This window comes from Peromyscus leucopus, chromosome 9 (genome assembly GCF_004664715.2).
Source record: "Peromyscus leucopus breed LL Stock chromosome 9, UCI_PerLeu_2.1, whole genome shotgun sequence".
Taxonomy (NCBI): Eukaryota; Metazoa; Chordata; class Mammalia; order Rodentia; family Cricetidae; genus Peromyscus; species Peromyscus leucopus.
Genome location: NC_051070.1, coordinates 53,140,531 through 53,279,855, shown reverse-complemented (window position 1 = coordinate 53,279,855; position 139,325 = coordinate 53,140,531). Strand labels below are relative to the sequence as shown.

The following is a 139,325-nucleotide window of genomic DNA, read 5'->3' as shown; positions in this document are numbered from 1 at the left end:
CGAAACAGCAAGGAGCTTTCTCATTCGGTGCCAGGGTCGGGGAGTCTGGATTCCGTTTCCAGTTTCCTGTTGTTGTTGTTGTTGTTGTTGTTGTTGTTGTTTTGTTTGAGGGGGGCTGTCTTTCTTTGTTTTCTACCCAAGGACTGTCTGTTGCTCACTTCTCCTCCCACTCTCCCTTATCTCTCCTTTCAAATTTGGGGCTCTTTTTTGATGCCCTCCACTCTCCCTGAAATCAAAAAGCGAGACTTCCCCCTCTGCCAGAGGGAATCCCTAGTCAGGCAGAAGTGATTGCGTCCTCCGTGTAAATGGGAAGAGGTGGGTGAAGAGATTAAATCGTCTCCTGAGTGCTAGAGGAAATGTTCCATGATCCTCTACCTGGAGGTCAGGTGGCCCCAGGACCTGGAGCTTTGAGCCACCCCCCACCCCTTCACCCGCCAGCCCCCACCCCCACCCCTGTGGGTGACTAGTGGCCTGTAGGTAATTGCAGCAGAATGAGGCCAGAGCACCAGCAACTCTGCTGAGACCAGCAACAGTTAGGCCCCTTCCACACCCACCAGAGAGTCATGAAGCAAATCAAGAGCCTGAGCCTTTAGCTGGTGGGCTTTCTGAGCAGGGGAAGTGAGAGGCCTCGGGTAGAGCAGTGCACGAGTGTCCCCATAAGGAGAGGAAACAGAGAGTATAGATGAGAAGCAGGACTGACCCGGGGTAGCAAAGGAAGGGGAGCAACACCCAGACTGCCCACTGTGTGCAAGACATCCCAGGGGAACAACGATGGTGGGCTACAGCCCCTGCCCTGGAGACGCTGGAACCCCTCTGCTTCTGTCTGGTTGCATGGTCTACCACTCTCCATCTTCCCATGCAGGGAGTGTGCTGAGATCAGACAACAGAATAGTGCTCTGGAGAATCAGAACGTGAGTCAACAGTGGGAGAGACAGGTAGGCAGGCATGTGTGCATGCCTGCACACACAATCCACCACTACCACCACCACCACCACCACCACCAGAGCAGGTGGAGACAGCAGGTCGGGGGCCGCGGAGAAAGCTAAGGGTGTTGGGGGCTCTCAGTGGTCCCTGGTCTCTTGCAGGTTCTCCTTCAAAAGTGCAAGTGTGGTGTCTGTACCCCTCCGACTCCAAGTCCCTACCCACCCCCATCTAGGTCCCTCTTTGGCCCGGCCACTAGGGCCGAGCAGGCATTTCTCCAGATCCCTCTCATATTCTGCTGCTGAGTCCTGACCATCCTCCAGTGCCCCAGCTTTCCAAGCTGGATGTAGTTTTCTACCAAGATATTTTAGGCTGGGATTTCCATTGTTGCCACAGGCCTCCAGATACTATTTGGTTTGGTTTGGGTAAGCCCAACACTCCACACATGCTAAACACCCCCATTCTACTGAGCCACACCCTCACCCAATGCCTGTGTATTTAATAATGGATAACCGAAAACAATGCTTACCAGTGGAGCAATAGGGGTGTCAAGGTGTCCTGAAAAAGGCACAGGGCAGTAATATGGGTTAAAGGGCCTGAGCCATTGATCAGTCAGCCTCGGGAGTCCCAGGGTCCCTAACTTCCTGAACATTCTGGAGCTCTCCCACTCATTGCTCAAATGCCTTGGGACAACAGTTTGTTTAGCCTCTCTGGGCCCCCAATTTTCTCAGCTTTTAGAGTGTGGTTTCTTTACTGATGTTGATCCCATAGTAGGAATTTCAGCCCCTCCAGGACCAACCTGAGGAGAGATTATAGCCAAAGGACACTTAGCTACCCTCACCCAACCCAAGTTAAGTCACAGCTACTCTGTCCAGTTACTGCATATGGATCCACTGCCATCACGTTCTGCCCTTCCTGCCAGCAAGAGTGGCATCCATCTGTAGGATCAGCTTAGGCCACCCGGAGCACCTAAATGTCCCGAGCACCCAAGTGGAACACAGGTGTAGAGAGGTAGCAAGGGAGGCAGATAGGAAGGACAGACGGCCTGATTCTGAAAGCCTAACCCAAGGGTTTGCATCCAGTCTTTACTAAGCAGCCCTAGCGAGTAAGAAGATAGTCCCAAGGTCTGAGCAAGGCTTCAAGTCAGACTTTCCACATGGGCCCAGCTCTGATTCCACAACAGCACCTCCCTGACCCATATCACATTGTCTCAGCCCCCACCCTCCCTGCTTCCTTCCCTGCCCTCACTGGAGGAGAGAAGCCTCCTTACTGCTCTGGGTGGGACCCAAGCCCACGGGGGAATTGAAAAGAAACAGCCAACCTAGGTTGCTATTGTTTGGTTTAAACAAACCACTGGCTGGGCTGCCTTGGGGAGGAATGAGAGGGAGGCCAGAGAAGAGAGAGCTGCTGGGCTGGGCTCCCCTGCCTCCTCCCCATCTTGTTAGGGTAGTCAAGAGAGCTATTTTGGGAGAGTGCTTCTAGGCTTCCTTTGAGTCCCGACCTCCCCTTCTGGAAGGAGCAGACATTGAGGAGAAAAGCCTCCAGGTCCCAAAACCTCCTACCTTCACCCTACTCCCTCCTCAGCCTCGGCATCTCAGCTTCTGGTCACATCGGGGTCCGATGCCAGCCCCAGACAAGACCAGGCCCCAAAGTGGAGGAGCTGAGAGACCGCACTAAGAGAGGCTCCCGGCAGGCCACAGTGGGCATCAGTGGGCATCAGTGGGCATCAGTGGACATCAGTGCAAGGGCCTGCGTTTGAAGGCTACCCAGGTGCACCCGAGGCCGCAGGAATAGGGGAGGGAGGGGGAAGGAGGGAAGGAATAGAAGGAGTAGAAGAAAGAGAATAGGGAAAATCAGATGCAGTGGGCTTCGGGTGTAGATTCTGTCCTTCTAGCCTCCTGCCCTCCTCCTAGCTGAAGATGCCCTAGACCCTTAGAGTTGAGCCTCGAGAAGGGACACCCACAGTGAACAGTGGCACGCACAGCCTAAAGCCAGAGAGGTCAGATTCCTAACGCCCCTCCATCAGTGTCCCTTCTAGGTCCTAGAAAGGGCAATCAGCTAACCAGGGTACAGCCCTCACCGGCCCCAGACTCACTCTCCCCCCCCCCCCCACTCCTCCATCCTGCCTCCATTTTCAGGGAGCGAGAGGCATAGACTGCCCCAGGAAAGACTGGGTGGAAAGGGGGCCAGGGCACAGTTAGGTGTTGGCAGAATCAATTAAGAACTAAGCTAATCACCATCATTATGGCTATAAAACCCCACACCTAGGGCCCTCGGGGCTCCCTGGCATGGCCTGGGGCCCCCCCGAGCTGTGGCACAGACCCAGGGGCCTGGCTCCAGTCTCTTTCATCTAAGCACCCACCAGCCCTGCAAAAACAATAATTAGCACCCGCCTCCAGGAGCAACTCATTATCCCACAGACACTGAGTGGAAGGAAGGAGGGCAGAGGGAAGCGGAGAGAAACTGAGGCCAAAAAGACTGCCCGAAGCTGTGGCTAAGTCCACTCAGGCAGTCCACTCTCTCCCCTGACCTTGCTTGGCTTCCTTGCCTCCTAGGCTAAAGGGTCCAGAGGAAGCAGAGTCCTCCCTCCTATGAAGATGAGTTAACTAACCAGCCCCTCAGGACAGCCAGGCCAGGTACCCCAGGAACAGCTGCACCTTGCACCCAGTCTCAGGTGCAGATGGCGAGCCTAAGGAAGCCCTTTGGGAAGGTCTCCATCAGGATTCGCCTCAGAAGTCAGGCGTCTGTTCTCCGCCTCCGGGACACCTCCCGTCCCTTGACACCCAGCATCTTGTCTCCTCTCCCCTAGGCTCCCTGAAGTACCATTTTCCAACTCCAAAATCCTCTCCCAGAAGCAGCCACACCCCCCTTCCACCATCCCACTTCCAGAAAAAGGCCAGCTGCTGGGGGAGGGAGGGGAGCTGCTGAAGCGTGGCAAGAGTCAGCCTTTACCATCGCTGCCCGGGTAGTAATCGACAGTCTTTCCTATCTCTCCTTTTAGGGCGCTGACCTAAAAACTGGGACTATTCGGGGCAGTGTAATAACAGGTGAGTGGGCCCCTCCAGCATCCCGTCTCCAGCCAGGGCATTAATGACAGTCCTCAGAGTAACCGTGACACTAATTCACAATGTGCAAATACTAAATATCGCCTCCAGAGGTTACCTGTAGGCTAGGTCACTGACATCCAGGTCTGGTTGGTTGGTTGGTTTGAGTCAGGGTCTCATGTATTCCAAGGTGGCCTCAAATTCAACATAGCTCCTGCTTCTATCTCCTGAATCCCGGGATTGTAGCCATGCACCACCATGTTTGGTTTATGCCATGCTGGTGATGGAACCCGGGGGCTTCATGCATGCTAGGCAAGTACTCTACCAACTGAGTCATCTCCCCAGCCCCAAGGTCTACTTTTAAAGAAGCTGAGGCGGGAGCAGGAGTTCCCGCTACAAGGAAGGCAAGAAGCCAGCCAGCGGTCTAGCTGGATGGGGGCACTCACGACAAAATTTCCCAGACCCCTAGACCCCCATCCCCTTCCTTCTGAGGTCCCCACTCTTAAGGTGTACCTTGGATTCTATTTAAAGGGGATACTCAGATGGAGTGTTGACCACAGACAAAAGACTAAATCCAAACGGTCCCACACAGTCCGTGAAGCAGCATGGGCTGGCATCATGTAGGCCAATTCTAGCTCCACTTCCGGGGGCCCAGTCTCACTTCTCAACACCTCAGACTCCTCATAAAAATGGACCTACCTAACCAAGTCCTGGGTGGAAGGAAGCTGTCATTTATATACCTAGCCAACAGGTGGGGAACCAGAGGTTTTGAATGGAGGAGGTTCCTTCAGGAAAGCCCTAGTAAGAGGGGTAAGGGTAAATCCCCATCTCCCCTGAGATTAAATCCATAATTCTAATTTCAGGTTTGTCTTTTGGCCATAAAGAATGTACCCACCTCAAGGGCACTAGGTAACCCCCGAGCCCGCCAGCCCGGCCAGAAGCCACCTGTTACATCTGCCTTCCACATACCCACTGTACATGAAGCGACAGTCTTTTCACTCCCCAGGCCCAGAAGTCTTTCCTAGCCCTAGAAGTGTTCGAGAGGAATCCCCTGACTTCCCTACACTCCAAAGCTCCAAAGCAGCCTCGGAGCATTGGCATGCCATCACCTGCCCCCTTGTAGACCCCGAACTGCACAAACGAACACAGCTCTTGGCACAACCTGCTCTGTTCCATCAGAGCACGGCGCGAGCGCGCGCACACACACACACACACACACACACACACACACACACACACGCAATCTGATCTGCAACGGGAAAGATGAAGAGTCAGGAAATCCCCTGGCTCTTAGTATGCTGGGAAGTATACTATGAGAATACTTCCAACAGTGGCAAATAGTCAGTCCCTCGTGTGTTTCATGGTTAAGAGAGGAGAGGAGGAGGAGGAGGATGGCCACGAAGAACCAGTGTTCCCACCCACTAGCGTCCTCCTGGGAATTGTGCCTCCCCTCCCCACCCCCCAACACCCCTGACCCGGGAAGATTCTTGGCTCCAGCTTGTAGGTCCTCCCCAGAAAGGGAAGCAGGAGAGCAGACAAAGCAGTCTTGGAAGGAGTTCCGGCCTAGAAGGCCTAGGCCAGGCCCACCAAGTTCCCCGTTGCTACATAGGCAAAGAGGAAGGATACCTTCACTCTACAGTCTTAACCCCCCAAAACAGCCAGCCCCCAAGAGGGAGAATGAAAGGGAAGGAGCCCCCTCCCCTGAGCCCCGAGCTTCCTAGCTTCCACAGTGCCTGTGACCAAACCTTTTGAACCTGGTCCCACCCACCCTAGTAACCACTTCCAGATCCTCCCAGACCAGCCAAGAAGCTGGCTTCTTTAGGGATTGACTTCATGAGGAAATGATAAAAAGAAAAAAAAAATTTAATTAAAACACACTGCCAGACACACTCATAGGGGACGATGGGTTTCTCTTGAGGCAGGAAATCCATCAAGAGAGACTAACACGAAAGCTGGACACCACCAACTCCCATCCGCCCAGAATGGCCTGGGAGCCTCGAGTCTTCATGCCAACCCGAAGTTGCACTACCAACAACAGCACACCTACCTATCCCAAACAGACACCTTAAATACAGACACTGAAGGGGATCCCACCAAACCTAAGTCCAGATGGGGGAGGGAGGGGCGCAGTAGGTCCCACGTCATTCGGGTAACCCTAGGAAGGTCACCAGGGATGGAAAAACACAGATGATACTTTTTTTTAAGAGCAGCCAGGAGATGCTGTAAGCAGTAACCCCACCCTGGGTAGCATGGTGGTGAACCCACCTGTGTCTCTTATCCTTTTCTCTACAGACTACGGGCCTCCAACCCCCCCACCGACCACTGGCTTACACCGCTACCAGTTCTTCGTCTTTCTTCAGGGAACTTCAACCATCCCTGCCCCCCCCAAACAGAATGGAGATCGAGGTGAGGCCTTCCGGACCTTCACACTGAAGCTAGGATGAATTCTGGGGCAAAACTCAAGTTGTGTGTCTTTACGGGCAAGTCAGAACTTCCATTTCCATCCAAGAGCCTTGGAGGCTGGGGTCAAATGGTAGTACTTCTTGGGAGTGAACTGATTGGGATGAATGTCCTAAAGGAGGTGTTGGGCTCAGATGCTGTCTCCCAGAAGTAAACACAGCAGCCAAGGAGAGCCCCCAAAACTTTGCATGGCATGTCCAGGCAACCACCCTACAACACCTCAGCAGGTAATTGTGCCCTATAATTGAGGCCAATCTGGGCAAGAGTACCCTGGAATGCCACCCTGCTGGTCTGTCTTCATTAGTGGTTAATTGCCTGGTCGGCCTTGCCATCTCAGTGATGGGGCAAAGATGTCCCCAGCCACACCCTTCCCCCCCTCCCCCACCTTCTCTGAGCAATCCTCCTCAGACATAGGAGAGGACACATTTCCACAGCCTTCCCGTGGCTAACCTGCCGGTTTGGCCTCGGTCATCACGACAACGGGGCTGGAAAGTTTCCCCAGACAGACTGCAGGTAGGTCACTGTGCGAGCCTTAGAGTTCTCTTTGGGAAACCGGGCATACAGTGATCCCTGTGTGCTCTGTCATCTCCCGGGTTCAGGAAAAGGGAAGGTCCTGTAGAAGTCACAGGTGGCAGTGTAAGGGTGCATAAACACACATGCCCCAGGCTGTGCCAAGGCGAGTGAGAAGGCAGATGTGGGCAGCCGTTTCCTCTCCCCCAGTGACCCCAGCTCACCTCCACCCACTGGGAAACGGGCACAGGTATTGTCACATCGCCTGTGCCCGAGGCTCCAGAGGTAAGGAGCTGAAGCCCAGAAAGGGACTGGCATGCTGGTGGAGCCCTTTCGATGTGTGCCCAGCAGGGGCCATCCATCACAAAGGACTCGGCCCCTGGGGCCAAGATGGTGCCACTTTTTGACCCATGAACCCCCCCCCCAGGTGCCTTCAGTCCCTTGCTGCCCGTGCAAGTCTGTTTTAAAGAGCTCTGTCAAGGACACACTTTTAAATCTGGAGAGCAAGCACAAAGAAAGGGAAAAAAGAATGCATCTTGACCAGACCAGAGCAAGTTTCGAGTTTCCCCAGCTTCCTGAGTACCCATCTCGCCAAAATGACAGGAAGCCGCCGCCACCGAGGCTCTGTAGCTAAAGCTGCAAGGTGCCAGGAACTAACGCCCTCCACACAGTTCCTGCCCATTCTATGAGACTCTTGTAGGACAAGGCAGTGCCTCAGCACTCAGCCTGGCCTCAGCACTCGACCTTGGACTCCAGGAGGAAAATGCTCAGGAGAGGCTCACACTGAGAAGCTGGCTTTCTCCTGACAGGATGGAAGTGGAGAAGAGTATTAGAGGATGCCAGAAAGAATGGTGACTGGGGCAGGAGAGGAAGGGGGTGGTGTGTGCCCAAGACGTTGCCTTGATCTGCTGAAACAAGGCTCCAGAGATGTGACTTAGGCTCACATCCATGAAACGCAGTGACTCGAGTGCTCAGCGGAGGCTGCCTCCCCTCCCAGGACAGACAGCAAGGCAAGAAAACTGCAAATCTATGAGGCCTGAAACCATTGTTAACCACTCTGGATCTTTACCAGAACCAGCATCCATACGTACACACACTCACACTTGCTCCTGGCATGCATCTGAGCAGAAGAAGGCTCCTATAGTTTTCTTTGCTGCCAAAGGTTCTGGCCCTACCATGGGGGGGACCTTCCACGTGCCTAGCCTTGTGCCAAGAAGAAACAGTCCCAGAGCCCACAGGATTTTCCCTGCCCTCAAGGAGCTGACAGTCTAGTTTGGAACTGATTAAATAACAGTGCAGAACGGCTTATGATTAAGTCCTTAATTGCGTTGTTCTGACTCTGAGGACATAATAGTGCCATGTGGACTGTGAGTGGATCTTGTCCCTTCCTGGGTTTTTTTTTTTTTCTCTTCATGATAGCACCCCTCTTTGTCCAGGTAGGGAATCAAAGTGTTTTACTGTAGGGTGAGGAAATCTTGCTTCCACTCTCCAGCTGGTGATAATCTCTCAGGCCCTCAACTTCCTCTCTAGAAAGATGAGGTGCTCACTGGCATCCAACCTACAGACATCTTGCCCTGGGGCTTCCTGGAGGAGTGGAATATAGATCAGGCCTTGTAGAAGATCTGGACTCTTGAGTGGAGGAGGTTGTAGAAACTAGAGATACAAAGTTGGTTGGGTATTGTTGTTGTTGTTGTTGTTGTTGTTGTTTTCAAGTAAGAAAATAGGGAGCAAGCCAGGCAGTGGTGGCACACACCTTTAATCCCAACACTTGAGAGGCAGAGGCAGGTGGATCTCTGAGTTCGAGGCCAGACTGGTCTACAAAGCAGTTCCAGGATAGCCAGGGCTGTTACACAGAGAAACCTTATCTTAAAAACCAAAACAGGCAGTAGGTGAGCACGCTTAATCAGCATCGGAGGCAGAGTCAGCGGATCTTGTAGATCGAGCAGCCTGGCTACAAGTGAGCTCCAGAAAGCGCAAAGCTACACAGAGAAACCCTGTCTCCAAAAAAAAAAAAAAAAAAAAACAGACAGACAGATAGATAGATAGATAGATAGATAGATAGATAGATAGATAGATAAAAAGAAAGAAGGAAAATCGGAGCAAACAGAGGAACGGGCTACCAGAAATGTGGCATTAGTGGGTAGACCACAAGAAGCCAGTGGAGATCGTTTGTGGGAGATGAAGCACATGAAAGTGACTCTCTAGAAACAAGTCATCTGAATAACCAGAGAGAACCGGGCAGGAGGCCCCCAGAGGAGTGCTGATGCGAGACAGTGAGAGGTCAGGAGAGATGGGCCCAGGGCGATTGCCAAAGCAGCGACTGTTGTGGTCCTTGCATAACTCAGAGTGTTGAGAGCCTGGTGCACGCTGCCCTACCTGACAGTGCTTCGGAACTCACAGAGCCCTAGGCGAAACCAACACTCAGGTCAGGGCACAGAGCCCTGCCAAGGAACACAGGCCCCAGGTCTTGCCCAGATCTCGCTTTCTGCCCATAGGATTAGCGCTATGAGAGATGTAGGTATGCTAGAACCAGATGCTGTGTCCCCCAGGGTGAACAGGCAAGGGCAGGCTGAAGGGGAAAGGTGAAGAAGCTATAGGAGTTAGGCAAAGGGACATCAAAGAAGAAAGCTGGCTGAGCCCATTAGCTAGACAATTATAAATGTTTGCAAAGCAGTTTTGAAACTAAAGTAACCTAAAGGTCCCCAGTGTGACGCAGTGTACAGTTCACTAAAAAAAAAATGAATGAATGAATAAATAAATAAATGTATAGCCAATTGTGTTCTATTCCTATTCAGGGCCTTGTCCTCTTGGGGACTCATTTTTAGGTGACAGGCTGACTGTGGCAATGGATTGCCACTGAAACCTGACATGACTGGTAACGAGTGGCAGGGGGCGTTGTTCAAAGCGAAGAGGGTGAAACCCTCCTCAAGATTCTGCTCTGTCCCGTGACTCAGGACAGACACATGTACTCAGAGCATAAGGACATCTTGGCATGCAAGCTCTCTCAATCATCGTGTGACCTTGCACCTCACACCCCCTACCCCTCGGTTCCTACCTCCTCAAAATGGGACGGATTAGTCTACAGTGGATGGACCTGGAACTGATTTCCTGTGTTCCTCTTTCCTGTGCTCTGCCACACAAATGAGAGCGTTGACCAGACTTGACTGAAGGGGCCGACTCCGGACATTCCTAAGTGGGGTTTCCACAGGGAGGACCTAGAGGGGTTTCAGCCACCCTGATCTAGTGAGGAAGTCCTGTGGTGCCATGATGCCACGCCTGTGCCACAGCCCGTCTTTCTTGTCATGTCCGAGGGCATTGGGCATAATGCCCTCGGCACTTCCTGGGACAATGCCTCATGATGAGTTGTGCACAACATCGTGCCCCGTGCATGGGACAAAATAGAACTGCAAGTCTCTGTTCCCTTGGGTGTGTGTGCCACCCTGGTGCAGCCTGAGAACTGGAGCACACAGAATACTTTGGAGAAGGTATCCAAACATCAAGTACCATTAGGTCCCTGAAGCCATGACCTCTGACAAGGGAGGGTCATATTTTACTGGCATCATCCTAAAGGCCATGCTTTGCCCAGACTTGGCGCTAGAGGCGACTCTGGCCTAGGATGTACTGGACTTTCACTCTCTGCTTCCCGGTGTACTGCCCCTGTCCTGCCTACATGCACGCATGTGCGCGTGCACTCTAAACACGGCCTCAGCTCATCTGTGATTCTCCATGGTTTTTTCCCTACACGTCTTTGCTAGCAGCAGCCTTGGCCTCGATATTTCCATTTCTATCTTCTAGAGGAACCAACTGATCCCATAGCGGCGCCTCCTCCCAACCCCGACAATACACAGATTCCTAGGAGCCTCACCTGTTGCCAGAACAACTGGCTCACCCATCCCTGTCTGCCAGTCTAGATGGGCCAAGAGTCCCGTCCCCCCGCCCCGCTGCAAGTCTGGACAGTTCCTCAGTGTGCTGTCCCCTCTCAGCTCAGCCTTGCCCCCACTCTTCTGGTAGTGCCCCCTTCACTGTGTCCGCTCTCCTGGTGTCCTATTGTGCTCAGGCATCTGCCTGGGTCTCCTCATGTTAGTAAATACTGCTCTACTCACGTCCATCCTGCTTCCATCATGACACTAGAGATTCCTTGAGAGAAGAGGTCCTTCCTTCCTTCCTTCATCTGTCACTTCGCCAAGCCTACTGTGGCCTTTCAGTCACCAAGTGTATGTGTGTGTGTGTGTGTGTGTGTGTGTGTGTGTGTGTGTGTGTGTGTGATGTTACACCCACAGGCACACACTTGCAAGCCATTCACACACAGATCTGCACGTTCTCACACCCCCACGTTCACATACACACCATGTCAACATCCTTCAACACCTGAAGAGGCAGCCGCCTCTGCGAGCACTCATGCCTTCAGATGGCAACCTCTACATCCACGCCCCTCCCTGTCCAACCCCAGGCCAGCAGGGCTGCCTCTCTGCCAGCTGCCCAGTACCCCGTGACATTTTCCTTCGCCCCGCCATATCAGGAGGCAGGGTGGTGACTGACATCCCCTGAGTGACCGAGGAAAATTAAAGTCCCTGAACTTCAAACAAAGGATCCACAGCTAGCAGCAGCAGGCCAACCTTCTCCTGGCAGATGGCTCTTACCACTGGTACCAAGACACTCAACACTGCTCTCCCTCCACACCACCAGATTCCTGGGCTCTGGTGCAGGGACAGACAGGAAGCAACTGCATCTTGTCCTGAGCCTGAAGGTGGTCATCTTATGCAATGGCACCTTCCTGCCATTGGCTAAGCCTCAGACTCCTGAAGAGCTACAGTCCGCACTATGCTACCTCTAAGCCACTGGCCCTCCATTGCCACAGGCCAGCCACGTGCTCCTCTTGTGGGGGGGGGGGACATAGAAGAGAGTAGAGGAAGGACTTGGCAGTCATTTGCAAGTAGCAACACCTGGCTGGGATCTGTGGAGTATCTGTGGGTCTCATGATCTATGTTCTGTGATATGACGGATGCCATGCCACTACCTGCTCCAGACGCCACTCAAAGGCCACAAGTCCAGGATGGGGCCACTGTGAGAGTCACCACCCCAGGGACCTTCAGTGGGAAAGCTCACTTGCCACCAAATGGGATGAAAATGGCAAGCAGGGATGGCTAAGGTTTGAAGCTAGACAGCTGTAAAGTGCTCCCCAGCACACAGACATCTGGATCCCGGGGTCAACAAGGAGGAACAGGCATGGGCCTGCCATACAATGGCTTCTAAGTCTTGCTTATGGGTCCGAACACCTGCAGAACAACCTGGGTGAGTGAGGCAGGACCACTGTGGGGCCACAGGCATGAAGGCAACAGAGCCCCAAAGCAAAAGCAGGGTGACATTGGGGAACTAGGCTAGGAGGGACCCCATAAGCCTGTAGGCAAAAGCTAAAGCTCAGAGGAAGTTGGGAGGTATGAAGGGAAGAGGACCCAAGAAAAAAAGGAGGTCATAGCTGGAGAAGAGCCCCACCCTCAAACTACTGCCCTCCAGCACATAGACACAGACAGACACAAACACACACACACACACACACACACAGGGCCCACTGCAGAACAGCTCAACCCAACCCCCCATGACCTCCCACAGTGGTTCACCTGGCCTGGCCCCAGAATCCCCCAGGGCCGAGCCCCTGATCGCATCCCACTGTGGCTTGTGTGGCAGACAGCTCTCTTTTGCTTTCCTAGGGCAACCCCACCCACCTGGCAAAAGCCTGGTACCTCTGGGTCCCTGGCAGGCACCCAGCTGGGAACATCCGAGGCAGCGCACAGCCAGGCACCCTGTCCAGGGACTACCTGAAATTTCTGTAGACTGTAGGTAGATCTTTTGGAGAAATGTACACCAGCAAGGCGAAACATCGACCCTTCAAAGCAAAAGAGGACATGTAGATCATGGAGAACCCACAGATAACTCCCAAATTTCTGCAGCCAGCCATTACTACCACTAAATACAGGAACTGGCGGGAGCTAACCTGGCCCGAAAACCCAGCCCACTGAATTCCTTCATCTCTCCCCTTTCCCCATCACGGCCCTCGGCTACAAGATGGAAGGAAGCCCCAGTGGCCCCTGGCTGAACAATGAGAAATCCTCTCATTCCCCTCCAGCTCTCCTGGGTTCTCTTCTACAGAGGGTAGAGCCTCCCTCCTGCCCATATGGACCAAGTCCCAGGTCCCAGTGGTCCCTCTGTCCCAAAGCCTCTCGAGCCAGCGGGATCAGCCACTCAGCAAATACTTCTCCAGAAGTAATTGGATGTGATGGAACGAGGGCTTTTCAGCTCCCGAGCGAAAGTCTCTGGATGTCATTTAATGGCACAAAAAAAAATAAAAGGCTCAGGCCTCCCGCCTACCACTGCCAGGACATCATTAATCTCCGTGGAAGGCATCAGCGCTTCCATCGCTACATCCAGCCCCGGCGAGCCAAACAAATTACAGACCTGAGCCGGGCTCTCCATGGGGTAGTTATTAGGCTGGACTTGAATATGTGCTCTTTCCTTTAGCGCCGCCATCCCCTGCTCTCCCAAAAGGGAGAGTAGAGCGAGGCCAAGGCCAGGGAAGAGGCGAGACACCTTGGTTAGGCACAAGTCGCCTGCCTTGGGGGGCTCAGGCAGCTAAGAGCCGGGTACCTAGGTCCCTGGATGGATTGCCTGGGGCAGGAGGCGAAAGTCAATAGCTGAGAGAACCTGGTCTTCGCTTCCTTATTTTACCTGAGTGGGCGCTGCCTCCCCAGCCTCCTGACCCCACATCCCTACGCTGAAAGGGCCAAATGGTCTTTCACCGAAGCAGGGTTAGGCATCCCTGACCTGTGATATTTGGGAATCTGAAAAGTGGGCTTGCTGTAGGGACTGTGAGCATCAGTCAGGAGCCAGCTACAAAGCCGTGCTACTAGACAAGGCCTCCCGGACCAAGACTGGGTGGTTTTTAATCCAGTGTTAATTAGGTAATATTAGAAATTCACTGAGGCCAGGAATGAAGCTAGGTAAAGAGATAAAGCAGCTCCCACCACCTATGCCTGAGAGAGGCCCAGGGAGACCCTGCCAGGGTTACATAAATGGGGTGGACCAACTCTAGGAGATGAACTGTCAATCTCATCCCCCTGAGGCCTGCCAAGGATAGGCACGCACAGCTGCCACTCGCGAATCACAAACGCCAGCCCTGTGGACTCGGGACCTAAGAGGGAGAAAGTGACCATCAACATCTACCACCAAGGCCGCTCCAAACCCGCTGGCCATGGCATTCCCTGGGAGTGAAACTCAGAGGAGTGGTCCCTCTCCTGGATGCTGAAGAGAGGATCCTTCATCTCCCAGAACCCTGGTGCCTAGTGTAAGGCTAGGCCGTAGAGTGTGGCTCGAATTCCTCCAGGCTTTAGATGTGTTCCTCATGCTCCCCTCGCCCCCTTCCACGACCAAGTCAACATCAGCACCTCGGCCAACCTCTTCTCCGCCAGCTCTTAGCAGAAGCAGTGGCCTCTTAGCAGAGCTCCTGTAGGATGCTTCTGTAGGATGAAAGGAGCGCCCCTAAGGCAGCGCAGAGACTGAGCTGCATACGATCTGTGTGGCTCTGCCCCTGTGGGAGTGCCAGCCCCTGTGTGGCTCCCTCCAGGCGACCCAGGATATAAACACCAGAGGCTGCCTCCTCCTGGAAGCCCCTGACAGTGCACTGACCACCCTGCCCTGTGCCAAGAAGAATCCAGGGTAGTGGTCCCGCCCTCTTCCTGCAGCTTGGAGACAGACCAGTGCCATACAGGAAGGGGCTTTCCTCTGAGCAGTGACCACAGAAGCCACAGCTCTCCATTTCTCCCCACATGCCCCCGAGGGCCTGACTCACCCCTCTTCCTTCTAGAACTTGCTCTGGGTCAGTTCCTCCTGCCCTCTGTGGCAGGAAACAAGTGGGGGTGTATAAGGAGTCCTCTGCTGAGCCAAAGGAAGAGCCAGCAGGAGATTAGGCCAGGTCCTGGCTTTGTGGAGCTGCTGCCCAAATTGCTGAGAACCACAAGGTTGTTAAAAATATGGCTAGAACAAGCCTAAGTGTTTCAGGGCACTCTGAGCTCACACCAAAGACAGGGTTTGGCCAGCTCTATGTGAGGGGAGTCAGGCCTCTCTCGGGACATAGGGGATTTCTTTCCACCAGCTTACTCTGATCTCGTGATGGGTTTCAATTCCCTCATTGCCACCCAGGCTCCTTCCTGTCATACTCAGTGAGGAAAGGAGAAAGCTACCTTGTCCCCTCATACCTGCCATACACTACTTCACCCAAGATCCCTTCTCTGGCACACACACACACACACACACACACACATACACACACACACACAGGTAGTGGGGGAGGCATGCATGCACATACATACAGAGACCTACCTGCATGTGTTTTCCAAGGGTCAGATGACCAAAATTTCTTTCCAGCCAGCCTGGCCCCCTTGGGGGTCCAGGAGTTCTCACCAGGCACAATGTACACAAAAGAACAGTGACACAAAGCCACACCACGGATTTGCCCAGTGTGGTCAGAACCTATCTACAGGCCAAGCTGGCAGAATCTCAGCCGCCTGTTCCCAAGACAGTTGCCTAAGCTCTAACCCTTGAGGCTGAGTCAAATGTGCAGTTACTGAATAGGGTTGAAGGAACCTCAAAAGGCTTTGTATCCCCATCCTGCCCTGCCCCCCTCCAATCCCATCTGTGAGCTGGAACAATCACAATCCTCCACATTAGAAGTGACGTGAAGTAATGTGCATGCCGCTCCTGTGATAACACCTGACTCCTAGCAAACGCCACCGGGTGCACACTCAACATTACCGTCTTTTGGGAGTTGGTGTTACCAAAATGTGCCAGTCCTTCAGAAGGTCTCTGAAACATGAGCCTTACCTGGTGTGGGGAGGGGATAAGTTGAGGGGGAAACACGGGTGGGCTTGATCTCAGTCTCGTTGTAAAAGCGGCTGTGGGTATAACTGGGGGCCACCAGCGGTCTATGCTCTGCAGGGACTTCCAGGCTGCCGACCTCACGTGGACGCTCTTCCCTCTGGATCCCAGTGACAGCTGGCGTCCACAAACCATGGCATATTGGCCACCACCTATCTGTGCTCTGGGCGAGGCCTTCTTTGGGTATTCTCCCACCCAAGAAAGATTTCTAGAGTTAGCCTCTCCCCTAAGAGAATAAAACACTGTAGGACACATGTGAATTACAGTTACCCAAATAAAGAGGAGAAGATTAAAAATCAGCGTAAGTACACTCCATGAAGTAGGTGGGGAAGGTATATGACAAATTACTTGTTATCTGAAGTCCAAACCCACCAGTGCTTCCTGAACTCTCCTGGCAACCCTCTAGCCAGGCAGGGTGCTTGAAGCTCGGGATTTGGGAAAGAAGCATGGGAACATACCTCCAACCACTTCTCTTGACTTTCTCCAGAGCCTGGAGCTGTACGCTTATTTCCCTGCCACAACACCCCTTTGCTCTCCTCACAGAAGGTACACCTTGTTGGGCTGACACCCCCCCCCAAGGAAGTCACCCCTCTGACCTAGGCACTGACTAGGATTCTCCAGTCCCAGGCAGGGAACATGTCTCCCACACTTGATCCCTGTCGAGGATCTAAGTGTAACCTTTCTCCCTGCACCTCAAGGAGGAGCCATGTTTTGTGAGGTGCTTGGGGCTCTGGGGGGAAAAAACTATAAGAACAGCAATCTCGGCCCCAACAGCTAGGGTGAGCAGGTGTGATGAGAAGTATCCACGCCTTTGTCATGTCAGAAGTTAGAAGACATTCAAGAAGAAGGGGTGGGAAGATCAATATCCATCTGATGATACTCTCTACTTGGAGTGAGATGGCAGAAATGTATATTAAATAAAAGGCCCGGGGGAAGGAAGCCCAAGGTGGCTTTAACTCACTGAGCCGTGTTATTATCACCCTCTAACAAACAGGCCTCTATCTCTGTCATGTGTGAGGGGCTCTACAAACATCCAGACCCCCCCTAAATCTAGGGCTCAGAAGATTTCCCATGCAGTATGTATTCCCTAGCTCAGTGACCAAGGGTAACTCTGTCCCCTCAGAGCTGACCTCTTCCTGTCAGGCCATTTTAAGTCCGTGGTTATCCCTTACTGTCTCTCTGTGGTCTGTCTGTCTTTCTAGGTGCTTGGGAAATGGACGATTTTCTGCGGAACTACCGGCTGCCACAGGCTGTAACAAGCACCCAGTTCATGACTGAGTATGAATGAACGAGGCCAAAGGCAAATTTAGTGAAAGATAACTGTTCACTAAGCTACAAACTGTACCTTCCAGGTGTGTGCCCATGTCATGTAATCCACTACAGATGGTCTGGGGTCAGAATCTCCTCTTGGTATCTTCCAAATTAAAAAAAAAAAAGGGAAAAAAGTCACCCAGAACTTAATAATTCACTTTCTTGTAGTCAAAAGTTTTCTCCAGTCCTGCCCAGCCCAGTGGTCAGACAAATTTCTCCCACCCACAATCCCGCAACCACTCAGACCCAAGTAAACACACAGAGGATTATATTATTTAAAATTGTATGGCCTATGGAAGGCCTCTTGCTAGCTAGCTAGCTCTTATAGTTTAACTCAACCCATAACTATTAACCTATGTATTACCACATGTTCCATGGATTTACCGGTCTGCTGGCATGTTGCTCCTTGGATGGCAGGCTGGCCTCTCCCTAGACTCTACCTTTCTCTTTCCTGTCTCTCTCCTTGAATTTCCTACCTGCCTCTAAGCTGCCTTGACATAGGCCAAAGCAGCTAATTTATTAACCAATGGGAACAACATATATTCACAACGTACAGAAAGACATCCCCCAGAAAACTTTCGACTACACTTTCTAGCCTGTATTCCTTTGAAGATTAACAAGGGAAGGGCTGGGCAGATGGCTCAGTCAAGAGCTTGTCTTGTGAGCATTAGGAACTGCATTGGGATATCCAGAAGCCATGGGAAAAAGCCCAGTAATGGGAAAAATGAGAATCAGATGCAAACAGATTCCCCAAAGCTCACTAGCCAATAGCCTAGGCTACTTGACCAATATCCAGGCCAATAAGAGACTGTCTTAGTTGGTCAGTGGTGGCCCATACCTTTAATCCCAGCACTCAGGAGGCAGAGGCAGGCATATCTCTAGTGTAGCAGGAATCTTAAAAGGTCTTATTAATAATAACAACACGGAGCCATGTATTGGGGTGAACACTGGAAGATCAGAGAAACAGAACAAGCCACAGCCACCTCACCTTGCTAATTCCTCAGCTGATCTAGTTTCCTAGGACTGAAAGCCTCTGAGTCCTCATCCAAATGGATCTCAGCTAAACTTTTGCTAAAAGTCTAAAAGCTTAACCAGAATAGTTCCTGGTCCTCACATCTTATATACCTTTCTGCTTCCTGCCATCAATTCCTGAGATTAAAGGTGTGAGTCACCATGCCTGGCTGTTTCCAGTGTGGCTTTGAACTCACAGAGATCCAGATGGATCTCTGCCTTCAGAATGCTAGGATTAAAGGTGTGTGTGCACCACCATTTTCTGGCCTCTATATCTAATGTCTGTTCTGTTCTCTGACCCCAGATAAGTTTATAAGGGTGCACAATATTTTGAGGAACACAAAATCACCACACTCTAGGACAGCCATTCAGGGCTACACAGAAAAATCCATCTTGAAAAACCAGGTGGGAGAGGGGAAGAGAGAGAGAGAGAGAGAGAGAGAGAGAGAGAGAGAGAGAGAGAGAGAGAGAGAGAGACTCTGTCTTAAACAAAATGTTGGTTGTACCTAAGGAACTACAATGCTTGAGACTTTCCTCTGACCTCACATTCATGCACAAACACATGGGTATATGCACACACAGGAGGAGGAAGAGGAGGAAGAAGAGAAAGAGGAATAGGAGGAAAAGAAGGAAAGAAGAAAACCGACAAGGAGGAATGGACCAGAGTCCAGCCCTCACTTTGAGGATTCCTTACAAATGCAAGTGCATCAGGCTGACAGACAGAAGACCAGATCCCAGGGCCTGGCTGCCAGATCCTTCATCCTCCCTGAAGCTCCACCTCCCCAGCTATGGCAGTGTAGACGGAAGAAGTGGTAGTGGAAATTGGATTTTTGACCATGGACCTTTCCAGCTCCAACAGCCAACAACCTGTATTTAGGGAATTTGGCTGGCACCTGTTCCATGCTATACCCTGGGCAGAGAGAGAGAGAGAGAGAGAGAGAGAGAGAGAGAGAGAGAGAGAGGTGCTACTTTTGTGGAGCTTAGCAACCTGGGGTGGGAGTGTTAATCATCAGATAGTCACAATCAAGTTATAGCAAACACGACAGTGTTATGAAACTGTAAGGGGTCTGGTTTCTGGCAGGAGCAGAGGTCAGGCCTCTTGGGAGAAGTGGTGTTCGGAGCTGGAACTGGAATGTGGGATAGCGATTAAGTCAATGACTAGAGATGGAGACAAAATGCTCCTTAGGGCTTCCCCAAGCTGCTGGCAGGAACACAAGTGGCATCTTCCAGAAAATGAAAGGCCAGTAAAGTAGCTGGAAAGAAGCATGCAAGAAAGACATTGGCTGGCTAGGTAGACAAAGGCCAGGCCCACCCTTATAGCCATGTTACAGTGTTGAATGGAATCCTTACAAGCAATAAGAAATTATGGGATGATAAGTCGATTGGAGAAAGATGGGGGACAAGAATCAGATGTGTGCTCTGAAGAATCTGTGAGGAGGCTCCTTGGTGGGCATGGGGAAAGGGCTTTTCATCATCTAAGGTCCTTGGATTTCCTTGTGCGATTCTTGGCTTTGCTGCCCAAGAACCCTGAAAATGCATCTCTGCTCCTCTCGTGTGCAGCAGGAACCATAACTTCTCGGCTGCTTTACCCCCCACCCTAGTCCTCTCTACTCCCCTCAAGATCCCCTCGATCAATTTCCCTCCAAGATTTAACATGTGGAGACCTTGGCTGGGACTCGGCAGCACTGGCAACCCACGTACACCGTGCTTTGCGATCCCCAGATGAAAGGGGCAGGGTGAAGCGAGGCATGTTGGCTATTACCTTCTTAGAGGCCTGCCCCACGATGGCTACAAGGTAGAGGGGCCTCAGCTGACCCTTCACCCTGTGGAACACACTCTTAACTCATTAGTTAATTTCCAGTTGATGGGATCTGAGGAACGTGATGGGGAGGGGTACCGAGTCTGTGCCTCAGGAGGATGCTGCCCCTCCCGTTACTAGGTTCAGATCCCTGCCCAAAAGAATAGGAGCAAGTTCTTATGCTCTAGCAGCACATTGGTGCCAGCCCAGGGCAAAAGGAACCTCCTCCGGCTCCCTCTACCCCACCAGGCGAGCCTGTAAGCAGAGCTAAAATAAGAAACAAAAGGAAGTTTCCATTTGCAGTGTCATGGAAGACAGCCACAAAGGGGACTTTTTGGGTTCCATGTTCCCTGGAAGCTTCTCTCCATAACCCTTACCATGCCAGGTGCGGAGTGTAATTGGCAGCTCCAATTGGTGCCCAGGACTAGGATAAATAGAAGGTCCGCTTGCTAGAACAACCCCAAATTGAGACATCCTCCCCTCTTCTGCTTTTAATTCCTTGCGGCTAGCATGTTTATTTTGGGGTAAGGAAAAAAAAAATCGGATGTTTATCCTTCGAGGAAATTATCAGCTTGCTTTCTTTCCCTTTTTTTTTTTTCTTCACCCCTCCTTTCTTTTGCCCAAGAGTCTTAGGCTTTGAGTTCAGCCCCATGAGGGACCCTCGCTCTTGAGATTCTAAGAAAGTGGAAAACATAGCTGGCCCAGGTCCTGTGGGCCAGCGGGCTAAAGCCAGCCCTGCCAGAACCACAGTGGGGAGGCCTAGAGGTGGAGGGGGAAAGTGAAGTCCTGGAGAGCAACCAATGGGGGCGCCCAATCCTGACTCGGCTCTTTACCTGCCGATCTCCGTGGGCCTCACATCCCTTTTCACTAGCTCCTCCAAAAGAAAATGCAAAATGCCAAGAAATATATAAGGGAGCATAATGTGATCCTTTACACACTAAGGAGAACTGACATCTTTAAACAAAAAAATCATCATTGTGATCATCATCATCATCATCATCATCATCAGTTGTTACCGAACACTTCTTGCATACCAAGCGCTGCACCAAACGCTTTCCACGTAACGTTTCATCTCCTGTCTTCCCACCCTGATTCACAACCTACTCAGGTCTCCGTGCTTGCTCTCTCATTTAGTTGACACAACAAACGAACGGCCTGGCGAAGCAGGCAGTAGCAAACTCATTGTATAGAGAGAAACGGAGCCCTGATCTCTGACTCATATAAAACAATGGCAGGAGACTGTATTCACTTAAAGCCTCTCGCCACGGTATCCAGGGGGAAGCAGAGCTCTAATTTTACTCTCTGGGCAATATAAAATAAAGTCCGGGACTTTTATTCACTGCAGGGGGTGAGGGGGGCTGGACTGGGCCCAAGGAAAAAGGCTCCTAGCCCTCCTGGACCCTTGTGGAAAAGGCTAGGGCCTCCGAGTACTCAAGGCAAACAGGCTGACCCAGCCTAAGACCACGCCAGTGCTCCCTACCTTTGAAAGGCCACTGTTTCACCGCTTCACCACCCGTTCACTGAACCCCCTTCTGTATTCCCTCCCACACACCTGGGTGATAGACACTTCTGGAAAAAAAAAAAAACGGTAGCAGTGGGAGAGAAGGGACGCCACCTAGGAGCACTCAAGAATGGCAGTGATGATGGAGCCGGTAGTGATGGAGGTGAAGGTGATGATGATGGTGGCGATGTGTTGCTGATGACCGTGATGGCGGTGATGGTGGTGGTGATGGTGGCGGTGTTAGGGCTAAGTAGCCATGGCACGGAAAGAAAGCCCAGTGCCCCGACCCCACCCCCGCCAAAGACCTAAATTCACGTGGATGTCTGCCACACGACATGTCTGCTAGTGACCCTGAGCAGCTCAACTGTTTCAGACCTCTGTTTCATATGCAATAAAGATGTATCATGGAAAGCAGGGAGGGAGGTGGGGGGGATTTCTTTCTAGGATGGGTTACCATGTTAAAGGAGAAAGCGTGTCGGATGCTACGATGCAGTGTCTGGCACGCAGGCTGTTCAACAAATACATGTTTTCCCCTTCTCCCCCGCCTCCACTTTACCTGTTCTCCCCAGCTCAACTGAAACAAGCCGTGAGGCTCAGGCCCAGGAGCCTCCTCCTCCACATAAGAGTTCTTCCTGCCAGACCCATAAGGGCCTTGGCAGCCCAGGGAGAGGACTAACTAGCGAAGCAGCTCGAGCCCCAGCCCAGCATCCCCCTCCCAAAACTAAGAAAACATTGGGAGGCTCAGATCAGGAAAGACACCCAGTTTCTTAGCAACTAGCAAGCATTTCCCTGTAAAGATAAAGACCCTTCACTCAGAATACTGCCCCCCCCCCCGCCTCCCCCCACCACCAGCCTCTTCAAGTGTTTGATCTACTTTGAAGGAATGGAGGGCAGAGCCACCGGCCTCCAGGACCTTACCTTAGCCAGCTTAATAGTACCCGAGATAATTCCAGAACACATTTCCTCCTTCTGGTAATTAACTTTTACCTCTGCCCCCCAGTAGCTGCTAAGAGACACATGAGATGTGTACCTGTACACACACACCCTGGGCCCGTATCTCCCCTTTGGAGACCAGCAAAGAATCAAGAATAAAAGGAAATAGAAAAGGATACAGCCTTCTATGTTCTGTTGTAAAAGAGCTATTGATGGGTCATTCATCTCTGCCACTCATTGCTCTGTTTGCCTGGGCAAGTCGGCCACCCTCTCTTGGCCTCAGTTTCTCCATCTATCAAATACTCTCTGCTCTGTAAGGTCCCCTCCACCTCCGTATCCTACAACTCTGTATGGTTATTTTGGAAAGCGGCAGAGAAAGCGCTACAGCAGAGTAGAATGAGCATCCCCATGACTAAGAATGAAAAGGAGCCAAGTTAACGGTTAAAGGTGGGTTTACAGATGTAGGGAGCTGGCCACCCTGGCATGTCCCACAGGCAATGTCTATTTCAGATGCAAGCTAGACAAAACCCAAGCAGGGAGGACCCTCATATTCACTTCAGGGACCCAAGGCAACACACAGACTCATGAACTAGAATCCTAAGTCAAGAGCAGTGGGTTAAATGGAACGAAACAGAGGCCATCAGAAAGGGACCCAGCTGCTCTGGGTTCCCACTTTCATGTCCAGTCTCGTGCTGAAAGCAGGTAAGCATACTTCCTGTAGGGCCTGAGTAACGGCCGGCAAGCCTACATGCTCTCTGCTTCCCAAGACCCCCTCCCACCCACAAAAACAGAGACAGTCTTGGCATGCACCCTAAGGAAACGTGCGACTTACGGATGGCAAAGTCCCTGCCCTAGTCCAGTTGTGTGATGGTGAAGCCTGTCAAGCGTTGAACGTCAGAAGAAAACGGTCAGAAGACGGCCCCCAAGAGGAGAGGGGCATGCGCGCTGGGAGGGGATGCTGTAGTCCATAGGAATGGGAAAGGAAACTTGAGAAGACAGGGTGATCAAGGCACCTATGAGCACCAATAGCGGCTCATCCCTGGCTGGTAGCACAGCAGGCTTACCTAGGCACAGCAGCCTACCCTCCAAGCCTTGATCCAACACATTAAATGAACATCTACTATGCAGCAATCTACAAACCTTCTCTAAGGAATGCTGCGACCCTTTAATACAGTTCCTTGTGCTGATGCTTAAACACCTCACAGCCATAAAAATTATTTTCGATGCACGCGGCAGTGCTGGTGGCAGCACACCTTTAAAGTCCCATGGCACTCGGAGGGAGAGCATGGAAGCGCAAGCAGATCGCTGTTGAAGTTCAGAAGGCCAGCGCATCTGGGCTAGGCCAAAGTGAGCATCCAGGAGAATGGCAAGGCTGATGCAAAAACTACACAGAGAAATACTCCTGTCATCGAAAAAAAACAAAAAAAAAAAAAAAAATTATTTTCATTGCCACTTCATAACTGTAATTTTGCCACTGTTATGAATTGTAACATACGTATCAGATATGTAGGATATCTGATTTGTGACCCACAGTTGAGAACCACTGATCTACAGCCTACCTAACCTTTGCCCACATGGACACTGGTCACAACTGTCAGGAATTCAAGAGTCTTCTGGCTTCTTATCAGTCTTATCCTGCCCGTCCACACATATACAAGCATGAACATCCACATTTACAACACACCTCTTCTGGATGCAACCTGCACATACATGCTGTCAACACAACAGCCCACACAAAATCACATGGTGTACACACCCGACAGACACTACGGGGTATTGACTGTGCCAACCTCTTTCTAGACATCCTTAGACAAGCTAGTTGCATTTGTAATTATATTATTGAACCTAAACATACTCTCACTCACAGCCTGATCGCACATCAGCTCACCACTAACACAGAAAAAAAAACACCTCCATTTGTAGGAGACTAAGGACCAGACATGACCTAACCACAAATCTCCCTTTGCAATCGCCTGCTGCTGCAAGCAGAGTTTTGATGACTGCAATGGAGGTTTCTTGTGTGTGACCGGGGAAGGAAGGGGCAGGGAGGTGCTGGCAGAAGGGAAGCAAGCCTTCCCTTAAAGTTCACGAGGAAGGCATCCAGACCCATGCCCATCCTTCTAGCAGCCCTACCTCTGGCCCCTTGCCTATGTGCTGCCCAGCCAGGGAAAGGAGAAGCCAAAATTGGCCAGACGAAGTTGCTAAATTGAACCTTGGCAGAGAAGGGGAAACGCGTCAGTTCCCCGGGGAAGTGGCCTAGCCCAGGGCGGCCACAGGCCCCTCGGCTGCTACTCCGATGGAACAAAAGTTGCTCAAATAGATCTGATGCTTTGTTTTTGAGCCTAAAATACCCTGTGGTGGCAACCGGAAGTGTGACCACGGGAGGGAAGTAAGGCAATGGGGAAGAATGTGTCTGAGTTTCCATCGTGACCACTTTTTCTTTCATTTGGGGTCTAGAAGAAACTTCTCCACCTTCCCCTCCCCCCCCAAAAAAAAACAACACAGTTTGTGCAAGAGGGAAGTGTGATCCCGAGATTTGGGGCTTGGGCACCCAAAGCCACTATCACCAGTGACCTGCTACCCCGTTATACCCTCCCCCTCCAGCCTAAGAAAGACTACGAAAGTGGCCCTGTCCTCACAACACTGTCTGATAGCCGCAGCGGTGAAGCAAGAAGCTACTCCAGAGGAGGAGGGGCCAAGTGATGATTGCTCTCAGGATCTGACTGTCCCTAATGTACTTCCATGTGATGTTTTTTCCTCAGTTGTGTGTGCATTCACATAGGGATGCACGCGGTATGACAAGCATGGACAACTTTCAGCGTCGGTTCCCTCAGGACCAAACTCGGGTTGTCGGGCTTAGCAGCTGGCATCCCTCCTGATGAGCCATCCCATGGGCCCCTGGTGAGACTAAGTAAATAAGTAAATAAATAAACAATCACATGGAATTTTTCAGAGCATCTAATAAGCCAAGATATAACTGGACTAAAACTCTGACCCATATATTGGAAATCAGTACTGTGATAGGTAAGTCAGCAGACCAACCCATACCTCCAAATGCAAGGATCAAAGAGTAACTACCAAGAGAGGCCTCACCACTCTTCACCCTCTCTTCCTACTTTATTTTTACCCACACTCCTTACCACCAGATGACCTGTAATCGTTTACTCTCTCTACCCATCCTGAAGCCTCACGGGACCTGACTTTCCCCACTGCAAAGACCTGATCTCCTTTCACCAATGCCTTAGCCCAATGTGTGATGGTGCTGTGGGTACACAACCCCCTGAAGACTTGTGAAAGAAGGAAGGAAGGGAGGGAGGGAGGGAGGGAAGAAAGAGAAAAAGAAAGAAAAAGAAAGAAAGAAAGAAAGAAAGAAAGAAAGAAAGAAAGAAAGAAAGAAAGAAAGAAAGAAAGAAAGAAAGAAGGAAAGAAGGAAAGAAAGAAGGAAAGAAAGAAAAAGGGAAAGGAAAGGAAAGGAAAGAAAAGGAAAGAAAAAAGAAAAGAAAAAGGCAAAGTCCTACTAGACACCAGATGCTCCTGCCATGTGGATGGGGATGGTGTTGAGGCCAGGAAGAAATAGGGATGCAATGGGAATCTGCACAAAATCAGAAGTTACTCTTCTGCCCTTGTGTTGAAGGGGCACATTTATGAAGGGATTGCACAAATGGGGGAGGGGGGAGGGAAGCTTGTGGACAAGGCATCCTCACAACATTCCCGCCAAGAAGACAGAGGCGTAAGGCTGTGAAAACCCACCCCCCTGTCCTGCCCAGGGTGATATCCGGTAGAACAGAACTTGGCTGTATGCCCTGGGAGTGAGCACTTGGAGGGGGGTGGGCGGAGATGGCGTCCCTGAGACCACACAAAGCCTGAGAGTCTTGCCCCGGGTACCCGGACATCTGGGTTAGAACTGGTGACGGGAGACGTTGAGTGGCGCCGCTGGCCGGCAGCTGGGGACCTATGAACTCGGACTGCAGTTCAGAGGCTGCTCCCGGCCTCGGTCTCTGGGTGAGATTTACCAGCTTTTAACAACAGCAGGATAATCATGCTAATGAAAAACTCCCTCCGGGCTTGGGGTAGCCAGACTGAGATGAAGAAACCGGGAGGCATTTCGGAGTCGCCCGATGAGTCACTCTGAATGTGCGGGGAGCCCGCCTGCATCTGGGAGCGAAGGACTTCCTCTCCCTCTGCGCTCTGCAGAGACGGCCAGCACATGCTGGGGACTGTAAGGTCCACTCCTGGAGCATCCCAGGCCATGCTTTGGGAAATTTGAGCCAAAGCTCCTTAAGCTCAGCCACCAGCAAATCCAGTTACCCTGCTACCACCTGTGGCGAGGCCTGTGTATGTCTCCCATCCTACACACGACCTGGCTTCTCCCCAACTCTCTCCAGGCTGCCAAGGTTTTTGGAGAGGGCAATGCTCTGATGTGTTCCAAGCTCCCCAAAGATCCCAGCATATGCTGGGTTCCATTCCTCTTTCCTAAGGACTTTGCACCAATGCCTCAGTTTCCCTGAGTAGCTCAAGGTTCCCTACACCCCACCCTGCCCCCGGGTGGTGGGAGCATTAATTACAGTTTGTTCCTGGCTTTGAAGATGAAAATGCCAAGGATCATTACCTCTCAATTAACGGGGTTATTACCTCTTGAGATTGTGTCGGATGACTCCTACCCCACCCCACCCTTGCCCCCAACCTGGGATCCATAGTGGTTCCCTGTTGTACTGTTTCTGGGTCCCCCACACACCCTCATACTCCTCCTTCCCTGGTTTCACACTGGTAATTACCACCCCCCCTCTTCAAAATTAGGACTGGTGGAGTATTTAGCATATTCCATCTTGAACGAGGATTTATGGAGTCTCTGAAGAGGTAGTTGGTGTAGGTAGGAGGATGGATGGAGTTACAGGCGATTGTGAGCTCCCACTTCTAATCATCAGCTCAGTAGGCTGAGGCAGGAGGATTAAAAGTTCAAGTCTAACTTGGGCTACACAGTGAGACCCTGCCTCAAGCCCTGTACTCCCAAAGACTTATTTCCTTGGTGATCACCAGCCCCTACAAAGGCATTAAACTCATGCCTGAGCTGATCACAGAATAGGACACTAATCCCACCAAGAGCTACAGTTCCGAGTTCGAGAGAGTCATTAACTGCTTCTCTGAATCCTGCTTGACTGGACGCATACAGCAGCAAGGGGAAAAAAAAAAAAGCCAAAGATGTGCTTTCCAATCCTCTTTGGTATGGAAGAGACTAAAGGGCTAATAACATTTTGGGGCTGAGGCTGAGACCAGACCTAAAAGCCTGGAACCCTCTCTAAAACCTAGAGTTTTTCTTCTGAGGGTGAAGGGAAAAAAAAAATCAGCGCCTGCCTTAAGAATAAAGCCTGTTGCACAAAAGCAGGTGTACTGCAAACCACAGAGGTAAGAATTTACCCATGGTCCCTCCCATTTTCTGTCTCCTCACTTTTCTCCCCAGCTGCCTTCTCTACCGCCCCTCCCCCCCCACACACACACACACTCACACCTTTTCTGCTTCATTTCGAATCATGAAGTTCCTCTTTCCAAAAAGCACCATCCCCTGAGAGTCCTTTCTGCAGAGACACCATCCCTCCTAACTGAGAAGGGGTTATCCCACCGTGGGTCCCAGGGGAGACACAGGCCCTTAGAGCACATGACTCCATTTACCTTCTATGAGGCTCTGAACTAAGACAGCAAAGTTCCTATTACAAGCCCTCATCCCCTGACCCACTCCCCCCACACACACACCCCATACACACACCCCACCCTTGCCCCAGGAACTCCGCCCCTCCTTCTAGAACCTTTAACTGTGACTAGGAACTTCAATACATTCCTCCCACACTTGCCTAAGATAGTCAGAAACCCAGAGAGCTGAGAAAGGGGACCTGGTTCATTAATTCTCTTTCCCTCTCCCCTTACTAGCCCCCCATCATTAGAAATTCATTCAGAAACCCATGAATTGACAAAACTTGGAGCTGAAATTAGCAGAAAAGGAGGGCTGTCCAACTCTCTTGAAGCCCATGAATAAGACTGGTCATAGCCAAAGTAACAGACAGGTAGTTTATCCAGAAAATCAGAACTCATGCTAGCCAGGCCAGGGCTAATGTTTGACATTGACCTACAATGGACAATAGCCTGTTACTCCTTCCCTCCCTCCCTGCCCCAGCTCTGTCCTGATGCCCCATGCTCAGCCTCTGGGTTACCCATGACAACTAATTAGTTCTTGGGACTCGCTCACTTAGGCCTTGGGAGCGATCTCTAGGATAAACCACCTTGGGAATCTAGTGGCTACTCCCACTCTCCCAGCAAGCGGTCCTCTGTAGCAAAACATTTTCTCTTTGGTTATCAGACACTCTGAAATTACCTGAAGTGTGATCCCAAATATCCCGTTTCTACATGATTAGAAGAAGTTCATTTGAATTAAGACCAATAGATTTTAAAAGAAAACGATGTCTGGCTGGGGAAGTGGTTCAGTGGATAAAGTACCTGCCAGGCAAACAAGAGCATCTGAGTTCAGATCCCTAGAGCTACGGAAAAAAAAAAAAAAAGCTGGGCATGGCCAAGTGTGTGCCTGTAACTGCAGCTGTAGAGAAGGGATGCAGAGACAGGCAGGTCCCTGGAGCCCACTGGCCGGCCAGCCCAGCCGAAGCAATGAGCTGCAGAGAAACTCCAAAGTGAACGGATTGGAGGGCCCAGCAGAGGACCTGGGCTTGTTTCCCGGCATCCACATGGCTTAGAGTCACCTGGAGCTCCAATTCCAAGGAATCTGACATTCTCTTCTGATCTCCAAAGATAGTTGCAGGAGTATGGTGCATACAAACTCACACAGATGCACACACACACACACACACACACACACACACACACAGGGGGGGGGGATCTTTTAAAAAAATAAAGGTAGGGAGCAATTGAGGAAAGACACTTCAAGTCAATCACACACACACACACACACACACACACACACACACAGAGATGTACACACAGGCACATGTGTACACACCAAATACAAAATTTAAAAATACATAAAGTGAAGTATGTGATTTTCCTTGGAGAGGATCCCATGGCCATTGAAATAGCGTTAGAAAGCAGGACTTGAGCTCAGAGTAGCACAGTCTCTCATGCCTACTTATTAGAAGTGCAAGTGCTAGGCCCCTTTTCTGGCCTGGGCTCTTTCTTCACCTCCATGTTTGGTCCAAAGGATGCTGGGATACCACAGTCAAGCCTCCTTTCTATTGCTTTCTCTCCCAGGTTTTCCAGTTCAGTGAGTTTCCTTGTCTTCAGAAAATAAAGATGGAGGAGATGGAGAGACGCCTCCGTGGTTAATAAATAGTGCTTACTGCTCTTTCGGAGGGCCTAGTTCTGTTACCAGCACCATGTGGTGGCTCACAACTGCCTGTAGCGCTATCCATCCTACCCACACCAACCACCTCATCCATCCTACCCACACCAACCACCTCATTCTTTCCCTTTGTTACAGTCACAAAAGAGACAACAGCTAGAGTCAAAAGCATTCTTTTTGGAGTTAGGTGGGGTGAGTTCAAATAGATCAGCCATGTTGAGACCAATTAACTTCCAGGAAGCTAATAAGATTCTCCCAGCCATATAGATCTTGACAGTAAGAAGTGAGGAAGACAATCCAAAGATCTTCCTCACTTGGCCGCTGTAAAGAGAATGAGAGCTGGAGAAACGGGTTCGTGGATAAGAGCACTTATTAACTCTCACAGAGGACCGGTTTTCTTCCCAGCACTCACATAGGGGCTAACAACTATGTAATTCTAGTTCCAGGGAATCTGATGCCCTTTTCTGACCTCCATGGACACCAAGCGCGCGCACACACACACATACATACACACACACACACACACACACACACACACAGAGGCAAAACACTTATACACATAAAAAATACAAATCTAAAAGAAAAACGTAAGGAAAACAGAGTATATATACAAGGCCTGGCCAGCCAAAGGAGGCATCATATATCAGCGTCCCAACCTTCTAGGACTATAATCAACCAGAAGCACCAGCATCAAGGTCCCCATGAAGCTCACTAACCCCATAGGAAACCAAAACTTTCCTTCTTCAAGCTTCCAGGAAAATTTCACTAATGAGCAGTAGGTGAACAAGCAGTGACCCTCCTGGGTGGCACCCAAAAGTGGAAACCACCTGAAGACCCTCAAGATAACTGGCACTCAAGAACGATGCCTCCAGGGCGGATCCTCCACACACACATCCTTGGGGTGACTTGAGCAACAGCAAACTCCCTTTTCTCATTATTGGGCTGGAAGTCCTACAACCGGATTTCCATTCTAGCAGCATTAGTGAGTACCTCCATGTTCCAGGTGACATTCTGAGTACTGTGCTTAGTATCTTCAGATTCTATTAGCAACTCTCGTTAAGTATTTTTTTTCTCCAAATTGCTAGGTAGAGCCACTTGTAAAGGCACACATCAATTATCCCAGCACTTGGGAGGTAAGGCCACTCAGCTGACTTCAAAGGGTAAATCAAGACCCCTATCTGAGAGGAGAAAGATGAGAGAGAGGAGAGAGGGAGGAGAGAGAGAGAGGAGAGAGGAGAGAGAGAGAGAGAGAGAGAGAGAGAGAGAGAGAGAGAGAGAGAGAGAGAAGAAATGGCTCAGACAGAAAATTGTGTGCTGCCCAAGCATGAAGACCTGAGTTCAGATCTCCAGCACCCATGTAAAAAGTGCACACAGCTGTAATGCGGACACTGAGAGACAGAAGGATCCTTGGGGCTCACTGTTCAGCTAATCTTGCCCAATCAGTAAAATCCAGCTTTAATGAGACTCTATCTCAAAAAGAATAAGGTAGAGAGCAATTGAGGGACATATGTACACATGAGCACGCACATGAACACGGACACATGCATACAATATACACACCAAAAAAGAAGTCGCTGGAAGGCTTGAAACCCAGAGCTTTGATCAGGTGACATAAGTGTTCTCACCACTGAGCACACCCCCAGTCTGTAGCACCAGTCCTACGCATTTTTATTTAAAAGGCAAATTCCCTTGTGACTGGAACAATGGCTAAGCAGTTAAGGGAATTGGTTGCTCTTCCAGAGGACCAGAGTTTGATTCCCAGTTCCCACAGGGAGACTCACAACTGTCTGCTAACTCCAGTGCTAGGGAACCTGATGGACTTTTTTATGGCCTCTGTACACACACACACACACACACACACACACACACACACACACACAGGCAAAACACCCATACACATAAAAACAAATAAATGTAAATGCAAATGCCTTCTAAGACCGGTAAAGCATTAAGATGGCTAACATCCCAGGTTGAATTAATTTTAATGAGGGCAAGGAGGAACTCTTGGAAGATAGAAGACTGGTTAATAAAAAGGAGAGGTAAAGTGCAGAGATGCCTGGAACAAAGGACCAAGACAGAATTGTGTCTGTTTCCGCAGTGGAATTCCGGGACCACATCTTCTTTATCCTCACCAAAACGAAGACACCCATTCCCCCTCCGTGGGAGACAGCAGCCTTGGCTCTGTTACACAGAGATGGCCTGTCTGCCTTTCACCAGCTCCAGGGGAGGACGCCCTGAACCAGTGCCTACTCGCTCCCCAACAACTTCAGGGCTTAGGGTTCAGGTAATTAGGTTCTTGGCAATCTCTCTGGAGCCCGCCAATAAACCTGAAAACACCCTCAGCCCCTCTCCAGGAGGGAGAAAGGAAATATACGGGGAGGGAGGGCAGTGAGGAAGGGGAAAAAAACTTTTCTATGCTGAATTCCACCCCTGACAACCAGGGACTATAGCAATCTACAAAACCACCACTGTAAACACCCCGCGCTGCTCCAAATTCCTGGTTGTGCCTACTGGCACAGAACCACAGCTTCCACCTACCATCATCATCCAGGGTGACGGAGGACATCTGTTAGCACTACAACCTGAATAGAAAGTAGTCATTAAGGGCCTATGCTTGCAGGCTCCTTTCAGGGCAAAGAAAAGGCCCCCAAACCTTCTACCTTCTCCTAGGAGCCATACTTTTTTGTTGGTGTTTTTAAAGCATTCCAGGGTGTTACAGAATGATCCAGGCCTAGTACCACCAGCAGCTGCAGAAGGCTGCATCCAGGGCTTAGCTCCTGCAGAGAGAGGACTCTTCCTTAAGCATCCCTAGACTGGCACAGCTATCAGGCACCCAAACAGTAATTTCCTTTTCCCTGTTGTAAATGAATAGTATTTCTGGTCCATGACAAGCTGGAAGGGATGGCTTCCTCCATTAGGCACTTTTTACTAACTGCGCCATCTGAATGCATCTCTGGGACACACGAGGAGTGTGTGTCCATCATGCAGCAGGATGGGGGAGAATAGAGTGTAATAGCAATTGCTGTTTACTGAGTGCTTGCTAGAGGTCTGGTATAAGTACTCCATGAAAATTCTCTGATTTAATTCTTCCTATGAGGTCTGTACTGTTACCTCAATCAACAGATAAGGTCAGTAGTATGCCTTGTCACAAAGAAAGTCTGGTAAATACTTTAAGTGAACTGAAAGCTTCCATTCCATTCGAAGAACTAGCAGTAAGGAGGCTGACAGCCTTTCCAGTGTTGCCTAATAGGCAACTAGGTCCTGGTGCAAGCCAGCGGGCCGGCTACATGCTTTCCCTCTTAGAAGCAACAAACTAGCTTTGAATGTGTTCCGGGTCATCCTTGGAGGAGCATTAGCTGGCGCTGGAACCAGAAAGCCTTTGAGAATCCCAACGCTTCCACCACAGGCCTCTATGGAAAAGGGACAGGGCTCCCAGCTCTTCCTATGGAGAGAGCCCAACAGGTGGAAAGTGGGTGAGATCTGGAGTCCTTGCTAGTTCAGCAGGGCCACAGAAGGCCTTCCACTTCCTTCCCAGCACCCCTTGGGCTGATCTCTGCCTCCCGCGGGGAGACATGGGCACTGCAGTCAATCTTAGACCTGCCGCTTGTTCCAGGGCTGAGAATCTTTCCGTAGGTCCAGGCAGAGGGCAGGAACCCACCAAGACACCCCGCCCCTCCCACAGCAGCCCGCCAGCCTTCCCTCTCACGCGCAGCAGGAAGCGCTACAGAGGCGCGGCCAAAGCTTTGCGGATACCCTGAGCGTCCTGTCCCGCCCCAGTTGCCTGGCTCTCCAGCCAGAGGCCAGAGCTCCAGGCTAATTTTTCACGCCCCCCCCCACGACCGCCTCCCTAGGTGACGCTACAGTCTGTGCGGTTCCTTTAAAGGCTGCGGGTTCCGTTCTTCTTCCCTTTTCCACTGGATGCCAAAATATGCAAATCCGGGGACCGGAATCTGCAGCCAAATAGAGCAGGAGAAGGGGCGCGGCCGGCGCGTCACCGGATCCGCTCCTTGTATGGCTCTTCCCGGCTTGGCCCGCTGCCCCACGACCCTCCCTGCAGCCGCGGAGGCCCCTCCCGCACCCAGCCAGGCTCACACCGCCGCCCACGCCCCTGACCGGCCGCTCCCCCCTCCAGGGATGGAGCCGGGGGCGGGAAGCGCTGCATGCCCTGATTCCGGCCGAAGCCCGGGACCGCTGCAGCGCGCAGTCTCCCCGCGCCGCGCGGGCGGAGGAGAACCCGGGGGCGCAGTGCCTCTGGAGCACAGGAATGGGTAGCCTGGAGGGAGAGGCGGCGGGGGTGGCAGAGTGGGGGCTCACGGGCGGCGGGAATCCCTCCTTTCCTAAGAGGTAGAGAAGATCCGGGGGAGTCTGGGCCCTTCCCACCCTCTGTTCTCTACCAAACTGAGGGGAGGAGAGAGGGAGTGAGGTTGTCATCCACCCCCATCACAATGCGCAGCTCGGGAGTTCCTCCCACACGTCCCCGGCCCCGCATGGACCTCCCACGGTGTGAGGCCCGGGGATCCTCTCTTCCTCCTTGTCAACACTCCCCCTCCCCCTGGGAGATGCAAGTTCCCTCAACCCCGACTCTCCAGCGGGGGACGCGGGATTCACCGCGCCCACGCGGCCACTGAGGAGGGAATCCTCCCCCGCCGAGCCGGTGTGATTTGGGGTCGCGCCTCCATGCTCCCTCCCTCTCCTCCCCCTAGCTCTCAGCCAGGCTGCGCGCTTCAGGAGCAGGCCTCGGGGAACACATCACCCACCCCCGGGATCCGCTGTCGCTCGGGGAGATGACAGCACCCCGGGTCGGCACAGGGGCCGCCCTTGACTGCAGGCACCCTCAGGCAGCAAAGAGGACAGCCCTTGGGGAGACGAGGAGGGGAGAGACTATGGGAGACCGCCGTGGCGGCTTAGAAACCGTGGGTTTCCCATCCTCCTGCTGTAATTCAGCCGCAAGCCCTTCGCCGGCTGCAGTAAACAGCGACTGTGCCCGGGCCTGCTGGGCCCTCCTGCCATCCTGTGGCCAAAGGGGTTTGCTTTAGAACCGTTAGGGAATTTATCTGGGAATTATTTGGTGCACGTGTATTCTATCCCCTGAACTTCACTCTTTCCTCTTCTCCACCAAAATCTCATGACCTCGCCCCCCGAAAGTGTGGGGCTTCTGCCCCCTGCGCAACCAGCCAGAAGGCTACACATTCCTGGGCCACTTTTGCGCACCGCTGGGAGTCAGCGCGGGGTCAGGAGCCAAGGGAGGGGCCAGGGCTGTGGGCGGTGAATCAGAATGATGTAGGCAGGAAAGTTCTAGGTACTAGAGCCCTGAGACATTGGAACCCCCTTCCCCAAAAGGAAATACTCCCTCTCTCCACCTGAGTCCAGTCCAGGGTAGGATGCTGAAGGAAGGGTAGGGTTGGGGTGGAGGAACCTGGCCTCAAACAGTCACCTCCCCCTTCCCCAACAATTCCCAGGCTGCTGAGGGGACCTGTCGCCTAGTGTACTGAACTCTTTCTTCCTGCTGGGAGTGCTGGAGGCCAGTTGCAAACCACTCCACCCCTCCACCTCCTAAATGTTGTCTCTAATGCAGACCTCAAATAAAAACCTACATGTTTGATTACTGGGTTTTCGACTGTGCACTGTGCACCGCGCGCTTTGCCTTGGGCTTCGTCCCTCCTTCCTTTCTCCTCTCGCTTTCCTTCTTTTTAATCTTCTAATTGACTTTTTTCTTTTCTTTTTCTTTCTTTTTTTTCTTTTTTCTTTTTTCTTCTTCTTTTTTTTTTTTTTTTAAAGAACGGCGAGCGGTGCGGGCGCTGCACGTTGGCTGCGGCCCGCTTCCTGCTTTCTAATGTTCCATTGTGAGGAGCTTCCATTGTGACGTCGCGCCCCTTCGGCTGGGCTTTGTCTGTCCATATATGGGCAGCTACGTCACGGAGCTTTCCCGGGGCTCAGATAAATAGACTGGTGGAGTTCCCTGGCTGGGAGCTTTTGGGCAGCAGTGAGCTAGCTAGGAAGCGGCGGGGCTGGTGGTGGTGGTAGCAGCGGCAACAGCAGCGGCAGAGGAGGTGGCGGCGGCAGCAGCGGCGGCGGCGGCGGCGGCTGTGGCAGATCGGGGGGCGGGGGGGTCGGCGGGCGCGCGTCTGTTTGTGAGATCAATACTGAAGCCGCGTCTGACCCCCTGGAGCCTAGATCCCCCCCCAGCCCAGCCCCCAGCCCACTCCCCGCACACGCCCCACCCCACCCCCACGACCCAGCGTCGCACCGCACCAGCCGAAGCACCCGAGAGGATTACCCTCTTTGCCCCTCTCCCACTCCCCCCAAAAAAGAATAGATCCCTCCCCTGGCCCACCCCTTCCCCTCTTCCCTACCCCCTCCCCCCGAACTTTCCCTCTCGCATGCTTTTCCCCTGCACCACGGATCGCCTCTCGGATGCCGCTAGCCTGGAAGCTGCGTTAGGAACAGGCGGCGGCGGTGGCGGCGGCGGCGGTGGCGGCGGTAGCTCGGGACTGCTATGACCGGCAAACTCGCCGAGAAGCTGCCGGTGACCATGAGCAGTTTGCTAAACCAATTGCCTGACAATCTGTACCCCGAGGAGATCCCCAGCGCGCTCAACCTCTTCTCCGGCAGCAGCGACTCGGTAGCCCATTACAATCAGATGGCTACAGGTAAGGGTGGCGGTGAGGCGGCGAGGCAGCAAGGAAGGAAAGGGGGAGGAAGAGGAGGAGGGAGCAGCGAGCTAGCGATGGATGCATAGATCGATGGATGCAGAAATGGATGGATGGAGAGACGGATGGAAAGATGGGGGGCGCGCTGGGAATTTTCCGGGGGGCGAGTTGCTTTTCCCACCCACTCCTCCCGCCCTCCGAGATCGGGAAGGCTTGGTTGGCGACGCCACGGTAGAGGCTTTGGTTCTCCCGGGTGGGGGCAGCCGCCGACCGGAGGGAGGTAGGTGCGAGCAGCTCTGGGGTTCTCCCTCTCCATGCAGGGGGGCCGATCGCTGGGCTGTGCACAAGGCGTGGTGCTGTAGCCCCCTTTCTCGGGAGGAGCCCAGCGTCTTTTTCACCCGCGCTCTCCCCCCTTACTCCCTCAGCCTCCCACCCGGGATGGAGCCATGTGCGGCGTGGAGTCCCCGCGGTGGGAGAGGTACTGCGACGCTGCCTTTCCGGGCGTTCAGCAAAGCCATTGGGGGTGTGGGGACGGCGGGGAGAGGGAGGGGGCTCACCCACGGGGCGGGGGAAAGGGTTTGCCACCGGGGGCGATCCTGGGACCCGGGAGCTTGGGAAAGGCAGCTGGTCCCGCCGTGGAGACACCGGCCGGTTTTCTGCCGCTCTCCACTCTCAGCGGGGTCTAGGCTTTTCCCCTCCAGCACGAGCCGAAAGCTCCTTCAGGCCGGGAGGAGACTGGGGCCGGGAGAGGCTCCCTTTACGGGCGGCACCCTTCTGCGCTCCGAGGACAAAAGCATCGAAGCGCTCTGGGTCGGCCACCCGGGCTCAGCGCCCGTAGGGGGACATCGCTTGGGGCATGAAGGCGCGGCGTCTTGGAGTAGACAGGGCCGGGGGAAGAGGCCGAGTTGTGTGTGCTGGAGAGCGAGAGCCGGGCGCGCTTCGGGTCTGAAACTACCTGTAGCTGCAGCTACCTGTCCGCCCCACCTCGGGAAGAACAACAATGCTCTCGCGCGCGCGTGCGTGTATGTGTGTGGTACGTGAGTGTGTGCGCGGCGTGTGCGGTGTGTGTGCCGGAGCCACTCCACACCCCGATCCGTAGTATTTTGCTGTATCCAGGTTGCGCCGGGGAGCGCGGCACCGCCCGCTTTGCGCCGGGCTCAGCGTTCCTCTTACCCCACGCGCTGCGCACTCCAGCCGGCCGCACCCTCTACTCCTAGGCAAGGACCGGGGCGCCGCCGTAGCCCGGAGCCGGCTCGGCTTCACTCACCCCTCCCCTCTCTCCCCCGCTCTCCGCAGAGAATGTGATGGACATCGGTCTGACCAACGAGAAGCCCAATCCGGAACTCTCTTATTCGGGCTCTTTCCAGCCAGCCCCCGGCAACAAGACCGTGACCTACTTGGGAAAGTTCGCTTTCGACTCTCCTTCCAACTGGTGCCAGGACAACATCATTAGCCTCATGAGCGCCGGCATCTTGGGGGTGCCCCCGGCCTCAGGGGCGCTCAGTACGCAGACGTCCACGGCTAGCATGGTGCAACCTCCGCAGGGCGACGTGGAGGCCATGTATCCGGCGCTGCCCCCCTATTCCAACTGCGGTGATCTCTACTCGGAGCCCGTGTCTTTCCACGACCCCCAGGGTAACCCTGGGCTCGCCTATTCTCCCCAGGATTACCAATCGGCCAAGCCGGCCTTGGACAGCAATCTTTTCCCCATGATTCCTGACTACAACCTGTACCACCACCCCAACGACATGGGCTCCATTCCGGAACACAAGCCCTTCCAGGGCATGGACCCCATCCGGGTCAACCCACCCCCTATTACCCCTCTGGAGACCATCAAGGCCTTCAAAGACAAGCAGATCCATCCGGGTTTCGGCAGCCTGCCCCAGCCGCCACTCACTCTCAAGCCCATCCGGCCCCGCAAGTACCCCAATCGGCCTAGCAAGACCCCGCTCCACGAGCGGCCCCACGCGTGCCCCGCAGAGGGCTGTGACCGCCGCTTCAGCCGCTCGGACGAGCTGACCCGGCACCTGCGCATCCACACGGGCCACAAGCCCTTTCAGTGTCGGATCTGCATGCGGAGCTTCAGCCGCAGCGACCACCTCACCACTCACATCCGCACGCACACCGGGGAGAAGCCCTTCGCGTGCGAGTTCTGTGGGCGCAAGTTTGCGCGCAGTGACGAGCGCAAGCGCCACGCCAAGATCCACCTCAAGCAAAAGGAGAAGAAGTCGGAGAAAGGGGGTGCGCCCTCTGCATCCTCGGCGCCCACCGTGTCCTTGGCCCCTGTGGTCACCACTTGCGCCTGAGGCTCGGGCACCCAGATCCCCTCTTTTCCCTTCCAGTGCCTCCTGGCTGGTCGCCTGAAAGCAGCGGGGAAAGCCAACCACTGAGGCGCAGGGGCCGCGCCCTGGTCTCGCCCTGGACGTGCGGCCCCCTTGCCTCCCCTCCGATGCCCCCCATTCCCACCCTTTCACACCGGCCGATGGTTGGGGGATAGGGCTGGAGGCACTTTCGCCTTGCTGCCCCCCCTTGCCAAGGCGTGGGGGTGGAAAGGTGGCGTCTAGCCCGCTTTGTTCAGTTAGGATCGCCTTGATCCAGGGGCCGCTGGGCTGCGCCAAGGACCTGCGGGGGACTGAAGGCGGGGCCCATCCAACCCTCGCCAGACCCAAGCACCTCACTGTTTCCCCCTCCAGTGTTTCCTTGTGTTCCCCCTCGAACACCCGAGAGGGGGAGGGGGTAAGGAGCGCACCAAAGCGCAGAGCTTGCTGCCCGCCGCACGCACGCGCGCTTGCGTGCGGTGATGCGCGCGAGTGTGTGCGTGCTCGCCTGTATGTGTGAGTGTGCGTGTGTGTATGTGTGTGTGTGCGCGCGCACGCGTGTGTGAGACTCTTGAGCTGAACTGGGCTGTGTCTACCCCCAAACTCTTCTTCACATAGGGTCCCCAAGCCGTTGGGAGATGTCCCAGGCTGGGGACCTGCATGTGGTCGGAGGAGATGGTCTTCCATCTGCTCCGTAATAATGTTTCTTACAGAAATGCCTCGGACGCAGCTGCTGCGGTACTGCTGCCGCCGCCTCGGGTTTGGCCCCCTCAGAGCCCCTTCCCTTTCCGAGCGCTTCCCTCTTAGGCCTCAGGGCAGTTTGATCTTTGGGGAGAAAGAGCCACCATCTCCTGAGCCTGCCTTTAAAAAAATATAATTTGCTCAGCCCCCCACTTTTCAAAATCTGTGTTCTTGAGCTTGCCCTCTGCCTTTCCCTCCTATCATCTCCTTTTCCCTCTCAGGTTCTCACTAGGTCTCTCAAGATCTTTACCCAGAAAGGCAGGCCTCAATCAACCACCCAGCTGTTTGTCTCTGTCATATACCCATTTCTCATTCCCCCCATTTCTGGGAAAGCTGGCTCTGTTCATTTGCCCTCTGTGATCGCCAACACAACAGATAGAAGTGAAATGTATGTATATGATGTTGGTGTGTGTATGTAGATGTGTGTGTTTCTTTATACACATATGTTTACATAACACATGCTCTGTATTCCTGGCAAAATCAAATCTAAGGCATTTGGTTATCCAGCGCAGTGCACTGGAATAAAGAGAATTTGTAGGCATATACAGCTTTAAATGATTTATTTTTATGAAAATGTTAACTGAGGAGATTATATCTACCTGTGTATGTGTGTGACTCTATGTGCACACGTGTATATATGCATACACATTCTGTTCAAATTGTCCTCAAAAATAGATGGGGATTTTTGCATTAATCCGTGTTGCTGAATGAGGCACATCTGTTTCATGCCCCATCACACCTTTTCCCTGCCCTACCTCACCTCTTCTCAGGAGCACCTCTACCCCAGCTGTCCTGCCCAGCCCTTCCTCACACAGGGTGGCCCTTTTGAAGTGGAGACCTAGAGAAGGGTGCTCTCTCTGACACAGCTTCCTCCACAGTCTTGACTGAATGTATACTGTTTCCTATTCGCGTCATTTCTCCTGTGGCCAATGAGCTGCCCAGAGAGAAGCGACAAAGGTCTGGAGTTTACAGAATGTCTGTTTTTAAAGTCACTTTATGCGTTTCCCACTTTTTTTTTTTTTAATTAAAAAAAAGCACCGTCTTTTGGTGGTGGATAAATAATACTAAAAGGACTCTAGTGAACAGAGAGGAAAAACTCAAAGAGTAGGGGGATTGTGAATTTCCAGGTACTCGGGCTTTTTGTAGAAGGAGAAGTTTGCCAGGAGGGCCCATATTTTTTCAGCTGAAGGGTAAAATCTTTCTTTGCAGAGACAGTATTTTGCTGAATACTTTTTATAATGTGATGATTATTTAAAAAAAAACACAAAAATTTTGGTCAGTTCAAAGCTGGAAGGAGGAATCAAAAATCCTTTAATATTTTTTTCTTCCTCCTTCTGAAATATGCATGTCACTGCATGATAACTCTGACTTTTCCTTTGTTTTAATAAAACTGTTCTCAGACATTTAAGCTAAACTAAGAGAAAAATAACTTTGTTGCCAAAAGGTTGTGCTATCCGGATTTTTTTTATATGTCTGCATGTTTAAAGAAAAAAACCAACAAAAGAAAATGCACTCTAACTTATGTGAACTGAGAGAAAAAAATATCAGGTTTTAAACAGGAAAACCTATGGGGAATGATATTTTTTGAAAGACTTTTGTATACAGTTGAGTACTTAGAAAAAGACAAACCAGATGTAATATATTTTGTGGATGTTTTTATTTCTTGGATTTATAGTACCTTATACTAAGGTTAAAAAAATGCTTGATATTGTGAAAAGGTGAGATTCTTCACCAACATTTCATTTACTCCTTGTCACATTGTTATGCCAATATAATATAGTTAATGAAAACAGCATTTTTAAAAACAAATATTGAAACGGTGTAATGTTGTACCATTTGCCCTGTGAGCAAATGCCAATACAGTAAATATATTGTGTTTGCTGACAATCAGCCTGCCTTTACATCTCGTTTTATTTCTTGTTTTCATGGTATAAAGTTTTGGTTTGGCCTGGGGTTTTTGTTGGTAGTGTTGTTTTTGGTTTTGGTCTTATTTTGTTTGGGGTGTGGTGGTCTGTTCGATAGGTTGTGGTGCCTGGATTTATGCTCCTTGCTCTGAGATCCCTCAGAGTAGAACTGATGTCCCTGGGCCTGGGTCAGAATTCTGTGTGGGTTCTGGTGTTTCTGATCCAATGTTGAGTGCTGGTTCTGAGAAGATTCCAGTCTGCCCTTCTGGGATTCTCAGACAGAGCGATTAGCTGAACAGGTTGGATAAACTCAACTCATGGGAGTCAGGGCAGTGACTTGAATCTTCTAAAACCTTTATGGTTTCCATAGGTAAGTCTCCTGGTTGGCAAACTGTTTCTCTGTTGGTCTTAGGACAAGACCCTCAAGGGCCTCTGGAACAGCACTGAGAAATTCTCTTGCTTAAGCTTTTGAAGCCTGAAGAGACAGGTGGAGACTTGACAGGGATTCTTCAGGGTTGGCAAGATAACCAGAGAGATTGGCAGCTCTTCTGTGGTCAGATCATGGGGAGAGGGGAGTCTAGTTTTAAAGTTCTAAGGCTTTAATCCCACTCGGACAGGCTTTTCAAAGTCCTCCCTGCTTGTCAATGTCTAAGGAAGACGCTCTCCTTAGACAGTGGTTCTTGTGAGTGACTCAAAGATTTGATACTTTTAAGGGAAGAAAGGACTTGTGGGATTTGGAGAACACAAGGACAGGGAAAGTTTGTGTAGTATCCATGCACTGCATCTCATGATTTCTATCTCCTGTGAAAACAGTGCCTCCCATACCCTTCAAGTTATCTCCCTCACCCTTAACTGACTTGTCCGGCGAGCCTAGCGTTTCTGCCCTTGCTTTGAAGGCAATATTTGCCCTTGTCTGTACCGACCTTTTGCTTTATGCTCTACTCCTCAGAATCCTTTCTTGTTCTAGAGCAGTCTTTAGACAACTCAGTCCTGCCTCCCTCCCTGTAGAAAACTCACCTCAGCCCCTCTGCGATGCGTCTGACATACGATCCTGTGGTATTGTGTCCCCCCAAATATTGTGCATGCTAGTAAACTTATCTGGGGTCAGGTACAAATAAAATATCACTATACGATCCGCTTCACCAAAAGTTGGTGCCTGGTGCCTGACACCGGGTTATGGAAACACAGCACCAGATTGTGGTGGGGAGTCAGTGTCTACGTTCTACACATACTCACTGAGCCAGCCCACAGTCACAGAAACTGCTCTTGGTACTAAGAGCAGGCCCATCTCGGCAAGAAATAGAGATGTTACTTCAGGTTGGCCATGGCTACCGGTAAGCTAAGGCCAGAGCTGGGTGGAGAGGGTGGTGGGTTGTGGCCCTAGAAAAGAATGTTTTTGAAGTGAGAGATGAATAAAGAGAATGCACTATGTAATCTTAAATTCTTGCACCCACACAATTCTCGTTCACTGTCTGCCATCTTGGATTCCTTTCTCTCACCTTATGAAACTTAAGAATTCCAAACTCGGCATTATACACAGCCACATAGAGCTAGCCTCCCTTTCAACCGAAGGAGTCCAAGATGACTGAAAAGTCCCAGTGGTTGAACCTATAGCCGAGCCCTCTGCTGAACTAGATGTTTCCTTCCAGATGTCTGTGTGGTTTTTCAGGTGAGTTTTATCAGAGTTGAAGATATTATCTCTGGATGTCTTCATAGTTAGCATCCTGCCCCACCTGTTCCTTCTCCAACCAAACCAGGACTTCAGAGTTGTGCTTTCAACAGTATACCATGCTGCATGATTAATAAACTCACTTCCCATTGGTGGATATTACTCAACCCAACCTGGTTCAACCACTGGCTTACTTGGCAATATGGCAGACTGCCTGGCTGGCACCAACCCAGTGTGGTGTAATCGCTGATTCAAACTTTGTAGCTAGCTAGATAAGGCTGCCCTAGATAGCATCACACTTGCCAGCCAACCTGACCAGGTTTTGTAAGTGGAGAAGAGATTTGAGCCTGAAACTTAAGGACAAAATGGACGTAATGAGGCATAAAGCTATAAACAAATAGTGCTGTGGCTTGAAGTGTCTGGAGGAGGAGAGGATATTGCACATATGTGTACACATGTACCACCTGGTGTGGCACATTGAAACTGTGCCTGCAAAAACTGTACTTGGTGAACCGGGACTGGGCCGAAATGAGATACTTTTTAAGAATTTGAGAAGTGTGTTTTTGTACAGTAGTGGTGAACAGTGTGTGTGTGTGTGTGTGTGTGTGTGTGTGTGTGTGTGTGTGTGTGTGTTCATATTCACAAGTGTGTAAAAAGGAATCACGGTGGATTTTGGTGAATGCAGGCAGCATTAGCTTCTGGATAGTTGTTAGTATTTTTTTTTTAAGTGTTCCCTTTTTGACAGTCTGGGATTTGCCTGCATAGATGAGGGGATTGTGAGTTGCCTCTGCTAACTCCAATGAGCTCCCTGGTATTCTTGGTAAATCTAAGGAAAGGAAGAGACCTCTGTGTGTCCCAAAGACTAGAAATCATGCCCCTAGTGACTAGAAGGGAAATGTGACCTTCTAAAAGGTGCCATGGAGTTTTAAAATTAAGATCTCATCCTAGATATGCTCCCAAAAGGGGAATCTCAGGAAGCTCAGTCTTAATAGAGAGATGAGAGAGAGCTCAGAAAGAAAAGGAATAGTTCAGAGACCCTCGGCCAGACCCTAGAACAGCATCCATCAGACACAGAGACTAGAGGACATCTGGGCCCACTAGCTTCTCTCAGTGTTCCAACTCTTAAAACTTTACCTTTCCTCTGTTTAAAGGTTCCCCTCATTCTACTGTTTTCAGGTTTGTTCATCTTTACAGTTCAATGCCAGAACAGGGGTGGGACAGGGTAGAGGCTGTGTGATAAGACTTCTTCCCATTTGCATAAGGTCTTGGATGTGTCCCTGACTGTTCCTGCCCTAGACATGGCCAGGGCTTCTCTCTGGTCAGGACCTGAAGCAGTCCCTGCCACCAGGAGGCCCTGACTCTAGGGTAGACACATCATTTCTTTCCAACTAGCAAACAGATATGACTGAAAGTTTTGCCGACAGTCTCAATCCGGCGCTGATACAAATAAAACATGGCCACGGAGCTGCAAACAAAGAGAGCGTCAACAAAGAGTTTAACTGCCAGGCTGAGTGGGAATCAGACCCACCAAGTGGCTTCTTTAATGCTGCCTAACCTGCTTCCTGGCTGCCACCCCTTCAGGAGTTTCTCAGAATGTTCTCTGGGGGTCAGGACACATGGGTCTAGTCCCAAATGTCCTTAAATGGAAAAGGCCCTTTCTGTAGGTCTCAAAAACGCCTTCCCCGTCCTTAGGCCTCGCCTTCTATCCCTGCAGTCTCTTTCTTGCTCTGTGACTCGAACCCCTGGTATCCTGCCATTCTGATCCAGTGTTGTTCGCAGGGCCTTGACAGTTTCACGTAAAGTATGGTCACCAGTCCCTCAGGCTGGCTTTCCTCACCCTGCTTGCCCAGGCCTGGCAGCCATCCATGGCTTGAACTTCTCTTTCTTGCCGTCATGGCCCATGCAGAGGTATACTGCTCAACCACAAATGGACTGTCCTTGGCATCATCTACTGAGTTCTTCACTGGAGTCTCAGTAAGTCTGCCACCTCTCACCCACCTAAAGGAAAAGAGAGGCTGGTTGCTTTTGACGTTGGGCTTGCCTCATCCTTCTCAGAGAGCATTGATTGCCATTATCCCTGGGCCTGTATCCTTGGAGTAGCACACTCTACTGGTTACTGCCCATCGGCCCAGATCCATCAGTCCCTTGTCCCTACCAAAGTGTCAGACTAGTGACCAGAACAGTACTGGGACTTTAAACCCTTTGGCATTTTCTCAATAGCAGGCCAAAAGAGCTCTGGGCCCCTCAATAATTAGCATTGTGCTGCAGGCGCTATAGATTCTCACGGTCCTTTACGGCTCCCTGATTGCTCTCCCTACATGCTTAAGAAAATCAGTAAAGCTGTAGAGGTTCTCACAGTCTTCTGTGGCTGCCTGCTTGCTCTCCCAACTCCTTCAGAAAACCAGTTCATCCCAACAAGAGAATCAAAACCGCAGTTGGCCCATGGGATTTCTCGGGTTCTTGAGGAAAATTTCCTCTGGGCATTCTTATTCAGATCTCAGTTCTAAAAATTAGGAGGAGGCCATTTGACAGCCCAGCAGCCCTTCTGTGTTCCCTTCTGACTCTTAGCCTGCTTTGGACTTGTGACCTCCATCCAAGCTCCAAACCTCAACCTGGCCACTTCCTTACAGTGTGACTATCAACGGACATTGTTATTGTTTATAGTGCTGAGACTCAAGTCCAGGTTTCACATTCTGCACAAGCATTCTACCACTGAGCCTTGTACCCAGACCAGTTGCTTGTCTTACTGAAGCTTGGTGTCTGCCTGTCCTTCCATAGCTGTTGCAGAGTTCAAACAAGGTCGTCTACACAGTGCTGGCTCGTTGAAGACACTCTACCAGTGCGAGTCTTGTCTCTTAGTCCTGTCCCATGCCCCTACCTTCTAAACATCACTGTGAGTAAAATGGCTGGCTGTTCAACCGAGACTGGTGCATCATTTGAAACACACGCGGAAGACAGTGTAGCCTCGCCGGTTCAGCCGTCCACTGAGGATGTGGGTTCCCAATATAGGTACTCCCCCCTCCCCGCAAGTCCTTCATCCACCCAGAGAGAGCACAGGTTCTTTTCCCTCTTGGCCATCGCTGAAGTTCACAGTTGTCATTTCCTGGCCTGGTTCCTGACCCTTCCTGGATTCTTCTGACCTCTCTCTCTAACCAAGATGGGTGGATGTAATGCCTTCCTGATCCAGTATCATCTGCAAAGTCAATTAATGTATCATTGGGCTGTTGCCTGCTTCCTGATTCTTATCAAGGATTTAAATAAAACGCAGTTGGCCCAGTTCTGCATTCTGTCCATCCCTCACCCTTGATACCAGCATGGTTCTTAGTCATCGCCCCTGAACTCAGCTCTCAGCTTCCAGTTGCTGGCCTTGTGGCACCCAGCCCCAGTTTTGGAGTAGACCAAGCTCCTGAGACTTGACAGCATGGTGTTCTCTGAGAGAAGCACAGACATGGAAGTCCTTCTCTCACCCTACCTCTTGGGGTAGATTCTCTTAAATTTGTCATTTAGCCCAACATCCTCTTTTTTTTTTTAGGTAAGGGAACAGAAGTCATAAAGGCTTGAGATTTTTCCCTATGCAGTTAGTTAAGGGCAGAGCCCATTTCAGATGCTCTTCTGGTCAGTGGAAGGTTCCAGGGAAACTATACATTGCTTTTCTAGTCTAGTAAATATTTGCAACGCATCCATCTAGGCGTTGAAGCAAAAGGCAGGCCCTGAGCTCTCAAAGCTCCTCTTCTCCGAGGCAGAGACAGGTAAAACACAAACAAACAAATATATGTTGTGGCTGACTGTGATATGAGATATGGAGTGAAAACAGAGCTTCTAAAAAGAATGGAGTGTGCTGGAGGGAGGGATTTACTGCTCAATGGGTGGTCTAGGGCTGCCTCACAGGGAGGGGGCCTGTAAGCACAGGCCCCAGAAGTGATGGCGTGAACAAGCAGACTCACAGGATACCCAAGTGCAAAGGTCCTGAGGAGATAATGTCTTAGAATGTTCAAAGGAATTTTGGGAGCCAGAGCGGCTAGAGAAAGGAAGTTAGCCAGCTATAAGAAGTGGAGTCAGAGTGGCAGTGTGGAGTCAAATCATGGCAGCTCCCCCAAAGAAATTCATACATCCAAGAGAAGAAAGAAAAAAAGAAAAAGGGGGAAAAAAAAAGTCTCAAGAGCTCTGCACAGTCCCAACATGCACCTGGACTGCTAGACCAAAAGGCAGTGGCCTTATACTTTTCCCCAGATTCTCCCCCTTTCCACCTCCAGAGCCCCATCCCTCTGTCTAGTCTGTATTTGGATTTGCTGACACTAGCCTTAGTTTTCTTTTCATGTCTGAGAGGTCCCTGGTGGTTCAGCCACTCCAGTTTATAACAGTTCTCTAAGGAGAACCAGAACAGCCTCCCTTGAGAACCACCATCCTGGAGAATTCCATACTCCTGTGGACATTCACCAGCGCACAAGTTCCTAGTGGGATGGGTAACCCTTTTTCTTACTGCCCAGCCTAGAAGAAAGAATGTACTTTGGCCTCCTCAGTCATAAATGGTTCCTGCAAAGCCAGCTCCCTGCTTTGCCTAGAGTAGCCATGATTCCTGCCTTGGCCTCAAACTGGCAGATGACCAGGTTTTGCCAAGATGGGCACATTCCTGTGTCTACCCTCAGCCCTGAACATTCAAAATGGAACATCCCTGAAAAAACTTGATCTACCATGTTGTACTCCTTGCCGTGTTCCTGGATTCTTGCAAATCACAGTCTTGTGGATACACTTCTCCAGCTTTTATAACAGTTAGGGTCTTCTATTTCACATCTCTTCCCAAGTCCCCATCTTTCCCGGGCCGTGTGGTGCCATCCAGAACTGCTTCACATTTCATTCATTCATCTCTTCATTTATAAAAATTTATTAAACCATATAGAGTTCACAGCACTGGGAGAAGAGGGCACCCACACTACAAAGATAAGCAAGACATTTTCTCAGCCTTCCAGGATCTTCTGGGAGACAGAGAGGAGGCAGACAGAGAGAAGCAGATGATTTCAACACGTTGGGACTGGTGGTTCCCACCCCTAGGGAGACACCAAAATCAGAGTCTGATGAGAGGTAGGAAGGCAAGCAGTTGGGAAGTTGGGAAGGGGAAAGGCATTTGTAGAGGATCTCAGAAAGTCCTCATCTAGGTCTCCCATAGTACTAAAGCATATCATACTGAGCACGTCCTACATGCCATGTGCTGAGCTGAGGATGCCACTTGAAATATCCCCACTGAACTCCAGCAGTGAGGACCTACCAGGATCCTCCCTTGGTGAACAGTGGGTTACTGGCTCTTTTTGTACTTTTCCCAAAGGAGAAAGAGAAAAAAAAAAAAAAACCAGGGAATCTGGGCCCCAGGACAACACACAGCTTAGCTTCTCTGGACCATAAACAACTGACTTCATGGAAGTTGTCTAACCTAGATGACATGTCCCCATGTTACATCCTGGTTGCTTCTTCTTGCTACAGGGAAGACTTTTCTGCAGCTAGGAGAGGACTGAGGAAGGAGACACCACCTTCAAATTTGCTTGGGACAAGCAGAACATCTCTCTGGGATGTGGACGCCTCTTCCATGTGGGATCCAAGGAAGGGAACTCTTCTACCATTCAGGGAAAGGACAAACTGCTACCTTCCCCTTTTCCCAGCCCAGCCAGTCACTTGCTCTTCCTCTGCTGCTGGTGGTGTTGAGGTCAGGCCTCCCTACCAAAAGACAAAGCTGTCCCTTTGGTACCTATTCTCTCCAGTGGCTTAGCCGGATCCCCATCTATAACCCTAGTTGTTGATAGAGAGGATCTGCTGTCATGTAAGATTATGGAAAGAGTTGTCCTGGTCCAGAAGCCCGAAGACCATTGCGAGAGTCAAGTAGGGACACTCCTCTTGCTGTTGAGTGAATGTTCTAGAAGTCAGGTCTAACTTTAAGCAGGTCAGGTAAACAAGCCACATAGGCTCCAGATGGCTGAGAGGTGACAAACCTGGGAATGATCCTGCTCCTCTGTGGAAATGCATCTTCTGGGTTTTAGGGCACCGACATTTCCAACCAGTGAGAAGGGTCTCATGTAACAGGTCTGTGCCTCTGTGTTCCACTGCCTGAGGAGTTGAGAAACCTGGTTTCTCCTCCTGGCTCAGACACTGGGACAAAGATGTATGACATTTGCAGAGTCACGGTCCTTTTCTGGATCTTGAAGTCCCCGTCAGAAAAGCTACCATAGCAATTTACCATTGAGTACCATCTGCAGAAGCCCCAGGACTGTCGGACCATACACAAGACCCACCTTCCTATCTCTCATCTAGAGCCAAGCTCAGGCTCAGAAATATCAGACAAGGCCCAAACTCAAGCATCCCTCTTCTTGCTTCTCAGAAGCATCACTCTCTGTCCTCTGTGGATGGTTCAGGGACTCCCTTGGCTTCCTGGGGCTCTGAGTCCTGGGGCCTGGCTACCTGACTCTGGATCCTCTTGGCCTAAGGCAATGTTCTGGTCTGTGCTTGCTTCTTAGAAAGTTTATAACCCCATTTTCAATTATATTTTCTTGAAAATATATAGAAATTGACATGGAATATAGTCTCTAATCGAAGGTCCTATTCAAACTGAGGCTAGAAACGTTCAATAGTGTGCCCTGTTTAGACCAGCCTCATATGCCTGGACCAGAGGTCCCAAGTGGGAACTTCTACCCTGATGAGGGAGCAGAGGGACCTGGAAGGCTCTGAACCTCTATCTCAGAGCCATCTCTCACTCCCACTGTCGAGAGGGTTCTGGTTTAGTTGTTAACCCCAAAGCAACCATCAGAGACTCTGCCTCTCACGAAGGTCTGGGAACCTCAATGCTTCTCATCCCCCAAGTCTAATTGTGCTCCTCCCAAAGGCAGCTGCCAGGAGCTAGTGATCCCTCCCTGCTGGCACACCCTTAGGCCCTTATCTCCAACATCAGCCATTTATTCCGTCCTTACTCGGCTGTGGCGTCTGCTGGGTTACCCAACCTCCCTAGGTCAAGCCAGTGTCGGACCGGTTGAGTCATTATCTCTGTCAGCCCTCCCAGGTTCTAGGGTTGGGCTGGTTCAGCAGGCTTCAACCTTTCGACGTCTCTAGCTTCCTAGCCGGGGAGCCTCCCTGGACCAGTCTTCCTGACAGTCAGCCTCATTTGGTTTTCCCCTGGATCAGCCCCTTTCCCATTCAGACCATTGAGCCCCACACCTGAATTTGTTCACGGTCTCCTCATCCACCCCTCTCTCTCTGAGATAAGTCATGGAAACTTGGACCTATCCGTAAACCTCAGCCTCGGATGACACATCTATAAAATGGGGATAATTGTACTTCTGCCTCAGGGCAGGACACTGGGTCAGCTGAGTTCCCAGGATCTTCTTGCCACTCTGATATGCATGCTAATCTCAGCTTGAGCATCCTTCCCCCTTGCTCTTAAAATACTTTCATGAACATTTTATCCATGAACAAAAAGAATGCATCTTTTTGTTTGTGTTTTATTTTTGTTGGTCTTGCTGTTGTTGTTGTTTTGCTGTTTTGTTTTGTTTGAGACACAGTTTCTCTGTGTAGCCCAAGCTGCCCTGGAACTCACTCTGTAGACCAGGCTGGCCTCGAACTCAAAGATCTTCCTGCTTCTGCCTTCCCAGTGCTGCATTAAAGGCGTGCGCCATCACTGGCCGGCTTCAATGTCTCTTTGTTATCCGTGCTGCAAGTCATTCCTTCCCATTCACATCCTATTCTCTGGGTCCCTGTAGGAATCTCAGCAAGTGTGACACCCAACCAAACAGACCTTCAAGCCAAGTCCCCACAAATCCAGGGCCCTGCTTCCTTCTGGACCCGGCCCTGTCCTGCCTGGGGAAACGCACAGGCACAGATTAGAGAGTGAAGCCCAAGTCTCCTCTGGGGACAAGACGCTGGGTTTTGCTGCCTGTTCACACAGCGCCCTGGAGAGGGCCGGGCTCTCCGCAATCCCTTCTGCGTTCATCTCAGCCTCTGCAGCCCCAATGGTTGCTCACACCCTGCACACACATGCCCTCAGCAGCTCCTGCTCTTCCTCCCCCTCTCTCTCTCTCTCTCTCTGCACGGTGCCTCTAAGACACACCCTCCCAACCCACCAATCCCACCCCTGCCACTGCGCTCTTACAGGCTTCAGCTCCAGAACCTGCAGTGGCTTCCTCCACCCCTCAAAGGAGGGGGGGGCCCTGGAGGCCCGCAAAACAAAAATGCCTCTTTCTCTGCACCCCTCATAGATAAGTTCTTCTCTGGCTTTCCCCACACCTGTCTACCGCAGCCCCTCACCTCCCTTTCCTTGAATGGGGGGGGAGGGGAGCAGTCTAAAGCCCCCACAACCCAGCCACCTCTCCCCAGCATCTGGTGAGAGGGACAAGAAGGAAGAAAGAACTGTGGGTTCTTTTCCATGCGACTCCTAGATTTTGTACCAAAATGCAGGGTGTGCTCCTGTTTGCATTTTTTTTTTCTTTTCCTTTCTGAAAATAACCATGAAACTATCATTTCCTCCCACTGCCTTTTTCCTATCTTATTTGGATTAGCAGGGCTGCTAGGAGAGGTGGTGGGGAGCCACTGACAGCCTCCTGCTTTGGCCTTGGTCTCCAAAGCTTACAGGTGGCCCTTGAGGAGGTATACCTGTTGGGCAGAGTCCCTGGAGTGGAAGAGAAAGAATACAGATGCCAATCACCGTGGGTCTCTGCTACCCTTTCAATGATGTCTGGGGAAGCAGAGTCAGTCCTGCCTGGTGTCCAACTTGTCAAGTTTAGGGACAGCCCTTTGGCCTGCTTGCCTGCAGTTAGTTTGAGGCCGTAGGGTCCAACAGTTGAGGCCCTCCCTTGGAATAGAGACAGGGGAACTGCCGCAGATGCAGACTCCTCAAATGGGAGGGGCTAATGCATGGGAATTTGTGCCTACACGGGGAGAAATGGGGGCATATTATGAAGGGGCTTCTCTTTTTCATTTTTGTCTCCCCCAGTGACCCCTTCCACCGCTTTGCTAGCCATCCATGCTGCTCCCCAAGAAGCAAGTCTGAAAAGAAGGCAGCTTCAGGGCAGGTCCCCAAAGGAATTCCTCTAGCCTCCCCCGATTACCTTCAGGGCCATTCTACTGAGCCTCACAGGGCTCCCCCACCTCCCCTGTCCTCGATGTCAGCTTAGAGAAACTGAGATATTAGGACAGGGAGCAAGCACGTTTTTCAGAAGGCGGGACAAATAAAAACAGAGGGGTGACATGCCTGGCCTCCCTGCGCTAAGCATAGTCCTATAAGATGCTCCATCCAACCGCCCCATCCCCCAGTGCCCCTGATGCCTGTAGCTTCGTGGCTTTGCCTCTGACTGAAAGGAACCCTGAGAAAGGTGCCCTGGACCATGGCAGTTGCAGTCCCACACAAGACCGTGGGTGGCTGAGGCTGAAAGAGGATTTGTCAGGGACTGGAGTGTCTTGGCCTGACCCTCCCAAGGTGGAGGACGAGGAGTCCTCACCTCAGCACCCTCCTCACCCTAGCTTTGATTTCTCTTCCTCCATGCTGCATATCTTCCATGGGGACCCCTTCCTGATCAGTGCCGTGGGCCAGCAAGACAGGTAACAGCTGGTCTGACTCAGTGATGCCACTGGCTACTGATCTCCAGGAGTGAGAGTCCTTTTCCATGTGTCCCAAGGCACCACTTAGCACCTTGACCAGACTGACTGGCATGTTTTATCCAGTCGCACAGGACCAGCCTGTTTCATTGATAGCTCACCCCTTTCTTGGATAGTTCTAGACCACCAAAAGACAGAGGCCTGGAGATGAAATGCTCCCCCACCTCCACAGCCCTTCCCGACACATCTGCACCCCTTGCCCTCTAGTCCTGCCCCTTCCTTTCCTGTGGGACCCTTCTCCTCCCCCACTCCCAGCACCGGGCTGGGTTGCTGGGCTATTTGAGGCACTGCTGCCCTTGTGCTGTAATCAGTGCCCGGGGATAATTGCCACCTGCCCCGCCAGCGTCTGGGGGCTGTCTCGTCCACAGCAACAGCAGGCAGACAGGGGCAGCCAGCCCTGGAGCAAGGTCAGGTTAGGGCAGTCCTGCCCCTCACCCTGGTCAGCTAGCCACTCAGGGGGACCTGCAAGGATTCCCTAGGAGACTCACATGCTTCTGGGAGCTGTGCTCCCCTGGGGCATCCAATGGCTTTCATCTAAGGGGGGATGGTACAAGTCTCAGAATTAATTCATTTGACCACGATCAGCCCAAACCATGAGCTGTCCTCTGATAATAGGGGGGGGGGACCCTCATCCACAATCTGACCAATAGGAGGTACAGCCACCAAGCAAGAAGAACTCTACCCTGACTGTCAGCCTACCTTCTCAGGATGCCAGTGAGGCTTAGTGAGATGGTGTTTGCGAATGAATCTTCCATAAACACTACTTACTATATTTTTTATTTTTTATTTTTTTTTGTAATCAAAAGGCAATTTAGACAGGCTAGGGTTAAACGCATGTCCTTCTCATGGTCAAGTCTATAACCTTGGGGTAACTAGTTCAACCTCAGTTTCTCCATCTACAGAGTAGAACTTAGAGGAAGTGCGTTGCTGAACTGCTATGCAGGGTACATTATCTAATGCATGCCGAGTGCAGTCTTGACCTGGTGCTACCAAGACGCCCCATTGGAACTTGATGGTTATTGGGAACTGCAGAAAGCACAGCAGAGGCTCCTCTTAAACCAGTTGAAAGATACTCAGAAAAGCAAAACCAAGAGAGACTCCTAGACACTGTCTGGCAACTGTGGCCCTGGAGTTGAGTGACAGTTTACAGGACAGCAGATCTCAACCTGTGGGTCAGGACCCCTTTGTGGGTCAAATGACCCTTTCACGGGAGTCGCATAGCAGATACTTACATTGGGATTCGGAACAGTAGTAAAATTACAGTTACGAGGTAGCAATGAAATAATTTCATGGTTGGGGTCACCACACATGAGGAGCTGTATTAAAAGGTTGCAGCGTTAGGAAGGTTGAGAACCACTGTTCTAGAAAAACCTGCTTCTACCTCTCTCAACCCTATTCACTCCAAAAAGTGAGCACCTAACACCTGTGGATGTGAAATGTGCAAAACCCAATCCGTGTTAGCAATGAGGCGGAGCTGAAACCCTGCTCCTAGGAGGAATTGAACCGAGGTCCCGTTTCAACCTTTCTCAGTATGTTTAGCATTTAAAACGATGTGCAATGCCAGTACTTGAAATTCTTCACACGAGTATCCACAGCTCTACTGTGCAAAAGGCCACTCAGAACAGCTTCTCTTCAGAATAGGAGGAATGGGCTACAAATCTATGCCAAGAGGCCAGGGTCCTCGGAGTCAGCCCATCCCTGATGGAAGGCCCTCCCGGCAAAGCCTAAGATGCTCCCCTGGACCAATAGGCCAGAGTAGGAGAATGCTCTAGCCTTCTAGCCTCACAGCACCAAGGTCTGGGCAGAAAAAAAAAAAAAATTTCAGGTAAGAGCAACCCAACACAGCGGATACCGCTCCTTAGGGACAGAGAAAGGAGGACCCCGATACAGAGAATAGGATGTGGGTGCTGGCACTACCCAACAGTGAATCCCAAATCCCAAACTCCTCAGGGCCCCCATTCAGGGACAGTTGTTAGTCTCACTATGTATGGCCTTAACAGCATTCCCACTAAGGTCCCCACTCATGAGTCATGTCTTTAGTGGTTTACCTCCATTTCCCCTTCCCAGTGAACTCGGGACCTAGCTGGGGACATAGGCCACCCAGAGCCTGCTGGCCATGGCTTAATGTATGCTGAGAGTTGTCTCCAGTGAGCACCTGCTACCCTGGGTTGGGCCCTACCTCCGGGGTCTCCCCAGCCCTTCCTCATCTAGCACCTCACACCCAATGCCTGGGCAGTGTGTCGTTGTCGTCGTCCAGAGGGGATTGTTTTGCATCCTGATATACTCTCTCTCTCACTCACTCACTCTTCTTTTCCCTGGGCCTGTGAGCTAATTGGAGAGAAGGAGGGGGAGGAGGGGGGCGCTGCTTGCCTTCCCCGTTATCTGCAGCAATCCTGGGTGACTAATGCTCCCAGTTGGTGAAAAGGCAGTGTAATCAAAACATTTTTTTTTTAGTCCTTAAAGTTAGTCATTCTTCCAGAGTGGAGGAAAGGGTGGGGGGGAGCTCACAGCAAGCGCCATGAAATGCAAGCTGAGAGGCTCCTAGTGTTGGGTGGAACCAAAGCATGTGCTCTGGTGGCCCTTGCAGATCTAAGGTCTGGGACCCTCCTCCTCGGGGGGGCCCTTAGCTAATCTTCCTGCACACCCTCATTTGCCCTGACTTTCCTTGACGTCTGGGTTATGGGCCCCCTGAAGGTCTTTCAGGCTGAGTCAGGAGATGCCCTTTGCGCTCACCCTGCCAGGTGCTGCCATCTGCTGGTGCCAGCTTTCCAAAGGGTAGGAAGCATCCATATTAAATTGTTCTTTGTTAGGGCCTGATCACGTGCTGGCCCTTCCGCGCTGGGGCTCCTTCCGGCCCACGTGCTGGCTTGAGACCCCACTGCACCTCGACAGAGCTAAAGACAGTCAGAGGTGGCTGGAACTTTGGGAGTCATTGAGAGAGGTGATGGACTCAAGCGGTAAAAAAAGTAGAAGCAGAACTAGGCTGCCCAGGTTGGACTCTCTCCTTCATCACTCCGTGGCTGTGCTTCGCACCTGTATCAATGACATACAAAATATGGCAACAGCGATAGCGCCTCCTCCCTTAGTGTTGTCGTAAAGATTAAATGCTAGTTGCCTAGTTAGTTGCCTAGAACAGTACATGGCATGGCTATGTTGATTATTAACGGTTTTGTCAAAATAACAAAATAAGATGGCACACATACCATCTTACCCCCTTTGCTCGTTCATGGCAGGCATTACTAATCAATCACAGAACGTCTTCACAAGTGGAAGAGTGATTCCTCAGTATAGTATTCTAGACAGCTGAAAAATAGGCAGTCTAAACTGACATATGGAATGATACCCACCTGCCAACCTTGATTTAGTCTGGACCCTGCACATTGGACCCAACCCCCTTGGCTGTTGCCAAGATAATAGGTTGCTTTCTACAAATGGACAGCGAAGCGCTGTACAGGGAGATGAAGCCCATGGGAAGAAGCAAGTAACTCTCAACCCACTTGGAGGCAGAACCAAGGCCCAGAAGGTGTTCCTAGTCCTGATTTAAGTAGTCAGTGTGGGCTTCCCATCCTCCACAAACTCTTACTCTGGCATCCTTGTCTTCTGCCACTCCGGCTTGTCATTGGCTCTTGGCTTCTCAGGGAACTCTGTTTCAGCAGTAACCTTCTAGGCAGGTGCCAAGCAGGAAGAGTGCTGCAGGCCTGGGTCCTGTTCTGCTTCTGGAACCTCCCTGAGCCTGGCATAGTAAAAGAGTCTGGCCAGCCATAAACTTCATATGGGAAAGGTTGGGACAGAGCAGGATGTAACATGTCCTGAGACAAGGCCCCATAGAGAGCATTTGTATAGTCTGAGTTAAAGACTCCAGGGAGAGGTCGGGGAAATAATAAATCAGTTCTTCTACAGCTTTATTGATTACATAGACCTCTGCCACCTGACATCTGGAGAAGCGATATTTACAAGGCATGCAATCAGGAGCATCACCTCCACCTGAAGGGCCTCCATTCTCAGCGTCTACTTATAAACCCACTCTGCTCCTTCCCACCCCTCCTCTGGAGAGGCAGGATCAACCTGTATTGCACTGTCCTTCGGTTATAGAAAGGCAAGTCATAGGTTCTAATCCACAGGCCAACCTTCCTCAGCAGTGAGATGTATGCATGCATTCCTGTGCACAGCTACCCGGAGACGAGTGCCACTCACAGGCAAGTTCACAGAGCGAAGCTTCAAGATGTGCAGAACAGGAAGAGGCCTGACTGTCCACCCTCAGCCCTGCTTACTGAGAGGAAGGAAGGCCATGTGTTAAGCTCAGAGACTTCCAGACACTTTCTAGACAGACCCTGGGAAGCCAGCATTATCCCCAGTAACCTAGAAAGTCTTGCTGATTATGTTAAAAGTCTTGATTTAGGTGGACGGTAAACAAACAGCCCCAGTTAGGCCACGAGCTGAATCCATTTCTCCCAGAAGATTCATATTTAGCTTCATTCTCAGATATCAATGATTGCTCAGACCTGCTCATTTCTCTGGGCTTGCCTCTCTATTCGGATCCCGTCTCCTCTGTCCTATTTCCCACGAACGTCTAAAAACAGTGGTTCTCAACCTGTGGGTCACAACCCCTTTGGGAGGGTTCAAATGACCCCTTCATAGGGGTTGTATACCCTGTCTATCAGATATTTATGTTATGATTCATAACAGTAGCAAAATTATCGTTACATGAGGAACTGTATGAGAGGCCCACAGCATTAGGAAGGTTGAGAACCACACTGCTCTAGAATCAATGTAACAGTGAACTTGGAAATTGACTGAGGGAGACTTCAGCAGTGTTATCCATCTACCCTTCCCAACGACCAGGGAACTGATGTGACTTTTGTGAAATGGGTCATGCTGCCAAAGAGGGAAATAGAGCCCCTGAATTCTTCTGACTCTTAGTCCACATCTCATCCATTCCTATCCTGCAAATGTGTCTGCTACTCCAACCCACAGCCCCTAAACAAACTTCCCTTGGTGTACAGCAGCAGCCTAGGCTAAAACTTTTGAAAATATTTATCACTATGGACGATGTCTGAGGGAGGTCAAGTATGGGGAAAGGAGGAAATGGGGCTGAACCATCCGTAGGTGATGGAACACCAAGAGACTCATAAACACATACTACCCCCTTCCATTCATCTTCCCTGTTCAGAAAGCAGTAAGGACCAAGACTCTCCCTGTCCCAGCTCTCTGCCTGAGCTGCTCTTCAAGGATTCTGGGTCTTCTCTTCAAGACTGCTCCTGCACTCATGTTTGCTCGTTTCCTGAAAAATAGCATGGTGATGGAGCTGATCTGTGTGATGTCTTTGGGGGCCCAACTCCCACTGGAAAACCTTTTTAAACTATGAACTATCCCTTGTTCCTCCTACCCTGAGGCTCTGTGCCCTAGGAATTTGAGACATATTGTATATACCTTCTGCTCTAGGTCACAGGGGCTTAGCTGCCCCCAGGCTGGGCCTACAACCATTAAGGTCCATCTGAAGAAAGAGAATTCCCTAGAGAGAAGGTCAGGGGGTAGGATTAGGCAATGGTTCTCACTGCTTTCTTTTCTCTCATCTAAAACAGGAACTTGGCCAGAGAAACCCAGTTCAGTGCAGAACTCCAGGCAGTTTGTGATACAGTGAGGCTCTGAATTCTGAGGACAAAGACAAATCAGCTGTTTGCCTAGCTCTTATTCTTCTAAAATAACAAGGCCCAGGGCCCCCTAACAGGCTGCCCAGCACCTTGTTCTAGCTCATCTTGTTTTCTTCTTCTTCTTCTTCTTCTTCTTCTTCTTCTTCTTCTTCTTCTTCTTCTTCTTCTTCTTCTTCTCCTTCTCCTTCTCCTCCTTCTCCTCCTCCTTCTCCTTCTTCCTCTTCCTCCTCCTTCTTCTCTTCTTCTCTTCCTCCTCCTCCTCCTCTCCTTCTTCTCTCTCCAAAAGACAGTAGCTCTGCAAGGCATAGGAACAAGATCAATACCCTTTTGCAAGGTTGTATCCCCTAGGTTAGCACCATACCTGGCACATTTTTGTTAAATGAAGAAATAGAACTTGGGGTCTTTCCTAACATTGTTGCAGAGTTCTCCATACACACTCCTCTTTTGTTGTTGTTGTTTTGTTTGGTGGGTCTTGGTGTATTGTTTTGTCCTGAGACAGGGACTGATTATGAAGTCCAGATGGGCCTTGCATTTGCTACATAGCCAAGACTAGCCTCGAACTGATGACTCCCCTCTGCTACAACCTCCAGAGTGTTGTGATTACAGGTACATGTATGTCATCACACCGATGCTCTCTTGAATAGCTGCACAGAATATTCTACCCTGAAAAGCACCTACTCTGCCTCCATTTGAGCCCACTTTGAAAGGCGGGGGGTGGGAGGGGAGGAAGGGGACACAGGGACACCCACTTGTTGTTACAGGTGATGCATGTGAGACATGCAATATTTTATAGATACGAAAGAGTATAGAGTAAACCCAAGCTTCTCTTCCACTGCGTCTCCTCTAGCTCCTTCCCCACGACAGTTGTTGCTTGGGTCTCTGGGCTAGAAACCCCATATCAGACAGAGAAACTGCGGTGACTAGCCCGTGAAGGGCTCTATGTAGACAGCCTCACAGCCCGATCCAGGGCGCAACCCTATCTTGCAAAGGAAACTCAAACAGCAAGCGAACAAAGGGTTAACGCGCAGACCCGCCTCCTTCCCGCCCCTTCCGGGTAGAGGAGGCGGGCCCTACATCACTTCCTGGAGACTGACCGAATCCGGAAGTGATCCTCGAGAACCAACTTTCTGCCGAGGACCCCGGTGGCAGGCGTGGGTTTGGGACCATGAGCTGGTGAGTGAGGCCGGGCGGCGTCGGCTGGAGCCAAGGGCAGCCCGACAGCCCCGCTCCTTAGTGGTTCCGGGAACCTCCTCGGTGCCCTCCCGGAGGCTCCATCTCTCGGCCGGACTCCCGGGAAGGCAGGCTGGAGGATCCCCTAGCCTGGGACCCCTGCTCCTGATCCTGTTGCCTGCTCTCTCTCCCAACTCGTCTCTTTCCAGCTCCTTGGTGTGAGGAATCTCTCTTCCCTCTTCTCTCAAGTATCCATTGAGGCGGAGTCTGTCTTCCTTCGCTCCCGTGAGCATCTCTCCACCACGCCTGTCCGCTCCGGAGCTGTGTCCCTCACTGAGGCAGTCTAGGCACAGTTCTCTGATCAAAAAAATCCATCTGCGTTCAGACAACTGAAATAGTACCACCCAAACAGTCCTCAAAAGACAAAATTCTTTTTAAAAATGTAAAAGTTGATTCTCACATGGAAGGGGCCAGAGTCACACCACACACACCCTTTCAATGTGTGACTGGACTGTTTGAATCTTTCCAGGGCTGTGAACCAATGCCCGCCCTCTAAAATAGACATAGTTCTCTCCAATTTTATGGGATTCGTCAAACCAAGGAGCCCTAGAGCTGGAGTGTCCAGTTGCAAGTGGTGAGGAGCTCACAGTGGACACTTCCTAATGTTTGTGTTTAGCTTGTTGTAGAAGGTTCGCTTTTCCCCAAAGCCTTATTTATTCGTTGCTCTGTTTTTGTTTTTTTTTAATCGTCACAAGAAAAAAGCTATGAATTTTCTGCCTTCCCAGGGCTTCTTTAAAGACTGTCCATGTCAAGGACTTTGCCGTTAGACCCAAGAGCCTGTGTGTCCACAATACCCCGCCTCACAAACTCCAACTGTTTATAATGCATTTGTATGAATAAATTGGCTCCCAGAGAGGTACGAGATGAATCAGTCCTCTTTAGAGCCCAGGGTCTATTAATGTAGAGGCCATACTTGCTCAGAGCTCCCAGCCTGTTATGCAAAATAAGTGCATGGTAGTCAGCTATGAATGAGTGAAATTAGCTAGTCACCCTCTGGGAAGGCTTTCACGCTTGACCACCAGTGGAGACCAAGCTTTGGCCACAAGCAGCTCATGTCAGTCAATGTCAGGGATAGCTCTCTAATGTACAGTCTAAACCATGTCTGCCCCTTCCTTCACCAGCTTCTCAGATTGAGATTAATCTGTGGACAGATGTCAGGCAGCTGGAGCAGCGGTGAAGGGACACCCCCTGCAACGCTCTAATAAGCCCCAGCAGGAGCCGTTCAGTTCCCCTCAACCTCTCGTTCCAAGAATTCAGCAAAGGGCTGAAACCCCCAAAAGCTGACTTCCCCGTCTTGTTATAGCTTGACTACTGAAGTCGTCTTGTGTTGTGCCTCTTGAATCTTTAAATTTCTCTTGCTTTATTTATTTTGTTTGAAGTAGAAAGCAGAAAATACACGTGCTTTTTTGTTTAGACTGGCATTTATACTTTTAAAAAATGGAATGTTTTTTTTTCTTCCTCTTTACTAATTGGAAAGAGAGTAGAACAGAGACCACAGAGGTATGGATTCTCCAGATGAGCTGACACAAGTTGTTTTCATCTGTCTTTCAGAATGTTTCTTTTTCTGAAAAACTAGCGGCCCTTTCCCTGAAGCCCATCAGGTTGGGGAGAATTGAAATTGGCAGCAACTGCCAGGAGCTGAGGTTTTCATGAACTAATGTACCAGTACAGGCACATCTTAGTACCTCCTCAGATTGAGGGTCACGACCAAAAGGGTGGCTTTGTCCCTGGACGCTGAGATTCTTTTCTCTTCCTGTTTAGAGGGCTTCTACGTCATCTCTTGCGTGGACCCTGACCCTCTCTCCCAGAGAGGAGACCCACACCAGCGCCTGGGCACACAATCGCACTCAGTTCCCAGCTCAATGGCTGGCAGAGGAGCGAGGGTTGGGCCCTTGTGATTCACTCCTAGCGTGGTTTTCCTGCTCCCAGAATGAATCCTTCCATTCATCTGGGCCTGGAATTTTCACTAAGGGAAGAGACCAGAGTGACGTAGAGCCATCATGGGAGGCTGATGCCCAGGGTCAAGTTCACCAAGTACATGGACTATGCCAAGCATCGTTAAATAAGGCCTAAGGCTACCATGGTCCATGGTGCCCAAAGGGTATCCATTGTTCTGGGCGAGGCTGTACTTTCAAAATGTCACAGTGAGAAATGTCTAATATTGATGCCCTTTGCACACTGTGGACTTTGCGTGAAGAGTAAGAGGTCTTTGTTTTCTGCTTCCTCTGTGCAGGCAGCCTGCCCACCCCCTGTTTATTTAGTGGGTACCTGCACTACCACCCACCCACCCATTAGCTTCCCAGCAAGGCTTATGGCCAGTGACCTGTCCTATTAGGAAGAAAGCATTGGATATTTGCCTCTCAGAGCACTAACTCCCTTCTTGGCCCCAAATCAAATGCCAACCTCCACTTCTTCCCCATCCCTGATCCACTAGTTTCTGCATAAGTGTGTCCAGTATGGCATATAGAGAAAATTAAGTTCAATGAAGAGTAGTTACCAGGCATGGTGGCATATGCCTTTAATCCAAGCACTAGGGAAGCAGAGGCAGGTGGATCTTTGTGAGTTTGAGGCCAGTCTGGTCTACATTGTAAGTTCCAAGCCAATTAGGAATACACAGTGAGACCCTGTATCCAAAACAAACAAAAATAGTGACTTTGATCAATTGTCTCCAGGAACTGTAGCTTTCCCTGGATCTATGTATCTCGATAATCCAAGGTTTAGATGATGAGAGCTGAGAGCGGAGGGGTGCTGAAGGTGTCTAGTCATTTGAGAAGGAAGGAAATTAAAAGTATAGAGGTAAGTTGGACTAGGGAGTTGAGTACTGAGTTCAAGTCCAGGTTTTGCTGCTCACAGGGTGGCTGGTCAGCCTCTCCAGGCTTGTTTTCTCCCTCTGTAACGTGGATTAGATAATCCCAGAAGATGCTCTCCCACAGGAATCTTCTGGTAAGCATGAGGACTGTGTGCAGAAGGACATTCAGGCTTCTATCATCCACCTTCCTCTCAGATACTGCTAGTCCTCAGACTCAGTCTGCAGTGTTTGGAAGGGGAACAGTTGACGTTCCACAGACCATGTCTGGAAGGTTAGGTGTCAGTAAATGCCTTTCCCTCCTAAGACCTTTGTAAGTTCTGATGGGTTTATGGAGCTGTGTAGTGTGATGCACACAGATGGTGCTCAACCGATGTGTTGATTAAATGCTGGTAAACATTGACAATATACAAGGGTGCTGAATGTTGAGGGACGTTTGGACAGCTGTAAGAGTCAACACTTTCCTTTCATGAGTGCCTGGAAAGTACTAGCGAGCACAGGTCAGGATGATGTCAAGAGCGATTCCAAGCCGATTTTAATTGAACTTTGACCTAGCAAGTGCCTACTGTTTCCATGGGGACCTGAAAGACAGATCCAGGTGAAGAGTGTGGGAAAGGTGGTTGGCGAGGGTGCATGGGGAGTGTTTGGTAGGGACTGTCAGTAGGGAGGCCAAAACAGTAAATAATGGTTGGACCAGGCTCACTGGTGGGAATTGGCACTCTAGTTTGGAGTCACTTTTTGTTCTCCTCTTGGTGCCCTGCTGAGGAATTGAAATTGAGCCTGGCTTTTGGAAAATGGAAGGCTTTTAAGTAGGGAGGTAGGATAGCGAAAGCAATGATTTCTATTCTTGTGGCTATGGCCTGCAGGATAGCTCAGAAAGGAGGAAGAATGAAGTCTTGAAAGGCTTCTTGTATGATACCTTCCCAACAGTTTTATATTTGTAGTTAGAAATATGCACACACACCCCATATGTGTATGGTGTGTGTGTGTGTGTGTGTTGGCCGGAGGTCACTCTTGTATGTTGTTCCTCAGGTGCCCCCCACCTTGTTCTTTGAGACCAAGCCTCTCACTGGCCCAGCAGTCCCTGCTAAGGCGAGGCTGACCGGCCAGCACGCCCCACCTCTGCCTGTCTGCACTGCACTGGATTCCAGGCACTGGCCACCTTACCTGACATTTTACATGTGTGCTGGGATTCAGGCTCAGGTCCACATGCTTGCAAGCAAGGACTTAACCAACTGAGTCGTCGCCTTGCCCTAGAAATATCTTTGACCTCTCTTTCTCTCTCTCATACACACACACACACACACACACACTCTCACACACGTACACACATGCACACGTGCGTGTGCACACACACATTCATATTCGTGAGCAATAAAAGTTTCACATAGTATATGTGAGATATATACACATATATATATTCCAATATCCTCTGTTATTTTCTTTCATGTTTTAAAGAATGAGTCATCTCCATTGATTTTTGGATATATATATATATATATATATACACACACACACACACACACACACACACACACGTATATACATATATAGTATATATGTGTATATGTTGTGAAACATATACCTATTTTGATCTGTGTGCCCTGGATTAGAAACATAAACATAAATTGATCTGTGTGCCCTGGAACCGAGCACCCCAGAAAGAAATTTGATAGGTTTTTCCATGGATTCCAGTTTGAAAAATAAACTGTGCAGGAATATGGTCACAAATATTCAGACTTCAAACTAGCACTTGTGACTTCAGCAACCTAAATATAGGTGTTTATTTGGCTGGTTTTGCTTGCTTATAAGACCTCGACTAAAAATAACATTCTTAAAGGGGGTGGGGTGGGGATGTAAATTAGTGGTAGAGCACTTGCTTAGCATGCCGAAGGCTCTCTGTTCAATCCCCAAAACCAAAAAAGAGGCGGAGACAGAGGAAGGAGGAGGGGGAGAGAGGAAGGGAAGGGAAAAGAGAAGAGAGGAGAAATCCGGAGAGAGGGACAGCTGTGAAGAATACCTACCCATCTCTGTCACTTTCCAGAAAAGGGAGCCTGTGGAAACGCCCGGCCTTACCAGATTCCAGGCAAACAAGATGAGACCACTCATGCCATCTCACGGCCCTCAGAGGGGCAAAAAGGACTGAGGGGGAGGAGTAGTGGGAACTCACTTGGGAGTTGGGGGCTAGAGGGGTAAGTGGGACTCTGGTACCCACTACAGTGGGAGGAGCCACAGCAGCCTGAACCCCAGATGACAGACATGCCAGCAGGCAGCTTTGTCACCGTAGATAGAGGCCCAGCAACTGTAATCCATGGACATAGTGAAGTGGCATGTTACATGAGCCAGGAAGCCAGGCACAGTGGCACACATGTGTAATCCCAGCGCTTAGAGTACTGAGGCAGGAGCATCATGAGTTTGAGGCCAGCCTGGGCTACAGATTGAGAGCGAGGTATAAGTCTGTATAAGAGCATGGATGAATGGGGTTGGGGATTTAGCTCAGTGGTAGAGCGCTTGCCTAGCAAGCACAAGGCCCTGGGTTCGGTCCTCACCTCTGGGGAAAAAAAAAAACAAAACATGGATGATTCTCAGAAGTGTATACCACTGAGTGTAAAAGCTGGCATCTAAATGGCATTTGCTACTTCCGTAAAGTTTAGGCCAAGAAAATGACAATAGGTTTTGCTTATGGACACATGTAGTGAAAATGTGAGAAAGCAGATAAGAAGTCCTGAATCCAGAATGGTGATTACTCCAGGGTAACAAAAAAGACAGCAGTGAGGCGGGATCCTGGGGGAGCTCCAGCAGCGTCTGGACAGTTGGGCGCCCGCCCTTTCCTACCCTCGTGAGAAGAGATGGTGGCCTGTCTGTCAAACACTCCAAGATCCTTAGGTCACCGTCACCAGACACCTTGAATTTTCTGTCTTGGCCTTTCTTGGCCTTTAAGCATGTGTCAGCCTCTTAGACCGCTGGCACAAATCCTCCCACTCTTTAAGGAGAAATCCCCCACTGGGATAGGCTGAGGGATAAGTCAGCCCTGGTTGGGGTACAGTCTGCTACAGGACAGCTGCTTGCCTCAAGAACAACACACAATTTCCAGCTTCCGACCCCTCCCTGGGCGTTTTTATTTCTGTCGCTCTGTGCAGCCCTCCCTCCAGGCCTCCTCAGTTTGATCTTCCCCTCAGTAGCACGGCCACCACCACCCCAGCAAGTGTCTCCACACCGCTGGCTGCATGTCAGGCGCTGTTTCAAAGATTGAACTCACTTAGCTCCCTCAGCAGCCCTGTGGGATAAGTAGACGCTTGCCCTATTTTATAGCTGGGGAAACTGAGGAAGTTGAGGTGACTTGTGTGAATGTCATAGCGGCTGGGCACAGCCAGGATTTGAACCCCAGCAGTCTGACGCCAGGCCTCCTCTGGTGCTGCCCCATGAAGCACGGGAGTAGAGCACTTCATGTGAGTTGCTGTATCAGAAGCACCTAGAATCTGGCCACAGTAGATGCTTAATAAATGCTCACTTCGATTAGGTGGCATCCTTGCTTACATGACCTAACACAATGTGACTCATTCTGTCTCCTCCTCCTCAGTGGGCAGCTTGGGGAGCATCGGGAAGGAGGGATCACAGCTGAGCTGCTGGATTGTCCTGGTCCCACTCACAAGTCAGCCAAGTCACAGAGTCATGGCTTTAATTTTGAATTGTGCACGCACCCTCTTCAAAGGAATAGCAGGCCAGGGGTCCCTGTCCCACGTTCTCTAGTTTGGGATGCAGCTAATTCATGCCAAGCATATCAAGGTCATACAGGCACTGAGGTGGAGGATTTTAACCCAGGTTGTTACTCTGAGGGAGTCTGCCCTGCCCTTTCTCAGGCTGACCTTTCTCTGGCCTTCAGCTTAGCAACTGGGGAAGACAGATCCGTTGAGCACCTGTTCTGACAGTGCCGCATGACTTGATAAGCCCTGCCTGGCCCTGACCCAGGCCCTGATCCTCTACTTTTCTGATTGTTAAAGTGGTGGTGGTGGTGGCCTTGTGGGCCTCAAACCAGAGCAGGCAGGACTCCAAAGACAGTCTCTAAAGGCTGGGGGCAGGGCCAGGGCCTGGAGAAGCTGCTGCCTCACGCCCACCTTCCTCTCTTTCTGAGACAGTGACTCAGGCCCAGACCACTCCCTGGGGAGCCAGGGTTTCAGCCACTATCAACCACCGCCCACTCTTGCTCGGTCCTCCTTTCTTCTCACCCCCCACCCCCCAGCCTGTGTGTTCGTGTGTCTCTTCCCAGCTGGACATAGCAAAAGGTACAGGATGGGGGAGCCTGAATCATTCTGGGGGTTCTCCTCACCCCCCCCCAGGCCTAGATTCCCATTTACTAGAAACAAATTTTGGAAAGCCAGGTGAAGCCAAGAGGCGTATGGAGGTTCGAACCCCCAGCTGTTGCATGTGATAGGTACAGGGGACGCTCCCAAGAAGGCAGGAATCGAGTGATGTGCTGGGGTGACCCAGGGGATCCCCACCCAAGCGCCATCTGGGTCAGCCTGTTGTCTCTGCCCCTGCAGTAGAGGCGGGTGAGGAAACAAGGGATTGAGAAACCTACCAAATGGAGAATGCAAAAGAGCCGTTTTGTAAATAGATGTTGTTACACAAGAGCAGGAACTTTTTTGGAAGGTTTCACTGAGACAGACAGAATTAGCCAACTGGCATCATGCTGCTAATAGAGATATTTACTGTTTGGAAGAAGTATATTTGTAGCTTTGGAGAACATCCTGTTGACTTTTCTTTATTGTGAGAAAAAAAAAAAAAAAAGGAGTCCTTTCCCTCTGTACACACGGAACTTGGTTTTTTGTTTTTTGGTTTTTTTCTTTCTGAGGTGAGGCATGCGAGAGGCTGAGGACTGTTTTCTCCATTTTGTTAGTGAGACCAAAATATCCCTTCCCCTGGCCTCTGGTGCTTGTGTTTGTAGAGAGCCAGCAGAGCTGAGGAGTGACTCCCATTCCAGAGAGAGAACCACAAACCTCTTGATTTCTCCCAGAACATAGAGATGGATTCTCCAGGGAGCAAGCCTTGCTTTCTCTCTGGGCTACTGCTTGCTTGCCCCACTGGTCCCCAGCAAGAAAAGCTGGGCCAAGAGGAAGAAGCCCCGTTGGCCTCCTTGTCCTGGAGGACCACAAGCCTCGGGTGACCCAGCTGCGCCCTGGCTGCCGCTCGCTCGTGCATGCTGCCACCCCCGAGAGCAGCTGCCTCTCCTAGCCTGACTGTGCCACGGGAATGGAGAGGCAGAGAGCCTGGTGCGGTGGCTGGGCTACAGTTTCTTCTGTCCCTCCTTGTCATCTACCACTGTGCATTGAGAATGTGCCCCATGTCAGTGCCAGGGAGCAGCCCATCTCCCCCCACCCCCACCCCCCGTTTCTAGCCATTTCCTGGGCACAAAGGGGTTATATCCGAGAACCTAGGAGACTCCTCTCCCTTTGTAGTATCCTCAAAAGCTCTTTAGAATACTTTGCCTTGGGGACTGGAGAGATGGCTCAGTGGTTAAGAGCAGTTGCTCTTGCAGAGGACCTGAGTTCAATTCCCAGCACTTAAATGGTGCCTAACCACAATCTGTGACTCCAGGTATCTGATACCTTTCTGGCTTCTGCAGGCACATGGTATGCATGCATACATGCAGGCATAACACTCATACACATAAAATAAAAATTATATATATATATATATATATATATATATATATATATATATATTCTTGACTCAGGCTCTGGAAACTTCTCCAGGCTTTGCTTCTGAGGCCCAAGGCCAACGCTGATCTGCCGCTGGCTAGTGGCACTCCTTTTCCATTTAGTTTGATCACACATCAGATTGGAAGCCCAAAGGCTGTTATCTTTTTGGTTGTTTATAGACCCTTGTCTAAGAGTGCTCGTGTCGGCAGAGGAGGTTGTTTGTGTGTCTTTCAGGAACCCCAAATCACAGTGTAGTATTTTGCAGGACCCAAGCTTGGGACCGTGCATTCCTTTTGCTCATTCATTTAATCATTCATCACTGTGGGATGAAATAAAAGCTCCATGAGGTCATGGCATGGGTTTTCCTTATTCGTCCTGATGTCCCCAGAACCTAACATAGCACTTGGCAAAAAAGATGGCCCTTAGTAATGACACATTAAACATTCACCAAAAGGCTGAGACCATTGCACTGTGCCGAAAACAGTGCCTGCCAGGGTTGCAGAGAAGGAACGCATTCAGTCCCTGTCCTTGATAAGCTGTGTGTCATGATTGGAAAGCAAGATGTAGACACGTAGAGGTTAATGAGCCTGCGCCCTTACCAAGCAGAACACTCCAGTCATGGCAGGATGGTTCAATATTCGGAACCGTATTTGCTCATTTTATTACAGTGGTATGTCTTAGGAGAGTAAACTGCTCACTCAGATGCATGCTGCCAAGACATTGGCTTGCCAAAAATGCAATCTTTGTGCCTTCTAGTAATCTAGCAACCGAAAACTATTTCCTTCCTTTGCAGGCTTTCTGGCTGAAGTCAGTGGCTCCCTTCATATTTCATAGTGAAAGATCAAACGCAAAGCCATCTTATTCTTACAAAAACAAAAAAGGCAATTTTAGCTAACACAGTAACTAGACAAGAAGTAGGTATAAGTATTGGTAAAGAAAGGGAGCATTTTGTCATTATTTTCCTGTATCTATTTAGAAAATGTAGTTTCCCTTCCACAGTTGAATTTCTTAATTTCTTAGGCTATATGTTAAGTATATAGGTATGGTGAGTGGTTGCAAGGTAAATTATCAAGCAGGATAAAATGAAAAAGACTCCCATTTCACTGAGGGTAGGGAACACTAACCACCCTGAAACCTATCTAAGACATATAGAGCTAGAAGTTTCACATTTAAATACTACTTTGGGCTCTTAATGGCCAATGAAATAAATGTAAAAGCCCTATTTAAGAAAGAAAGTGGAGGGGAGGGGAGACAGAGAAAGAAAAGAAAGGAAAGAAACAAAGAATCCGGGCACAATAAAAAGACTTGAATGAAGCCAGCCTGTGATGGTGCATGCCTTTAATCCCAGTGCTTGGGAGGCAGAGGCATGTGGATCTCAGTGAGTTCCAGGCCAGTCTGGTCTACAGAGTGAGTTCCAGGACAACTATGACTGTTACACAGAGAACCCCTGTCCCAAGAAATAAAAAAAAAAAAGGCTTGAATGAGCAGATGGAACTCTTGCTCCCTAAGTGTAAACTCATATGTTTACACTTAGATGTAACTAAGATGTGGGTTCTTCAGCACTTAAAGTCCTAGGAGTGTGATGCATTTCTGATGATATTAAATATATTTATAGGGTTTTAGTGTGGAGGGAGGACATAGCAGATGATTCATCTTGAATAATAAAACAAAAATAGCCCTAAATATTACCTGGGAAAGACGTGCAATGAGAACTTGATGTTGAGTTTTTTGTAACCCTAAATAATTAAGCCCATGTTATTTGTCTGTGATATGGAACAACAGAAATATTTAACACCAATATCTGATTTTTTTCAAAGACATTTTAAAGTCATGCATGATGGTGCATGCCTGTAATCCCAGCACTTAGGAGGCTGAAGCAGGAGGATTGCTGTGAATGTAATGTCAGCTTGTGCTGTGGAATGAGTTCCAGGCTGTTGTGAGCCACAGAGTAAGAACCTATCTGAAAAAAATCATAGCAACACACACCAAAAAAAAATTATATAGTACATGTTCTCGAGTGTGTCAGGGCCAGAAACAACCCCAGCTGTTGTCTCCAGGTGCTGTGGGTCTTGTCTTCTCACCAGCCTGGAACTCCAGGTAGGCTGAGCTGATTGGCCAGCAAGCCCCAGGGATCTGCCTGCCTCCATCTCTGGGATTATAAATTGTAAGTGTGTGCCAGCACACCCAGCTTTATAAAAAAGATAAATTTTAATTCCTGTTAAAGCAACTGTCTAGTCACACACTTAAAATAAATTCTAAATGGATACAAGATTTAAGAGTGAAAAATAAACCACTAAAATTCATCTGGAAAGAAAGGGGACACAGAATAATCAAAATAATCTTGAGAAGAGCAAAGTTGGAGGGCTCACAGTTCTGTTTAAAGCTTACTCCAAAGCTGCAGTAGGATGGGGCGCTGCTGGCATGCAGACCAGTGGAGTGGAACTGAGGGTCCAGAATCTACCTTTGCATTTGACCAGTCAGCATTTTCACAAAGACGTCAAGACAACCCAAAGATCAGGCTTCTCAATAAACTGCTAAGATAAAAGACAGCATTTGCAAAGCAATGAGATGCATCACAGCATATACAAAAATTAATTCAAAATTGATCAAAGACCTATAATGTGAGAACCCAACTATAAAACTCTCATAAGAAAACATAGGAGTAAATCCTTACAGTACTGACTTTGACATAGATTCTTAGACAAACATGAACATCAGAAGAAGAAAAAAGTCAGGTAAATTGAACTTTATCAAAATTTTAAACTTTAATACTTGAAACATTTATTCAGTTACTTTTTAAAAAACAAATCCATAGGCGAGAGGAAAAGTCATGTATCTGATTAGGAACTTAGACCCAGAGTGTAATGGGCTTCTCACAACTCAACAGAACCAAAGAAAGCTCTGTGTTTCTCCAGTGGTACGTATTAGTCAGTGAACACACAAAAAGATGTCTGGCATCTCGAGGGAGACACAAAGCAAAGCCACAAGGAAGTACTGCCTCATACCCACCTGTATGGGAGGAAAAAGCCAGACCTGAAACTGGCATTGGGCAATACCAAGAACCATGCCACTCTCCATTCCAGAACCCCAGCAGCTCGGGACCTGGTAACTCTAAACACCTCTAGAGTGGGGTGAAGCTGGCCTCAAGGCCAGGATTGGATGGAGTGTAGAGCCCAGCCATCTCCATCTCGCTCTGTCCTAAGAGAAGGATGCAGGCTCCGTCTCCGACAGAGCGCTACACTAGGGGACATAAAGGTGGATTTACTCTGTAAAACTAACAAAACCTCACTTATCATGGAAACACTTCACGTGCATTGAACCTTGTTGTCCAGCCCCTTTAGAAGGAGCTCTACACTTGTGGTCATGTGACCCTGTTTTTCTAAACTGAAAGCATTTCTACCATAATTAATTTTTATTGTTTGTTTAAACTTCTGACTGTTCACTTTTTTTTTTTTTTTTTTTTTTTAAAGATTACCCTTCATGCCACTCAGCTTTGCCTATATGGCCTGTAGCCCTTATCATATAGGTGTTGGGACTGGGAGGGCATGGAAGCCACTGTGTGAAGACTAGAAATAGAGAGACTGCCAAGGGAGAAGGAAGGGTAAGCTGTCCTTACACTCCCCAGAGAGGAGACAGCGGAGAATCGAAAGGGCACCACAAAGGACAGCTCAGAAAGCCACACTCTGAAGTCCAAAGATGCGCTAGTCAAGTAAATAGTACAGAAGGAAAACCCGGCTTCAGCCTCAGCCTGTAGTGCATTGAGGTGGGAGTGACCAGGTGCTTTTAAAGTCATTACTAACTATTGAACTTCCTTTGCAAAATGCACTAAATTAAAACCATCTCATTGGGATTAAAGTCATGAAATTTAAGAAAAACCTGATAGCAGAAATGCAAACAACTCTCTACAAGTATTAGAAGATAAAATTAAGCCGGATATGGTGGTGCACGCCTTTAACCCCAGCACTCAGGAGGCAGAGGTAGATGGATCTCTGAGTTTGAGGCCAGCCTGGTCTACAGAGCGAGTTCCAGGACAGCCAGGGCCATTACACAGAGAAACCCTGTCTCGAAAAACCAAACCAAACAAGCAAAAAGATAAAATTTTAAAAAATGTTGAAAAGCAGAGAAATCAGAGACCTAGAGGGATGGATTGGCAGCAAGGCTGCAGCGGCGGAAAAAAACAGACCACGGAGGGGAGTCAGCCCGATCAAACCGGAGAGATTACCAAACTGGAACTGCGCAGTGAGAAGTCAGCACAGTGGACGGAAACAGATCCAGGAGGCACGCTGTGGTGAAACACCGAGACAAACCTACCATCCTTTGGACTTGCATAAAGAAAATGAAAAATGGACCACATAAAAAGGGTAGAAATCACTTCATACTGGGACGTTGGAAGACAAAAAAAAGTAATGCCTTTGAAATTCAGAAGGAAGTTATGGCCAGGGTCATGACATGTGCTTGTAATCCCAGCCCCAGAGGGTGAGGCAGCAAGAGGGTCATACTTGGGAATGCAGAGGACCCCGATTTAAAACAATACACTGCCGACGTGGCTCAGTGAGAAAGGCTCTTCCTCCTATAACTGACCACCAGAGTTCAATCCCCGGCCCCCACAGTAGAAAGACAGCTGACTTCGGCAATTGTCCTCTGACCTCCACACATGTACCAGAGCATGCACGTGTGTACACATACACAATAAATAAATGTATAACATTTTTAAAAACAAAAATTGGTGATGAAAACTGTATTGGCATGTTGCATGAAAATGGATAATAATAAATGCGGGTGAGAATGTCGGGGAAGGGGAACCTGTGTTCACTGCTGATGGGGTGTAAACTTGTCCCACCACTGTGGAAATCAGATGGAGGCTCCTCAAAATACTGAAAATAGAACCACCATGTGGGCCAGCTATCCCCTTCTTGGGTCAGTGTGCCAAAGTGATACCTGCAGTCCACGTGACTAGCTGTACCAATCCCAAAACCCAGGAAATGCAGCCAACCTACGATTCTGTCAACAAATAAATGGATAATGAAAATGTGGGACATACACGCAAAGGAATTTTTTGCAGCCATAAAGAAAAGTGAAATCGTGACATTTGCAGGCAAAAAAAAGGGGGGGGGGTGCAACTGGAAGTCATTATGTTAAGCAAAAATAAGCCAGTCTCCAAAAGACAAATCCCATGTGTGGTTTTCCTCATGTAGAAGCTAAATTTGAAAGGGTGTGTGCTTGTGTACGTATCACAAAATTAGAAAAGGGATCATGAGAGGAAAGGATCTTAAGGGAAGTGGGAAGTGAGTGGAGTGCTGGGATCCACGTAACAGGAAAGCTGAAGCAAAGGCTAGGTGAGGGAGGACAGTGGGAGATGGGAGCAAGTGAGACAAAGTATCATGTCACAAATGCACGGAGATGCTTGCTGTCTGTGAATGGAACAGTCTTTAAATACTAGGTTAAAAAACTATGTTGACATATGAAAACATTCATGTTATATATTTCCTTTATTTTAAAAGGTTATGTCAAGGCATGTGCACATATATACATACACAGTTAAAGGAAGTACTACATAACGTGTATAAACATATACATATGTGTGCAGATGCATGTCCATGGGGTAATTCAGCATCTCACTGCTTGTTTTGGCCTTTGTGGTGTGTGTGTGCCTTCTGGTGTTCTGCATCGTTTGTGTTTTCCATGTCTTCCAAGTTTCTAACACTAATCAGGAGCTATTTTTGTAGTTAGGGAAAAACTGAAGGGTTGATTTTTTGTTTGGTTGCTTCCCCCCCCACACACACACACACTTTGGCTTATTTGAAGAATTACAGCAGGCACAAAGAAGAAAACAGTGGCCACATCCTCACACCCAGGGCTGAGGCTGCCACCACTTGCTATTTGCCTCAGCTGTTTTTCTCTCAGCCCATGTAAATATATATATTTATTTAACACCACTGAACTATTGGTCATCTTTAAGACAGAGATAATGGCTGGCAGGGGATCTTCTTCCCTTCCCTCTCACCCTTTCCTTGAATTTTCAATGAAAGCTTTCTAAGTAAGCAAAGCTGTAGATTTAAGAGCTCCTCGTAGTAAGCTAGGAAGTGGGAAGGCTCCATTTGGGTGGTGTGGCTGGTACCCATTTCCCGGTGTGATCCAAGTGGTCCCGACAGCATCATTTCCCAGTCTGGGACAGGAAATAAGGAGTAAAGATTGAGAGAAACTAAGAGACAGCCATGCGTTGGGTACATAGAAAAGAAGACCAAAGGAAAATCAAGATCACATTATTGGAGCACATTGGAATGGAAGTTTCTCCTCCAAAACAGGACCTAGAGCAAGAAAGCTACAAGGTGAGCCAGAGTGTCATAGCTAAAGGAAGTACCACATAACCCAGGCACGTGCTCACACACTGATGGGAATATGTCCGAGGGTCACAGGAACTAACCGCAAAGCTGTCGGTGGCCAGACTGAAGCAGTTGTTAGTATCAGGGTAAAGCAGTATTGGATCATGACCCCGAGTATAAAATACCCCCAAGTCTATGCTGATATGAATGGCGGACTAGATGAGTAAAGTAAATGGTGGTTCCCTAGTGGAAAGGAGCGGGGGCGGGAGGGGGGGGGGACACGGGACGGGGGACAGAACCGCAGTGGGGAGCCTTTGAAGCACTCACTTCCTTAGCCTGTGGCTCATTGGGGGCAGCAGGGGTCTGTCATGTCTGCAGAGCCTCCGTGAGGAGAATGACTCTGTCTCCTTTTTTAAGATTTATTTATGTTATGTGTCTGTGTGAATGTGTGCCACATGTGTGTGGGTGTCTGCCAGGGCCAGAGGAAGGCATCAGATCCCCTCAAGCTGGAGTTGTAGGTGGCAGTCGGCTGCCCCATGTGGGTGATGGGAACTGTACTCTGGTCCTCTGAAAGAGCAATCAGTACTCTTAACCCACTGAGCCATCTCTCCAGCCCCGCCCCCCAATCCCGAGGGGTGTGGGGGAGGCATTCTAGCTATAAAATGCCTGACCAGGGTCCCTTTAAAAAGGGGCCTCAAAGCCAAGAGAAGTCTTGACGTTGTCACACCAAGAGGCAGTTAAGGAGGAAATGTAGTGTGCTAGCCTGCATGGGATCCTGGTTCTGCAAAGGGCGTTAGGGAGAGACTAAGGTAGCAGAATAAAGCAGACTTTAATATGTCGCTCCAGGGACATTAATCACGACTCATGGACCATACTAATATAAGATGTTCATAAGGGAGAACAGGACAGGAGACCCAGTAATTATGATACTTCACAGTTTTTCAGAAACTCTAGAATAAAAGTCTATTTTACTCAGAAGGTGTTGTAACGGGTGCACGTGTGTTTGGAGTTAGCAAGTTGAAAAATGATGGTCTGACGAAATCCCGTCTGATCCGTTGCTGTCATCAGTCACTACGGTGGAGACCTGGCTCCGTCTGCGTATGAATGGTTTCCCTTGTGCTAAAACACCCGGTTCCACACAGGCTCTCCTTCATCTGTAGGTTCCTTAGCCATCAGCCCCAACTGACCCCACAGACTTTGAGACTCTGAGCATCAAGTACCTAGAACAGTTCATGAGGACACTGAACTGTGAGTGGCAGAGAGAAGCAGGGGCCCTAGTGAAGTGACGCGGTGACTCTGGGCCTGTCACCGAGTCTGTTAAGATCTGCAGCATGAGAGGGTTAAAGTGGGAGAAACTTCTCTGATGCAATGCTGCTCTATGAGGTCTGTGATTCTAAGGTGAGGTTTACAGAGGCCATGACGCTGCCGATGACGGCCACCAACTCTAGCTTCCTTGCCCGTGGTCTGTCGTTCCAGACTCTGAGGCCACTCAGGGTTCTTCAGGATCCTCTGCCCACTCCTCACATTCCTGGGGTGTAGTTCCCTTGTAGATAAGCAAGAGGGCCAGCTAGCCCAGCGGGTTTCCTAGTGGAAGAAACTGAGTTTCAGAGAGACTCATTTGTTCAGTGGTAAAATCAGTGGGGAGCTGCTTCCTGGGCTCGCTCGTCCCTCTGCAGCTTCGTTCCCACAGAACCCAGGCGCGCGTGGCCTCCAGAGTGGTGCCGGGGTACTTGTTCATCAGCCGTCAACTCCAGTTCCCAATCTTGGGCAAAGTGATGGGGCTGGGAGAGAGAACTCAGCTCCCCGACACCCAGCTTTTTCCCCTTTAGGGCTGAGAAACTAAACGACAGTCCTCCCCCCCACCCCCCTTTCAGTCCCACAGCAAGCCTTTTCCCATCTGACGATGATGACACAGCCCAAGACACTTCGTTTTCAGCCAGACCCCAAAGGGTTAACTCTCCCAAATTATGGGGCTGGGTTAACAATAAACAGGATGTCCTTCAGAAATTAAATTTAAACCACCGTGACTCAGGCCAGCCCATCCCCTCAACCAGATCTCTGTCTGGGGGTTATTATCGGTGGTTAATTATACCGTTGGGGTTAGCAGCAGTGTTGGTCAACTTGGGCCAGGTGGAGGCGGGCGCGGGAGAATGACTAAAAGGAAGGATGGGAATGGAGCCCAGGGGTTGGTCAGAACAGCACGGGCACCATCGGCCCAGAAGCCGAGAGCAGAGTAATGAGAGGCTGTTTGGGGGCCTTCTAACCAGAGCTGGCCCCTAAGTCATTTCCGACCTAGGGACAGGACAGGTAGGGGAGACACGTTAGCATTTCTTTCACCACGGGGACGAACCGTGTGGATGTTCTCAGCTAGCCACCAACATAAACTAACAGCGTCCCTGCCCTGTCGGCAGACCTGGAAGAGATCTCTCAATTGTCTGTGTGTCAGTCCGCTCACTCCTGAGAGCAAGAAGGGGCCCCAGGGCAGCTGCTAGAGGCATAGAGCAGCCTGCTCGGGTAGGTGGAAGCTGGGCTCCACTCCTGAGCCAGCCCCATGATCTCCCTTAGGTTAGGTCCAGCCTTTTCCAAATTAACATGGGAACCTGGTAAGCAAGCTTCTTAGCAAGTTCAAGGCCGGCTTGGGCAGATTCTTTACCAAGTCTGCCACATTTCATCCTGTCTGGTTTTTAGCCACTTATAAATGCTCCTTGATTTATCCTCTTTCCTTAGCATCCCCAGAAACCCTGCAAGATACATTGTAGCCCCTGTGGGGACGCCGAATAGGCCTTACAGACGATGAGGGATGTTTGTGGCCTTTTTTAAAGGACATGTTTTCAAGAACGATAGCTGTTCTAGGGAGCCATGTTTCTCACTTAGTTCCTCAAAGCAAGGTTTGCAAGCCTCAAGATGTCTCCCTTCCCCCACTTTCCCAGTGTGTTGAAGTGACAGACTGCTAATGGGAATGACCAAGAGCTGGCGTGAGCGTGATCTGTCCCAGAACCAAACTGGGTGCTGTTGGCTCACATGCCCCCTGAGACAGTTGGTGGGGGGGGACAGGGGACAGGGGACGGGGACAGACCACCAAGTGTTAACCCCCTCCTGCCGTCCAGCCTTCCCCACGTCTCACAGCATCCCTCTGTCTCTCCCTCTTACAGGATCCCATTTAAGATCGGGCAGCCCAAGAAACAGATCGTCCCCAAAACAGTGAGTAACACAGTTCTTATGCCCTGGGGTTCAGTTGTGCCTCACATCACCTCTGCATGGAACCTCAGCCTTCTGGGTATTTTCTCTCTCAGGACTGGAGAGTGTGAGCTAGGGCTTCAGGCGTACTAGACAAGTGCTCTGTCAGTGAGCTAATTCCCAGGCCAGAACCTGAGCATTGGCAATGCACATTTGGGAGCTGGAAGGTCAGCACCCTGGGTCTTGTTCCCAGTCATATGGTTCTAGAACCAGGGTCCTGTTGGTTGCTTCCCCAACTTTGGACAGGTGTAGATGCTTTACATCTGAGCGATCGTATTCCTGGGAGAACTCTGGGGCACACGCTGCTCCCTGAATATACATACCATGATAGTGCCCAAAGCCTTTCTTTTTAGCCACCTCAACTACATAAAAGACCGGGCAGCTTCTCCGGGTGGCCCACATCTTCTTGTTTGCACAGATTGGTAGATCTGCCATGATCCAGTCGCTCTGTGCAATGGTAGCACCCACCCACCTTTGAACCCATGGTGTTTATCCCTGTTTTCTGTCTAAAATGGGAGGGGAGGAGCCACAGATCCTGGAACGTTAGAGCTAAAAGCCCATGGTCTTCATCTGGCCCGCTGTCTGTTTTTCCATAGAGTGGTGGCGATGTTGTTAGATCTGAAAACCCCCTCCTGGAGAGCTGCAGTGAGCATTTGGGTCTGTGGCTCTGCTCACTCTTCATCTATGCTCTGTGTGCTCCTGCAGTGCAGCCCGTCTGTCCCGAGTAACCTCTGCAGCCGCTCACACACAAGTGAGGCCCATTGTCTTTTTCTTTTTAAGATTTATGTTATGTGCATTGGTGTGTATGTCAGGTCCCCTAGAACTAGAGTTACAGACAGTCGTGAGCTGCCATGTGGGTGCTGGGGTTTGAACCTGGGTCCTCTGGAAGAGCAGCCGGTACTCTTGACCCCTGAGCCATCATCTCTCCAGCCCCCAAGGCCTTGATTTTTAACATGGGTAAAAGCATACTCTGTCCTGACAGCTCAAGGTCCAGGACTGTCTCTACAGTAGAGGTCCCTGTGCCCATCCTCTGAGCTCCGGCCTTCCTCTTTGTCTCTCCCCTTCTCTCCTTGGCTCCACCGCAGAGCTAGAGAAAAGAGCCCGCTTCAGTTTGGCAGGAAGTCCAGCTCATCTAACCAATGCCTCTGTCTTCAGGAAGTCCAAAGCTAGGTCACAGGAAAGGAGCTGGGCTCAACTTAAAAGAGTCGCCTCTGCCTCATGCAAAGGCCGGTTGTAACAGACTCAGTGTCGCCTCCATGACTGACCATCTGTGGAGCCTCTCAGCTAAGACCCAGAAAGTCTGGGTGTGCGAATGCTGGCCTCCAAGAAGTGGAGGGTGTGGCTGTGAGTCTCCAGAGAGTAATCCCAGCAGACCCAAAAGAGAAGTGGTTTTTGAAAAGGGTCTTTTTTTTTTCCCCCAACTTTGTTCACCACCGCAAACAAGAAAACAAAAATCCCTCCCTCCACCTCGACTTTCATCTTTCCTCGATGGAGCTTTGATCCCCACAGAGCAGGATGGGCCATAGTGCGCTCGCTTCCCAGCTCCTTGCCAGAGAATGTTGGTGGAAAAGTCTTGGTTCCTGGGGGGAGGGGGCTAAAAGGGAGAAATTGTTTATTTTGGCTTATGGTTCCAGGGATGTCAATCCATCATGGTAGGGGATCCTAGATCCTTTACTTTGAGGAATAGCGAAGATTCCCAGGGAAGAACAGGACCCTCCCCCACCCCATAGCTTCCCTTGACCCTTCTCTATGCTGTCTGTGTCCTTGCGGGGGACTTGTCATCCTTTAGTCTGTGCTGTCCCCTCCCCCAAATCGAGCAAGTGTCCAGTAGTTGTTAAGGAGCTAGGTTAGAGACTGACTTCCTGGATTCCTACCTGGCTCTGCCTCTGTTATCTGTGACTTTTGGCACATGCCTTAGCTTCTTCGAGCCTTAGCTTTCTCGTGTACAAGGTAAGGGTAACCCCAGCACCTTTGCCACGGAGGAAGAGTCCCACACAAGCCAGTGCATATAAGGCACTTAGTCCAGTGTCTGGGCTGCAAGGAGCCCCCCTGACAGCTGGTCTGGCTTCCTCCGAAGCCGACAAGGACTCGGCCTGCCCCAGCAGCTCCACTCCTCGGTGCAGTGAAGTTGTAGGCTAGGCCTTTGATCTCTCACCAACAATGAAAGCTGAGGGATGGCTTAGAATGGAGTTTTTATCTGCTCAGCCTATTCCCCTCAGCTCCCAGGTGCTCCAGCACAGGTAGCAAGACCCTGCCTTTTCTGGATCGGTTCTTGCTCACCTCTCTGCCCCTAGCACAGGCCTGGGCTGTGCAGATGTCTCCAGATCTCTGGCAGCTCTCCCTGGGATGCTGGTGACGCACTATGGGGTAGGAACAGATGTGGCTGCCCAGGTTATTGGAAGTCATGGCACCCCTGTCATGGGAAGAAATGTTCATGTTATCTTCAGGGAGTTTCGGGAGGTTTTTGGCTCAGAGTACCCAGCTGCCAGCCACAAAGAAAACATTGTCTTTGGTCTGACTCCCTGCCTGTGCTCAGGTTCCCAATGTGCATTCTGTGATTGCTGAGGCTGTGGCAGGAATGGCTTGTTCTTTGCAGGGGCTGACCATTGACACTGTGACAAGGCCCATAGCTCCTACCTCCTGATCCAACTTCTGTTAGTCCCCTCTGGAGCCTCAGAGTGTCTTAGCATGGAGAAAGAACACAAACCCAGAAACACACACACACACACACATACCACATACAGACACACGCACATACATACCACACACATGCATATACACTCACAGCACATACATACTCACCACAGATGTTACACATACATATACACACACCACATACATATACATCACGTACATACCACTACACATACTATACACCCACACACCACATACACACACACACACACACACACACACACACACACACACACACACACACACACACACCCTCTCATGGAGGACAAGGGAGCTCTTAGAGACACTGTTCCCCAAGTCTTGTGCACATAGGAAAACACAAGCCAAGGTTCCTAGCCAGGGAGGTGCATTGCAAACCAGGACAAAGACAAGAAGCCACACTGAGCCTCTCCAGTGGGGGAAGATTCCAGACTTCAGCCTCTAATCCCTGTTAGCCCCGGAGCGTACTGAGGGAGGATGCTGTCCACCCGTAACATCCTCGTGTGGCTCTCAGAATGCTTTCTCTGCCTCGCTTTGACCTGACACACCTTGGCCTTGGCATCCAGAGCCCCAGCCCTGCCTGCGGCCTCCCTTTCCCCTTTACCAGGAATTCGAGTTTGGAAGGAGCTCAGCGTGTTCCCTCACTTAGCAAATGCCGAGCTCTTGCTGGGCAGGCTAGCCTAGGCATTGCCCTTGTGCCCTGGACCCAGGAGAATGTAGGGAGCATCATCTGGGGCTTGGTTCTCCCTAGGCTACCCTTCAGCAGCCCGACCCAGCCCGATCCCCTGACAATCCATGCACATGTGTTTACACTTGCATTGTTGACTGGCCTCCAGTTGCCTTTTGGCAAAGGTACCAAGCATTCAAAAACGTTCAGATCTTTTCCACTTGGCTCTTCCCCTTAGAAGATATGCACCTCGGAATGTAACTCCAGTGTGTCCCTTTATTCTGTCAGCCATAATCTGAGGGCCTTGAATTCTGGTCCTACCCCAAGTGGTTCTGTCTTCTGGGGAGCAAGATGAGGAACCCACGAGCTGCACCACGGCTCCTGGTATCAGGAGAGGTGGCCTTGAGTGGCATCAAGCAGAAAGGGCATGTGGCCACCCCGACAAGCGTCTGTCCCCAGACTGTGAGCTCCTGCTCCCCCTGACCATCCCACCTGGCTGGGAGCTCGAAGGCCCCTTTGTACAAGTCCCAGCAGTCCCCAGCCAGGCGGACCAGGTGCTCTGACATCCCACACACATCAGCACGCTCAGGCATTGCAAAAGAGAAGAAGGCTGCGAGCCAAAGGCAGCCACACAGGGGCTCAGCCCCCACCACCCCAGAAGAGCAAGGGCCTAGCCGTGTCTCCAGGAGAGTTTGGTTCTGGCCAAGAAACAGTTTTCATTTTATCCTTTTGGAAGTAAATGCTAATATGAAGAAAAATACGGCACTCAGCAGCCACATCCTCTGGGCTATGAAGGCCACAGCTATGCGGTACTGCCTAGCGTGAGGTTCCATACTTAGCCACATCGGGGCTTACTGGCTGCCATTTCTCAAGTCCTTTTGGCTGCTGCTCTGTGCATCCCCGTCTGCATCTCCAGGCTGCTGTGCCCCCCCCTCATGCCCAGTGAACAAGAGAGGAACACAGATGTGCGTTCTGTAATCACCACTATAGGCTGGGCACCCAGCCATGTATTACCTTCCCCCGAGCAAGTGAGACAGTGAGGCTAGAGCAGTGTCAAGTGCTCAAATGACCAGTGAGCAATGAGCACGCAGCTCAAAGAGGCCAGACTGTCGATTTCCGAGTCCATCTCTCAGCTGCCTCTGTTCACTCTTCTCCGCTGCCTTCCTGCACCACATGCTGGGGAGATAGCGAGGCTAGGTCACTCCTTTGATCTCATGACATGGCATTGTCATCTACAAAGTTCACTTTCAAAAACCACACCATCAAGTCACTGCTCCCATATAAAGTGCAGGCCAGCACGGTGGCTCCATAGGTAAAGCACTTGCTCTGTAGGCTTGACAGCCTCTTAGCACCAGAACCCACAGGCAAAGAAGAGAACCAGTTCCTAAAAGTTGTCCTCTGACCTCCATGGATACACTATGCCTGTGCTCACATATACATCATGAACGCAATAATAATGAATTGGGGAGGGGGGCTGTTTGTTTGTTTGAGACAGGGTTTCTCTGTGTAGTTTTGGTTCCTGTCCTGGAGCTTGCTTTGTAGACCAGGCTGGTCGAACTCACAGAGATCTGCCTGCCTCTGCCTCCCTGGTGCTGGGATGAAAGGCGTGCGCTACCACTGCCTGGCTAAATTTTTTTAATTACAAAAATATTCATAACTTCATAAGCTTACAGTTTTGTGCCAGGCTACATTCTTGGCTAGCCTTGCATGTAGGCCACAGGTTGGACACCCCCAGAAATGCACACCTTGAAGGCTCAGGCGCAGGGCCCCTTCATTCTAAAACAGGCTCCCGCCTGATGTCCCACACAAGATCTTTCTCGATGGACCTGAGGACCAACGGCAGATTAGTAGGGTCTGTGAGAAACCTATGGCTGAGAAGGGAAGTCACTTGCTCGGGCCTCACAGCTAACCCGTGACAGAACCCTGCTGCTCCAGACTGCCTCTTCCTTGGTGCCCCGCTGACTCCTAGGTGGGGTCTTGTCTTGTCAGTCACCTTGACTGCCATCAGAGTTGGGGTGAGGAAAGGGCACTAGCAGTACCTCACTCTGGGGTGACCGAGCCAAGGCGCAATCCGCTGAGACTTGCCAGCTTGCCCGGTTGGCCCCTCTGGAAGGAGAGGCCTTCTCCCTAAGTCAAACACTTCATTAGTTTGGGAACACAGGGACACTGTTGCTAATGATCCGCTGGAGCGTGTAAGGACTGGACAGGGCTGTTGCCGCAGGCTGCGGGGGAGGGCGTGGAGCGAGTTTCAGTGAGCCGGGAGAGTTTTTCCATCATGCTGTCATTGCCCACTGATTGAGCTATCTCTCTCCTTCCAGGTGGAGAGAGACTTTGAACGGGAGTATGGAAAACTGCAGCAGTGAGTGTAAACCCCAGGAGGGTGAGATGGGAGATTGCTGGGGCACACGCTTCTTGCCAGGTCTCCCTGCCCCGCCCCCTCCTGGCCAGGTCAGGCTCAGCCAGGGAGCCGCTGCACCCTTTGTCCATTTACAGCTGGGAACCCAAGACAGCTCTGGCAGGAGACTGGCCCTGGGAAGGTCGTCAGTGCACGGGCTCTGGGTGATGGGCCTCACGCAGAGCCTCGGGTGGCATGGTGATCTGTGGCAGATACCGCACGCACGGAGGGTGGCTCCCCTCTCTGTTAGGCTCACCTGAGGCAGAGAAGTGAGGCCCTAGTGCAGCGAGGCCAGGTGCCCACGCGCTCCTTGCCTTTCAGGCTGGAGGAGCAAACCAAGCGCCTGCAGAAGGACATGAAGAAAAGCACGGATGCCGACCTGGGTAAGTGGCCCCGCCCTCTGTCTGTCGAGGCGGGCGCAGCAGAGGATGCCCTGTTTCCTCAGACCCTCCGGGCTAGCTCAGAAAACACCACACACTGAACCTACGAAGAGGCCGGAGAGAGGTCATTCCCTCTGATGAGGTCGCCGCTTCCCACGGGGTCCTGCCACTCCTGCTTGGTGGGGCATGGGAACAGATGCTCCAGGGTCCTGTTAGGATGTCATTACAGCCAGCACTAGCTGCCGTGGCAAGTCCCTTCCCCGCCTCGGTGTCAGGGACGGAGAGAAAAGGCAGCGTGACCTTCCTGGCGGAAGTCGGCAGCGTGGCTCTCCCATGGCAACAGCAGCCGCAGGGGCTGAGCCGCAGCGTCGGCAAGGAGAGCCAGACAAACTCCAGGATGTCCATCCTGTCACTGCAGAGGGCAGAGAAAGGCCTCTGGTGAGGGGCCAGCAAACAGTCAGGACTAGGGAGGCTCTTGCCTGAAGAGACGTGTTCAGGAAGAACTAGGCCCAGGGGCCCAGGGACTGAGGCAGCTTCCGTCAGGGAGCATCCGGAGGCTCTGTCACTGAGTCCCCTTACTGTCCTCACCAAGCACAGGCCTAACAGTCCCTAAGCCAACACCGCCCCTAACCTCGCTGTGCCCTGTCTGGTCGTCAGCCCCATGGCTCGTGGTGATGAGGAAGTTGTGTGTTTGGTGGGAAAGCTCTGGGAGCAGCGTGGTCGCCAGCATGCGGCTTCTGTGGAGAGCAACGGTACCTACCGACAACAGCAACAGCCGAAGTCGCCGCGGCAAGGCTCCTGCCAAGTGGACCTCGACGGCTTCTCTAGAGTCCCAGGAGAGGGATGGCTGCGTGCCACTTTATAATAGGGACTTCAGAGAGACAGGTGTGGCCAGGGCAACCCACCACCTCCCACTTGACCAATCCCGGTTGAGAACCAACTTGTCCCAGGCACACATCTCAATGCCAGAGGTTCAACAGTGAGCTTCCATCCTAGGAGAGAAGGCATGCAGGGAGTCAGCCGCCATGTATTATAGCACCATGCAGTGACCGATACAAGGAAGGACCGTGAAGGGACGGGGAGTAACCGTGCTGCTTTGGGTGGGGTGAGCAGGGAGGTGGCCCTGTACCTGAAAGGATGAGGGAGCACTCCATGTAGATGTGCCTGGGAGGACATGGCAGCAGACACCCTGAGGTGGAGCTGGCCCTCCCCGGTGGTTGTGCTCACTGACCCAAGGCAGAAGTAGAATTAAGGACCCGACTTGTTCGTCCAGCCACGTGACATAGTGGTGTCTTGTGGTAGTCGCCGAGTGCTTGAACAGCCTCAGGAAGTCCACCCACTGCACATCCTTATGACTGGCAGAGTGCGTGAAATGTCTTTTTTTTGTTGTTTCGTTTTGTTTTTTGAGACGTGTTTTTCTGTGTAGCCCTGGCTGTCCTGGAACTCATTCTGTAGACCAGGCTGACCTCGAACTGACAGAAATCTGCCTGCCTCTGCCTCTCCAGTACTGGCATTAAAGGCATGTGTCACTACTGCCTGGCCAAATGTCTGTCTTTAAAAGGAGGAAATCATTTTGTCTAGAGGCAGAAGTTTTTTTTGTTTTTAAACCTCTTATTCTTTTATTTTTAAGTGTGTGTGATGGAGGAGCGATATGTATGTGAGTGTGTATGCACATGAGTTGCAGGTACCTATGGATGCCAGAAGAGGGCATCAGATTGCCTGGAGCTGGAGTTACAGGCAGTTGTAAACCCCTTTTGTGGGTGCTGGGATCTGCACTCAGGTCCTCTGGAAGAGCAGCAAGTGCTCTTGGCCACTGAGCATCTCTCCAGCCCACCTGCCTGTGTCAGGCTTATTTTTCTGACTGCTCTAAGCTAGGAAGCAGCGAGGGGTGGGGTGGGGTGGGGTGGGGGATGGGCATACTTCACTGCAGTAACCAGACCTGTCTCAGTTTCTGACTGGCTGCTCCAATAGTAGGATCCAGATTCGGGTAGTGCAGTGGTATCCAGATGTCACCTAAAGGGTCATAGGGTGGTGGACAGCTCAGAGTGGGTTGGGAGCCCGCTGTGGTCCCACTTGTCATGCAGTGGAAAAGCAAACTCTTGATAGGCCCACAGACTTGGGGTTGCCCCATTTTGCCAGGTACTCGGCCTCAGCTGGTTGCTTACACCACCTTTATTCCTCCAGTAGACACTTTGAACAGCTTCAGGTCAGAGAGAGCAATGTCTTCCTGGGGAGCAGCTGTGACAGCCAAGGGCCTTGCAGAGCTGCCCCCCCCCCCCCGCATGCTCAGAAGGCCAGCCTTCTTGGTCTGTGCCCCAAAGCTTCCCTGCCAACCCCAAGGATATGGGCTGGTCTGAACATGACCACCTCACCCTGGATCCCCCGTCTCCGAGTCAGCCTGTCCTGAGGCAGGGGTCGGGGTCAGGAGCTGGTCTGTTGGATGGGTTTGGGTCTGACTTAGGTGGAGGGCCTGTTCATCACTCCCACCGCCCTCCAGCAAGGGAGTCGCTGGTGCCTGCTTCCCAGACAGCTGAGTGTCAGAGTAGAAAAGAGGTCAGGGTTTTGTTTTCCTAGTGAGGCATGACAAGCAAGTGGACACGGTCTGCATGCAGGGTCTGTCACATGGGCGACAGCAGTGTCACCGTGGGCTGGTGATGGTACAGGATGCCAGACCTGACCTTAGCATTCGGAAGTCCAGAACAAGGCCTGGAAATGTGTCTCCAATGAACTTTGACTCTACAGTGGGACTAGGAACGTACTTAGAGCCACTGACCCAACAGCTGAGGAAAATGAACGATGCCTTTTGTGACCTCAGATTCTCCCAAGTTCCAGGATAGGCTCTAAAATACTTGCTGATGCTCTGAAAAGAGGATCTTCCATTTAGAAAAGTTGTATGACTTCCAGGGTTTTCAGAATGATCGGTTTCTGAGGACTTTTGGGGGCTTCATCTGGAAGCTGTATTGGGACCTCAGAAACACAAGGGAAGGTCTTAAGATTTTCCCTAAGATTCAAAGACTGCCGATCTCGGGGCTAGACCATATGGGCCATGGACCCACCACCGCCCAGTCTGCAGGGGAGAAAGGCTGTTACCTGGAGCAGGGACCAAGAACGGGTGTATGGGATTAGATTTCAGACCTAGCTGTGCCCAGGGCAGTGGCCTAAGCAAATACAACATATTGGCTTCGTGTGGTTTCAGCAGGCAGAGGTCCGAGAATGTGTAAGGAATGTAGGGTGTAAGGAGAGGAAAGGTAGGTGGAAGAGAGCCTCCACTATCCTGTGACTGTTGAGATTTTTATTTTTCATCGAATACTGTGGAGAAAACAAGAGAAGACATTTTCAGAAACGTTTGCAGTTCTGTGCAGATCTTGACTATCTTCTGACTGTGCTGCTTATGATCACTTCATAACTGTTTCTTCTTCCTCCATTGCTTCAACATTTCTGGCAAGTTTACCTTTCCTCTTTGTTTGGTGACTAACCCTACCGGCTTCCATGGCCGTCTGGGCAACCCAGCAGGCACAGCCTCTTATGGAAGGACCTGGGTGTGACAGGGACCTCTGGCAGGGCCTGGGCTTCTCCTCTCCCACAGTAGAGTGTCAAGGCCCTCCTGGGGACCTGCCACTGGGCATACGCTGTCTGTTCACTGCTGGGATGGCAAAGAAGGTCCCACTTGTGATCAGCTGGGAGATGGTTCCCCGCCCCCATCCATTCTAAGACCCTCCTTCAGTTTAATGTCCTTGAGACCACAGTTCTCTAGCACTTGCTAATATGGTGGTTTGGTGGTTGGCATCCTCTTTTTTCCTTTCTTAGTGGTTCAGACAGTACCCGTGTGCCTTAAAATCAACAGCATCTCAAGTGCTGTGGCACTAAAGTGATAATAAACAAAATAAACTCCAGCCAAGTGTGGTAGTGCATGCCTGGAATCCCACCACTTAGGAGGCTGAGGCAGAGATCACTGCAGATTGGCGGCCCATCTGGGCTGCAGTGAGGCCAGCCTAGACTACAGCACACAGCGCAGTTTAAAACCACAGTAACGAAACTCTATCTTCTATCTTCTGTCTTCTATCGCTCCTCAGCCTTTTGACCAAGATCATGTGCAGAATTTGTCTTTTGCTCTGATACTCAGCCAGCTAAGTTCAGAAACTGGTGTAGACAGTGTTGAGCCAGCCTGGTCCTTCTCTAGGCCTGCGACCTACCCCTCTACAATTTCACGTGCAAATAATGGAAAGCTAAAAGCACACCCAAGATCAAGAGCCCCAAGGCTAGCAATGGGTCTCCCCATTCTCCTCGGTGTTGCCTGTGACTTCCAGACAGCCCACAGCACCTCGGGCGTTCACCCTCTGCCCAGTCCTGATGAGTGGACTAGTCCTGGTGTACAGTAGAGTACAGGAGAGGGTCCACCTACAGTACAGGTTCTTGTAGTCTGGGATTATTGAGTTAGCGTCTTTGGAGCAGAAATGTGTTATACAGCTTTCCACCCACCTGGTCCTGGAACAGCCTAGGAGTTTTTGCTATCCAGTGATACAGTGTTTCATGGCTAGGAGTTGTGGGAAACACCAAGGAACATGTCACATGGCTTTCTGGAACCTCAGTGTTCTGGTAGCCATGGCATAGGCAGAGGTGATCAGACCCCTAGGCCATAGGAGGTCAAGGAACTCCAAGGAGACCTTGAAACCTGGCCCTCTGGGAACTCACAGAGCTTTTCACCTCTATAACAGCCATGTCTAAATCTGCTGTGAAGATATCCCTGGACCTACTCTCCAACCCGCTGTGTGAGCAGGACCAGGACTTTCTGAACATGGTGACAGCCCTAGACACAGCTATGAAGCGGATGGACGCCTTCAACCAGGAGAAGGTGACCAGGTCTTGTTGCCCGTGGCCGGTGCTCAGCCCTTCCCCTTGGGTCTACCTAGATGCAGTGCCCATCAGTCATAAGCAATGCTGGGGTTTCAGCCGCGTAAGGCCTGGTATCCCCAAGCCCAGCTCTTCCCAAACCAGGCTGGTCAGTTGCCCTTGTCTCCTGTGAGGCATGTCACTGAGGGGCCACAGTGAAGCCAGGAGATGCTCAGGGGCAACTATGCTCTGTAGGGCAGCTCTGCCCACCCAGCCCTCCGCACTGAGCAAAACTATCACAAACCTGTGCCAGTGGCACTGACAGGAAGAGCCTGGCCTGAGACCAGACCCAGCCCTCGATGTGGCCTTCGGGTTTCCTGGTTGGCCTCTCCACCCTCTGGCTGTAGAATACAGACACTCTATTGCCTATCCCACCCCAATCCCCCTTGGCCAGCTCTCAGGATTCTGACTTGTGAGGAACCTGGAGCCTCCTCTTTTAAGAAGAGTCTAGATATCTCAGTTTGGATGCCATTTGATTCTTCTTTTGACAGGTGAACCAGATCCAAAAGACAGTGATTGAACCCCTGAAAAAGTAAGTAAGGTCACCCAAGGAAATGGGCCTCGGGGCACTTGTGAGAAAAGCAGGTCAGCTAGCCCCTTGGGGACCAAGGAGCATGTCTGGCAGCATTGTCCCCAGCTTCCCATGACAAGAAACAACAGGGACGCCAGCCGTACATCGTGTCCCACAGTTAGGGGTCGGAGCAGACGGCTAGCTGCTGAATGTCCATGGTGCCAGACACTGCCCCGGTGGTCTTTAGGCCCCTTCCCCTTTGCCTCTGGTTGGGCCCCGTGAGGCCCACTGCTGGCTGATTCCAGCTAGCAGAGCCTGGCCAGCACTCAGCAGCCGTGAGCAAGGCCTTTCATCTCACAGCCGGCCTGGGATGCAGCTGCCTGCCTGCAGCACTCTGCTTTGGAAACGTGGGGGTGGCCGCACATGGGGCAGGGCGCAGCAGCCGCAGCCACCGCATCCTGCTTGGGAAGGTCCCCTCACTCATGACCTGCGAGAGCAGGGAGTTCTGTGAGAGTCCGTCTTTGGTCCTGCAGGCCCTGGTCAGGGATCAGACAGGCTTGTCCTGCGGGTCCCCAGGGGAGGAGGCTGGCCCAAGCCTTGCCTTGAAGCTCCTGAGTGCTTCCTCTCTCCCAGCCTCTCCCAGCCTGCTCTGACCCAGAAAGGCTCCCGCTCTGCGCCAGCAGCTGCACTTTATTACCTCTTCTGTGGTGGTCCCTGGCAGCTGCCTTGCCAGGGCTGGGCAGTGAGCCTCTGCTTCATTATCATTAGGCCAGGATCAAGCTGGAGGGAGATGAAGAGCAGGTTTTGATCCTACAGTCTTGGGGTGTTGGGGAGTGCTGTTGTTGTCCTCCCCTGTTCGGGGCGGGGGCAGAGGGGGAGGGCATCAGGAAGAGCCTTCCTAACCTTGTCAGGCTTCTTCCCGACACTGGGCCTACAGAGCACCTGCAGCTGCCCTGAGGCCAAGCCTGGCCCGTGCCCACCACCCCAGCCTCATCAGCCTGGGCTCTGGAACCCCTGCTTCATGGTCAGAGCTCATCCCCAAATCCCAGGACCTGCATGGGGACCTGAGTGCAGAAGGAGCTAGCTGTTCATTTGGTCTGCTCTCCAAGCCAGGTTCAGAGCTGGGTGGAAGGATCTCAGAGACGACAAGCCTCTGTGCACAGAGAAGTCTGCTGTGCCAGAGATGCAGGGGGCCCAGCCACAGGCACCCAGAGTTGGCAGAGTTTGGCAGGACTGCCAGCTCAGAGAACTAGGGGGCTGACTACCTTCTCGATTTCACAACCAACGAGGCGGCATTGAAATCGGATCCCTGGCTTCTGCAGCCAAGTAGAGAGAAACCCCGGCTGCTTCCCACCAAGCTAGCAGCCCACCACCTGCCAGGAAGGTGGGGGCGTGGCAGAGGGGGCGGCCACCATGTCCGCCATGGATCCGCTGACCTCTGTGTGAGCCTCAGGCCTGGCTGGCTTGTGCAGCCCACAGCCAGAATACAATCCCCCGTGACCACAGAAACCACCACTGCCTGCTCCCTCCTCCCCGTTTGCTGCCTTGTGCCAGAAGAGAAGCTCCCAGGGACCCCAGCACCGGAAACAGGAAACTGCAGCTTTCCTGTCCTCTAATGAAGATCATGGCCACCCTGTCGCCCCCAGCATCCCCCGCAAAGGGGGCTTGGTCTCTAATCCCCCAGTCCCTGGGTTGTTCACATGTCGGATGGGGATGCTTTCAATTTCCCTTTCCTGGTGGGTGGAAGATCCCGGCTGTGTGGGCACAGATGAGGATGGCAGGCATTCCCCACCAGGCCGGCTGCTCCCAACCCACCTCCCAGCCGGCCTCTTTCCCTCTCCACTCTCTCTTCACCCCACGCTTTACCTCCCTGGGAGCAAGCCTGGTGTTGAACCCTATGCCAGGCAAGAAATGGGTACCTCCTAGGTTGAGCTCCCCGAAGCCCTGGTGTAGACCTAGGCCCACCCCCCCCATCCTTGAAGATCAATGTGCATCAGTCTTAGGTACTTACAGACTGGGGACGCAGAAGACTGAGCCCAGGCGTGTGTACTGCCATATCGAGCAGGCACAGTGTCCCAGCCACTCCCATAGCCTAAGTCTGTCTAGTCCCTCGGTGTGGTAGAGTCGGTACCTAGAAGCAGGGTTAGTGTGCTTGAGGATGTATGATTTGAGCAGGGCCAGGAAACAGAATACAGCCTGTCTCTTACCACTGATTTGTCAGGGGGCAGCTGAGACCAGCAGAGGATCTGGCTTCTCTGCCGTGTGTCTTTGGAGCAGGCCAGTAGAAATGGAAGCTTTGTGCCTTGAGGAGAGCTGGGCCCATGCAACATCGTTGACAGGAGGTCAGCAGGAACCCTATTAGGTCCCATTAGCATATCTGGGAAAGGTCCCACCACAGGGGACCAGCCTGCAGCTGTCCTCACTTCTGCACCAGCACCTGAGTTAGTCCACATCTGGAGTGGATGCTGCTATCAGGTAACTGGCGACATCTGTCCAAGGCTGAAAAGTAAAAATACGAAATGGAGGCTTGGTGGGAGAGTGAGCAGGAATTCTGCGCTCCATCACCTTAGGATAGGCACTCTTCCTATGAGTGACATTAGTAGCCCCCTCAGATGAAAAGAGCATGACACCTGTCCCATGTCTCAGGGACTCGCGGTCCTAGGCCCAGAACTATCCAGATTTCCCTTTGTGAGTGACTCATCTACAGTAGTCTAAGCTACTAACCAAGCTCAGGTCTCGATCAGATCTTGGTTTGATTGATGAGTACTGCTGGAAGAGACAGATCTGAGGAAGACATGTGAGTCCCCCAAGAATCAGGAGCCTCCAGCAGGGCAGCAGGACCAGTTGCAGCTGCAGACGGGGGTGGTCTTGATTCCTGCAGGCTTCTAAGCAGGAATCCATGCTTTTAAGTAATGAATGGTGTGTAGAGACCACATGCCCCAAAGCTGTAACCCCTGGTCTCTGGTGGCCGTGGTCTCCCAACTCTACACTTTGACCTGTGCTTGCATTGTGGGTCCTTCATGAGCTGGCCAGGTCTTGAAGTGTTAGTATTACTATTCCTGGTAGGTGTGACTTGGTCTTGAAGATGACAACCATGGAAAGGGACTGGGACCACGGGCTAATGGCCAAGTTGTGCTGAGACTAGCATTGCACCAGGGTCATTTCACACCTGCAGGATGCCCTTCACGCATTGCTTTGTTTCTTGTGATGCCCACCCCACCCCCGCCCCTGTCTCCCCGGTCCCCAGAGGTGAGTTGCAATGAGCAAAGAGATTGTGTGGCCTGGGCAGGAAAGTACTCCACCTCTGCCTCTTGCCTGTCTCATTCTTGGCCCTGGGGCCACCCAAGCAGCAGGCTGCTTCTGACAACAGGATCAAGCTGCTGGGACCCTTTGTTCTCTTGGGATAGAAGGAGGGCCAGGGTGGTAGGTTCTCAGGCCCGAGGCACCTGTTCCCCTGAGCCACGCACTGCTCAGCTGCCCAGGAAGGGAGCGAGGCTCCAGAGCAGCTGAATGGCCAGGCACAGCTGCCTTGACATAGGCAATGTGACCCCCCCTCCCAGTGTGACCTGGTGGTGCCTGCTCCCCACATCCAGTTTGCACAGAGCCACATGGGTTCACATCTCCCCTGTTAAAGCACCTCGTCAAGTCTTGGTTTGATTACTCTACAGAAGGGCCTGTGCCTGAGGCTTCAGAGAAATTCTGATAGCCTTGGACCAGGAGCATTTTCAGGAAAGTGATGCGCCTGCTTAGAAGGTGAAGTTACAGGAACTGCTTTTAGTGACCTTTGAGATGAAGCCCTTTGTTCCACCGGGATCTGCTCCCTGAGTCTGTTGCTTGTTTGGGTACCCTGATGCCTGGCTGAGTTTACATTCTCTGTTCTCTAGCAGGAGTATGCTTTACTCTCTTCTGTGTGTCCCTGACTTGTTTGAAGCTTTTAAGTACCGAATTCATAATCATATTCTATAAGGAGTAGAGGTTGGTGCCTCCTGTGGTGTCAGAACCTACCCTAAGCATTCGGCTGTTCCCTCAGAGCTGATGTATGTGAAAGGCTGGCCTCAGCCACTGACTAGGGTTCCGGTGAGAAGATCCCATCCCCCTGACTTCTGTTTGCCTGCTCTGTCACCCTCTCTGGCTCTTCCTGGATTAGCTGGCTCTTCTGGTCCCAGGTCACCGACAGTGACTCTCCACCTAAGTGGCCAGAGGCTGTCAGAGCTCCTGGCTGGCACAGTGGGCACCTCATGGTGTGGTAGGAAAGCCTTGTGCAGCACCAAGGTCAGCTACAGCCCCTCAAGGCTTTGCATGCCCGTTTTCTCACTTCCCGGAGAGCTGCTTACAGGGCTGCCTCGCCTCCTTCCCTCGTCTGTGTCAAGAAGAATGTTTTCTCTTGCCTGGGCCCCCGAAAAGTGGCTCTCCCTGGGACCGTCTAAGATGCAGTGGCCCTCCATGGGGAAAAGGTGGCCCTGGTGATGATAGTTCCACTCAAATGCCAAAACATTTCAAATGCAGCCCTCTCTGAACGGCCAGTCCTCTGAGTGCCATGCTCCTTTTTAGTCATGTCGGGTAGGAGGGGCAAGGGCCGACTCCTCAAGTGTGGTTTTCCCTGTGTTCTTTTAGCGGGAAAACCACAGCGTTTGTGTCTCTCCACAGTGTGAAGGGACCCTAATTAGAGCCAGACTCTAATTCTCTCTTCTCACCTGTCAGTGGCACTGTGGTGTGGAAGGATAGGTACTGGTAAACTTGGCCTCTCAGGGTCCTTTCCGGACCCTTACTACCTGATTGGCCTTGGCCTTCCCTTCTTGTTGGTTTTGGTTTGTTTTTTAGTATATTCAGGAGTATCCCAGCGCTGCCGTTCTCTGTGATGGAGCTCAGGGTGTGTAGGGAGGCAGCCACAGGACAGAGCACTCTCCTTCACAGCCCGCCGTTGGGGTCAGTACTGTCTGCTTCCTCCCATACCACCCTGCCAGCTCAAGTCCCAAAGCTCCAGAGCCGTGTGGCTCTGGCACATAGTAGGTGTGTCGTACGGGTTTCTGAGTAAGTGGTGACTGTCAGATGCCCCTCCACACGACAAGCCCGTTTCCAGCCAGGCTGTGCCCCGCAGGTTTGGCAGCGTGTTCCCGAGCCTCAGCATGGCGGTGAAGCGGCGGGAGCAGGCCTTGCAAGACTACCGGAGACTGCAGGCCAAGGTGGAGAAGTATGAGGACAAGGAGAAGACCGGCCCGGTGCTGGCCAAGCTCCACCAGGTACCGTGGGAGAGGCAGGAGGGGGCAGCAGAACCACCATTGCCACGAGGGCCTCGCTGTCCCCACACCCCCGCCCTCTTCAGTGACACCGGGCTCTTGTTCTCCAGGCCCGAGAGGAGCTGCGGCCGGTCCGGGAAGACTTCGAAGCCAAGAACAAACAGCTCCTGGATGAGATGCCGCGGTTCTATGGCAGCCGACTTGACTACTTCCAGCCCAGCTTCGAGTCCCTGGTCCGGGCCCAGGTGAGGCGAGGAGGCCCTTCCTCCCGTGGGAAGTGATGTCTGTAGGAGCCCAGCTCCCATTAGACGTAGCTGCGCTCGGCACAGACGGCAGCACACACACACACACACACACACACACACACACACACACACACCCCGCCCCAGGCTCTATGAGAACTCATGTCAGCCCTGGTGGCCAGCACTGATACTGTGCTGCAGTTTCTCTTGGGCATCCTCCATTGCCAAATCCACTTAACCCCGGCCCTATGATGGACAAGGTTCCTTCATGTTTAACCCTCTCTCGGCCCCTTGAGCTCTTCCTATATTCAAGCAGCAAGACCCCAGGCTGCACCTTTAGCCCCCCCTTAACTGGGCAGGCGTTTTGCAGAAGTGGCTGAGAGGACAGTAGAGTGGATGCCTGAGGACCCAACAGGAGACTTCCATTAGCAGGAGACCACAGGAACCCTAACTGAGCTTCCTAGGGAGGGGTCCTGGACCAGCTCTGAGATTCTGGCCACTAGGTATAATGCTCCCCCTAGTGGAAAGACAGTGGAGTGCAGGCTGGTATGGGAGTGGCCGCCAGAGAGTAGGACACAGTCTCTGCCACTGGGGTGGAGGGCCCAAACGGGATGCCGGGATGCCGTGCCGCTCCCGCCCACCCTCCCCTCCCCACTCGTCTTCAGGCAGACTTTAGCTAGGAATGTTCTCCCACTGGCATGGTGGGAGAGGCAGCGGTACCAGCCAGGAGCAGCTCTTCTCCACATGGTCACAGGTGCCGGCTCAGGACCCCAACACTAACTGGTCCGTCCCCAAGCTCTGCCTGCCCTGCCTGTCTTGCCTGGGCCTCTGGCGCCCTCCAGTGGACATCATCATTTCCTTGTTGCTCCCTTAGTCACAAATGCCCTGAGTAAAGCCTGATTCCCTCTTCCCATCCTTCACTTTGGGGTGACCCCCAAAGCCTTGGGCTAGAATGCTTGACATCAAGAAGCCCAGGCAAGGTTTGTCCTGGAGCCTAGACTTGCTAGTGACCCATGTTTTCAGTCTGGGCTCTCTAGGGAGTGAGACTGAGACAGACAGAAAAGGGACGGTTGTCCCTGCAGATGAGGGCCGCCTTCAGCTGCCGCACCCTTGGTTTGGACGAAGAGTGGATTTAGAGGGGAGATGTTGGCCTGCCCTCCTTTGCCATGGCACCTACCTCTGCTTCCAGGGACCTGTGTCCACCATCCCCACTCAGATCCTTAAGGAACTGCAGGGTGCCCAGGCAATGGGGTGCCCTGTAACCAAGCAGCAGGGGAGCCAGGGCTGTTTACCGCCTCCCCTGTGCCAGCATCCTCCTCACCCGGCTGCTGCTGCTGCTGCTGCTGCCGCTGCTATTAGTCATTAGAGAAGTGAGCATCCCGGTGACTCACCAGGCAGCGTGGCCCAGGCAAGGAATGGGGGGCCCCCAGCTGCGGTTTCTGGGGAGACTTCCTAGGATACCACTCCCACCCTCTGGTCACCCTCCTCCAGTTTCTCAAATGGAGGAGGATCCTGGAGACAGTCTCAAAGTTGAGGTGCTTGAAGACGAGAACGTGGAACACTTTGATGAGTGTGCACTATCATGTCAGGGGGTGGAAACTGAGGCAGAAATGGCCTCTGACCTCTGTAGAAGTCATCATCTACCATCTGGAGAAACTCCTCCACTCTTGGACCTGTCATTCACACCCCTCACTGGTGCTTTTCATCTAGGCAGCTTAACCTGGATGCGATCAGGAGCAAAAGCAGGGAGAGGTGGAGTCTGGGAAGCTGTCACCTCCCTTGACTTGACTTCTAGAACCAGCTCTCAAGGCTTGGGGAGCCAGTGTCTGCCATGTTCTTTTTCCATGACCAAAAAAAAAAAAAAACAAACAAAAAAACCTTGGCTCCTCCTAGCTTAGGAAAGGCAGTAAACCCAGGCCTGCCCTCGGCCACCTTCAGATGCATAGTCCCCTTTCCATACTAGCTGTTTTGGGGAGCCAGGGGTTTAAAGGGCCATGCTTCCTTCACAACCCCATCCCCCAAGGAACTACTGACTCCCTACTATAAACCTTTCTCCGCAGTAGACGTTCCCAAAAGCCTCAGCTGTGGCTCACCCATCCCTAGGCTGACAGGTGATAGAGCGAGATCTGGGAGGTGGTGATGGAGCAGGAGTGAGCCCCCGACCCACGTCAGCAAGAAGCAACCGATAGACCCTGACCCCGGCCCACTTGTACTCCTGGCTGCTTCACTGAGTGAGTGGCTGTGTAGACCCGAAGTCCAGTTCCTACCCACAACTCTTGCCTCTTCCCCAGGTTGTGTACTACTCAGAAATGCATAAGATCTTCGGAGACCTCACCCAGCAGCTTGACCAGCCAGGCCACTCAGACGAGCAGCGGGAGCGGGAAAACGAGGCCAAACTAAGTGAGCTGCGAGCCCTCTCCATCGTGGCTGATGACTGAGCCCCAGTCCCTCAGGAGTCCTCAGACTCCTTGGGACACAGATGACATCTCTATAGTCTTTGCTCTTAGCAGGCATGGATTCATGGACCTCCCAATGGTCTGCCAGCTGGAGACAAGTGGCCACTATTCAACCTTGCCAGTCCTCTGACTTAAAAGTCTCCATTTCCTTGAGCCTGACATTGGGAGCCTCGCAGGCTGCTGTTACCCCCTGCCCAATGCTGATAAGCAATGTAGAAAAAACCCAGGGGCCTGTTTACTTCCAGAACCGTCCAGAATGTGCTATACTGTCTGGCCAGCAGGAGCTTCCTGTGTAAGGTGGGGGCCTTAGCTCTGACTACCTCCAGAGGACCTACTCTAGGGAACCCACCCCTCCCCTCGTGATGCTTCAGCCCATTGGGTGAGAGGCGAGGCCCTGGGGAGCAGAACTCTGGTCCCTCTACTGCGGTGGGCCCCTCATGCCAACATAACCCAAGCTGGTCCCCTGCAGGTCCAGCTAGGGATAAGCCCTGGGTGTTTAGCTTGCCCTGGTACACGGACTTTGTTTCTAGCTGTCTACTATACAGAACGTCACATGTTGACCACAGGCCTCAAAGCAAGGCTTATGTCTCACCTGTGTTGTTGGAATTCAATTCTATTTTCAAGTAAAGTTTCCAGTAAAACATTAGTGTGCTGTAACTGATACCATGGGGGAGTTGCCACAGCTTTGCCAGGGCCCTGCCAACTTGGCAGAAGGCCTTCATTCAATCACAACCTGTGGCAGCTCACTGCCTGCCTGCCTGCCTTCTAGAGCCTTCTGGAGCCTTCTGGAGAGAACTGAGGATTGGCAAGCAGGGAGAGCACAGGCAGCTTGGAAAAAGGAAAGCCACAAGGACACACTTGGTTTGTTTTTGACTTTGGTTTATTTAAAAAACAAAAAGCCAAAAAAAAAAAAAAAAAACAACAAACAACTTTATATACAAAGTCAAACTGAAACCACGGATTATGGAAAGAGGCAAGAATTATGGGAGAGGGAAGAGGGCTGGGCCAGAGCCAATACCACATTCTGAACACAAGAGCTAGAGAAAGAAGTGCTGGTTCTTCTGGCAAGTTGGGGGGTGGCTGGAACACAGTGCCCTCTTGGCAACCTTGACCCAACACCAAGTGCTTCCTAGCATGGGCTCCATCACCTAACGGAGACTGAAGCCTACAGGACTCGTGGCGTCTAGAGGAAGGACATTCTGGGCTGTGCCAGGCTCTACTCCGTTCCTTCCATGTATTGGCATCAGACCTATTCCAGGCTGGAAAAGCCTTTTCCTCCCGTCTTGCTCTAAAGTGGACGAGGACAGGAGACAGCACAAGACTACAAGGGCCCTGGGAGAAACTCCAAGGTTGAGGGCAAAATGACATTCTAGGGGTGCAAAAGATGTTGTATTTAGTTGTAGCTGGAACTGAGGTTCCGTACACATCCATCCACATAGCACAAACCCCATTCTGATAGCTTGATCACCCCTGCAGAGGCTGAGCACGGAACTCAGCCACCTCTGCTGTGGCTCCCAGGCCCTGCTCCAGCTGCCTTCTGGTACCCAAGAGGCTCGAATGTCATCAGGCTCCATCGCAGACCTCACTAGATAGCCACTCAGTTGCTGGGTGCTGGCTCCTCTTTCTCTACCCAGCTGTCGGCCTGTGTGAGCACATGTAACAACGGTAAGGATGCGGCTTCTCCCCATGTCCTACCACTCGAGTACAGAGCATGGGGAGCAGCTGAGTCTCCTAAGATCCCGGTGGACGGAGAACCAGTACGGCAAGGAAGGGCTGCCTCTCCGCCCGGTCTCTCCGCACAGACACTAGCTCTGCTCTCAAGCTCTTGAGGCGGCCACCCTCCCGCCATCCTACCTTTTCAACCATCCGCTGCATCTCCAGGTGCAGCGGGGTCAGGCGCCTGCGGAAGTCCTGCAGCTGCCGCTGCAGCTGGTTCTTCTGGCGTTCCGCTGTCCGGGCTGTCTCCTCCGCCTCCACCAGCCGGGCCCGCAGCTCCTGCATCTCGGCCGCCAACGTCTTATTTGTCACTTCGGTGGCTGAGAAACGGTTATGGCTCTCCTCTGAAAGCAGGGGACATGGGAGAAAGGCTCTGCTCAGCCCACTGAGCCAAGAGCCCGAGGCCTAAGGAGTGGTGTCCCCTAAGTCCCTGCGACATCTGCACTCACTCACCAAGCTTCAGTTCCAGTGTGTGAATCTTGTTCTCCAGGTATAGGCGGCCACTGTCTTGCTGCTCGGCACGCTGTAGCAGACTCCCCACGTTGATGAGGCTGCCGTTGTGCGGCACCAGGCCTTTGTGCTCTGTGGAGGCAGCGCCTGGCTTTGTGCTCTTCCCTGAAGGGGGCAGCAGATCCAGGTTTCCTAGAGGAGACAGACACACATGACCTTAGGAGGAGAGAGGAAGCCACCATGGAGGCCGCACGCCCCACAGGCCACGGAGCTCAAGGCATACCGAAGAGCCCCTCTTCTGGAGGCCCGTCATCCAGCACCTCGGCACGGCTGTACTGAAGACTCCGGTACTGGCAGATGTTCTGCGTCACTACTCTGCTAACCAGCTGCTTGGCCTACGGAAAACACAGCAGGGCACCTACTGGCCACACACTTGCCTCGGGGGGACCAGACGCCAGCAAGAGCTCTGGCAAGGCCCTCCAGAAGGACAGGTGGGACAGAACTACCTGCTCAGCACTGAGCCGGATCCCCAGTGTGAGGAGGACCCGCTCCAAGTCTCGCCGGTGCAAGTAGCCACACCAGTTGGCATCAAAAAACACGAAAGCCAGAAGGCAGTCCAGGGGGAGCACGGCCGAGGGGTCCAGCTCCTTTGGCTGCAGGAGAGAGCAGAGACAGGCTTTCCGGACGGTCGGCTCTCATGCCCGGCCTCTCACAGCCAGGGCGGGGCTCACAGCAGCGGGCAGACCTCCCACTGCAGGCTCAGGCTGGGGCCTCAGGCTTCTGCGGGCACAGGCCCAGAGTGCGGTGTGTGTTCCCTAAGCAGCTCCCTCTCCCATCCACCCTCACAGGGGGAAAGAAGTCTCCATGAGTCAAGAACCAGTCGGTCTCTGTTCTAGGGAGGACGTCACTGGTAGGCATCGCTCACCCAGGAAGGGCCACATTTCCCACCACCAAGGCACAGAAAGAGACAGGGTCTCACCATGTCCTGAAGAGAGGAATACTCCATCTCTGACTGGTTTGAGGCGACAGAGCGAACCTCCGTTTCCTCCAGCTTTGCTCCTGCTACAGAAATCCCAAGCTTAACATGTAGCAAGGATGATGGTCCCCACGCCTAAGAGCAGTGGTTCTCAACCTGTGGGTCGCAACCCCTTAGGGGGTCATACGTCCCTTTCACAGAGATCGCCTAAGACTATTGGAAAACAGATTTTTTTTGGGGGGGGTTGGTTTTTCGAGACAGGGTTTCTCTGTGTAACTTTGCGCCCTTCCTGAAACTCACTCTGTTAGACCAGGTTGGCCTTGAACTCACAGAGATCCGCCTGCCTCTGCCTCCCAAGTGCTGGGATTAAAGGCGTGCGCCACCACCATCCAGCAGAAAACAGATATTTATGATTTATAACAGTAGCAAAATGAGTTATGAAGTAGCAATGAAAATAACTTTATGGTTGGGGTCCCCACCACATGAGGAACTGTATTAAGGGTCACAGCATTAGGAAGGTTGAGAACGCTGCCTAAAGGAAACTGCCACAGCCAGCCCCAGAGTCACTACCCCAGACACACCGAACTCCTCCTCTCCATCATCCCTCAGAAGCAGCAGGTCTGGGTCCAAGGCCATCTCACAGAGATCCTCAGCTGCCTCGCCCCGGGCCTTCTCCTCCTCCTCTCCCCCTGAAGAGGGCCGTTTGGGCAGAAGCCCATCCTCCTTCTAGAGAAACAGACCAAGGTGGTGAGGATGAGCAGGACTCTTGGGACGTTAACAGTAACAGTTGCTAACACTCAGGTATCAGCTGTGTGCTGGGTACTGTGTGATCCACCATGTGCTCAGAGGTATTTAGCCATACCAGGACTCAGATCACAGGGGCACATCTAGACCCCTGGGGTATTTCTCGGGGATCAGTCTTAGCTCTAGAAGCAAGTATATGTACATGACAATATTTGGACAAGAAGCCAAGCTCCATTCCAGAAATGTTGAAGACCAGTTTGTCCACCTAACCATCAGGCAGTCCCAACTCCTAAGCAGTCTGACTGGCAGAGGCCCCTCTATTCTGCATGGCCTAGCCACACTTCCCTCCCTCTTCTGGGCCACTTCCTAGCTGTGTGGCCACATGCAGGGTTGCATCTTCCTGGGCCTCAGCCCATCCCCAACTTTCAAAGAACAGGTGACATAACGGAGCCATGCAACTGGACATGCAGAGTACCTAGAACAGTGCCTGACCCACACATGAGGGACTCGACTCGTACTAAACGCTGTAACGTGTAGGCCTGAGGCCACCCAGGGCTGAGAGCAGTACTCACCAGCGGGTTGTCTGACTCGGCAGCCGTGCCCTCGTTCTGTACCTCATCCTTGGGCACCTTCACCGCCTCCTCTTTGACAGCCTCCTCCTCTTTGACCACATCCTCCTTGGCTGCCTCCTCCTTCTCAGGTTCAGGGGGAGATACAACTTTGTCTGGAAGGCTCAGCAGCATCTTATAAATCCTATAGCCAAAATCCCTCTGCAGCATCTCTAGAAACAGCTCGGCCAGCACCACCACCTGTCGGAAGAGGTGCAGGGACCACGGCGTCAGGGAGGTGGATGAGGATGCCGGTGCCCCTCATCACACTCACGGCCTCTCTCCTGCACTTGCCTCAAAAGAGATCCTTTCTTTTGGTCTCCGATCCTCCACTATCCCGTGGAGAGACAGGCTGACACAGCCAGGACGGGCCATCACAGCGGGTTCTAGAGGAGGCGGAGGGGCCTCTGGGAGATCAGTGTCCACATCTTGCTGCGTGGTGGCCTCTGACGTCTCCGTGTTCTGTTTAGGCGCGTCTGCTTGCTCTGATGCGTCAGGGGTCTGTTCAGTAGACTCTGCCTCCTGTGACAATAGCTCGGGTGTGACCTTCTGGGCCCTGAGATCAGGGCACCTACTTTTGAGATAGGGGCTCATGTAGCCTAGGCTAACCTCAAATTCACCCTGAAGATGAGAACAACTTTGAACTCTGGATCTTCCTGCCTCCACCTCCCCAGTGCTAGAGTTAGAGGCTTGTGCCACCATGCCCGGCTTCCCTGCGTTTTCCTAAGGCCCAGCCTTACCCCCAATGCCTCCTGGGGTTGGGGAGCTGCCTCTGTGGCTTTCTGCTGGCACAGTGCCTCCCACTCCTCCAAAGTGGGCATGATGGTCCACACGTCTGGCAGGTATACCACTACCGTGTGTAACTGCCGGGGTGGCCCTGGCTGTAAGTACTGAAACTCGGCAAATCGCCACCTGTTCGCAGCAAAAGGAAAAGAAAGTCCCCAACTGTGACATATTCACAGGTGTCCCACTCACAGACAAGTACCTCTGTTTCCAACCAGCACTCCATGCGCACATGCTGCATGCCAAGCCATGAGTACAAACATAGAGCCACACGCCCAAGCCTCAGTGGCTAGGCAACAGGGAGACGCAGTAAACAGACAGCACAGAGAAGCACTAGGGCAGTCAGGAGTATTGGGCGTGGCCTGGGGGTCAGCTGCCGTCAGCGCTCTCAGCCATCTATGAGCAGTTAGGGGTGGGCAGACATGAGCTATGGCAGGAGAGAAGCCAGACTCGTGACCCCCCACAGCAGGCTGGCCACATGGGGAAGGCCACTCACCACTTGGTGCAGGCGCTCAGGTCGATGCCGGTCTGGGCTTGCGCGCAGCGGATGGCTGTGCGCACCAGCACCTGCGGGTCTGCCTGGGGGTCGAGGCCATCCAGGGAAGGAGACCACTCACCCCCAACCAGCACCGCCTCTTCTTCTTTCCGGCCCAGCAAAAACTGCAGAGAGATTGGGGATAACGAAACATGGCCTGCCTGCATCTCCCAGACTGAGGCAAGGCCACTGCCCATCAGGAACTGAGAGAGCACAGAGTACTTAAGGCACCAGCTGGGGCTCCAAAGCCATTCACTCAAAGCAGCCACCTGACCCCTTCAGAGGGAGCATCTCTGAACTAGACCGTCCTCCTGTATAAAGTGAGGGGCCCTTCAGCGCTGAAACACCAAGTTCCTGTGTTAATGCTCAGGAGCCTAGCTGCTTACAACACGGCAGACGGACCAGCCAGCCGATCTCGCCTCCTGACAGCCAGCTCTTACCTTTAGCTGCTTCAGAGGATGCTCCGGCGTCTCCCTTGGCTCAGCCATGTCATCCACAAACAGCATGCAGCAACGGTAGAACTCCTCCAGGCCCGGGGAGGAGAGCAGCAGCACCTATGCAGAGGACAAGGGGCTCAGGCACACTCTGTCCCAGCAAGGGGACGGTCACCGGAGCCCAGGCAACTGACCTTGGAACTGTAAGTGGGGTCACCGTCCACAGGGCTGGGCTCAGCACCAGCGTCTGGAGCTGCCTCCTTCTCTGAAGAGACCTGAATCCGACTTGGGTGGTGGAGGGAGAAGGGCTGGCTCAGAGGGAAGGCTGACAGCCAACTCAAGTGCACGGAGAGGAGATCCGAGGGGACCAGGAGGCTGCGGTAACGCCGCTGGAGTTCTAGGAAGTCACAGACGGGGCTGCAGGAAGACAGCAAGGGACGCCACTGAGCACACACTCGAGTTCAAGAGAGAGAGCTCAGAGGTCGGGAGCACAGCACGTGCCGCTCCTACAGAGGATCTGGGTTTGGCTCCCAGAACCTACAGGGCAGCTCACAGCTGTGACTTCAATTCCACGGGATCTGACGCCCTCGTCTGACCTCCACGAGCACCAAGCACACGACACTTATGTACATGTAGGCAAAACACTCATACACATAAAATAAACGTTTTTTAAAACACTTTCTAACAAAACAGCAGGGCCAGCAGGACGGCTTATAGTGGGTAAAGGTGTTCACTGTGCGAGCCTGCTCGCCCTCGAGACCCGTGTAAAGGTGGAAGGAGAGAACCGACTTCCCAAAGTTGTCCTCTAACTCATGTGCACCGGCAGGCATGTGTGCTACCCCGTCATACGACACGCTGAATAAATGAATGAACAGACAGACAAAACTGCAAAAGACTACAATAGCATTTCATTCCTTGAGAAATAAAGACTCTAATAAAGCATCTCCCAGGGGCAAGGATGGACCCGTTTTACCACTTGATTTATAAATTGCCTATAGCAAAAAAGTCAAACTGGGAAAGGAGGAAAAAAATAATCACAATACATGATACAGAGATGGTCTTTTTTTTAAGGATTTATTTTAATTATGTGTATCTGTGTATGCACATCTGTGCAGCCTCCCACAGAGGCCAGAGGCATCAGATTCCTCTAGAGCTGGAGAGACAGGCAGCTGTGAGCTGCTTCATGTGGATGCTGGGAACTAAACTCATGACCTCCGGGAGAAGAGTAACCACTGAGCCATCTCTCCAGGCCCAGAAATGGTCATGGTCTTACTAAACAACTCACTAGTCACTAACAAAAAGTTCAACTGCCTAGGAGAAAACTCTGAAACCTGACAAGTCCTTCCCAGAAAAGTAAACACATACAACATAAAAGCCCGTGAAGAGGGTCCTGCAAGATGGCTGGGCAGGGAAAGACATGAAGTCTGCCACCGGAGTTCAGTCCCTCCACCCCACATGGTAGAAAAAAAGAACCAACTCCTGAAAGCTGCCCTCTGGCCTCTACACAGGAGCCCACACAAATGAACACACACACACACACACACACACACACACACACACAAAGGAATAAATGTAAAACATTTTTTTTAAAGAGTGTCAAACTCGCTTCCAATTAGAGATGCAAATCAAAGCCAGGCGGTGGTGGAGCACACCTTTAATCCCAGCACTTGGGAAGCAGAGGCAGATAGATCTCTGTGAGTTCGAGGCCAGCCTGGTCTATAAGCATTCCAGAATAGCCAGGGCTGCACAGAGAAACCCTGTCTCAAAACAAAACAAACAAAACAACAACAACAACAAAAAAAAAAAAACAAAGAAAAAGAAATGCAAATCAGAACAGTACTTTTCGTCAGTGAAATTATAAGGAAAAGGTATATGAAGGCCAGGCTGGGGTGGCCCACACCCTTGATCCCAGCTCTTGGGAGGCAGAGGCAGGCAGATCTCTGAGTTCGAGGTCAGCATGGTCTACAGAGTGAGTTCCAGGACAGCCAAGGATACACAGAGAAACCCTGTCTTCAAAAACAAAAACAAAAAAAATTAACAAAAGGTGCATGAAAACAGTGTTAGCAAAGGCACAGGAAACAAGGATTCCGCGCCCTATTGGTGACAGTGTAAGTGGACACAGCCTCTGAAAGAGAATAGGTAACAGCTGTCAAAGCTGAAAACCAGGCCAGGTGCCTTTAATTGAAAAAACACGCTGGCCCAGCGGCTCACGTCTGCAGTGCCAGGGAAGAGGTGGAGACAGTCGGCTCTGGACAGCTGAGCCTGCCGGCCAAGTCCCAAGCCAGTAAGCGACCCTGTGTCCAAAACAAAAAGCTAGATAGCGCCTGAGTAGTGATATCTGAAGATGTCCTCTGGCCTCCACCATGCACCCAAACATGTATATGCACCCACACATCCACACACATGAACAAATGTGCACGCACACGTGAACAAGACTGACTAATATGCATAACGCAGAATCTGCTCAAAGACACACGAAGTGAAAAGCAGAGCAGCGAGCCACGGGCAGCAGGTTCCCGGGTGGGTCGGTTAGTTTTAGGAGAGGCCACCAGACTACACATACTCTCATTTGCACTAGAAACCACTGCCTGTGCAAGTCGCGGGCCCTTCCCCAGCCTCCACTCACCTGTCCACAGTATAAGGAGTGAGATGAACCCGGTAAGGAGGCAGGTCATGTCGAGGTTTCTTAGCACCCCAGGGCTCTCCACCAGCCCGCTGTTTGCGTTTCTTCGAGTCATAGTCATCACTGGAGGTTGATCCATCACCAGAAATAAGAAACCATATTGTTACACATGCATTCAGTACATAAAGAGCTAGAAAATACCTGAATCCTCAACGTTAAGAAATGAACACCAGTAGTGTAAAGCTCAGTGGCAGAACCCTTGTGTAACCTGTGAAGGCCCTGGGTTTAAGTCCAGCACCACACATACATATAAGGAGAAGCCAAGCTAGCAAATATGTGACAGATTATTAGACATTAAAAAGGATATGCGGGAGGCAGAGCCAGGCGGATCTCTGTGAGTTCGAGGCCAGCCTGGGCTACCAAGTGAGTCCCAGGAAAGGCGCAAAGCTACACAGAGAAACCCTGTCTCAAAAAACCAAAAAAAAAAAAAAAAGGATATGAAAAGGATACAATTTTAAGAAAAAAAGCTGGGCAGTGGTGGTGCACGCCTTTAATCCCAGCACTCAGGAGGCAGAGGTAGGCGGATCTTTGTGAGTTCGAGGCCAGCCTGGGCTACAGAGTGAGATCCAGGAAAGACGCAAAGCTACACAGAGAAACCTGTCTCGAAAAACCAAAAAAAAAGAGAAAAGCTTTAAAATAATGAGAGGCAAGCCAACGAGATGGTTCAGCAGGTAAAGGCACTTGCCAAAGAGCCTGTTGACCTAAATTTGATCCCAGAACCCCCGTGGTCGAAGGGAAGACCCAATCTCTGCAAGTTGTCTCATCTCCACATATATATGTTCAAAATAAATAATGGATAGATAGATAGATAGATAGATAGATAGATAGATAGATAGATAGATAGATAGATAGATAGATGGAATTTTTTCAAGCTTAAATACTGGGGCTGGAGACATGCTCCAGAACCTTTACCTGTTGAGCATGCTGGCGGCTCCGTGTTTTAGGATTCTTATTACTATGCATGTGCACACACAAGCATGCCACAGTATACATGTGAGAACTGGTCTCTCCCTCAACTATCTGCGTCCAGGGATTAAACTTAGGTCATCAGGTTTAGTGGCAGGTGGGTTTCCCTGCTGAGCCATCTCTCCAACCCATGTTTTAGGATTTTAAGACAGTTCCCTACTCTGTAGCCCAGGCTGGTCTCAAACTTACTATGTAACCCAGGCTAGCCTCAAACTCATGGCCATCAATCCTCTAGCCTCTGCCTCCCAGGTGTTGGGAATAAAGGTGTGCACCACTACACCTAGCTTCAAATAATTTTTATTTTACTTTATTTTGTTTTTTCAACACAGGGTTTCTCTGTGTAGCCCTGTCTGTCCTGAAACTTACTTTGTAGACCAAGCTGGCCTCAAACTCAAAAATCCACTTGCCTCTGCCTCCCAAGTGCTAGAATTAAAGGAATGTACCACTGCACCCAACTCTAATTTTTTTAAGTAATAAAAATAAGTATTTTTAATTGCATAAAAGGGGGGGGCTGAGACCCACCTTCTGCTCTAGTAATTCAACCCTTGAAAAACTATTCCAAGAAAGTTGGGGGGGGGTGCAGTATAATGCAAAAATACCAAGCCACATAATGGAGTAAATGTGTCCCCACTGACAACTGAATTTAGTGGCTACAATAATGATTCAGTCACTAAGGCAGTCACCAAGATGATGCTTCAAGAGTCCTGTTCTCAGTGGGGTAGGCACGGGGAAGCCGTGCTTGCTCAAGCAAACAACCCCACCCACGGTCAAGTAAGCAACCCTGAGTGGTGCCGTAAGCCAAAGAAAGCTGTGAAAGCAGAACCAAGATAGGCAGTTCTCTTCGGTGGGGGTGAGGCTCCCCAGTGGGATGCATGCTGGAGTGGATGGCCCCACACCCGCACGCATGCAGGCAGCATTACTTAAACTCCGGGTTAAATAAATGAATGAATGAATGAATGAATGAATGAATGAATGAAATGAATAAAATAAAAAACCTGAAGGCAAGAGGGGGAATGGTAGGGAGATGGGAGGAGGGGAAAGTGGAGTAATATGATGGAGATACATTATATGTAGGTATGAAACTGGCAGAGGAAATTTAGAAAATTCAGGAGGGGAAAAAAAGAGGTAGACCGAAAAGAAAAGGTTCAGGGGAGGGAGATGAGAGACGCTAATGGGGATGTAATCCAAGTGCATTTTAGCTGTGAGAAGTGTGAAAGGATAATCTCTTAAAGAAGGCCGTGCTACAATATGGGAAAAGAGCTAAACACATACAATACCTTGAACTCTAAGATGAAAATCCCAGACCATGCACTTGTGTGCAGAAAAAAACTAGAAAGGTCACAGGGAAAGTGACCAGGAACCCTTTTCCCATGCAAAAATCACTTCCCAAACTCCTGAATGCCTTCCTAGCAACAGTAGGAAGGCTTCAAGGGAGGCTAGCACTGGACCTTTCAGTGTTACTATTCTAGGTTTCGTTTGTTTTCAGACAAGATCTTAAGCAGCTTGAGCTGGCCTTGCACCTCTAACGCTCTGTGACCCCAGAGGCAGCAGGCAACATGTTAGCAGTGGAGGCTGCAGCATCCCGGCCTGTCTGAAGCCCTCAGCTGCTCACCAGAGCAGCCCAGTGGCAGCATTATCCCCTCATCCCAGAGCTGGGAGCTCCACAGAAAGCTGAGCTGCCGGGCAGACCACCCGTATGGTCAACTCCTCTATAAACTGGCAGTTTTCCTCAGTGACCAACTCCCGCTGCCCCTCTTCCTACTTGGCACGTTCTCACTTCTCACAGGCGGTAGAGTCCCCTTCTCCAAAAGCTGTACCCCTGAAGCACCTTGGCCAAAGCAATCCACTGCAGGTGTTGCACAGGACCTGGCCGTCAAGCGCAATGGCCAGCACAAGGCTGGGATTTAAACTGAAAGCGGCAAGCCCACAGTCACTGGTTTCCAACCAGGTCACATAAACCCTCGAGTACTTGCTACGGTTCTGTGCTAAAGGCTTTCACAAGCTCACAGAATGGTGAAGACCAGGAAGATGCACAGACAAGCGGTATAGGTGCAAGCCACGTACACGTCTAGGAATGGAGAAGGGAACAAAGGCTTTCAGTTGTGGAGACCATGTGGAGAACGGTCCCAGAAAAATCTGCATAGGACCCACAGCAGCCTTTCCCAGAGAACAATGCTAGCTTCTGCACGGGGACTGGCTACATCACCCCCTACCCCAGCTCTCCGCAGAGTTACGCCATGCTCATTCCAAGTGTTTGTCCCTTGACTGCTTTTCAGCTCGCACCAGCATGTGGGAGACAGGGTGGCACCCTTCCTGTACAGTTAGTTCAAAGAAAATCACAGTATGAGGGAACTTTCCAGTGATCTTACTAGGGTCAGGGAACAATGAGGTCAAAAATGTGTAGTTAAACTCTGGGCAGCGGTGGCGCACGCCTTTAATCCCAGCACTCGGGAGGCAGAGCCAGGCGGATCTCTGTGAGTTCAAGGCCAGCCTGGGCTACCAAGTGAGTTCCAGGAAAAGGCGCAAAGCTACACACGAAAAACCAAAAAAAAAAAAAGTGTAGTTAAACTCTGGGCAGCGGTGGCGCATGCATTTAATCCCAGCACTCGGGAGGCAGAAGCAGGTGGATCTCTGTGAGTTCGAGGCCAGCCTGGGCTACCAAGCGAGTTCCAGGACAGCCAGGGCTATAGACAGAGAAACCCTTATCTCAAAAACAAACAAACAAAAATTGTCAAGATTCTGACATTTCATTCTAACTCAGTTTCACTTTATGATTTTCATCAAAAACCAAAACAAGGCAACAAGGAGATAAAGGTAGACCAGAAATAAAAGAGTGGAAGGCAGGTAATACTACTTGTTGAAATCAGGGATGGCTTTCCACTTCCTTTGCATAGGTTGGATAGGTTGCATAGGTTGGATTTTCTATTACAAGAAGCTGAGCAGGAACTCTCAAGGACAGTAAAACACAAAGAAGATGAGAACTTAAGACACACTGAGCATGCTCCTGGAAACTCCCCAAATTTGCAGATGATAAAGGACCACAGGATGTCTCAAGTGCCTGAATCAACCATGCTTGCTCCACAATAAGGCCAAGAAAGCTATGTGCACAGGACAAAGCCTGTTCTTCGGAATATACTGCAGCCTGTGTACTGTAACACTGTAATGCAAAATATACCTGAAAGAAGCCATGTTCAATCAGGAGCTACAACATTCTGCAACATCCCTTTCTTTGATGTTACTGCTTTCTTGTGACAATTCTTGTATCTCTATGTCAAGACTGAAAACAAACCAGAAATTATTTATCCAAGTATCTGGCGCTGAGGAGATGGCTCAGTGGGTAAAGTTGCTTGCCACACGGGGATCCCCAGAACCCTGTCAAGGCTGGGTATGGTGACACAGTCTGTGATGTCAGCACTGGAAGGGGCTGACAGGAGAACCTCCAAACCTCGCTGGCCAGTCAACCCAGCCAGCATGGCAAGCTCCAGGGAGACGGTCTCTAACACAAACAAACAAAAACCAACAGAGCTCACTGACCATCAGCCTCCTGGCTGCAGAGACACCTGCACACACCTCCGTACAAATTCACAGAAAACACACACGCAAAGGATCTCAAAACCAAAACACTAAAAATTGAATGACGGCATACGCAAGCTAGGTGGTGTACACCTGCGAACCCAGCACATGGGAGGTAGAAGGACGAGCATCAGGAGTTCAAGGTCATCCTTAGCTATATACTGAGTTCAAGGCCAGCCAAGCTACATAGGACCTGTTTCAAAATAAAGTATCTCAGCTGGGCAGGTGTGGGCAAACAGCCCTATAATCCCAGCACTAGGCAGGCAAGCAAAAACGACAAAACCTCTCAATGTGATGTTTTGAAATATGACTGTAGTAAATCTCAGCTTTTGCTGAGGTAGTGTATAAAGTTGTTGCATGTATGTGTATGTTCGGTGTGTCTGCCTTCCAGAGAAAAGGGACTATTAAGGCTCTGTCTATTCACAGAAGAAGATGTTGGTATCAACAGTTGTCAAAGGTGGAGCATGGTTCCCAGAGGGAAATGAAGTGGAGCCTCTACCACCCCTGTTCATCCTCTTACCTTCGGCTCTGGTCCAGCCTTCCATGGGGACCCCGAGCAGGAAATCTGTTCAGGTGGCTCAGGTGAAGTGTGTGGGATGTCTGGAAGAGACTCAGAGCTGGAGAAAGGAAATGGCCAGTGACTCAAAAGCCCTGAAACCCAGTGCAGCTTCTTCCTCCTCTTCCTGTGTACAGAAGTGCCCCCCTCTGTCCCGAGAGCATCTATAGTAAAGTAACAAGTCCTTTCCTCAGAAGTACCCCATAAAGCCGCACCCTGACACGCATGCCACCAGTACTCACGCTTCTGAGGGAAAAGGGGGGGAATTCGGTGAGGCTGAAAGATCAACTGGGGCTGAGCTCCCAGGATCCCTTGCTTCTGGCCCAGAGCTGCCACGTGCAGAAGGGGGGGTGCTGGAGACTTCAGTAAGGGCTGAAGGAAAATAGTCATGGAGTTCAGGGGATCTCAGCCTTGACACCATGGAAAGACAGCCATCCCACCCCCTCAACCAAAGGGAGGATTATGCCCAAAAGTCGGGGCACAGGGCTCCCTCCCCTCCCTCCCGTTTTCAGTGCACACACTAAAGAGAGATAAATACCTGGTTGGAGAGCGTCTGCACCTTGACAGCATTCCAGGGCACTGCCTGGCCTGGGTTATAAGCTGCTTTCACCAGCACCTTCTCACCCAGCTGGGGTAGTCGGCCTTTCACCACACTGCCATACACAAACCAGGAGACCCCCATCAGGAGGGCCCGGGACAGGCCGCCCTGACTGCCCCCCAAGGAGCCCTCCCCATCAAGATTTCTCACCTTGCAGTAAAATAGCAAAACAATGGCTTTAAAGAGCGGACCCACCAGCACGGAGACAGAACTGAATCCAACAACCATTCCCTGAAGAGACGAGCCCCAAGCCTACCTTAGCTGAAAAAAGACTTCTTCGTCTACCACCCCAAAGTAGTCATGCAAGCTGGTAACAATGCCCGTGAAGACCCGCTGCTTCTCCCCACCCTGCAAGAGAAGGCAGCAGGTCAAAAGCAAAGCAAGCCACATGAACAAAACCATGCTCTGCCACGAGGGCACCAGTTCATGGTATGACAGGAAACTTCACACAGAAAGCAACATAAGTCTATGAGGAGGGGAGAAGCTAATTCTTCACTTTCATGCATCTAGGATTTTCAGTTCTTTAATCCCAAAGATACCTCTGGTGCCAGATACTAAAAACTCTCCAGTCTAAAAGATACCTAAGTTCCCTAACACTGGTCCACTACCAGAACAAAACAAAACAAACAAACAAACAAAAAGATGTTGATCAGTGTAACACAAGAAACAACACACACCAGATATCCAAACACACTAGAGTAGCCCCAAAGAGAAACTCACTAGAAAGGGTACCCAACATACCTGAAGGTGCCTGGCATTTTGGGACAGGTCTGTGGCCACAGGAGGAGTAAGCAAACCAGGAGGAGGGCCCAAAAGAGATGTGGAAGCCGGGCCTACAGGGACAGAGAAGCAACCTCCAGAAACTGCACCCTTCTACCCTAAGCACTAGAGACAGCCAGAGGATCCTGGAAACCCAGAGGTCCAAGTGGCTCCAACCAGGTCCTCAGACACTCAGGGAAACAACCAAGAACCATACTTTGGGAAACTGGGTCCAGAGTGCGGCCAGGTAAGGAAGGTAAGCACCTGAGAAGTTTCGTCCTCCTGGAAGTGGGTTGATCCTCTGGCGCTTAAACTGGGACATTGGGAATGTTGTCCTTTCAAGGTCTTGGGAAACCTTCAATCAAAAAAAGGAAAGACGTTAACAGCTCAAATGGAAAACGTCCATCTACTACCTGGAAAATCTTAATGAAGTGCAGCTTTTAAGGTGAGGAGGTGGGCCCTAAAATGGAGGAATGGAGAGGATGTAGAGGAAATGAAACGGGTAACTATGTTACTCCAGTTTGACCTCACAATAACCTAATGGTGGGTGCTTCTGACATGCTGGTTGACAGGCAAGGAAACTGGAGCTCTGCGACCAGGAGACTTGCCCCAGGCCACAAAACCCGGTAGTGACAGAGCAGGACTCACACCCAAGTCTCCCAACAACTTAGCACTCTTTCCACTACGCCGCCGGCACCCTTAGAGAGGCTGGCGGAGTGAGGGCATGGAAGAGCTCCGGTGACATTCATTCATTCAAAAACATCCGCCAAAACACTCCACGCAGGGCCCGGAAAAAATGGAGGTGCGAGTGGCGGGGAGATGATGCGGGCCCTCTCCCCGGAAGGCCGCCCGTCGCTCTCTCGGCCCGGCTGGTGGGAAGGGAGCTGTCCAGCCGGCCCTCGCCAAGCGGCCTGCAAGCCGCTCCCTCCTCCTGGGTCCCGACCCTCGGCCCCGGCCTCCACAGCCGCCTGCGCTGAGCCTTCCCGGCCGGGCCACCGAGGGGCCACCGTGGGAGGACCACGGCGCCAGGTTTCTCCTCCTCCCGCCCGCCCCCAGGGCCGAGGCCGTTGCCAGGGAGACGGAGCTTGCAGTCTGGAGGGGGGCTCGGCTCTTTTCGGCGACTGGCACATCTTCGCCGATTAGACCCCCGCAGCCTCGCCACCCGAGAGAGACAGGAGAGGCAGGGGCGCAGCGGGAGGCTCCCAACCCACCTGCGGGCCAGGGCCACGACACCAGGGGGACAAAGACACCCGGAACCACCGCAGCCGCTGCTGCCACCACCACCGGAAACGCCTCTCCGGAAGAGCGACCACTGGTCGGAAGCTGCCACTCTCCCGGATATGGTACCTCCCTCCTCTCCATCGACCTCTCCCTTCCCCCACGCCAGCCAGCCATCCCGCTCAACTGTGGAACGGAAGTGCGCCTTCCCAGATCTGATAATGCATTCGGAAGCCGAGCTCAGTGGTGTCCTCGCTCAAGTGTCCCATTAGAAAAGTAGGCTTTCAGAGCATTGGTTCCTGGTTTCAAGGGCTCCGGGAACTGGAGCCCTCCACCAAATGCAAGAAAGGGACAACTACTTACATACCTTGCTGTACCTCTACCCACCCCCCAAAACTGCAGCAGCAAAAGAGGCCGCGCCTCCATTGACTGGAGCAAGCCTACTCGGGCTATTTTCAGAGGGCATTCTTCTGTCTGACTTAAGCCAATGACCCCCATCCCTAACCCTGCCCTTCTATTGACAGCACCATCAGCAAGAGGTAATCGTATCAAAAATCCATGACCAAATTTTCAATATGAAATGTACTAAATCTCAGTAAAATAACGTACCCAAACTTGCCAGAAATCTGGCCATTTTCACACCAACTAACAGGTGTCACCCTCCCTTAACCTCTGACCTCCCTCCCATCATCCCCCCACACCTGTCTGCCCCCAGCAGCACACCCTTTCCTATTCGCTTAACAGTCACAGCACACAGTGAGAGAGTTTAATGTTACTTTATCCTCCTAACAAGCTTCCGAGGTAGGTAAGGCTGGCGCCATCCCAAGTAGGGAGCTGTGGCTCACAAATTCAGAGATGCTGCCATGGTCTCAACTCCAGGATAGAACACAGCAACTGAGAATTGACCTTGAGAGTTATTTGCTAGTCTTCACATTGTGCTTGGTCTTTCCCCCATTGCTCGTTCAGTCCTCAGGCTGTGCTCCAGGGCCATGACTCAATGCAGAGTTAACCCAAGGCAGTATTGTTCTCCGTCCCAGGGCTGCCGTCTCAGGTATGAGGAAGAAATTAGGAATCCACATTAGTAACTGTCCCGTTGTGGAATGAAGATCAGTGCTGTCCTTCCACAGTTACACCCAAAGCACCAACCCTTTGGATGCATGATTCTGTCAGATGATTGAATCCGGGCCATTGATAGTCCAACAGAGACCGCAGAAACATACATCTGTAACATGCTGGCACATTGCCATACTAACCACACTCTGTGAGTGCCTGATAACTAAGTCAGTTCACATTGTCTGGGCCCAGAGATTTCTGGCAAGGAAGAAGAACCCTGGAAGATGGCGGGAACTGCACTTGAGGGTCTCTCAGGGAACCAGGGCTCCTTGGCCACGCTGCTTAGGGAAGGACTCGGCTTGAAGAGGAGCAAGCACAAAGAGCCTTTCCTGGCAGTGCAGGGACACCACAGTAAGCCAAAAGGTGAGGAACTCCATGGCAATCCCCTCCACCCAAGGTCACCAGGCACACCAAGAGATCATACAGAAAGGTTTTTTGCGCGTGGTTTCTTAACCACCAACGTTGGAATAAAGGTCTTCCGGTGGGTGTGGCACTGAGTCCTTTCAGAGAGGTTCCTGAACGCCATCCTACAAAAAAAGCAAAGAAGTCTAGAAGACCAGAAAAAAAGAAACTATCAAGCATTGCTTACTTTCTGAGGAGAAGATAGTATTGTTCAAGTGTTCAAGTGCTGCTGCTTCTCCCTAAAGAACAAGCCCCCAAGGGGCTGGAGAGATGGCTCAGAGGTTAAGAGCATTAAGGGCATTAAGGGCTCTTCCAGAGGTCCTGAGTTCAATTCCCAGCAACCACATGGCAGCTCATAATCTGGCGCCCTCTTCTGGCACACAGGCAAACATGAAGACAGAACACTGCATACATAATAAATAAATAAATTTAAAAAAAAAAAAAAAAAAAACAAGCCTCCTCCAAACATGACAGACTTCACCCACAGTAAAATAACTTCCCTCTGTAGCTACCTCACTGTCCCCTAAATTCAGTGTTAAGGAGTAAGAGCTTGGCAGGGGAAGACAAAGATATCACCCATAATCTGGCTTTGGCTTTGGGAAAAGCCACTGTCTCTAATCTCATCTCGTCTTCAGTCTCCTTACCCACAAATGGGGCATCTTAGCTCCTTTCATTATTCGGAGCATCTTCTCTAACACTCAGTCTCACCAATTCCATGGGGACCAAGATGACAACTGTCAGGACAGAACAGTGTCAACATCCTGGCCCATCAGTCTCTTCCCACTGCCTTAACCTGGACCAGGCACAAGACTAACCTGGGACCAGAACGATCAGGAGGAGCAGGAGGCTCAGGGAGCCGAGGGCTCCTCCAACGGATCCGATTGAGCAGGACCTTGACTTTGTCCCAGTGGGAGAGATCCTGCTGGACAGAGAATAGGGGTCACCATACAAAGCATCTAAATACTATATATCCCTAATGAAGCTCCCAGGGACTTCACTGCCAGAGCAAGTCCCCTGCTCCAAACAGGAATCCTGTCGCTTTCCTACAGTTCTGACCTGGGGCACTGACACATCCCCATGCTCCTCCACCCTGCACCATCGGCTCCAAATATTCCCATCACTACCTTGTGTCCCTGGGAGGATGGGCGGATGTGGGTTGATTCCAGCAAGGCCTCTGGCAGCCTGGGAGGGTTGGCAGTGAGCACCCCCACCTCTGGGAGAGAAGCTGCCTCTGCACCTTCAGAAAGAGAAGCCCATCACCCGGGGCCAGAAACAAACAGGAAGCAATCCGGCTAAGCTATAGTCCAGGGGGTCTGCTGATGGGACTCTGGGCAGGCGCACAGGCTGGCAGAATGCAGAGGAAGATACAGTTAGCCCTTACCTGGGTCCCTTGTCCAGCTTATCTGCTCTCTGTGCCCTTCCACTCCATCGTCTGGGGTGTGTGAAGATGAGAGAGCCAATTCTTCCTCCTCGGGATCCTGAGACGGGAGAGATGGAACAACCAGAGACTCACTGGAAAGCTGGGGCTGTTCAGAAGGTATTCACGCTCCCAGGAGTCCCACCCTCCCCCCACACACACACTGCCGCCGCCTCACTATCTCACCTGGCCACCTGTACCTGTCCATCACTCACCCTCGAGGGTCTCTGGATCTGCAGCTGCAGGTACAGCTGCTGGAGCCTCGCCATCTGCTCCAGCACAAGGCACAGGTGTTCCAGGTAACGTAAACCCTGCCCTGGAAGGCAGGTCAACGCTCCAGACTCCATATCGCCCACCTGTGGGACATGTTAAGACAGGAAGACATCGAGATGCAGCCAAGACTCCCATTCTGGATAGTCAGGCAAAGATAAACCAACAAAGTGGAACACAGCAGGCAAGCCAAGGAAGACACACCTGCCTGGCTTCTCTGGTGTCCAGTTGAGCCTGGCACCCATACCTGTCTACTTCCTCTGTGGGGGTGGCTACATACCGCCGGGCTCAGGGTGAAGCAAGAAGCAGTGACCCAACCATCAATTATGGGCAAAGAACGCCCCACCCCGAGAGAGCTCCAGGGGGAATGGGGGAGGGTCCCCACAAGGCCCACGGCAGAGCTTTCTCCGCCTCAGTCTTCAGCCAAGATGAATACTCACCACCTTTGCTACTTCCAGACCAGCGTCTAGCTCAGTGTCTGCCTCCGTGGACTCCAGTTCCCCCGCAAAGATGGGCACTCCACCTACAGGCTTGCTCAGCAGCTGTAAGGAGCTGCGCCTCCGCCGCCGCCGCTGTCCAGACAGGCTGGGAAACTCTCGAGACCTCTCCAGCACCTGTTCCAGCTTCTGGCGGGCCAGCAGCCGGTCTAGCTGGGCAGAAGGCAGCTCAGGGCTCCCCATGGGCTCAAGGTTCAAAGAATCCTGAGAAAGTCCTGATACGGTAGCCAAAGGGCTGTCCCCGACCACCATCTCCATGCCGGAGTCCTGGGAAGCCAATTTCAGAAGTGGCATCTGCCCCTCCCCGAAGTCCAGTGAACATCCATGAGTTTTCTCTGGTATCCGTCTGTAGGTGCAGGTGACTCCTGGCACCACACAACCTTGTGCCAGGTCCTCGAAGGCCCCATCTGTAAGGAGAGTCAGTATCAAGCTGGGCAGGCTGCCCTCAACGCCCCCAAGCATTCCTAGAAGTTGGCAGCATTCCCTTGAGGAGATGTGTCCTGTACCAGTGGTGAGCAAGAACACAGACCATCCACAGCCCCACGGAGATAAGGTTCTACCCCTGATTGGAAGATGTCTAGATGGGGTTCTCCTATAACAATTGTTGTCAACAGGCAGGAAGCTACACTTGGGGCATGCGGTAGGTAAAGCCCCTGTGAGTCATGACAATCAGCAAGGCAGATGACGTAAGAGATCCTTGACTAGGATCTACCTGAAATCTTCAAGACTAAGTGGAGAGCCTTGGACTCCTTGGATACAGGAGGAAGAAAGAGCAAGTTGAAAACTGGGGCCAAGCAGTGCTATCTGGAGCCCCTGACACACCAGGAAGCAGGATGAGGTATCTCCTGGAGTTTATGGGGACCGTAACAAAAAGGCCAGCAGCTAGGGCTGGGATGTGACACACTGAGAGCTTTCAAAGCACACACAAGGCACTGGTTCCATCCCCACACTGCGAAACAGAAACAACAACAAACTGGCAACAAACTATAACCATTTTGGGGCTTCGGGCTTTTTAAGAAAGAACAATCACGTGACAGAAGGGGGACAATGGAGTTGAATCGATGGTTCAGTATTTTAAAAGCACTGGTTTTTTTTGTTTTTGTTTTTCAGAAGATGGGTGCTGGATTTCCAGCACTGACATGGACCTTCACAACTCCAGTTCCAAGGGATCGGACTCCCTCTTCTGACCTCCCTGGCCAGTCCACGCAGGTAAGACACACAAAATAGAAGTTCAAATTCTTTAAGAAAAAAAAAAAAAACTTTTAAAATATAAATTAAGGGGCTGGAGAGATAGCTCAGGGGTTAAGAGTGCTGACTCTTCTTCCAGAGGACCTGAGTTCAATTCCCAGCACTCACATGGCAGCTCACACCTGTCTGAAACTCCAGTTTCAGGGGACCCCGACACCCATGGCAAAAACACAAATGCATATATATATATATATGCTGACTTTTGTTTTTGAAACAGTATTTTACTCTGTAGCCCAAACTGCCCTGAAAATCCCAATATCCCTCCTGCTAGGATTATAGGCATGAACATCCACACTCCTCTGACTAGCATCCATTTATCTGCATCTCTATGCCAGGCCTTATTGTGCTCTGGGTGGTCTACTGGAATCGGGCAGAAGCTCGGGCTGCTTTGGCGGTAAGAGGATGCCAGCCCGTCCCCTCTGGCTCAGGAAGTGGACAAGGAAGTCTATGCCCTGCAACCTTCCCCGGGAAATGGGTTTCTGGCCGCCCAGGGCTTCCAGGACTGCTGGCTGGGGCCAGGGTATTGCAGTCACCCAACCTCGGGTAGAGGAGGTCTCCACACTGGGAATTAAGGGGAAAGGAGCCCACGGATCATTAGGATTCAGGTAGTGAGTGGGTGATTAACCTGCAAACCCCAGAGGATCTGCACTGTGCAAGGCGTCCCCAGCCTATTCACTGGCTGGACTCCTTTCAAAGCAAGGAAGCGAGGGGGCGCGGCCGGTGGGCACCGCCCGCGCCGGACAGGAGAACGGGAGGCGACCCCAAGGTGGGAGGCAACGCGACTCACCCCGGCTACCAAGTCGCTCCACCGCAAAGACGCGGCGCCGGCTCAGCATGGCGCGTTCCCGACTAGATGTGGCAAGCGCTGCAGCACCTAAGCGATCCCGGGCGTCCCCAAGTCCCCAGTTGCGCCGGAGCGTCTCAGCCCGCCGTTCCCCGCCCAGTTGGGCGAGGCCCCGGGACACTCCCCTCAGGGGGGCGGGTCAGGGCGGAGCGCGGCACGCAGGTGGAGGGCGCTGACCCGGGCAGCTTCAGTCCCGGGACTCCCTTCCCCGTCCATCACGTCCCCAGCCCTGGCTGCAGAAGGACCCCAATCCAGTGTGCCCTTAGAGGAGCCCGTCCCCACTCGAGGACGCTCGAGGGCTGGCTGCGCGGGGTCACCACCCCCCGGCTGCTCGCGCCGGCTGCGTTCCTGCTGCAGCTTGAAACCTGCTAGTGCGGGAGCTGCACAGCACAACAGCCCGGAAGGAAATGGAACCCCACAGTGCTGGCGGAGGGAAGAAGGCAGACTAGGACTGCATCCGGCCTCCCAGCTGTGTGACTTGAGGGCAGGTCCCTCAGTCTGTCAGAAAGGGGGGAAGGGTTCTGCGCCCTGGGAAAATCTACACAGAGCACTCACTGCAAGGCGCTCTGCGCCCAGAGCTACTTATGAGGCCGCCTACTTAGCCCAAGCTTCTGTCTTATCCGGGTGCTGCCGCAAAGTTGCAGGGGTGTGATGGTTGGGTCTGCAGGGTGTGGGCAAGAGGTGAGCCAGCAGCCCGGAGCTGCCTGGAGGCTGAGCAGGAGTTTAAATGTTTCCCTGACCCTAGCAGCCATCAATCACCCTTGGCCCCGTCCCATTCCACCGAAACCCCATTTTAAAAGGAGCCCAGGCATCAGCTGGTGGTCAACAACTACCAGGTGACCAGATGGTGCTGGGGGCTTCTAGGGAAACACCGCCTTTTTCAGAAGCCAAAAAGGGCTGGAAAATCTCAGCTGGCTTCAAATCCCCTAGAGGCAGATAAGGGTGCTCTCAGAGGAGAGGCTAGAGCCAGAGCCAAGGGAAGTCTGCAGCCCCTCTCCAAGCGTCTTCCCAGACCCCATCCTCTAATGCTCTCCACTGGTTCCTTCATCAGAGAGCCACGAACAATCGAAGTTCGGTACTATAAAGTCGGGAAACTGAGGCACCCAGCATGCAAGATGAGAGCCCAAATTGCAGTTCTCTGCCATCTTCAGACCTTGATGTTTAGGCCAAGCCCTTTTCCTGCGGCTTGAGTTCCCAGAGCTGCTGGCTGCCCCACCCCCCCATCCCCCACCCCCCACCCCTGTCCTTCAAACATAATGAGGGAAACAGGATGCTGAGCCAGGCAGTCCTGCTTTCTCCAAGCCCAAGAAGAGCTTGCCAAGCCAGGTGACTTCCTCCTCCAAGGTGAAAACTGTGGAGAAGCAAAGAGGGGGACCCTTTGCCTGATCTCGCCCTGCATTTGGAAAATGTGAGGCCCAGATTCCAAGCAGTCTCCGTGGTGACTAGGACAGGAATGCATCTAGAAACAGGAAGCCAAGCCAGCAAGAATGCAGTGTCTCAGCACAAAGAGCCCACACACACCCCACTAAGTACACTCCCCAACAAATACTCCCCTCCCGAACAGGGCCCCACCCCCCTTGTGCAAGGCTGGGCCAGGTCTGAGCAGTTGCAAGCCTTCATGGGAACTGGGTCTGATGTGGTGGGCTAGACTTCCTTCTGCTCCTAATGTCCCGGCTGTAGCTCCCCAAACTCAGAACCCGGCCAGTCCTTCGTTACCCAAAGGGTTGTGCCTCCCTGCATGACCTGCCACTGTGTGTGCGTCTCTTTTCTCTGCCACCTCCACCTGGAAAAGCATGTCCCTTAGAGTGAATTGCAAGAAGCATCAGCACCCAACTGCCTGTGGCGGCATGAGGCAGGCCATCAATGGCCTTGGTCCTTCTGCCTCCGGCGGGGAAGCCCCAGTTTCAGGAAGCGGACTTCCTGAAAACGCAGAACTGAGCTCAGACACAGGGGACAAGCGAAGCCAAGGACCCCAAGGACAAGCTCTGGTTTGGGTCCTTCCCTGACCCTCCCTTCCCACATTCAAGCAACAGGTGACAGTGATACTTGTCTCTGAGCTGTGAGAATGCAGTTCACGCCCTTTGAACAGCCTTAGTCCATCCAGAATGCTCTAGAGCAGTGTGGTTCTCAACCTTTGGGGTCACAACCTCTCTGTGGTTAAAATGATCTTCTCATAGGGGTCGCATTCCAGATATCCTGCATATCAGGTATTTTCATTACGATTCATAAAAGTAGCAAGATTACAGTTATGAAGTAATTGTATGGTTGGGGTCACCACAACATGAGGAACTGTATTAAAGGGTCGCAGCGTCAGGAAGGTTGAGAACCACTGTCTAGAGTCTTAGCCATTGTTATCCAACTGTGTGACTTTGGACTTCGATTGCTCTCCCAGCTCTGTTTGAAGAGAGGCACATTAGATGCTTGGGCCACATCTAACAAGTCTGTCATTTTTGAACTTATTCTCCCAAACGCAGGAAGAAATATGGAGTACAGTTGTGCCAAAGGGGTGTGTGGATTGGAGAGAATGAGAACTCGCCACTATGGCTTGGGATGAGGAAGAGAGAAGGATGAACACCAGAGCCTGCCCCGGCCCTCCTTCACTCCTGGTGGCACATTTTGGCCCACAGTGGGTTTGTTGCAGGTGGAGATATAACCACACCGGTAATCCAACTCACCCTTCCCAACCTGTCACTCGTTTTAACATTTTCCAAGTGTCCCCAGAGCCTCAAGGTGAAGTTCCTATCACGTCTGATTTTCAGACTCTCGGGATCTTACTGCAGGCTCCCCGGCAGCCACTGCTCGAAGCTGAGCATTCACTGCTGGCGGTCACCCATCTCTCAACACATGCATCCGTCCTTTTTCAGAGGGCGATAGCTTTGAATCTATAGCAGGCCCTTGTGTGTTCCAAGACATCCTTAGCAGCTACTGTACTTTATGATGCCAGCCCATAGCTGCTGCTTCAACATTATCTCCAGGAAAGTGAAAAAAATTGTTTAATCTTCTGCCTGCCCACTGTGCCAAAGCCCAAATTCGAAGGAATTCCTCTTCTGTGAGCACGTTCTTGCTGTGGGGTCATTGAACACTAGATGGCGCCAAAGAGACTACCACCTTTCCAACCAGTGGCTGAGTTTGAAGGAACTCTGCCAGCCAGCCAGCCCGCCCGCCCGCCTGCCAGCCTTGATCTTTTCTATAAAAATACAGGCTCATCTTCAGGCAGCCATCCAGGCAAAAGGTGAGATGATTATATCAAGGTGTAAATTATATCCACAGGTGTCTCAGAAGGCAACACAGTCTCTGCCAAGATTCCTTTCCCAAAGAGACAGATAGCAAGGACCACCGTCAAAGCCCCCACCCTCCACAGCCAGCTCTGATCCCCTTTGAAAACGATTTAGATGCCTCCCCCTTCCCAGGCTGACAGCGGGCATGGCTGGAACACACAACACCTGAAGATGTTCTGAAATGTCCTCTGAGATTAAAACTAAGAGTGGCTGATAGATCAGACCCCAAATTAAGGGTTTGCAGAGGACCACTGCCCCCTACCCTCCTCTCTGCTCAAATGCACCCCACACAGGGCAGGATCTTGCGCTCCAGCCGCACCTTTCTCCATCAGTGAAGCCAGCAGAAGGGTACAAGCTCTCGGTGGGTGATGGGTAGTACCTTGGGGTGAGTACTCCGTTGGATTGTCTCAGGCCACAGCCCTTCCTGAGCAAGGCCACCTGGGCCCCTGGTCTGAGGATATCCTTGGCTGATGGATCACTGTTCCAAATGGAGCATGCAGCCTAAGGAATCAAGCTCCTCCACCCACCCACACACCATCACCAGGTTCCGGTTCCTGCTTGTCCTGCTCGTCAGTGTACACTGGTAGTCAGTGAGGCTGGGAGTAGCTACACTAAGTGAAGATCCCGGCCCAGCTCCGCCCACAGCTGAGTTTGTGGAGCATTTGACGGTCTCGCCAAGAAGCCCTTCCTGGTTCTCTGGCTCTCTGCAGTTGTGTCTCTCCTAGCTTCAGAGAAGAAGCCCCTTCCCTCCAAGCATGAGCAACCATCTTAAAAAAAAAAAGAGTAAAGAAGTGGTATACCCCCAATTTCAAGGAGCAAACCACTGACTGGGGTGGGGTACATACTGTAGTCCCAGTCCAGTCCTGCTGGGAGGGATGTAAGTCTAAGGTGCCTGGGATACTGTCCCCAAGGTACAAAAAAGAAAAAAAAAGAAGCAGGCCTCTGCGATGGGGTGTACAGCGGGGTGGGGTGGGGGGCGTGGCTTAAGGAGGGGAAATAAGAGGGTACCCATAAATAAAGACTTGCTTCCCAGGAACGGGGAAAGAAGGAGAAAAGGACACTACTTGGTTTTTATCCACATGTATATAGAGTTCATAGGTCAAAAACTTTACACCGTAAATATCATTAACCTCAGGCCCACCTTGCCCTTCTAGATACTTCCATATGTGCCCAACCCTATGCACAAACGTGTCCAATGGAGTGGCCATTTCAGACTGCAGTGCAACACCTGGCCTGCAGGAGAAAAAGGCCAGAGAGAGTGGAAACTGTCCTCAGCACTTGCGGCCTGAGACGAGTCCCAAGCCATGGCTTCAGCCAGCGAGGACAAAGGGGTCTCCCCAGCCTTAGTTCACGGAAGAAGCCGCCACCTGCCATCACCCCCTCCCTGCTTGCTCTCGGTAGGGTCGGGTCTGCAGAGCCTGAGAGCACAGACAGGCTGAGCGCCTGGAGGCTCAGGCCCGAGAGCTGAGCGCGCCAGGCATTGAGTAGCGCTGGCGAGCATGCTTCTCACAGTACAGCTCGTCGCCCACCCAGAAGTGGCCGCGCATCTTCAGGTTCAGCCCACAGTCTGCACAGGTGTAGCAGCCAGGGTGTCGGTACCTCCCCTCCTGGATGCGGACAGCCTGGTTCCTGCAGAAAGGGAGAGCCATTAGATTCAGGACAAGAGGCGGGAGAGTTAGGAGGACCTGGCCTCAGGCCGCCATTCCCAGGAGACCTGTTCCCCAGCCAGTCGGAACCCCAGACACAAACATCTCAGGCACTTGCCTCCCAAGCCTCTCTCGGGAATTTCACTTTACCAACCCCCACCAGCAGCACACACACACACACACACACACACACACACACAGGCACAAACACCCTCTTAGGATCTCCCAATCAAGAACAACAAAGAAGGGCCAGACCTCTGGCTCATCAGGTGAAAACACTTGCCACAGAAGCCTGGCAACCTGAGTGTTATCCCCACAATCCACAGTGGGATGAGAGAGCCAGCTCCCAAAGGCTGTCTTCTGACCTTGACATGAACGCCATGGTTACTTCCACACTCATATGTGCATTAATAAATACATTTTAATTAAAAAGAACATGAGCTAGGCCTGCTAGCACATGCCTATGATCACAGTATTAAGTAGGCAAGAGTGTCTAGTTTGAGGCAGACCTTGTCTCCCAGACTGACAAATTCCCACCCGTCCCCTGGGCGGTGGCTCTCGGAAAGTGACCCTGAATCCAGAACTCATGGCATCCGCGTCCGCATTACAAGGCAGTGAAATCAGAACTGATACCCTGGGGCTGGTTGTGTGCTCTGTGCTCTCCAAGCCCTCCAGGGACAGGGATGCAGCCTCCTGGGGGAGCCACGAATGCACACCAGCTTCCTACCCTACCTTCCTCAGAATACAGGGCACTACCCTGTCCTGCAAATGAGAAAGCTGCCGCCAGGAAAGGGCAAGGACTTGCCCAAAGTCAGTCACCTGACTCAGTGTTGGCATTTATAAAGGGAGGGGTACCAGCGTTTTGTTTTTGTTTTTTGTTTTTTTTTTAAGCAGAGAGAAGGGCTACATTATAATGCCACCCACTGAGAAATGAACCCAGGGGCAGGAAAGGGAGAGCCTTTCCAAGAGGAGGGATGTGTCTCATCCGGGGGCAGATCTCCAGAGGTTTGGAGAATATGTAGGAAAAGCCAAAAGTGGAAACATTTTTCATTCCTTTGGGAAGAGAGGAGAAAGTGAGGGTAGGCAGGAAACAGCCAAGCATTCACTCTGAACCTGAAGCCACTTGGCCATGCTTCCCTCTATGGTTGGTCCCTGACTGGCGGCCCAGCTTTGTCTGAAAGTCCCGTGCTCCCCAAGGCATGCTCATCGCCCAGCCCTCCAGCACTCACGAGATGTTGACACTGCACTTCTCACAGGTGTGGAGCTTGGGTGGGGTGGCCGAGGCCTTGGAGGTGGGCAAGGCGGCCTGGGGACTCAGCGAGCTGGGCACAAAGGCAGGTGTGCCACCTGGGAGGGGCAGGAGACGGAGGGACGCATGAGAGCTGCTTGTCCAGCCCGCAGAGGTATCCAGCTGTACTTAATGGCATTTATGACACCCTTCAGATCCTCCCCAGGACACTCCCACACTTGTTACAAAAGGCGCACTTTCCCATGGACCTCTGAAGTACCAGCGGGAACACAGACAGAGAAGGAAAGTGACTGGGGCAGACCCTTGGCAAAGGCTGCTGGGGGGTATGAACCCTGTCCTTCTAAAGCAACCTGGGGGACATCCGTGCCTAGTGTTTGATGTAGACAAGCAGGTGCTCTCTTCTGCGAGCCAATCATGATGATTAAACAGCAGTCCTAGGTCGTAACACCACCACAGTGTCTTTGTACAGCCCTTTCAAAGGCCTTTCTATGCATCATTGCATCTGAGCCAGCCCAAACACCAAGATGAAGCACAGAGGCATTGGGCAGCTGACGTCCAAGCTGAGAGTCCGAGGCACCCATGAAGTGACCTTCTGTGTGTACTCTCCCCCCACCCACCACGACTACCAATCTCCCTGTGGCCCCTCCCTCAGTCTGTAGTGACCTCAGCGTCAGGATGGGTGGGATCTGTTCCAAAACCTTCTCACTTAGCCCCCTGTGTTCCAGCAAACAGCCGTGTGAGTATTACACCCTGGCGTTGGAACCAGCCGCCAGGAACTGGCCATTCTGTAGCTCTAAGCTCTGTTCTGCCAGACTCGTGTTCCCCATCCTCCCTGTGGACAAGACAGTGCTCCTGTCTGCTGCTACAAAAGTGCATCATTCCTGATTTCCTGGAGGACAGCATGCATCCCACTTCTGTATCCACGCCTGTGGGAACTTCCCAGGACCATACCCCCATCAATTGGAGCTCCTCAGGGGTTGAAGTCAGGTTATGCCTCAACACATCTGCTCGGCTGGATAAACACATCAGTGTATTGCCAGTGAGTAAATGGGCAGCTGGCGGGAGCCTGCATTGTGTTGCTCACAATGCTATCTTGCCTGGCATGATAGCCTGTGGCAGAGTGTTCTTTGTTCTGGCTCCCAAGGCCCTTGCCTCAGCAACTTGCTCTCCTTGACACCCTCCCATGCTGCCAGGCCAAGCCACTTTCTCTTAACCCAAAGCTCTCTGGTTGCCGGCCTCCACATTCCATAGCGCTCCCAGCCAGGCCACTGTCTTAAGGTTGCTGGAGTCTTGGATCTTGTTTCAAGGCCAAATCAAATCCCTCTTCTTCCAAGAAGCTGGCCCCGGAGTCCCTGTCTTTATCACTTCCTTGTTGTCCTGGTTCTGGCTGGTACCACATAACCATCTTCGAGGGGTACCTTGAACACCTCCAACCAGAAAATAAACTTCTTTAAAGCAACTGGGGCCTGTCATCTGCTCCCTTAATCCCTAGTTCTGCTATGGGACCTTAAACCACTTCCTTAGTCTGTTTGGGCCTTACTTCATCCCGGAGCCTAGAGGCCTCACCTCTCTCCTCAGCCTCCAGGGCTTCCTGCAGGAGCCGAAAGGAGCTGGACTGTCTCGGGGCGCCCCGACCCTGGCGGTTCTCCTGCAGCATCTTGAATACCTCTGAGTCTTCTTCCAGGTCCAAGTTGCTGTGGAAGAGACAGCTAGGAATGAAGCCCCTGTGCCAGAGTGTTGGGACACACCCCAGTGCTGAAGAGTATGGAAGGATTAAGGGGCGGAGACTCCCATCCCTCTCAAGGAAACAAGTTCCCCCGCCCCAGACCCTCCAGGAGCTCACCCAACTCTGAAAGACCTGCTGGTACCTGAACCTGGGGCTGGAGGACCGGGGTCCTGGGGAATGTAGCAGCACCCTCACTGCGGAGGAGTCGCTTGGGCTACTGTGTCCGGCCTGTGGGAGGAGAGCAGAGGGAGGAGTCAGGCCCAACCCCAGTGGCCGGCACGTTCCCTGTGCATTACCAGATGCTGCTCCCAAAATCAACGCGAGGGGGCGCCTGGCCTCCAATGACCTACTGGTGAAAGATACCCTGCCCCTCGCCCTCAGAGCCAAGACATCAGGGAGGGTGGGATCCTATTAGGGGAGAGAGGCCAGCGCGGGATGCAGAGATGCTTCAGTTATACCTGGAGATCCCACAAGGACAGAACGAGGAGGACATCAGGTGGGGGACTCCACACAGACACCCTTTAGAGACGTTCCTCGCACTTAGATCACACTACCTGTCCGCAGAGATGTGGCCAGCCTCCTAATCCACACAAGAAACGGAAAAGCAAGCAAGCAAGCCTGGAAGCCAATCCTTTTGCCAAAAGGCCATGGAAACACAAATGTGGAAAGGGTTAAGCCCTCCTGGAGCCAGGATGGGGCTGGGCAGACTCTCGGTGTCCTTCACACAGCTCTCCTAACAGGGTCAGGCTCTGAGCTACCTGCTGCCCCTTCCTCCTACCGTCTGAGGTCTGGACCTGCCTTACCGCTACCACCACCCCCCCCAAGCATCATGAGCAGCTACACTCTGCAAATCATCTCATTTTGCGCGTTTGCTCTGGACATTGAAACTCAAGCTTCTCCTTCACTGTCGATTCTGGAAGCCTGTGTCCAGCCTGCACCTGGGTGCACTCTTTCCAGTGTGATCCCCAATGGGATCTGGAGGAGTCAGAGAGGGAGGGGACCATTAGCAGCCAGTGAGGCTGAGAAACCTGGGGTGGGACAGAGATCCTGAAGTGTTCTTCCAACTGAAATAGATCCCCAGCCTTTTGGGGTTCCTTTGCTACCATGCTCTAGGGTACAGTGGCTGGCCCAAACTTCCTGTGGGTCTGAGGCAGGATTCCATACCAGGCTCCTAGATGGTTTTTCAGGGTTAAACAAGGTCTGTGATAACTTTCTCAGGGCCTCAAGAGCAATGTCATATCTCCAAGCAGGCCAGCATATGCCCTGTATTAGACAACCAGCCTAGGGGGAGAGGGGAGGACGGAATCCTTCCTGCCTAGGCTCCTTCTGGGGCCGAGTTCTCATTCCCAGCAAGAGAAGAGGTGTGGCTTTCATTTGATGCACCTGCAGCTTCCAGAATGACACCCAAGAGGCTAGGGTATCCTACATGCCAGCTCTCTAGACTCAGCCAGCCAAGAGCCCATGACAAAATCGGAGTATCTCTGCTCCCTTGGGCCCACAGATCTTTGTGGGCAGCCAATGCCATCACCTGAAGAGGCCTGCCTTTGCCTCCCATCTCTCCCAGACAAATGAGGACCCTACTTTCACAGAAGGAATGTTTCTCTCCAAATCCAACAAACTACTTCCTCACCACTTGACCTTCATAGGCATGCTGGTAGTAAACCCCTCCAAAATGTGCTATCAGGCAGACAGGAATGTTCATGGTGAGTACCAGAGGTGGGCCAGAGAACCGGGAGAAATTCTGTAGGGACCTAATCAGACCTAATGTGCTTCTTTCCTGTGGAGCCTCTAAGAAACTGAACTGCAGTGTGACTCAAGAAGGAAATGAGGACCCCATGACTCCTGCACCTATCAGCACAACGTGAGGGGTTAGGAGGTCTGGCTTTTTTCATGAAAGCATCCCTAAGGGCCCAGAGGGTGCTTCACAAGAAGCAGCTGGCTGAGAAAGTTCCTTAGGGTCAATCTCGCCTGACTCCGAGGACCAGAGAGGAGGAGGGTCTTGCTCTGAGTAACACAGCAGCAATGGGACCAGCCAGGGCCTGCCTACCACCTGACCCCAGCTCCTTGTTTTAGCATATAAGCTTGTCAAAACACAAGTTCCTGTTCTGAACCCCCATTCCCGCTTTGCAGCTGGTCCAGGCTGGGGATCTGCATTTTCCCATAGAAATCCTCAGGGGTTGCTGCTGGCTTGAAACTCACCTCCTAGACCACCAACCTACATCCCCGTTTTTTGCCTAGGTGGGACACTCCAGGAAGATCTGCCCTGGGGCGCCCACGGGCTGCTGAGCCAAGAGCCCCTAGGAAATTCTGTGGCCAGAAAGGATGCCTCCACTGAGCTCCAGCCCAAGCTCCTTTCCAGCCTGGCTCAAACCCTGCCAGGTCTTGCTGGGACCCGTCTCCCCTTCTCCTAGGATTTCAGGTCACTCTCTATCACCCTCTAATCGAAACCCTACCCCCAACCTCCCTCCACTGTCCAGCGAGAAATTCCTAGCGGAGCCTTCCCAGGCCACCCAACCTACTTCTCTCTCTCCCCTTCCGGAATGCCTCCTGCTTTTGTAATTAATCCCACACTGCTTCATACTTAATTGTTTCAAAATTGTTTGGCATGTCTGTCTTATCTCAACAGCCACATCTTACATTCTTTAAAGATGGATCTGTGGCCGCCACAGCACCCACCCAGCTGGCCCTGGCTGGGGTAGGCGCATGGCCCTAGCACCACAAATCCTGCCCCTTCCTTTTCCAGACACCCCCCCCCCACACACACACACACACACTTCCTTGTCCTCTCCCCCTAAAACCCCTAAAGGACCTTGCTCTTTGGAATGCAGAACCAACCCAGAAGGAAGATTCCAGCAGCTGGGTCTCGTTCCCTTCACCCAAAAGGCCAGACATGCCCCCAGCCACTCTAACCCCAGCAGCTAAGGGCCAGGGCGGTTGTCCTCTTTGCTATTTCATCGGCCCGCCCCTGCCCCTGGGGAGGAGAAATACCACCTGGGGCTTAAGCTGTCAGCAGTGGTCACAGGGATGTTGGGGACCGGGTGGGGGAGGGGTCCCGCAGAGGAAGGAGCAGACAGAAAACTGGCCAAGGGCAGCCTGAGACGGAACCACAGTCCCTCAGAGGCTCTCTGGGCTGAGTAGAAGGAGATCAAGAGCTGGGGGGTGGGAGTTGGGGGCTTGTGACGGGGAGGAATGTCTTTTGGAGACGCAGCCAGCACGGAGAGGGACTCATCCCAACAACAGCAGCAAAACTATTTCAGCCACAGCCCAAAAGAAACACACCGAGAAGGGAGACCGCCAGCGGGGATGGAGGGGGCCGGAGCGGCAGGAGCACGGGATGCAGAGTGGTCCCAGTGCTAGGGACCTCCCGGGCTCAGGGGTGTCATGTACCTGTCACAGGGGAATGATCCCACGGCTGTTCAGGTATTGCCAGCCGCTGTTAGTTAGTGTCAGAGGCACCAGTGGCGCCGGGAGCATGGGAGGGAGACATCTTCCCTCAAGAAGCCTCACCTGTTGGCTGGTGGGGTGGCCCGGGTGGGACAAGCGGTGAGTAGCAGCAAGGCCTGGAGAGTGTGTCAGACTCTGGAAACTGAAATTGGAGGGGGGCGGGGTGTGGGTGCGGAGCCCACACAGCTTGCCCCAGGGAGGAAGTTGGGGAGGTAGGGGGTGTCCAGGGTTCCCTACACATAGCCACTGAGACTCTGAGGGGCCAGGCCTGGACTTGGTAGCCCAGTTGGCCATGGCACCCAGTCACTGAGCTCACCTACAGCCAATTACATCCTCTCCAGAAACAGCAAGTGGGCTGGTTGGGGGTGGAGTGGAGAAAGGGCTGCCTGGCCTCGGACTGAGGGAGGCTGGGCTGAAATAGGCAGGTCTCCAGGAGGACTGGCTGTCATGGCGTGTCCTCAGGGAGCCCTGTGGAGAAGGGCCAAGAGAGAATTGGCATGACCCTGCTGGCTGCACCCCTCAGGGTACGTGGGGGTGCTGTAGCTCACGGCTGGAAGGACCAGCTTACCTGGAATCTAGCTGCCAGCACTTCTAAGGAACCCTCCCCATTGGTCTGCCCCGGAGAGGCAGGTTGGGACCTGAGGGACAAGAGAGAGAGAGAGAGACGTCTGTCACAAGGTCCTAGACATCCCCATCCTGAACACCGTTCCCAGGCTTGGTTCTCCAGACCAGCCAAATAGCCAAGACACTTGGACACTGGATGCTTAACTTTGTTGAGTTCAATTGAAACAAATGACTCCCATCAACCACCACCATCATCCCCCTCAGGTTCGGCACCATGACAGGAAGGGCAGTTTCAGCAGAATGCTTAATAAATTCAACTTATCAGAAGTTCCTCCCATGACCCACATCCCTATTTTTTTCCATTCCATCCAATCACCAGACAGTGTCTGCTTGAGATCAATTTTGAGGAAGATGGCTAATTCTATATAAATAACCCTTTGTCTTTTAAACTGCGGAGAAAGAAAAGCCATGGAAGGGAAATGAGTCGTCCCCAGTCCTAACGTCTATTGTTGGCTGAACCAGACACCTACTTTTCCCCATTGATAGGCTCGTCTCTAGTAATGGCCAGAATGTCTCTGGGAAGGTCACTTGGGAACCCTGCCTCAGACTCCTCCCCAGCAAAACAAGGGGCAAGGCAGACTCCCCTTCCCTTCCAGACTGAAGCTACAAGAAAGCTCAGTATCCAACCTACAACCAACAGCAGCTAGCCAGAGAGGCTCCTCTGACCCAAGTGGAACTGGCAGGAACCTGAAGATCATTGGGAGATCATTGGAGATCAGAGGTAAAGGTGAGGAGAGAAGCCATTCATCATTACTACATTCCTGGGCCTCTGGCCACTTCTAGCAAGGTTGGCTTTGTCTTCCAGGGTCAGGGGTCAGGTACAAGGTCAGGTCGAGGGGAGCGCCTGCCTCAGAACTTCTGATTGCCTCCTGGAGAAGTGGGGGGAGGATTGAGGAGGGGTCTTGGCCAAAGAATGAAGACACTCCAGCCTTGGCTTGCCTGGCAGGGTTGAGCTGGCCAGGTCCACCTCCCCAATGGCCAGGTTCCTCCGAGAAAGACCTAACAGCAAGCAGTAGTGTTAGCAGATCTTCTCCTGATTGCAGCCTCCTGTGGATTTTGGTCCCATTCCCAGATGCCATGAGGGCCCCCTCCCCCCTCCTCCTCCAGGTCTCTCTCCTGCAAACACTCAGGGACAGAATGGCATGAAGAGAGCCAATACCATGGGAGCCTGCCTCTTCGATATTACCTACCAGCGGGGCCCATGGGTGAGGAAGAGTGCAGAGGCCAAAAGAAAGCTAGTTAGTGGGACAGAGGCAGAGAGAGAAGCAGAAGACATCCAGCTCCTTTCCAGGCCTGCCCAGAGAGCCTTTGGACCAAGGAATCTCCCAGCATTCCTGAACTATGACTCACTGTGATGTTCCACCCTGAGCAGCCACCTGTTCCCACCACCACCACCACCACCATCACCACCACCACCCCACAACACTCCTCATGAGTGCCAAGGACCCATGTTCAACGGCAAAGCCCAAAGCAGTGATGGGAAGGGACAATAAGCTCTGTGAGTTCTGAGTCTCCAGTTCCCACCTCCACCTGGATCTACAAAAACAGCCACCTCTCAGAGACAAGGGCACTGGAGGCGCTCTCAGCCTCCCTCGGGGACACCTTGCCCCTGAAGTTTCCTCTCTTCAGCCTCTTCATGCCCACACCCTGTACCATTCACACTCCTGGGAACCAGTCAAACCCGGGCTTCAGGTAGCTGGTGCCAGCTTGCCCCACCTCGCCTGTGGCTGCACGCCCAGCCTGGCGCCCACCTTTACCCAGATAGTCACCGGGACACCTTCTTTTCCACTACCCCGGGCCCAGAGCTGAGGACTTCTCACATGCCCAAAGAGCCTGGGAAGACTGGCATGGGGCTGCACCGGGGCCCTAGGCAGGGCTGAGGGCGGCTACCTGGCTGGCAATGGAGAGGCGGAGGAGGGGGAAGGTGGCAGGACCAGCCAGCCAGTGGAGACGGAAGGCCTACCGGTCCAGCTGTAGTCGTAGGGGTGAGGCGCTCTGTCGGATCTTGCTCTGGGCTTCAGCATGCAGCATGCTCTCGGCACTCTCGCCGTTGATGGCCACAATGATGTCGCCAGGCCGGAGATCTGCTGCCTCAGCCTTGCCCCGCTCTGTTACCTGTAGGGATGAGGAGCCAGATGCTGGCTGGTGAGTCTTTGGGACCTGGAACCCACCCTGGATAGGGGCACACTTGAGAAGGCTTGGAGCAGAAGGGACCTCCTTCTGCTGCCCAAGAAATGCAGAAACAGGGTTGGACTTATACCACCTCTTTCTCCACCTTGCCCCGTCTGCCAGCTTGCCAGCTAATCCCTTACAGGCTTGAGGGGCACCCCTGCCCCCCCAACACACACACACACACACACACACACACACATTGGCACTCAAACACGAGCCTCCCAAGGAATGTGACGGCAGAATGTTAGGAACTGAACTTAGGAATTTTCTGGACCGAGAACCCTGCCCGTGCAAATCACACCTTGCAGGTGGCTGCCTAAATATGGCCGTGGCTATGAACGCACTCCAGCCAGGACCCGGGCCTGAGTGGAAAAGAAACTTGCAACCTACCAAGAACTTGCAGAAGCATTTGTCCTTTAGAACCACCCCCAAAGGCCACCAACAGGTGTGAGTTTCAAGACTGTCCTCAGCCTTCTTCCTTCACTTCCTAAATGCCTTCCTGAAGGAGACCTCACATACCCATGGCAACAGAGAACAGCTGTCCCCCTGGCCAACACTGCCCAGAGCCAGCCTCAGGCGCCAGGACAAATTGGGGGAAGTACCTGTGGAGACAAGGCACCCCGCATTTTCAGGGGCTAGCTAGCTCCCGATCTCCTGAAAACAGCCCTTACCTTGGTCACGATGATGGGTGTGTGGAAATCTCTGCCTCCGCTGATGCGGAAGCCCCAAGGGGCTGGCCCCACCACATCCACAGTCAGCGCCATGCCTGAGGAAGAGACGAGCGGGAGGTGGGACCCACTCCCACAACACACCCCAAAGAGAAGGGAGAAGATGGGTGACAGGTCTCAGAGCTGCCCAGCAGGGCCTGGGCCTGGGTGGTGGTGGTAGAGGAAGTGACTAAGTCCCTCCCTCTCCGGAGAGTTTCACTTCCCCCCACCCTGGGAGGCCTTGACTCGAGTTCCCCCTTCTAGGGTCTTGGGCCTAGCAGATCCCCTAAGAGAAGCAGTCGTCCCACTGGCAAGCTGCCAGACTTCCCTACAAGTGTGTGGAGGAAAACGGTGAGGAGGAATTAGCAGGTGGTAGGAGTTATCTGTACCCCACCCCCTGCTTCAGTACCTCAAGGGCTTGTTTCCTGTCCCCCAAACTAAGAGCACAAGATACTTCCTGCACGCTCTGTGTAGAGCGGAGCTTTCCACACAGGAGGACAGAAAGGCAAGCCTTGGGGTGGCCCCCACCAGACAGCAAGAAGTTAGCCAGGCCTGGGACTGGCAGGTATCAGACCAAGGACTTTCAGAGGGGCAACTTGGCTACCTGCCCAGCCCTGACAAGTGGGGTCAGATGAGCAAGAGGAAGCTTTAATACCTTCTCTAGGGGCCTGCTGCCCTCTGAACAGCTTGAGCAAGGAGGCCAAAGCTCATCCGCCAAGGGAGGCACACCCACCCTGGTGCAAGCTCATGGTGCTGCCAGTTTGGCCACAGGCTTCCCATCTGCAGCCCCCTCTGCCCCACAAGGGAGTGTCTTTGTGGACCAGGCCCTCCTAGGATTTCCTGAGCTGCTAGGTCTGGAGCCAGGAGTCAACCCAGTCAGGAAGCTGCAATGCCAGGCTGAGCACCACCCAGCCCAGCACCCATCCTGAGACTGTCCCTGGGGAGGTACGGAGTCAGCAAGTACTGTCCAATATCTCAAGAACATCAAGGCCTAGGGGAGGGGGTTGGCCAGAGCAGCAGGTCCACTGTCTTGTCCCCAGGCAACTGGCTTTCCTTTTCACCCAGGCCCAGCCACCGGGCCTCTGGGCTGATGGCTGAAAAGTCTGCAAACGCCCTGAGACTCTCAGACCTTTGAGCCGGCCAGTGGACCCAGGGCTGCGAGTAGTTCGGGAATTGCCTAGCTCGTCAGCCTGGCTGTCCCCAGCACGGGTTCTCAAGCCACCTTCCCACCAAGGCCAAAGTACCCCGGAGGCCCCAGACTAGAGGACGAGTGCCCGGGTCAAAGGCCAAGCCAAACCACCCGGTACCCAGGCCGAAGAGAGGCTTCGGGCCAAGAGTAGGAGGCTCCGGCGGCGAGGTGGAGCTCCCCGAGGGCGGTGGCCCGCGGAGGGTGCAGGTGGGCGCGCGCTCACCTGGCTGCCGCCCGCCTGTCCCGCTGGGCGGCCAGGCCCGCCGGGAAAGGGAAGGAGGGAGGGAAGGACCGAGGGAGTGAGGACGAGGAGCCGCCGCCGCCGCCGCCGCCGCCGCTGCCGTTCCACCGCAGCCGTCTGTCCGACTCTAGGGAGAGCTCGCCCGGGGCTCCGGGACCTGCCTCCGCCCATGTGATCCCGGGGCCGCCCCTGCCGCCGCCCCTGGCCCGGGAAGCCGCCTCCTCTGCGCTGCGAGCCGAGCCGGGGCGCCGCCACCTGGCCCGCGCCTTGCGGGGGAGCTGGGAGTGGGCGTGGGGGCGGCGGAAGCAGACTCTCCCCGAGCCGCCTCTAGGCTGAGACCCTTCCGAGGTGCCCGCATCCTCCCGGACTGTCCCTGAGTACAGGGGAGCGGTTCAAATGGCAGACCCTCCCCCCAAGCGCAGACTACGGGGAGACTTCGTACCACCCCACAATAGAAAAAGGGACCGCGACATCGAGGGCTCTATCAGGCAAGCGCTGGCTCAGTGGACTTGTCCGTGGTCCTCTGCCCACTCCTGGCTCCGATGATGGCGCAGCTGCCGTCTCGATACCCACAAAACCCCAAACCTGAGCCATCTCTCCATCCTCCTATCTGTTCCGGGGCAGACGCCCCACTGATGGCTCTGTGCTGCCAGCGACTTAGCCGCAGATACCCGCAAGCCAAGCCTACCCTGAGCAGGAAGGCATGCCCAGACCCAGAGGAGACGGGGAGAGCGCTTGGCAGGGTCACCAGGCACCTCCTCTCCCAGCTAGCCTGCCTGGCATGGGCCAGCTCCAACCATCACCAAGGACCCCCGAGTCTGCCCCATCCCTTCTACCAGGCTCCAGGGCTCAGGCCGACGGGACACAGGAGGGTGGGATGGACAGGTGCAGGCCCAGGAAGGAGGAGCCATCTGAGCAGAGGGTCCCCCAGAGCTATACCTGGCAACCCTTGCCCTGGGGAGTTCAGGGCCCACGCAGCTGCCTTCTGCCTCTTCGGTTGCTCTTACGACTTGGCACACACCGAGCAGCACACCTGTGGATACAGCTGTAACCTGCCTGCCTCAGGTGTGAGTCATTCCCTCCGCGTTCCCCAAGAGGATTGCCCTGGCCACCCTCACCATCCTCCTCACCTATAAAGAGCTGCTGTGGTTGCTAGTCCCTGGCACTTCCCATTCAGCCAGCCAGCCTCCAGTCACCTCCCTGGCCCCACCTCCCACAACCACCTCTTGGGCAGGTAAATGGCCCCACCACTGACTAATCCAGGGGGCCATTCCTCTGCTGCACCTGCTTCTCCCTGGCCGCCTAGACTGGAAGCCTCTAATGTTTGCCTCGGTGCTGGGGATTGAACCTGAGGCCCTAGACCTGGATGTACCTCCCTTTAAGCTCCACCCTCAGCCTCCTGGGAGCCTCTTGAGCAGGACCTCCATAGGGCCAGCACGGCCTCGGGGTTCTAGCACCTTACTTCCCCTCACGTGTCTCAGCTGCCTTTAACCGTGCGCTGCTGAGTTAAATTGACTAAACTGGAGTTATCTGGGAAGAGGGAACCCCAACTGAGGAACTGCTTCCCCCCGGACTGTCCCGTGAGCGTGTCTGTGGGGGCATTTTCTCGATGGCTGTGGATGCAGGGGCTCGGTGTGGGCGGTTCCCTACCTGAGCGGGTGGGCCGGGGTGGTCTAAGTCCAGCAGGCTGTGCGAGCCGTGGAGAGCAAACCGTTCAGTAGTGTTCCTCCACGACTTCTGCTTCAGTTCCCGCCTTGGGTTCCTTTGGGGATGGACTGCGATGTGGAACTATAAGCTGACCCTTTTCTCCCCCAAGGTGCTTTTTGGGTCGTGTTCTATCACAGCAATAGAAAGCCTGGTGATGGGCTGGAGAGATGGCTCAGCGGTTAAGAGCACTGACTGCTCTTGCAGAGGACCCAGGTTCAATTCCCAGCACCCACGTGGCGGCTCACGACTGTCTGTAACTCCAACACCCTCACACAGATATGCAATGCAGGCAAAACACGGATGCACGTAAAAATAAATTTGAAAGAAAGAACCCCTGGTGACAGTGTCTTATCACAGCAGCAGAGAAAGGAAGCCAGGACAGGCAGTTTCCACGGCTCTCTGGAGCCCCGGTTTCTCCATGTGGTGATGTCCATTTTACCCTCCTGCTCGGCAGATGATTTCCCACAGAAGAAGGTCAAGGATTGCAAGACATAAAAGTTAAGGGATGTGGTAGGGAGAGAAGGCAACAGGAAAGAATTCATTTCGCCCAGTCAATGATTCAAACAATATTCATTAACACGTCTTTATTGAGCGCCCACGGTCTGCCAGGAACTATGCGATGCTGTCTTCAGGGACCCTCGAGGATCCCTCAGACAGGCTCTGAAAACACCACAGGTTAGTCCGTAGGCCTCCCCGCTCTGGGTGAAGTATTCACAAATCCCACCACAAAGTTGACTGACCAAGGGCATGACTCTGACATGCAGAAAGGACCTGTCCTGCTCTGAATGATTCTGGGTACTGGGTGCAAGTCATATGCTTCACCTGTCTGAGGGGTGGGCCACCCCCCAGCAGCCTCGGGGACTCTTCACCAGGCCAAGGTGTCAGTGTGGCCATCTCACAGGCCTGCCCGGAGGCTGTGGGAGAGGTGCCGGAGCCTCCTCGTCAAAGAGAAGGTTTGGTTTCTGCTCAGGGAAAAAGTTTCAACCCTGAGATGTTTCATGAGGGCACCAAGGGACATTAAAAACAAGCTAGGGCGAGGGATCAAAAGCAGGCCAGCAGGGCCCTCGCGACTCATCCTTGCTGGGCAGTGGGAGGGCCTGGCCAATCTAGAACCAGGCCAAGATGAGCACCGAGTGGAGGAGGGCAGAAGGGCATGCAGGTCTCGTTCTGCCAGCAGCTGTTTAACCACCCTGGCTGGGGCCCAAGCCACACCCAGGCTCAAGGAGCCAGCCAGGGCCAGGTCACCGCTCTGCATGTCAGTCACCAACTCTACCCACTTACCCGGGTAAGCGCACCTTAAGTGACAGGCTCAGGAGACAGAAGTACCAGGAAGAACATAGAAGCAGCCCAACCCTAGGCCACCCCAAAGTCATCCCCAAGTGATTGTCCTCCTCCAGGGGCCCCTGGACAGGGACTGTCAGGGCCCTTGATGGATGGGATGGGATGAGGCTGAGCTGGCTGCAGCCTCCAATAAGGATGTGGCCTCTGCATTTCTGAGCTCCTCTCCCGTCAGGCAGGTGTACTGTCTAGGCTGGTGACACACAGGCACAGTCCCTTACTGCCTGCTCACCGGCCAGCCACGGCCCAAGAGTGCAGCTGCCGATCCGTGGGTGTGGCCGGCTGTCGATGGAGGCCTAAACAGGAGATTTACCTCCAATTCCAGGCCACCCTGGGTCGTGGAGTCAGACTCTGACTCAGCGACAAAGAGAATTCCTTTTCTGGAGGAAAGGCTGGGCCCAGGATGTGCTAATGTCCCCAGAGGCCACCAAGCCCTTGGGTGAGCAGAGTTGCTTTGGCTACCTCTGCCCCACCCACTCCCAACTTCTCCAAACTGAATGCTCAAAAACAAACAAACAAAAAAAAAAACAAAAACAAAACGTGAGCCCAGAG

The 139,325-nt window shown here is 52.0% G+C and overlaps 6 protein-coding genes across 13 annotated transcripts in view; 3 read left to right on the top strand and 3 right to left on the bottom strand.

The window, feature by feature from the left end:
• The window catches only part of Pebp4 (phosphatidylethanolamine binding protein 4), a 200,595-nt gene extending 183,296 nt beyond the window's left edge, over nt 1-17,299 (top strand). The window contains exons 5-7 of the mRNA XM_037208418.1: nt 3,923-3,968; nt 6,258-6,371; nt 17,066-17,299. Of these exons, the coding sequence (XP_037064313.1) occupies nt 3,923-3,968; nt 6,258-6,371; nt 17,066-17,151 (246 nt within the window). The 3' untranslated portion in view covers nt 17,152-17,299. The remainder of the gene's footprint in view (nt 1-3,922; nt 3,969-6,257; nt 6,372-17,065) is intronic.
• An 18,418-nt stretch (nt 17,300-35,717) lies between these two features.
• On the top strand, nt 35,718-41,355 carry Egr3 (early growth response 3). Of its 3 annotated transcripts, XM_028877576.2 has the most exons (3): nt 35,719-36,406; nt 36,832-36,884; nt 37,703-41,355. In XM_028877576.2, exons 2-3 carry the CDS (start codon nt 36,845-36,847, stop codon nt 38,710-38,712), a joined length of 1,050 nt encoding a protein of 349 aa, XP_028733409.1. In that variant the 5' UTR covers nt 35,719-36,406; nt 36,832-36,844; the 3' UTR covers nt 38,713-41,355. The 3 variants fall into 3 exon arrangements, with proteins under 3 accessions (XP_028733408.1, XP_028733409.1, XP_028733407.1); XM_028877575.2 differs by lacking the exon at nt 36,832-36,884 and having other exon boundaries at nt 35,718-36,406; XM_028877574.2 differs by lacking the exons at nt 35,719-36,406; nt 36,832-36,884 and adding an exon at nt 36,417-36,686.
• Nucleotides 41,356-59,382: 18,027 nt separating this feature from the next.
• Nucleotides 59,383-97,708, top strand: Bin3 (bridging integrator 3). The gene is made up of 9 exons (XM_028877577.2): nt 59,383-59,489; nt 77,527-77,575; nt 83,270-83,310; nt 83,668-83,729; nt 88,442-88,578; nt 89,108-89,148; nt 94,226-94,367; nt 94,475-94,609; nt 96,898-97,708. The coding sequence occupies exons 1-9, from the start codon at nt 59,482-59,484 to the stop codon at nt 97,042-97,044; spliced, it is 762 nt and encodes a 253-aa protein (XP_028733410.1). The 5' UTR covers nt 59,383-59,481; the 3' UTR covers nt 97,045-97,708.
• A 226-nt stretch (nt 97,709-97,934) lies between these two features.
• Ccar2 (cell cycle and apoptosis regulator 2) lies at nt 97,935-113,838 on the bottom strand. Of its 5 annotated transcripts, none has more exons than XM_028877571.2 (21): nt 113,655-113,837; nt 112,708-112,798; nt 112,426-112,517; nt 111,941-112,032; nt 111,625-111,739; nt 111,329-111,458; nt 111,051-111,147; nt 105,935-106,054; nt 103,503-103,725; nt 103,315-103,428; nt 102,836-102,999; nt 102,297-102,468; nt 101,851-102,078; nt 101,521-101,757; nt 100,786-100,930; nt 100,208-100,290; nt 99,735-99,881; nt 99,512-99,623; nt 99,232-99,420; nt 98,917-99,122; nt 97,935-98,704 (listed from the first exon to the last, which is right to left on the bottom strand). In XM_028877571.2, the coding sequence occupies exons 2-21, from the start codon at nt 112,763-112,765 to the stop codon at nt 98,660-98,662; spliced, it is 2,769 nt and encodes a 922-aa protein (XP_028733404.1). In that variant the 5' UTR covers nt 112,766-112,798; nt 113,655-113,837; the 3' UTR covers nt 97,935-98,659. The 5 variants fall into 5 exon arrangements, with proteins under 5 accessions (XP_028733404.1, XP_037064311.1, XP_037064310.1 ...); XM_028877572.2 differs by having other exon boundaries at nt 97,962-98,704; nt 100,208-100,287; nt 113,655-113,838; XM_037208417.1 differs by lacking the exon at nt 113,655-113,837 and adding an exon at nt 113,092-113,114 and having other exon boundaries at nt 97,962-98,704.
• A 575-nt stretch (nt 113,839-114,413) lies between these two features.
• On the bottom strand, nt 114,414-119,478 carry C9H8orf58 (chromosome 9 C8orf58 homolog). The gene is made up of 7 exons (XM_028877581.2): nt 119,396-119,478; nt 117,304-117,767; nt 116,809-116,949; nt 116,558-116,654; nt 116,301-116,413; nt 115,992-116,095; nt 114,414-115,301 (listed from the first exon to the last, which is right to left on the bottom strand). Exons 1-7 carry the CDS (start codon nt 119,442-119,444, stop codon nt 115,193-115,195), a joined length of 1,077 nt encoding a protein of 358 aa, XP_028733414.1. The 5' UTR covers nt 119,445-119,478; the 3' UTR covers nt 114,414-115,192.
• Nucleotides 119,479-123,794: 4,316 nt separating this feature from the next.
• Pdlim2 (PDZ and LIM domain 2) lies at nt 123,795-136,823 on the bottom strand. Of its 2 annotated transcripts, none has more exons than XM_037208414.1 (10): nt 136,668-136,823; nt 134,263-134,357; nt 133,383-133,534; nt 131,364-131,433; nt 131,112-131,263; nt 130,859-130,937; nt 127,494-127,579; nt 127,192-127,319; nt 125,606-125,723; nt 123,795-124,359 (listed from the first exon to the last, which is right to left on the bottom strand). In XM_037208414.1, the coding sequence occupies exons 2-10, from the start codon at nt 134,353-134,355 to the stop codon at nt 124,182-124,184; spliced, it is 1,056 nt and encodes a 351-aa protein (XP_037064309.1). In that variant the 5' UTR covers nt 134,356-134,357; nt 136,668-136,823; the 3' UTR covers nt 123,795-124,181. The 2 variants fall into 2 exon arrangements, with proteins under 2 accessions (XP_037064309.1, XP_028733415.1); XM_028877582.1 differs by lacking the exon at nt 136,668-136,823 and adding an exon at nt 135,711-135,868.
• Nucleotides 136,824-139,325: the final 2,502 nt, after the last annotated feature.

Excerpts from the sequence above, each read along its gene's own strand:
- Egr3 (XM_028877574.2), top strand. The coding sequence starts at position 36,488 with ATGCATAGATCGATGGATGCAGAAATGGATGGATGGAGAGACGGATGG. Across the intron at positions 36,687-37,702 it reads CAGCCGCCGACCGGAGGGAG|AGAATGTGATGGACATCGGT; the intron begins GTAGGTGCGAGC and ends CGCTCTCCGCAG.
- Bin3 (XM_028877577.2), top strand. Across the intron at positions 77,576-83,269 it reads AACAGATCGTCCCCAAAACA|GTGGAGAGAGACTTTGAACG; the intron begins GTGAGTAACACA and ends CTCTCCTTCCAG. Across the intron at positions 94,368-94,474 it reads TGCTGGCCAAGCTCCACCAG|GCCCGAGAGGAGCTGCGGCC; the intron begins GTACCGTGGGAG and ends CTTGTTCTCCAG.
- Ccar2 (XM_037208415.1), bottom strand. The coding sequence starts at position 113,192 with ATGAATGTCACCGGAGCTCTTCCATGCCCTCACTCCGCCAGCCTCTCT. Across the intron at positions 102,469-102,835 it reads CTGAGCGCCTGCACCAAGTG|GTGGCGATTTGCCGAGTTTC; the intron begins GTGAGTGGCCTT and ends TGCTGCGAACAG. Across the intron at positions 100,291-100,785 it reads TGATGGAGAGGAGGAGTTCG|CAGGAGCAAAGCTGGAGGAA; the intron begins GTGTGTCTGGGG and ends GGATTTCTGTAG.
- C9H8orf58 (XM_028877581.2), bottom strand. The coding sequence starts at position 119,444 with ATGCTGAGCCGGCGCCGCGTCTTTGCGGTGGAGCGACTTGGTAGCCGG. Across the intron at positions 117,768-119,395 it reads GGAGCGACTTGGTAGCCGGG|ATGGGGCCTTCGAGGACCTG; the intron begins GTGAGTCGCGTT and ends CTCTCCTTACAG. Across the intron at positions 116,655-116,808 it reads AGATCCAGAGACCCTCGAGG|GATCCCGAGGAGGAAGAATT; the intron begins GTGAGTGATGGA and ends CTCCCGTCTCAG.
- Pdlim2 (XM_037208414.1), bottom strand. The coding sequence starts at position 134,355 with ATGGCGCTGACTGTGGATGTGGTGGGGCCAGCCCCTTGGGGCTTCCGC. Across the intron at positions 127,580-130,858 it reads GCCACCCCACCAGCCAACAG|GCCGGACACAGTAGCCCAAG; the intron begins GTGAGGCTTCTT and ends CTCCTCCCACAG. Across the intron at positions 127,320-127,493 it reads TCCTCCAGCCCCAGGTTCAG|CAACTTGGACCTGGAAGAAG; the intron begins GTACCAGCAGGT and ends TCTCTTCCACAG.